The sequence below is a fragment of the Thrips palmi genome, unplaced genomic scaffold (assembly GCF_012932325.1).
Source record: "Thrips palmi isolate BJ-2018 unplaced genomic scaffold, TpBJ-2018v1 HiC_scaffold_4, whole genome shotgun sequence".
NCBI lineage: Eukaryota > Metazoa > Arthropoda > Insecta > Thysanoptera > Thripidae > Thrips > Thrips palmi.
Window position 1 is genome coordinate 3,409,343 of NW_023144631.1, and position 110,153 is coordinate 3,519,495.

Here is a 110,153-nt window from a genome sequence, read left to right on the forward strand (position 1 = left end):
AAAAAAACGGAAATGCGAAAACGAAAGCGAAAACGCGAAAAAAACAAAAACGAAAACGCGAAAAAACGAAAACGTGAAAACGAAAACGCGAAAACGAAAAACGCGAAAACGAAAACGCGAAAATGAAAACGCGAAAACGAAAACGCGAAAACAAAAACGGAAACGCGAAAACGAAAACGCGAAACTGAATTCTGAATGCCATTCAGAATTCAGAAAATCACTCAGGAAATCCTGAATGAATTTACACCAGTGTTACCTTAAATTACCGGTAATTTACCGTTTCTTAGCGTTAAATTTACGAGGCTTTAAATCCCTAGGTGTGACCCCACCAATGGATTGCTCTCCGAACGCGGAATCCATTGGTGGGGTCACACGCTCGGTTTGAGACTCATTTAGCGACTGTATGGAGCTCAAAACGCGCCTAGAATTTTGGCCGCCTCCGCCGGTCTTCTGGCCCACTGCGCGGTGGCGTGCGAGTCCGGGAATGGGGGCAACAGGAGCAAGGGGAGTGTGGGAGAGTGCACAGCGGCCGCCGGAACACGCCTAATGTGGCTCCAGGGCCGGGGCCTGCAGGGGCTCCAGGGGCTCCAGGGCTTCCAGTGCAAGCGACGCCGTCCCGCGTTCCGCGTTTCGCCCCAGTGGCACCACCGGTCATTTAGTTATAAAGTAATCCCACCCGCTGGCCGGCGCCAGCCCTCGCTCCAACCCTGGCTCCAGCCCGGGTCTTTCGCGCGGCCTGGGCGGCCTGGGGTGCGGAGTGCTGGCCGCCCTGATCAAAGCGGGCGCGACAAAGGCAGAAAGAACCGGCGCCAAGCGGAACTAAGTGCATAACCAAATTTGGCGCGAAATGTGTTTGGCCGGGATGACGCGCATTTTCCACATTTTTCACATAATTGGGGCGCCGAAATTGGGGGCGCCCCCACCCCCACTCCCTCCCGCTGCTTCTAAAAGCGGGGACGGGGACGGGCCTGCCGGGGTGCCTGTTGCGGACCTAAATGATGTCCTCGGGGAATACAGGACACTGGCGGCGGCGCTGAGGGGGCCCTCCAAGGGGCCCTCGCCCTGCGTCCTGCTGGCCGTGCTGGCCGCTGAGACGGCAACCGGAGCCGGGCAGCGCCAAACACTCTGCGCAGCGAGCCGCCGCCTGCCGCGCTGCACAATCCTCGCGCGCTTGTCCCAGTTCCACGTATTTCAAACTCGTACATTTTAGCGGGAAAACAATGACCTGCGTCTTTTGGCGTTGCGGACAGAAGCCACGCTCCAACAACCTCTTTGGCGGATGCATGTCGGCGAGCGTCTCTGTTGCCGTTGACTTGCGTAGGCTGTGCTTTGGCTGCGCTGCAGGCGCGACCTACAACTCGTCGCCAATGCGGCTGCCTGCGAGGCTGCCAGCCCCGTCCGCCCCGCCTCGGCCGCTCGGCCAAAACCCTTAATTAAGTTTCCATTAGAAGGACGCGGGCCGCGACATGATACGCTGCGCGCTGCGCCGCAGTGCTTTCGTCGCTCTGTCTCTCTCGCTCTCACGGCGCTTCCCGTGGGGGTGCGAGAGAGACGAAACGGAGTCGGTCCGCAGCCCCGCCGAGGGCGGCGAGTCGGCGGCGAGCGCCCCGCCAGAGAGAGACAGTGGCCCAGTGGCTCCCGGCGGCGAGCGCCCCGCCAGAGAGAGACAGTGGCCCAGTGGCTCCCGGCGGCGAGCGCCCCGCCAGAGAGAGACAGTGGCCCAGTGGCTCCCGGCGGCGAGCGCCCCGCCAGAGAGAGACAGTGGCCCAGTGGCTCCCGGCGGCGAGCGCCCCGCCAGAGAGAGACAGTGGCCCAGTGGCTCCCGGCGGCGAGCGCCCCGCCAGAGAGAGACAGTGGCCCAGTGGCTCCCGGCGGCGAGCGCCCCGCCAGAGAGAGACAGTGGCCCAGTGGCTCCCGGCGGCGAGCGCCCCGCAGAGAGAGACAGTGGCCAGTGGCTCCCGGCGGCGAGCGCCGCCAGAGAGGACAGTGGCCCCGTGGCTCCCGGCGGCCGCCGCCACGACTGGCCTGGCCGGGGCAAGAAGCGCAGGAGGACGGGCCAGTGCTACCGGCGGCCGGCACGCTCGGCAACGCAAGGAACGGGAGAGGGGGGAGTGCGTCACAGTGGCGTGGCGTGCGCACAAATTTTGAAAGGGAGGGGGCTATCCACGCTTTTTGCCTACCTCCAGGCGTAATGTATCGCAATTTGCCTACCTCGCAGGTCGGGGGGGGGGTCATGACCCCTCCTGACCTCCCCCTGCGCACGCCACTGGGTCGTCACGCAGCACGCAGTGGGCGTAGCGGCCGAGGAGGCGCTTGGCCGCCCGCGATGGCTATCGGACGCCAGATTCCGAGAGTGTTGTCGTCGCTCTGTCTCTCTCGCACTCGTGAGCGCCCCATTAAGGCGAGAGAATGAGAGACAGAGAGGTGAAAACGCCTCTCGGAGAACCCCCAACAGGAGGGCAGGCCCGGCGGCCAGCCGCGTCCCCGCGTTGCCTACCCTGCAGGCTGCCGGGCGGCCGGGCGGTCAGGCGGCCGGCCGAGCTGAAGCAGAGCTCTGCAATTACACCGGCCAAGGCCAGGGCCGCCAGGGCCAGGGTCGGCCTGGGCCCACACCCCAGCAGGCTGTCTCCGAACACGCGCCGGCGCGCCTCTCTCGCACTCCTGGGGCGGCCCGCTGCGGTGCAAGAGAGAGAGAGCCTTCGGGGTGAGACTGTTCGGCCGGCCCGGGCCGCGCGCGGTTATTTTGCAAGGGAGAATACGCGGTCCCCTCCTCAAGGTGCCAACGGATCCAGGATCCAGCGAGCCTTGCTCCAAAGCCCGGTGGGGCCAGAGGCCGGCAGGGGATTTACACCTCGGCCCGACTACCGTGCTTGTGCTTCGCACTTCGTGCTTGCGCTGCGTTCGCGCTGACTTCGGGCTGGCTTCGGGCTGGCTTCGGACTGACTTCGGGCTGGCTTCGGAAGCGCCGAGAGGACCATGGGCGGTGTGACCACGGAGCCGCATTGCCGCGTTTGTTGCCTCCAAGGCGTGCATTGTGGTGCGCGCCGGACGGACGGTGGGCCTGCAAGGAAACGCCCTTCAACTCCAACAACCACAGGCTGCTTCCGACTGAGAGGTTCCGTCGCCCTGTCTCTCTCGCACCAGCTCGGGACGCCCCATGAGTGCGAGAAAAAGAGAGAGACCTCCCGCTCGGAATCAGCCTGCTGGGATGAGTGATGAATGGGTAGAAAGGGGCGGGGCGGGGCCACGCAGACTCGCAGACGAAGGCGGGGCGGTCAAGTTGGGCAGACTGCTACACCCTCGCCTTGCCAGCCCCTGCCAGCCCTCGCCATCGCCGACGGGAGTTTGGCCGACTGACTGACTTGAGACAAAGGGCTCCCCTTGCTCGTGCCCCTTGCTTGTGCCCCTTGCTTCCCTCGCGGGCCTTTGCGCAACCGCCAAGTCCGTTGACTGTACTACTCGCTCCGACACACGCGCGCCTCCCCTAGAGTCTCCCGAACAACGCGCAGTCTAGAGTGCTGACGTCGCGAAGTGAGGTTCCGGGTTCGAACCCGCAGGGCCCTTTATTTTTTGGCGCGGTCGGTAGACTACTCGGGGCGTCTTACGCCGCTTCTCTCTTCTCTATTGGATTTTCGTGGGTAGTGCGACTTTTTAGTCCGTTTGTGCCTTCAAGGAAAAACAAACAATTCCTCCCTTGAGAGAGCGGGCGAGAGAGCCGCACTTCGATGGCGTGGCACGGCGTGGCGTGGCGTGGCGTGGCAGGGCGAGGCATACGGCGCGGGCGGGACGCCGTCGTTGTCGACGTAGCGCTGAGCTTTAAAGCAGATTCGCTCCCCAGGCGGATCAGAGCAAATTGCTTCCAAACTGCGGCGTGGCTCGGCGCGGCTCGGCGTCCCTGTTGCGCCAAGGGCCAGGCCCAGGGCCAGGCCCACGGCCCGCTGTCCCATCTTTCTCATACCGCGCGAGGGCCGAGGGGGCCGAGGGGCTGAAATGGAGCGAAAATGGCAAGGGAGGGAGACAGAGATACAGAGACTCGCCTCTGGAAAAAGCGGTGCGGCCCTCGAGAGCAGAGGGCTCTCTAGTTTCTCGCGTCGTGTTCCTCTCGGCGTTGTTTCTGTGTCGGTGCAGCAACAAGCGGGCCGTGGAGCAGTGCGGAGCTCGCCAGTCCAGCAGTGCGGCGGAGCTTTCGTCGCTCTTGGGTGCGAGAGAGACAGAGCGACGAAGCTGCGATCGGAATCATCCTGCGTGCTGGCGGTGTCTGCAAATCGGCCCGTGCGGTGATTCGCTGTTGTTTGCCGAGTCCGCAAAACAACATCCAGTGGCGCTGCACACCAACAACCCGCATCGCGTTTCTTGCCTCGATGCTCCCGGCCTGCCGGGGCCTGCCGGGGCCTGCCCCACCAATCCCGGGCACAGGGCGCAGTGCGGCGCAGTGAGCCAGAAGACCGGTGGAGGCGGTCAAAACCCGGGACGCGGAATGGGACTCGAGCCGAACGTGCGACCCCACCAATGGATTGCTCTCCGAACGAGGAATCCATTGGTGGGGTCACTCGCTCGATTCGAGTCCTTTTCAGCGACTCTGGAGCTCAAAACGCGTCTAGAGTTTTGGCCGCCGGCGCCGATCTTCTGGCCCACTGTCCTGGCCAGCGCCCTGCCTCGCTCTAGCTCGCTCTAGCTCGCACGCACCCACGGAAAGCCGCGTGAGCGCGAGCGAGTGCGAGTCGGGCGGGCCGTCGAAAGCACTGTACGGAATGGCACTGCTGCCCCAGCGTAGCGGGTGGCGGCGCGGCGGGCCGGATTCGGGGAATGTCTGGACCGGTCTGCACCGATCCGACGTCCGGGCGGTGGCCAGGGCGGCGGCCCAGGCGGCGGTGGCGGCGGCACGGGGCAGTAAGGCCGCACGTTTCTAATACGGCTGTGTTGGTGCTTTTGTTGGGCAGACCAGCGCACCAGCGCGCGACGTGACGGGACTCCTGCCGGACCGCGTCGCCCCTGCCAGGCGGGGCCCGGCGGGGTGCACACGGCCCTCTAGCTGCCCTGCTGGACTAGCTCCAGGTGAGCCATTATCCTTTAATGAGTTCTCTTTGGTGGCGCGTGGCTCGCCGTGACGGTGATCATGGACGACCTCGGGCAGCGCAGCGAGCAGGGGCCGTGGCCGCCGAGGCCGTGGGGGAGGCAAGCCGAGGTCCCCGTCGGGCATCGCATAACAATTTCTGGCTCCGTGGCTCCGTGGTTGGGCTTGGGGGTTGCTGTCCCGCAGGGCCTGGCGGTGGAGCCCCTGGCGGTGGAGCCCCTGGCGCCGGGCGCTGCGAGCCGCGATAGCGGGGGCGCTGCCAGCAGGCTCATTCCGATGCTCTGTCTCTCTCGCACTCGTGGGGCCGCCGCACGGCAAAAGTACCGCCTGGGATTCCCAGGCGCATCATGGGCCTATTTCCGCACCGTGGGGCGCGCCGGCGGGGTCCCGCAAGAGTGCGAGAGAGACAGATCGGGGCCCTCATTAAGGCGGCCGCCCGGTCTGCCAGCCTAAGGCAATTACACACGCTGCACATCGCGAGGTTCAACAACTTTTTGTTGTCGTGTTTTTGGAAAGTGGCCATGTTCTTGTCGTCCCCGCTCCTTGCTGCGCGCTGCGCGGCACGCCCGCCGTGTCGCATTTTGAGCAGCCCGTCCTCGCAAACCACGAGGCGTCCAAAACATGGCATCACTCAGTCAGCGTGTCCTGCCCCCTCCACTCCCCTCCACTCCCCTCCACTGCCCTTCCCCTTCCTCCCCCGCCGTCCGGACCGGGCACTTTGCATACATCCATTCGTCTGTTGCAGTTTGCAGCACAGTGGGGCAATCAGACAATCTGTTTGCCTTTTTAATCCCCGCCGAGAGGGCCCTGCCCCGCCCCACCACGCCCCACTCGATGCATTATTCAGGTGGGCCATGGCGCTTCCTGGTCAAGAACTGATGTCGCGGCCTCACGAAAACGAAAGGAACGGAACGTTGCCGTCGTGCTCCGGGCGGATCGTGCTCGGCCGCCGCTTCGATTCCGAACACTGCTTTCGTCGCTCTGTCTCACTCGCACTCGTGCGGCGTCTCGCGGGGGGAAAAGAGACAGAGAGAGAGAAAAGAGAGAGAGAGAGAGAGAGAGAGAGAGAGAGAGAGAGAGAGAGAGAGACGGCGAAGAGCACAACTGTTCTGGATCGCTCAGCTGCGGTGGCCGGGGTGGCCGGGGTCCTCCGTTCTTCCTTCTCGCCGTTCGCTCACCTGCTCACCGATTTCAGATCCCTTCTTCCTCCTGCATTTTCTTTCCCTCTCTTTCTTTTTTTTTCCCGTCTGACCCGGTCGGTGTGGCCGCCCGGAAACACCTCGGGCTGCGGATGGCTGCGGACCGCGGCACCGCGGCACCGCGGCGTGCTTCGTTAAGGCGATCTCGTCCGCGAGCCGCTCGCTGCGGCGGCGGTAATCCAGCGGCCCGGAAGGCCCCGGAAGGCCGCGAGGGTGGCAGGGCGGCGCGGTGCCCGGCTGGCGATGGGGGGGGGGCCGCCGGATACACAGCGCAGCCACGGCACGGCCGCAGGAAGGAAGCGCCGTGGGGGCGGGCCGGGCGGTACCTGCCGAACAGGGCCAGTAATAGAGGGCTTCATCCTGTGTGTGTGTGTGTGTGTGTGTGAGCGCTACAGACTGGTTTCAAACAGCGATTTCGTCGCTCCGTCTAAGGCGTCGGGCTGTGGCGAAGGCGAGAGACGTGGCGATGCGATGAGGACTACTCGGAATTGAACTGCCGATGCGCGAGGCGGCGGGGCCGCGGGGCCGCGGGGCCGCAACACATCTGCCGTGGGTCTGGGCGAAGAGGCCCTCTCTCCTCTAGGCCCGGCGCGCCCGCGGCCTGTTCGAGGAACTGGAGCTTAAGCCCATCATCGACGCTTGCTGGAAGCAGCTCACGTCACGGTGGCGGAGGAGTGCCTGGAGGAGGAGTGCTCACAGTGGAGCAGCGGAGCAGTGCGTGGGCCGGAATCTCATCTGTTGGCACTCCCCCCTCCACTCTCTCTCTCTCTCTCTCTCTCTCTCTCTCTCTCTCTCTCTCTCTCTCTCTCTCTCTCTCGCACACAGACACACGCGCGCCTGTGAGTGTGTCAGTGTGAGCGGCACGACATCAAAGTCGAATGTTTGTGAAGCTTCGACGAGGCGACGTGCCGTTCGCGACGAGGTACAAGGAAAAGCGTGTCGCCCCAATCACACCGCCCACTAATTCGGCCCGGCCCGGCGCGCTCTGCGGCTCACTCGCTACACTGTACACCGCGCTTGGCGCCGTCACGGGGCGGGGCGGGGGCAGGGGGCATCCGCGAGCGACGTAGAGTAGCCTGCTGCCTCGCCACGCCACGCCGCGCCGTGCCCTCCGGAGTGGTTTTCCCGCGCCTCGTTCCACTCCTTGGCCTAATCTATTTCCCCCTCCCCCTCCCCTCCCTCCCCTCCGCTTCTCATATTCATCCCCCCGTCGCCGCGACGTGACAGCCATGTTCAACTTCCCCGTCGTCGCTTCTAATTCGCGACATTCGCGACATTCACAATATCAAATGTCCCTCCGCCTTCTCTCTCTCCTTCCCCTCTCCCCCCGCCCCCCCTCCCCTCCTCCCCCTCCCCCGCCCTCTCCCCCGCCCTCTCCCCTCTCCCCCTGCCCCTCCGCCCCCGGTCAGGCGGCTAGGCTCTGCTCCGGCGGCACGATGTGGTTCTTGCACTTCTCCCCCCTTCGGTCTCTGGCAGCCTCTGGCTGTCACCCCTCGTCCTCTGTGGACACGACGCGCCGTGCACGCGGCGCGACCAGCGCGGCCGGCCTGGCCTGCGAAAACACTCGCTCTGTCTCTCTCGCACTTCATCGGAGCCCGCCGTCATCACGAGTGCGAGCGGGACACAAAAAACACGCCTTGGAACTCCTGCCGTTTTTCACACGCGGTCAGAAAATAATCGACTTGAAGTCAGGACTCAAAGATCATATTCTACAATCATAAATTCCCGATCTGTCTAGGTGTGATTCGGGCGAGCTGCCGTAGAGTCCTACAGTGTAAGAGCTGAAGTTGGCGCGCGGCATATTCGCGTCGTGCGCGGCACTTGAGCACCACCACTCCTGGGCGGGAGGGAAGTTCCTGCCGCCTGGACAGGGCCGGCGGAGCGGCGCGGAGCGGCGCGGAGCAGTAAACGAAGATATGGCTAAACGGCACGGCGGCACGGCGACAGCGCATAACTTGCTACGCAAACCGAATCCTGCTGAGCAGCCAGCCTCATTCCGAGGGCCGTTTTCGACGCTCTCTCTCGCACCTTCACGGGACACCCTATGGGTGCGAGAGAGACGGAGCGACGAAAAACGACTCTCGGAATCAGTCTGCAGAGTGCTCATGGCGGCGGGGTGGGGGCCTCGGCAGGCACTATTCAGGTAGCTGGCACAAACTCTGCGTGCTTGCCAAGCTGATGAGGGTGCAAGAAGCTCAAAAAAACCGGAGTACATCCTTTGTACGACCTCGTTTTGCCCGACCCATGGTGTAGGGTCACATATGCACTGCTTACCATAACGTGGTCATATGTTGTGGGTACCATTTGCGGGGAGATGAAAAGGACGCTTGAATCTTTGCAGCACATGGAAAGACACGTCGCATCTTTCTGCGCCATGCTCCAGTCGCGACGCTGGAGCTGCTGGAGTCTCGCGTGTGGAATCGATGGCGTGCGGGTGGCTTGGCAGCGCACCATGCCCACCAGTCGGCCGGGCAGGGCAGGGCAGGGCAGGCAGGGCTCGGCTTCCCGCTGACTCCGACTCCACAAGGCTGATGTATGTTCGGCTAAGCCGCCCTTGGCTCGCTATCCAGGCCCATCCAGGCCCATCGCGGACCATATCCTGGGCGCCTACCCGGCCACGCGCCGGTCCGCGCCTGCAGCCTCATTCCGAGGGAGAGGTCGTTCTGTCTCCGTCACACATGCAGGACGCCCCATGAGAGCGAGAGAGAGAGAGACCTCCCCTTCGGAAACGGGCAGCTGGCTGCCCCCGCCTCCATCCTGCGTGCTGTCGGCAGCCCCGCACGGCGGGGGGATAGCTGGATGGCTAGCTACTTGGCTGACTGGTGGGCCCGTAAAAGCTTGTGAGGGCAAATCCTTGTCGGCCGACGCAACAAATACAACACAGATAAATAGCCCCGCCGGCCTCCCTGCTGCCACGTCGGCTGCGTCACGCGCACGCGCCCCGCGCGCCCCGCACGGCCCTCGATGCATTAGTCACGCGCGTCATTAATTACCGCGAGCTAGACCTAAACCCCGCGGCAATTACAGTGGCGTGGCGCAGCCGTGGAGGAGCAGAGGGCTCGAGCGGCACGCCGCACGCGCCCTTCGCCCTCGAGCCGAAGCGTCTCGCGCGTCTCGCGCCGTCGTGAATAATTTCGGCTGAAGGGCGCCTCTCTTGCTGCTGTTTTTGCTGTTGTTGTTTTTATCCCCGGCGCTGCTCGCGGGGGACGCGCACGACGCGCACGCCGCCAAACCGATGAGGCGATAATCCTGACGTCCCTGAAACATAAATCAAAGCAGCCGGCCGGGCCAAGTTAATTCATTTTGCGGCCGTGTGCGTGCGTCACTGCGTCGCGTCTGCATGTGTGTGTGTGTGTGTGTGTGTGTGTGCGTGTCCGTGTGTGTGATATAGTAAATCTGTAAGGGAAGCAGCCGCGATGGTAAATCTGTGGCGTACTGCCGCCACCCCTCCCCGGCCCCCGAGAGGAGGAAAAGGGGAAAAGAGAGAGACGGAGAGAGAGGGAGGGGGGAGAGACAGCGCTCGCACGCGGCCAGCGTCGCCTTCAATATTTACCGCGCCAATTCGAAACGGACAGGTCTCGCTACACAGGCTACACAGGCTGTACACGAGCTACAGCACAGGATTCGGCGGGCCGGCGGTGCGGGGCTTCGCGCGGCCTTTGCGCGCACAGCGCTGCGCCCGGCGGTGCGGACGGCTGGTTATTCAGTGGAAGTCCGGGCAGCGCGCCTCCGTGGGCACGCCGTGTGGGCACGGACAGCTGCCCCGACATCCATCAGCAGGCTGATTCCGAACATGCTTTCACTTCACCCTGTCTCTCCCCCACTTTAGCCGCACCGCAAGGTATGAGAGAGAGAGAGAGAGAGAGAGAGAGAGAGAGAGAGAGAGAGAGAGAGAGAGAGAGAGAGAGAGCGCACGACGGAGCATTTCAAAGCAGCTACTAATTCGAAGAGGTGTTTTCGTCGCTCTGTTTCTCCTGCTGCAACCGCTAGAGTGCGAGAAGGACAGTGACGGAAACGGCTCTCCGAATCAGTCTGCAGGCCACTGGGCACCGTCGACAGGGGGTAACGGGTCGGAGTGAGGGGGCGGCTGCACTGGCCGCTTGTCTTGAACCGAACCGAACCGAACTGATCGGAGGAAGGGGGCAGGGGCAGGGTGGTCCCGGGCCGCGGCGGGCCGGATTACCCAAGCCACCCCCTGGATCAAGTCCTGGATCAAGGCCTGGATCAGCCGGTGCCGACACCAGAATCCAATTAAACAGTCGTTGTTATTCACTCTATGATTCCTATTTGCACTCCGGCTGGACTCGACTGGCGCCGGGCGGCTGGCGGGCTTCCCCGGGGTATCCGCTCCGCCCCGTCGCCGACGCCAGAGCCGACGACGGACGGACAGACGGGCGGGCGGGCGGACGGACGGGCGGACGGCCACGCTCGCCCTCCCCCGGGGCGCTATGCATGCGCGACTGCACTGTGTCCGAATGTTTGTCTGACCTTTCGGTAATGACGCCTTGCTCCGCCACGCGGACGGAAAGGGGGAGGGGGCTCGCCACTCCGGACGCCCGGACGCCCCGACGCACGTCAAAGCTAAGTGAGCCCCTCCCGGCTCGGCGTAACGTCCCGGCGTCCTGGCGAGGTAATGCACATGCCTGTCAGCCCTTGACGCCTGGCGGCCTGGCGGCATGGAGGCATGGAGGCCCCGTCGGCGCCGCTGCAGACTGACTCCGAGAGTCGCTTTCGTCACTCTGTCTCTCTCGCTCGAGGGGCGTGCCGTACCGGGGCGAGAGAGACAGAGCGGCGTAAGCGACTCTCGGAGTCAGCCTTCTGGCGGCACTGGCGGGGGACTGCACTTCCCGCACCCGTCACCGCCACGACCACCGCCACGGCACCGCGGGGACGATTCAGCATAATCGGAACGGGGAGTGATTTTTTTTATCGTGGAGTGGAGCAGAGGGGTATAGCGGCCCTGTGAGCACACTGTGAATGTCAGGGACTCGATTTAATGCGAGGGCGTCTGTGTGTTCCAGGAGCGACGCCGTCACCTGCCCGCCGACAGACGTCCTCCACGTCCCCCTGCAGACTCCGGCGTGCCCCGAAGGCCCTGAAGGCCCTGAAGCAGGCCGAGCGGCAGGCCGGGCCAGGCCGCGCCCATGCGTCCCGGGGCGGAGGCGCACTCGGCGCTGGGGACGGGGTGCGGGACGGCCGGGGCGGCGGCATGGCCTGGTTGTGCTGGCCAGCGGCGTAGGCAGAGGCTGGGGCCCGGGCCGAGGCCGTGGCCGAGCAGGCTGGGGCCGCGGCCGCAGCGATGCCGCTGAGCGGCGCGGACATGCCCGCCGGCCACCTCCGAAGCCTCCACCAGTGGCCCCCGCGCGCCGCCGCCACCGCCTACCCGACGGCCTCTGACCTCCAGGGCCTCTCCCCTGCCGGCCCCGGCCCCGGCCCTACAGGCCCCGGTCCCGGGCCCGGCCTTGACGCAGCGCCCAGCGAGGCGCCAGCGAGGCGCCCAGCGAAGCGCCCTCAGCCAGGCGCGGCAGGACGCGCCGGCCCGCCCTCGCCAAGGCCATGGAGCAGTTCGGCAACGAGACGGCCGCGGCCTCGGCCACCATCGAGGCGGACTCGCGGCTCGACCAGGGCGTGTACCAAGGAGTGGACCAGGGAGTGGGGGTGGCCGAGCAGCTGCTCATCGCCTGGAGGCACATCCTGGGCGACGGCGCCGCGACCCTGGACATGGCGGCCTACAACGTCTCGCCGGCCGCCAACGCCACCGCCGGCAACCTTACCGTGGCGGGCAGCGGGCTCGGCGGCGACTACATGCAGCTGGGCAACAGCACGGCCTGGACCGAGCACGAGGAGCTGGTGCACATCGTGACCATGATCGCCATCGCCGTCTTCCTGGGCCTGGTCATCCTGGCCACCGTCATAGGCAAGTAGTCATGGTAATGTGGCCTGGCCACCCCGGCCGGGCCACCCCCGACCACCCCGGCCGATTTCGGAGCCTTCCCCGCCCCGACCGTACTTGAACCCAGAACCCCACTCCGGGGAGGCTCCGGGCCGAACATGCCGGCCTTCTGATGACACGTCACTATATATGTGGGTTAAGGGGATCCCCGATGCAGCCCGCCACCCTCGCCGCCCTCAGCGCCGACAATGGCTGCAAAGCGGTGCGCGTTGCGGCCGTGGCCGTGCAGCAGGGATACGTACAAAAGGGCGGCCCGAATTGAAAAGGGACAGAAAAAAACGTGGCCACAACGGGATTCGATTGTCAGCCTGGCCCCTCGGCCCTCGCTTGGCCCGGCCGGGGGGATTGTCCAGGCCGGTCCGGCTGGAGCCACGGCTGGAGACTGCAATCCGAGAGTCGTTTTCGTCGCTCTGTCTCTCTCGCACCTATACGGGGCGCCCCATGAGTGCGAGAGAGACAGAGCGACGAGAACGACTCTCGGAATCAGTCTGCTGGAGCGGCGCGTAAGCCGAAAGGCTGAAAGCCGACGCGTTCAGTCCGTACGGCGTACGCAGCACGCCCGGAGCGGCGCAGACAGCCAGACAGCCAGCCAGCCAGCCAGCCAGCCAGGCGCAGTGCTCATCCGACATATTGGAAAGTCGCGGACAATCCTGCGCGCCGCGCCGCGCCTCGCCGGAGCAGCGGGCCGATTCCGAACAGTGGTGCCGTCGCTCTGTCTCTCTCGCACTCACGGCGGCTCCGAGACGCGCGCTCGCCGCAGGCAGACAGAGCAACGTTCGCTATTCGTAATCGCTGAGCGGGGCGCACCGACGGGCCGCCGTCCCAGAGCCAACTCCCCCGATCCCAATGCCACTCCACACTTCCATACTTCCGCGACGGTCGAGGGCTTATTCCCGCAGCGATGCACGGGCCAGATTTAATTTCCCGGAGTGTCTCTCCAGGCATCCAATCCTCCCCCTCAGCTTCTCTTGCTTTGTCTTTCTTTCTCCCCATGGAGTCGATTCATGACCGGGGAGCGAGCGCTGCCCCCCCCCACACACACACACGCACACACGCGCTCACACAGTCGGAGAGTCATTACTGGCCAATATCCCGGGATGATCCGACCGGATGCGGCGGCGCGGCGGCGCGGCCCGCGTGGCTGAGTCCGGTTCAGTGATGCGCGACAAGCGGAGCGACGAAGGCGCGTCTCGTTATTTTCGTTGCTACGCCAGCGAGGTGGGGGTGGGGGAGGGGAGGGGAGGGCGAACAATAGCGAGGGAAAAGTGGAGGACGGTGCTGCTGGTGTGTGCGTCTCGTGCATCCCGTGCATCTCGTGCTGCCGGCTGGGCCGGAGAAACGGGGGCGGGGCGACCCGCTGACACAGTGCAGGAGACAATGCAGACGACGGGCGGGCCCTGGGCAGGCCCTGGGCAGGCCGTGGCGCCACTGCACACTCGCGGCACGCGCTGCTCGCGGACCGCCGCGGACGGGGCGCCGCGGTTGTCATTCGACAACAATGTCTCGCATGTGTCGCGTTTCGGATCAATGTTGACTCGGACTTGGCCGTTCGCATCAGTAGACTGATTACGAGTGGTTTCGGCCGTCTCGGAACCTCGGTATACATGCAGTCGAACAAAAGACCCAAAACTGATAGCTATGGTTGATTTTTCTTTTAAAAAATTTACTGTGTACAACCTGGCGTGTGTTTGTAGCACCGGCAGCGCTAGCATATATGCTTCAGCTCTCCCTAGAAGGAACTCACCCAGAAAGGCGAGTTAAAGAAACAGAAACACGAGCGAGGCAAATCTTTCTTCCTCTCTTCTGCGCCGAGCGCTTCGCTCCCCCCCCCCTCCCCCTTTCCCCCTTTCTGCTTTCAGCACTTTGCTTTCAGGCAGTCGAGCAATGTACCACGTCGGCAATACCAATAATGAAGTCGCTCGTGCGGAAGATAGCCGCGACTGGGGAAGCGGAGCAGGAGCAGGCGGGGCTCCGGTAGCGGGCGGGGCGCAGGCTTACCTCGTGCCTCCCCCGCGCAATGGGGGCGACGAGGAGCGACACGCACACAGTCTAACACAGACAGCACACAGGCAACACACAGACAGCACACAGACAACACACAGACAGCACACAGACAGCACAGACAGCACACAGGCAACACACAGACAGCACACAGACAGCACAGACAGCACACAGACAACACACAGACAGCACACAGACAACACATAGACAACACACAGACAGCACAAAGATAACACACAGACAGCACAAAGATAACACACAGACAACACATAGACAACACACAGGCAGCACACATGCGCAAACCAGGCCGCGGCGCACGCGCGCCTCCTCCAAGCGCGCCGCGTGAAAAGACCATAAGGAGAGAGAGCTTCTCCTCCTTCTCCGCCTGCTGCTGCTTCGTGCTGCCTGCTGCTGCTGCCTGCCCGGCCTGCGCGGCCCATTCCCGCGCTCTATGCTCCATCCCCCGCAGAAATAATACAAGCCGTCCGTCCGGGCGGCCCGGCCGTGCCCGGCCCAGGCCCGACCCCGCCGTCGGGATGCCAACAAAAGGGCTCATCTACACGTCCCCCCACCCCCTCCCCTCCCCACACCACTGTGGCGTCTCGGCGCGCCGCCGCGCCCCCGGCCTCCGGGCCTTGCTTTTTCCGGGGAACGTGCCCGGCGCCGCGGCGGTCGGGCGGCCAGAGGCTGATTCCGAACTGAGCTCTGACTCTGTCGCACTCATCGTGCGTTGCTCAGCGGTGGGAGAGAGATGGAGAGAAGAGAGGGCGACGGAAAACACTGTTGGGAATCGGCCTGCACTCTGCAGGGCACCCGGGCGGAGGCGGGGGCGGAGGGGTGCGTGTGCCGCTCGAACCGCTCCATAGGTTTTGCGTTGCTGGCGGCGGGGCTGGCGGCGGGGCTGGCGGCGGCGTCCCGCAGTGGGCCTGAAGGCCGGCGGGGGCGGACAAAATTCTTGACGCGTTTTGAGCTCCGGAGTCGCTAAACAGCTGGAACCGAACGTGTGTCCCCACCAATGGATTCGTCGTTCGGAGAGCAATCCATTGGTGGAGTCACACCTTCGGTTCGAGTCCCATTTAGCGGCTCTGGAGCTCGAAACGCGTCTAGAGTTTTGGCCGCCTGCGGCGGTCTTCTGGCCCACTGTGCGGCGGCGGCCTGCTGTGCGGCCGGACTGCCAATGTGTTTTTATCGCGCTACATTAGCCAGGCTGGCGGCCGGCTGGACTGGCGGACTCGCCGGGAAAAACACGAGTAATTAATGGCGGCTGACATCGGCCCTCTCGTGGCGGGGCGGCGGGGCCGTGTCACGCGCTGTCTTTTTCGGACGGCTGCTGTTGCTCTCAGTGTGTGCGCCTGTATGTCTGTCTGTCTCTCTGTCTGTCAGCCTGTCTGTCAGTGGCGTTCTGATGGGCCTCGTCACGCCACGCCCCACCGCGCGCTGGTCTTGATGTCTGATAATTTGTGCTCCGCCCTCTGACAATCAGCGCTCCGCACGGCTTCGCATTTGTCGCGGAAAACGAGAGTGGACACGATGATCACCAGACAGAGCGGCGCGCAAGTACGCCAGTGTGTCACACGGCCACTCGCTGGCCGGTACGCCGTTCTTGCGTCCGGCCGGCAGACCCATGCCGAGATTCGTTTTCGTCGCCCGGTCTCGCACCGACACGGGACGCCCCATGAGTGCGAGAGAGACAGAGCGACGAAAACGACTCTCAGTCTGCAGGGGCAGCCAGGGGCGGGCATGACACACCGAGCCGAGAGCGGGCAGCGGGAGGCTCGCCTTCTCCACAGGGAGAGAATAAAAAAGGCTCCAGGGTCGTTTTGTTGATGAGAGGGGAAGGGTGGGAATGGACGGTGGGGCGGGGTGGGGCGGTGTGAGGGGCATCCCGAATCTGGACGCTCTCTTGACAAGCGGCGGCCCCTGCCGTGACGTCATGACGGGTGACGTGGGTCGCGGCAAAGAATTACTTTCCGGGAACGGGGTCCGGGACGCGGGCAGGGCAGGGCAGGGCACGCCGCTAGGGCCGCTAGCCGGAATTGTCCCCCGAGAGGCCGCCGTAATGTGTCACCGCGTTCGCCGCGTCGCCGCGCCGCACTGGCCCCGGAAGGGACTCGCGAGAGTCTCGGAAGAGCGATGCGAGCCGCGGACTGCACCGTAAGTTACGTCTTGGCGCGCGGCGGGCGTGCCTGGCCCTCGGCCTGGCCCCTGCGGCCGCGACTCGAGACTGGAGTCTAGAGCTCTCTGATGACGTCCTCAGCCGCAGCCAGACGCACTATTACGCTCCGTGCGACCGTCGCTGCTAACGTTGACAAAGTCAGTGGGAAGTAGAGCCGCACTGTGCCCACAGTGTTGCCACACAAGGAGTCGAAAATGATGCCAGACTCAGCTTGCCTTCTAGGCATCCACAAGGTAAAATCTGGATGTGGATATTGCTCTCGTTCAGTTTCAGTTGCGTGAGTTGCGTGTATTCTTATCAGATGAAAATGGTTACATTCTATTCTTCCCGCGGGCCTGGATCAAGTTTAAACAGTATTTACTGGCCGAGCAACGCCGAGCGCCCGCCGAGTCTCGGGTGTGCAGGCCCGCGGACCTGCGGCGCGTCCTCTGATCCGCGGGCGCCGTGCCGCTCGACGCCGCGTGGACTGGCTGTGCCGTCGGACCCGCCGCGTGGACTCGGACTGCATGGTCCAGTTAGGTCCACGCCCTCTCGACGTCGCCCTCACTGGTCCGCGGCGCTCGCCTCCTTTCAGGCCGCGTCGGCCCGCCACTGTGAACCGCGCGTGCCCTCTGGCCGCGCTCCTCGCCTGCCTGCTGGCAGACGTGCTCGTGATCGCTCGCCTTATAGCCGCTGGACGCGGGGCCGAGCTGTGCGACATGTGGACCACTCCGACGTGCTCTGCTGCCGGCCAGATCCTCCACCTGGTGGCCATGCCTGGACAGGTACGCCGCTGGGCGCCGGTACGCCTTTCAGCCGCACGCTGGGGCCCGAGCTGTGCGACATGTGGACCTCGTCCGACGTGCTCTGCTGCACGGCCAGCATCCTCCACCTGGTGGCCATCGCCCTGGACAGGTACGCCCTCCGGGCCTCGGGTACGCCCTTTCAGCCGCACGCCGCAAATGCCTCGGACACCGTGTATCAAAGCGGGAGAGGGGGTCAGTGGGCTCTGCGCCGCTCTGTGCGTTGCAAAATTAAATTCTTGACAACATTTCACACTCCTGCGTCGCGCGCTCTCTGCCGCCTCACGCTCTATTGTGAGCCAGTGTTTGTGACGTACGTGTGTATGTGTGTGCCTCCAAGAGCCGCAGCTGAAAAGAAACGTGCTGTGGCGGTGTCGCAGGTACTGGGCGGTGACCAACATCGACTACATACACCAGCGGACGGCGCGCCGCATCGGCCTCATGATCCTGGTGGTGTGGCTGGTGGCCTTCATGGTGTGCATCGCGCCCATGCTGGGCTGGAAGGACCCCGGCTGGGACGAGCGCGTGACGCTGGACCAGGAGTGCATGGTGTCGCAGGACATCGCCTACCAGATCTTCGCCACGGCCTCGTCCTTCTACCTGCCGCTGCTCGTCATCCTGGGCCTCTACTGGCGCATCTTCCAGACGGCCCGGCGCCGCATCCGGCGCCGCGTGCAGACCTCGGCCGTGGGCGGCAGGGCCGTGCCCGGCGGGCCGTGCGCCAGGAACCCGTCGCAGGGCGGCGTCGTGGCAGGTGAGCCAGACGGCCGCCACTGCCGGGGGGGCGATCGGACTCCCGGACGCGTTTTGAGCTCCAGAGTCGCTGAATGGGACTCGAACCGAACGTGTGACCCCACCAATGGATAGCTCTCCAAACGAGGAATCCATAGATGGGGTCACAGGCTCGATTCCAGTCCCATTTAGCGACTAGAGTTTTGGCCGCCGGTCTTCTGGCCCACTGTGAGCCGCCGATGTCTAATGGTGGGCTTGGTTGCAGGAGCAGCGGGCGGCAGTGGTGGGCTGGCCGCAGCGGTGGTGGGCATGATCGGCAGGCCGCTCCCCACCATCTCGGAGGCCACCACCACCACCACGACCACCGCCTTCACCAACGTGTCCTCCAACAACACGTCGCCGGAGAAGACGTCCTTCGCTAACGGGCTGGAGGCGGACCCGCCCACCGCGGACCAACTCTCCTGCAGCCCCTACTCGGTAATTAGCCCATCGTCTCAGCAAAAACCTTAAAATTTCAGTTCGCCCTATGCTTTTCTGTGTTGATTGTGGAAATTAAAGTTCCTCTCAGTGGACCCCCATTTTAAAGACTCGAGCCGCGTGCCCACCTTAACAGAAAGCTGCGCATTCTCCCTCCAGGCGTCGCAGCACCACCACTACCCGAAGCGCAAGAAGGAGGCCATGGACTCGAAGCGCGAGCGCAAGGCCGCCAAGACGCTGGCCATCATCACGGGGGCCTTCGTCATGTGCTGGCTGCCCTTCTTCATCATGGCCATCCTGCAGCCCGTGTGCGACACGTGCTACTTCAACAAGTTCCTCGTCTCCTTCTTCCTGTGGCTCGGCTACTTCAACTCGACGCTCAACCCCATCATCTACACCATCTTCAGCCCCGAGTTCCGGCACGCTTTCAAGCGCCTGCTGTGCGGTCGGCGCGCCACGCTGCGGCGCCGCAACAACCGTCACCTGGCAGGCAGGGGCCGCCAGCTCTGAGCCCTACCCCTACAGTGCAGGCTGCGGTGTGGACGTCGGTGTGGACCGAGTGGACTCAAGTGTAGCCTTTCCCTTTTTCAACCGTCACCGCACAACGCCGCACGCCGGGGCGGCCGCACCCAACTTCCTTCCCGTGGCACACTGGAGGACTTAAGTGTGAAGGGAAGTCCAAAGTTGTGGGAATGCCCCGTGTTTCGATCGTTTGCTGCACCCCTCTTCCTGAAGTATTTCTTTCATCCTCGTTTGAATATCCCATAGCACCCAGAGGGTACTGTCATTGTCCAGGACAAACGAAAAGAAAAATTAATTTCATGAAAAGGGGTTGGGATCCAGGCGGTGGGGAGCCGCCCGAGTAGCAGGATTCTGTGATGTGGATGTGGGGATGGAATTCCCTGATGATTAGTGGCTGCGATTGATGCAGAGACCAAGTGCAGTGCTGTATCTTAGCGCTCTTGCATCAACTCATCCTAATCAGAACCAATCTGTGTGTAAATACTGAACCAATCAAAGTGTAAATTTGTTAATAAATTGTTACAAGATGCACATACAATTTTTGTAAAGTATATTTAACTAGACAAGTAAAGAAAACCTTGTAGAAAAAAAATTAAGAGCCATAACTTCCCGAATAGACTTAGAGCCAAGAAGCTTAATTTTATGGCAAGCAAATGTGCAAAGAGAAATCAAGTTTTGGAAGTCTCAGTCCAGCTGGTAAAACATGTTATTTTCAAACAATGCCAGAACATTATGGGCGTTTCTGACAACAAAATTTGAGAATGCAGTACCCATTTTTTCCAGAATACTACACTAATTTCAGCACAGTGGGTACGAAGTCTGCAGACAGACAAAGGTCATTTTTGGAAGAGAAAAGAGACATCAGCGAATTTATTGCCTCCGTTCTTTCAGTCCTTTTTTAAAAATTATTATTTGTTCCGTGTAGACTTGATGACCCCCAGATAGCTTGTTACTATTTGCTTCCTTTGGCCACTGTTCGGTCTGAAGTGAAGAAAGTCAGAATTTCTGAATGGGGTCACCAGGATAGCCCGTCCTCAGCACAAAAATCGATTGAGAGGTATGAAATATTTATGATAAAAGAAGGCAGCTAGAGTTTTTAAATTTAAGCTGTTTTATCTCATTCAAAACTAACTTTTTATTAAATTATAAAGTAAAATAGGTAGCTGCAGTGCCCTTCAGACTTAGTGTTATCTTTGTTGTAAAAATTTATCAAAAAAGATGTCTACCACAATGATTCCAGTTCTTTTAAATAAATGATTGGAACAATGAAAATATCAATTAACTTTATGCATTGAGAGCAAAGTTATGAAGCTTTACACACATGAGTGTCTAGAATGAACCTGCGGTACCTTTATTGTGTAAGACTGTCACAATTAGACTTAGAGTACCTGATTACCCTGACATACATAACAATACTTGGCAATAAACCAAAGTTATTTACATGTTATACATTCAAAATGTTACTAGCATGGCTGCATGTCACTTGTTCCTTATAGTAAAATTTGTTTTCTTAATGGAATGTGATGTACAATCAAGTGTTCTGTGACGAGATGTGAACATACAAACACAAGTAAAGAAAAGAAGAACTATGTAAGTGCAAATGTTTTATTTTTTCCCTCAATAATACAGGGAGGATAAGAAGTGGACTCATTTATAGTGAAAACATAAATGGAATAATTATTACATTTGGATATGTAAGAGTCATAGTAATAATGTAATAATATTGTTCTGAAAGTAAAATTAGGTACACAAGGCAAGATTTAATACAAAAATGAGATTTTCTACAAGTGACAAAGCCCACAACATGAAAGACCCGCCAAACAAAGCAAAAAGCTTCCTCACTTTACACTTGGTTTTGACCCCAGGAACTAGGAACATACAGAAAGGAACTTAGGTAACAGGTTTCCAGAATTAATTTGTGAATGTGTATGTAAATGTACTGCTAGACAAGAAAAGTTGAAAACCTAGGATTTCTAACAGCCTAGAGATTACTTTCCCTAAAAACACTGTACAAGTTTGAGAAAAGGCTGTAGTGCCCAGAGAAGTTGATAGTAAGTCTCTATCAAAGACTCTGCACAGCCATTAACACGAGAAAAACACAAATATAGATACACAAAATAGAAAGGAAAATAAATAGAGGAAATCTATCACCAGTTATTAGATGATGACATAAGCCTACAGAACATTCTTTTCACCATGAGAAAGAAAACTTTTGTCTTTTGCTCAAAAAAGATCCTTTGGTTTAAAGCCTACTTCTGAGATCAAATACCATACACATATTCATCAACAGAATACAATCTCAAAAGAAAACACATACTTTAAGATTGTGTGCAAAAGTAACAAATGCATTCCCCAACTTGGCACAGTAACACAGCTTGTCATGGAATTTAAAAAGAATCAAAGTACATACTAAAAATCACATAAATCAAACAAGAGCAACACAAGCTAGACAAGGCAATCTTCTTAAAGGTTTCAACAACCTAATGTTTGCATGCCAGAAAAATAGTTGAGATGTCATTTCAAACAAGTAACAAACAAGTAACAGTTTTGGGGTAACTCTGCAATTTGATTTCAGAAGAATAGTCTAGTTAGCAAAAAGGAGGAGTTGGCAATAGATAAAATAGCAAAAGGCAAGATATGAGGCCTGCCAGTCCCATTAGACAGTAACATAGTTAAGAATGTGAAACTTAACTTCTCATATGCATGGCATGAAGTGTTAAAAAGTGCTCAAATTCAACAGGTTGGCTATCAATAAAAATGAGCTGTCAACATCAAAACAAGTCAAGAAAAACACAAAAGCTCCCAAAAATGTCGACTAGAGAAGGGGGAAAAAACAAAAAATTAAACCATAAACCACTAGAGTAATAAAGTAATAGGTATGTTGGCCTCCGATTTTCATGCAAGCATCACCGCAAAATACACATCGGATAAAAATGGTAAAAGTTCCACACAGTACCACTAGAATAAATTGGAACAGACCAGACGACTGACTAGGACCACAATGTCACCCAGAATACAAAATGTACCACAAAATTCTGAGCCCAAAATTCTAGACTCTCTATCAAAAGATAGCAAAGACTTCCTGAATTTTAACATTCATCACAATTACTGTTAGAGGTAAAAACTTGTGATTTGTACACTAACTATTCCACTACGTTACGTATTACAACATTGCTGGAGAATAATTCTGCTATGACATCAAATAACCTGTCATGCCTGAAAGAACTTAGAAAGTACACAACTATGTAATAGATGCACAATATTCGTTGTGAGCAGAAATTTTTCAATGAATGAATATATACTTTCATAACTTACATGAGCTCATACGCCCTAACATTACAAAGCTGTAAATAAATAAAACAAATAAGTAATCTCCTGATTTATCAACCACGACACTTCTACCCTATCAAGATACAAATTAATTTTTCGATTGTCATCCATGATGTAGAACTAACAAAGTACGATTCATAAGTGTTGAAATAATCCATGTGATTGGTTGACATTCTCTTCTCCCATAACTAAAGTTCAGATGACGCATGTGGAATGTGACACCAATAAGACACAGCAGACAACACAACAACAGAGTATTCTAGAAAATTGAAAAAAAAAAGACACACACAAGTTGAAAGGAAGAAAAAATTGTGTAATGAGTTAAGTCTATCAATCATCACCCTGTTTTGAATTCTAAAAGGCCACTCAGTTCAGTGTCAGTCCCAACAACATATTTTCTCTTCCAGGCAGTGTGCAGCTTGTGACATTTACTTACATATATTTAATAAATTGTAAAAGATCATCAAAATAAATACTATTTTAAGTAATGGTACAAAAAGAATTAGGTCAAAAGACTGAATAAGAGCAACTTCAATAGAACATTGAGACATTCAGACAATATTTTTCTATCCCATTACTGACGAGAACAAAAACAAGATTTTAATTCACAAATTTGCTGTTTGCATTGGACATTCTCCTAGCGCTGCCACTTACTTGAATGGAGCAAAGTACTACTGCTAAGAAACATACTACAACTAACATTATAAATATTTTTCAAAAAAAAGGAGGCAAGCTCTTGTGATGCGAAGAATACAAAGCAATAAAAATGGCTTTATGCGTCAGATGGTGCATCGAGACCACAGATCATAGCCTTCATGACACTTGCAGCAGCCAAAGCAGCATAAGGCTGCCACTCAGAACGACGAGCGCCATCCTTGTAATCGGCAATACCTCTCAATACCTGCCAAACAGCCATAAATTAGACTATTTCGATGCTCAGGAACATTCAAGATAAGTATTAGGAAATTTAACACTTACTGCAAAGCTGTCTCGACAATTTCCTTGCACACTCTCAATCACAGCATCAAATTCACAGTCATATGCCAGGGCACCGTATTTGGCAGAAAACATTTGTCGCAGCATGTCCTCTCTTGCAACTTTGCGGCCAGAGGCAATAGAGCCTAAATGAATACGAGGACATCCCTCCTGCCTGAGAAAAAAATTCAAATTGAGACCTCGTCAGCAAATTGGGCAACGGTTGGCAGGCCAAATTCTTACCTCTTGGTAACCCCTTCAGCTGGAGATGGATGAGCCACTTCAATTACATCCCGTTCCCCAATAGACATAAAAAGCTTGTCTGATTCAGAATCTGGCCTTGAAAAATCATGTTCATGTTCACTGGAAGTAATGCCTTTCAGGCCCTCATTTAAGTATTGCATCCAAGGTACAGATTCTTCCTCCTGAAGAAAGATGGAGATACCAAATCAGATTGAATACATCTATGGGAGGACAACTCAAAGAAAAATTATTATTAACCTGAGATTTGAGTTGTGCTGCAATGGACTGCAGAACCAAGTTGCTCGGACAATACTCCTTTGTCTCAAATTCAAAATCTCCATCAGCTTCATTACATCTGACATATCCACAGTAGGTGTAGACATACTTCTTTTTACCATTTGAGTTATTATTAGGATGAGAAACAACCACATCACCCAATCGTACATGCTTGGAATAGTCAGTGTAATGAGGTACACCGCCTCCAACACCCACCAGGAAAACATAGTCCACCTTCTGGAAGGTTCCTGAAACATATTAAAGGTAAGTTAAAAGTCGAATCTGATTTGTGATAAATAATAACTTTGGCTTGCAAACCAGCCAAAACTTACCTAGCAATCTGGTGGTGGTATTCCCTGCAGCTGTCATGGCCTCTCTGGTGTGACCCACACTAGGAAGCTTGGTGCTCACAATACGATGGGCACCAATATTGCCCAAAGTATAAACGTTGGATTCTCCTGTAAAACCAATGCTGAATATTACAAAAAAAGAAATACTACTAGATACAGGCATTTTGAAACCTCAGAAGCTGTAAAAATAGTCCATTACACAAACCAACATTTAGACACACAATATGCACAAAAACGCCCTGCACGTAGACATGAAGCAGAAAAGCATGAAATGAGGGTAGGCCAGAGCCACCCTAATCACAGAACAAAATAACAGTACCCTGAAGACCATGTCATTGTTGTCAAGTTGGTGAGGACGAGGAGAGACAATACACAATAATACCAGAAGCGATTTCCCAAAACACAAACAGGATAATCCAGCTCATAAACCACACAATTGGGCACCATTTGTAAAGAAGTTGAATATAGATCACAAAATGATAGGACATTTTACCACAGACAAAACCCACGTCAATTGATGCAAGTAAAAGGAAGCCATGCACAATACAGCTCATCGCCTCAAGAATCAGGAGCTTACCAAATCGAGTTGGTTTATAAAAAGTTCCATCAGGAAGTTGAACAGCTGGAAGACCTGAAGAAGTGTAATACTCAAAACTGAGTAGGTGCAAAGCATACAGATTCATACTCAAGAAGATTACAGAGAATTCATGCATTACTGTAAGAAACTAGTCAGTCATGCTTCAGAAAGAAAATCAAATTTCAAACACGTGCATGAAAATTTTTGAGTCATTACAAGAAAACATTCTGTTGGTTGAAATCAAGCATTAACAAAACTTGAGAGTTAGAGGTGGATTCATCCTAGAAAGTGGCACCAGACAAAGTACGCTAATCATGCCAAGGGCTCACTAGAGAAACAATTGACACACCATTAATTGCACGGCTTACCCTAGAAAAGACAATGTTAAGAGGATAGGAGTAAAATACCCTAATAAACAAATCATGCCACAGCCAATATCAGCTATTATATTACAAGAAAATAATAAGATCAAAAAAGAAAAAAGAAAGGGGGTTAAAAAAGTCTTACAAAATCCACAAAATCTTGACTTACCCACAGTGGTGTACCGCACAAATGTTTCCTTGTTCTCAAGCATGGCATCTACTGCAATTTTCTCGCAATACTGTGCAGTTATGACAGCAATCGTGGGCTGTTTGGCACTTACCATTGTTGGCATTTGCTTGACAATCTACAAAAATCATTAATTTAGAAAATGTTTTAAAACTTGCTTTAAAATTGCAATCATTTTTTTTATGGCAAGCATACCTGTATTTCTGAGTCTGCCTGTCCAACTCTAGTATAAGCCCCATGTTCAAGAGCCTTCACAAGCCCTTTTGTTTGAAGCTGATCTATGCATGATGCTACCAGTTCCACTTCCCACCCATGTGAGCTAGAAGGGGCAGAACAATGAAGATTGGCATTCTCTCTTTTAACTTAACAGGTGTCAAAGAAGAGATTATGGGTGCTTACTTTGCAATATCTTGAAGAGTGATCGGATTAGGATAGGATGACTCAATCAGCTCAAGAACCTTTTCCTCTGTTAGTTCTACTTGTTGTCCAAGAATGCTTTCGTCAGCTGACACTGAGAGATAACATCAACATAAATAAACATAGGTATCAATTTTTAAAATGTGCTGCTTGAGGGGCTTACAAGGTCTTGTTGGTGGAGCAGCCGACTCAAGTTGCCGCAATTCAATCTCAAGGCGGCGAATGCTGGGATAACGGTGCTGCATTAACTTCATAAGTTTTTTTATGAAACCAACATAGTCTGTAAATTGAGAATGAAAGTTGAGATAGAAGGAGATACAATAAAAATAAAAGGAAATTCCAGAACTTCAACAGAAAGAATTTTTACCTCTTGGAAATTCTTGAGGGCTGACCAATTCCTTGAAAAACTCTTGGGCAACTTGAGGCTGTTGCCAATCAGGTAATGAAGAAATGAACCAGAACTGGAGCAACCTGCTCTCCTGGGTGTGGTTTCCTGTTTGTGCGTTTACAAGGAAGACACGGAACTCGAGGGATAATTGTGCTGGTATGTCACACACAAGATCTGAAACACATTTTGGACATGAACGATTAACCACACGCAATTTAATGTTAGTCTAACAAAATTGCTTGGCAGTTAACTTAAAACAGATTAAAACTTACCACTCTGAGCAGTTTTATTAATGACAATGCCTTTGTGATCTCCTCCAGCAACATGCATTGTTCCATCGCCATTCAGAGTTGCCTTACTCTTTCTTTCAATTATTAGTGTAGTGGAGTTGGCTGTTTTACATTTGGGAGTCATGACAATTTGATCTGCAATTTCAAAATTGAAGATAACTTGACAGAGGGAACAACTTATGAATTAGACTGAAGGACCATAATTAAGTACTTTACCTGCAGGAGATTCCTCCATTTTTATTTATCTTTGTTTAGACTGTGGACAATAAACACCTATAATGGAAGAAGGAGCCTCCGTCAATTAAACAGTTTTAAAATGTCAATCATTATCATTAAACACCAGTTTGAGTCTTAAGTTTAATCTTGCAATGTATATGTTGATGCTGAACGTGTGCAGTAATATTAGGAAGCTGGGCAGAAAGTTTCAGATCAGAAGGCTGGGAACAAAATATGGAAACTAGGGCCATGATTCATGCTTTAAGATGAGCTCATGTGAGTCATCATCACCCCAGCTTAGTCATCTACCATACCATGGCCAATAAGAGGGAAATATAGACAGGAAGCAAAAAAGGAAAGTCCTACACAAGAAGAACAACTACGACACGGAGAAAGGAAACCAATTAATTCCTGGACATGTTTTGACAAGACAGCTGCAATGCAACTCTGATGTTACCTTGAGCCACACCTTAGTGATAAGGTCCTTGAAACAGCTTTCTCGGACGACTGACAAGAGATCAAACGTGGCAGAGCTTGCTATGACCGTGGGCGCCAGTGATAACGAGATCAATTAGGAATCAATATTGATTGAAAGAGTTTGAAGAGGTTGTCGGAGTTCAAGTAACGCCCACCTCCAGCGCGAAGTACTGCATCAACTGCAACCGCCACTGCACTGCACCGCTCTTAAGGCCGCTTTGTTTTTTCGATGGCTGCGGGACAACAGATGTATGAGAATTCCTCCTGCACTGACTCAAGTTGTGAGCTTGACGTATGTCCGATTTCACGGCTTTTCAGTTGCTTTCTTCTAATATTAAACAGTTTTTAGTGAAAATTAAAGCTGAATATGGTACTCGTTTACATTTTCTTCCAATGGTTCGGACAGCGGAGTGACGGTAAATCGGTACATAGTACCAGAAACTTTTCATAGCCAATATTTCCAGCTTCGCAGTTTCTCCAGAATAAAACTTGATGTTACTAAAATTATGAATGAGTATCTCTTGGATTTTCTTAAAACGAAGAGCGAAATATAATTTAACGTTTCGTGAATGTCTCGTAGATTTTGGACACTTTTCCCCGCGAAGATTTTAGATGAGAGGGGTTGATTAGGATAGGCGATTCGGTTCTAGGTTGGCAATAAAACTGCCCATTGTTATTGCAGCTGACCAATGACAAACAAGTAAGTCGGTGATTTGTCGCCCTAAGGATAAGTGAAGTGCTCCGCTCTTACCTCTCCTAGGTGCTCCACCACAACAAATGCAATTACGCCAACAGATTGTGAACATCCAAATACCTTCTGCTATTTGCATCTCCTTTTAAACTTAGCCTATGCTGGCTGGGAGTGATTTCCATAAGTGTCAAAGAATTTGTGTGGCCCGAACAGAGACGAGAACTGATCGCAACAAGTATGATGAAAGAAGACATTTGCCTTGAATATTTGTGCCCAATGGAACTTACAGCTGATAACATACATTCTTGACTCTGTGGTATGGCCAATGGTTCAGGACAAGAAAGAGTGATGTTTCTTTCACATTCTGTTTTCATCAATCATGTCTTGTATGACATTGAAAGTGACAAGGGGTTTATAACCTGGTCATTTATGTCACTTTTCTGATTTTCTGTGGAAAGAATGAATGCATGGGCACTCATGTTTAAGAATGACTTTACAAGAAGGCAACATGAAGCTTGGAATGGTGTTGTTGACAATCTTCTTCGCCCTTGCGAGAGTGACGGCTACAACCAGTCCACTGGCCGTTAGTATTTTTTAATTCTCTGAGATCGGCACCCATTTTTTTACCCAAATCGTTCATGTTTTTGATCTTGTCTGAGCTGGCTTACTTTACTACATTCTTTGTTACAGACCCCTAGCACTAGTCTTGTAAGAGAATACCAAGATGATCGTCTGCTGTTGTTATCAACACTTGATGGCTCATTGTATGCTGTTGATCGTCTCACCGGTATCACTCAGTGGCAGTTAAAAGATGGTAAATGCCTCAATATTTGACACTTTCAACTACCTTTTCACATGTGTCACATGTTTTCTTTTCTTGTTTTAGAACCTGTTGTTAAAGTTCCTGTTGATGCATCGAAAGCAGTAACGTTAGTATCTGAAACACCTAACTATCTTTAACAGCTCCTAAATTTGCCTTCAAAGTAAATAATCAAGTGTTCCCTTCCATTTCATCAGACCAATATTTTTACCTGACCCAAAAGATGGCTCATTATATGTTTTGGGTGGATCTGAAAGAGAAGCATTGAAGAAATTGCCTTTTACAATACCCCAGCTTGTGGCCCAGTCTCCATGTCGTAGTTCGGATGGAATCTTATACACTGGTATGTTCCTTGAGACCACATTTGTTAAAATTCTTATTGTTTTGCCAAAGAGTCATTTATTTTATACCTTAATTTAATTTTACTAAAATTAATCTTTACATTCTTCAGGGAAAAAGATGGATACATGGTTTTCTGTCAATTCAAAGACAGGTGAAAAACAACCTGTGCTCAGTTCAGATGGACAGCATGTCTGTCCATTGACAGACTCCAATGGCAATTCATTTTATATAGGCAGGACAGGTAATAATTTTATTAAAAATTGTTATTAATATAATTTTACTGGCATCTCAGAATGTACATGCACATTCAAACATTTGCATGCTCATAGTCTTAGAATTTCTGGATTTGTCTCTTTCCCCTTTAAAATCTGACTCCAATGGTTTGGTCTAGAATACAACATAATTATGCTGGATAGTAAGCAGAAAGAACGCAAATGGAATGTGACCTTTTTTGACTACTCTGCAAACACAATGGATAGTGAACTGCTGAGTAATTATGGTGGGTATTAAATTAATAGCATTTTATTGCACATCAAATAATGTAGATTTTTACTTTATTACACTTCAAATATTTTTGTAGAAATGGTTCACTTCATGGGTAGTTCCTCTGGTCGGGTCATAACCATGGATCGACGGACTCACCGTCATCTCTGGTCCAGTAATTATGGATCACCAGTTATAGGAGTTTATCTCCTTGATACAGAGGGACTAATATCTTGCCCCTTTACAAGTGTTGCTGAAGAGACCCTTGATGCTTTGGCTGATCAGCTCAAGTCAACAGCTCCATCAACCTGGCTGAGTTCAGACCAAATGAAACTTAAGTAAGTTCCTCCTATTTTTGGGGGGATGGGAGGGGAGGAGCTCCCTCTTGGAGAGTGCTAGAAAATGTTGTTACTTTTTAAGCATTTTGCATTTTTGTCTGTCACAATTTATTTTTGTAGGTCCACATTATATGTTGGTGAACATCCATTTGGCTTGTATGCTCTCCCTTCACTTGTTGATCAAAGTGTTGCCACCGTGAATCATTTGAACTTTGGGGCACTATTGATTGAGGGTCCGAATGAAGGTTCCACTGCAGGCAATGTTGGTGACAGCACACAACACAATCCTGGGAGCTCAAATTTGAAGGACCTCCAAAGTAACTTGGATAATGTATTGCCAGCAAGGAAAGACATAGATGTGACTCCTTCCTATCCTCTCATCATTCTGGGTAAGATCCAGTCCAGGCAGTTATTATCTAAATGTTTTTATGGTGGGACTCACTTGTACTTCCTATTTTTTACAGGTCATTATCAAACACCATCATTCAGTGAAGCAATTGTGCCTGATGGACAGAAAACAAGTGCAATGATTCCGTTACCTAGGCATGTTGTAAATTTTGATTGGGAGCTGGAGAATGAAACTGGTGAACATAGCCATGAGGACAATAGGGGGCCACATAGCCCCAAACCAGTGTCCCCCCAAGTAAAGACCACTCCAAATTCTGATATTTCTTGTTGGGATGAGGTATGTTGCTTTGCCTCTCAATTTAGCCAAATTTACCTGAAGTTGTTATAGCATGTACCTTGTTCACGAACATCATCATCATTTGTAGGTGATTAGAGGCAACTTCTCCACTGTGCTCACTCCAGAATGCATTCAGTTTATGTACTCTGGCCTTAAAATTTGGGTAACTCAACAAGAAAATAAATCATTGAAAATAGCTATGGCACTTATTATTATATCTATGGCAGCTTTATTTTGTTACGTACGAGGAAAGGTGAGAATCTTGATGTGTAATAATTTATCAGCTGTAAGCTACTCTGTTTAATCTCATTGGTCTTCTCATGGTCGTCAATAGATGCGGGAGATTCACCAAATGTCTCAGAGTTCTCACAGTGGCAAAGTGGAGTCCTTCACTCAACCATCTGAATTACATGGGCGAGGTGTTTGTGTGGGAAAAATTACATTTTTCACAGCTGAAGTTCTTGGGAAGGGATGTGAAGGCACGTTTGTTTATCGGTAAGACTGTAATGTCCTGTCACTATCTACTTTTTATCCATTTCCTAAATTTTGATTTTACCTTTTAAAAATTAATTTTGTTTTCAGTGGCTTGTTTGATGGACGCAATGTAGCTGTCAAGAGGCTACTGCCAGAATGCTTTTCGCTGGCAGATCGCGAAGTGGCATTGCTCAGAGAATCCGACCAGCATGCTAATGTCATAAGATATTTTTGCACAGAGCAGGATCACCTTTTCCGGTACATTGCCCTAGAGTTAGCTGCTGCAACTCTGGCAGATTTGGTTGAAGGTCGCATTGTCTTAGGAAGCACTGATCTTCCTGCAAGGCTGACCACAACTGAAATAATAAGGCAGGCTACATCAGGAATGGCACATTTGCATTCTCTTGACATTGGTAAAGATTTCAACTCAAGTGCAATTCATAGGAATGTCTTGTTTTAATTTTCTGTGCTGTGTGTTTTATAACAATTGTGCTTTGTTTTTTTTAACAGTTCATAGAGACATTAAGCCTCAAAATGTTCTTTTATCAGTCCCCAACGCCCATGGGGAAGTAAGAGCTATGATATCTGACTTTGGTCTGTGTAAGAAACTCCAGAAAGGACGGATGTCCTTCTCCAGGAGATCCGGTATAACTGGCACTGATGGTTGGATAGCTCCTGAAATGCTTTCTGGTTCTGGGCGCACGGTAATCTATAAGTTTTATTATTATTGGGGGTTGCAGTTTCATGAACTAATCAGTAAGAGATTTGTCAGTGCTGTTGTATTTGACTCTATCTTTTATTACCAGACTTGTGCAGTTGATGTCTTTTCAATGGGGTGTGTGCTTTACTATGTAAAAACATCAGGAAAGCACCCATTTGGTGATCCGCTTAGGAGGCAAGCTAATATTTTGAGTGGAGAACCCAGGTATGTTGTGCAGAAAGTTGCCTTTCTTCAGGTATGTCTGTTGTTGCTTTCAACTTTGATGTATACAATTATTATTATTATTGTTTTCACAGGCTGAATGACTTGAACAGTTCTCAACTTGACCAGCTCTTAACCGGCACCTTAGTAAAATGCATGCTAAGTTGGGAACCACTGGAGCGCCCACCTGCTGAGGCTGTCCTGTCACACCCTCTCTTTTGGAGCAGAGCAAAAATAATGTCGTTTTTCCAGGTTTGTTTTTATTTTATTTTTCAGTTGGAGAATCAAAAATTCTGTAGGCATTTCATAATATTTCAAACTTTCTCATTTGTAGGATGTCAGTGATCGGGTGGAAAAAGATGAGCCAGCAACAAGCACTGCACTTCAGGCCCTGGAGGCTGATGGTGCCAGAGTGGTAAGAGGTGACTGGAGAGTGCATATTTCGGATGAAGTAGCCCAAGATCTGCGCCGTTACCGTAACTACCGCGGGTTGAGTGTCAGAGATTTGTTGAGAGCTTTGCGAAATAAGGTATTCATAAAAGTCTTTGGAAAAAAAAACTTTGAAAAGTAGTGTTTTAAAATAAAATTAATGTGTATGTTTCCACCTATTTTGTAGAAACACCATTATAGAGAATTATCCTTAGAAGCACAAAGGAGCCTAGGAACAATACCAGATCAGTTTGTAATGTACTGGATGGACCGCTTTCCTCGTCTCCTGCTCCACTCCTGGCTTGCCATGCAAATTGTTCGCCATGAACCAGTCTTTAAGCCATATTACCATATTTCCCACACATTTCCTCCCTCTCAGGTATACTTGAATGACTTAACTCAGTTGTATTGCAGAAATATTTATCTTTACTTAATATCCTTTTCATCCTCCTGTTTCTAAAGACCTTTTTCTAAAAAAACATGGTATTATTGCAGGTTAGCATAGCTGCTGACAATGATTGGGAATCTACTGTGACTCTAGATGCTGTTGACTTCAATACTGTGACTTGGCAAAATTTGAAAGACAAAAGCTCTCCGAAAAGCAAGAAAAAATTACCAGGAAATAGCAAAAAAACTTTTAGCGGAAAAGAGTCTCCTAAAAAAGATCCCCGCACAAATCAGAGAGATGATCAAGTAGACTGGCGTCGCAGGTAAGTGGTAAAAGGTATTTAGCAAAATCTAAGTTATTATTTATGTTCTATTCTCATTTGTCCTCCCTATCTACAGAGATGTCATTAATGATAAATCAGCTGCAAAGTCTGCAGAGAACTGGAGATGTGAACACAGGAGACTTAATGGAGAAGAGGATAATTTAAACCAGGACATGGGTGTAAATTCTCCCTTGCCAAAAGTTTTGGAGAAAGAGACATTGAATAAGAAGGCCTAGATGAGGCAAATTTTAAAAATAGTTGAGAAAATTTCTTTCTAATTACTCTTGTGCATTCCATGTGTCTAAAATACTGTAATATAACTTAAAAATACGGTGGATCTCAACATAGGAATTTAAATGCAGACCAGTCGGTTAATGAGGCAAGTCCTTTTTAAAATCTTTGATTATGAACATTTTATGTGTGTTGTTGCATTTTCTTGGTCTATTTTCGAGTTCCAACTGGAGCTCGGAATACTTTTAAGCTTTGACTTGTTGTGGATTTGTAATTGTTTGCTTAGAGTGCAGTGTGTGTACTTGTGTGTAGTTTTCCTTGTTTGTTAATTTGTTTCACAATTCTTCACTGATCACTTTCAGCTTACTTTATGTAACTTTTGTGGTAAGGAAACTAGGACACCAAGGTGGTCTCTGGTAACAGAACTAGACCAGAATGGCTTCTGAAGCCATTACTGGCAGTATGCAATTTGACGTTTAAAGATATGTATAAGGCTGTGTCAAATTCTTCTGGTGTGACGGATGAAGTATTATATTATTACTTATTGCTATTTGTGAGCAGAAAGACTGGAAAGATATGCCATCTTTTTTAAATGTTGTGGGTCACAAGTATACCACTGTTTAGTATAACTATCAGGATTGACTTTCACTTAAACAATTAATTTTAACCTGACATGTCATCAATTTAATATATGACAGGCTGTTATTCATGAACGCGCAAGTTCTGGTTTGAGGCATCCTTGTGATTTGTTGCTCATCAGTGGTCTCCTAAGTTGAATATTTGTAACATTGGATGTGTGTTTATAGTATGTGTAATCATTGGACCAGTAAGTACATAGCTGTTTATTTGGAAAAAAAATAGCATTATATTGTAATTAATATAAAAGTGATTCAAACTGTGATAATGTAAGTTTAGGTATAAACAATAAAATATTGAAGTTAATGGTTCATCTAATTGTCCTACCTCAAGGCTATCCTTTGTAAAAGTATATGATAAAAACTAGGTGCTACAGGAAGCATGGTAAAAACATAAAAATACATCTAGATTGGGACTTCATTAAAATTACACTAGGCATTCTGATGACCTCTTGATGCCTCCATGCGATTGGGATCAGCCCAGTCGATAACTACTTGAGGGCCGAAGACTTCATTCTTGATTGGAATCAAGGACCTCCTGGCCATGGCGGCTTGCCTGTGAGAGGTGTACGTTACAACAGCATATCTGTAGGGCACATAGGCCTCCTCAAGGTGGGTTCTTCTCCCTGGGGGAAACACCTTAATGGTTTGGACCCCTTCAGTGACTTGATGGAGCCATGAGCGGAGGAAATTTTCCTGCAGGTAGACAAATTCAGCAATTCAGTAAACAATGTGAAGGGATATGACATGGGAAACACCAAACACATTCCAAGATACTTACAAGGCCTGCTGAGGCCATCAGCCCTCCAATAAAGAGTCGCCTGTTGTTCACGCTAGGCAAGACTCCTATCAATTGCCCTTTCCTAATTTGGAAATTATTGAGTCTTTCCACCGCCCGTTGAGCAGTCTCAGGGTTGAAATAAGATACGAAAGCGAACCCGCGGTTCGTTCCGCTAAAGTTCATCATTAGACGTATCTCATAAATCGGCCCCACTTCCAAGAAGGGCGGCGCCAGCTCATCTTCATACAGGTCTCTAGGGAGTCTTCCAACGAAGACTTCTGAGCCCTCTCGGGGTTGAAATTCCTCCTTCCACAGGGGGTTGAAGAGCTTCCTTTGCCCGTGCACTTGTGATAGTACGTATCCCGTATTCGGTCCTATTCGTTTCTCCAGAGCCGCCCTCACCTCCTCAGTGGACGGCGGACGGACACTCATCGAACTCATCATCTTCAGTCTTCAGTCTTCACTGACGTTCTCTGTCAGATCGTCAACAAAGCGACTGAAAAGGGCAACCGGCAGGCACTGGCAATTCCTGGCAACTGGTGGCAGTGGGTGAAACACGAGGCGCCGCGCCGCAGCTGCCGCCGCCCCAACAAGCAACAACAAGGAGCATAACAAAACAACAAAACCAACAAACAACCAGTCTCGCCACTGGTCACTCATCTCAGGACGTTTTTGTTCATTTGATTATCGGAGGGGTGATGCTAACAGAATGAAGAGTTCTTATGTATTTTCATTAATTCAGACGAAAAATTGTATGGGCATTCCCAACAATACGATTTTAGGTTGGTAACGGAAGTTCTTGAAAGTTGGGGATAGGGAGGCATGGGAAGCACTTGGGTGTGTATCGGACGCTCAATTTCATGTAAAGTTTTTCTTTTCTTTTACTTGATTGCATACCGTAGACTTTGACTCTGCATTAATTTCATTGATGCAAATGATTTTCTTGTTAGAAAACTAGGACTGGCAGCACTGTTTGCATAGTGGTGGTGGGGACAAACAACAATAACAACAACAATAAAACGAGGCAGCATGAGCGGGCGCAGCGAAAAGCGCGTTGCATCGCAATTCTTTTTGTTTCTGTCAGGTTATGTCATTTGTCTGTAAACAGCTTTACTCTCATTTGACTCGGTTTTCGATCTGCTGTCGGCCAACGATGGTCATGTCGCTGTTCAACTCAGGTAATATTGACTTGCGAGTATGTGTCGTTGATGTGTTTATGCCTCTGGACCTATCTCAAGGCATCCAATTTCCAATTTTTTGTTAGAGAGGTTTTCCTCCAACCGGAGATTGTCATCGTCTTTACCAACTATCATTCATGAAGTTGAAGGAGATCTCTTCACGGCGAGACGAGACACCTCTTTGGCTCATTGTGTCAGCTCCGACATGAAAATGGGAGCAGGTATTGCGATACACTTTCGGTGAGTCTTGGTCAATTTTCCCGTGCAATTTTTCGACTTTTTTTTTCATTTTTTACCATTTTGTTTAATACCTTCTTAAGCCTGTGCAATCTTAGATGAATGTCATTAATTTGTGCTTATGCTTATTGCAGGTCAAAATTTGGGCGTGTAGATGATCTTCTGAGTCAAAATAAAACGGTTGGAGAAGTGGCCGTTTTGAAAGATAGTCAAAGATTTATATTTTATCTAGTGACAAAGAAAAGGTACTTTAACAAGCCTACTGAAAGGACTTTGCAATGCTCTCTTTTGGCGATGAGAGAGGAATGCCAAAAGTTAGGTGTCACAAAGTTAGCTATGCCTCGCATTGGCTGTGGTCTTGACGGTTTAAGGTGGCCATCAGTATTCCACCTACTAACAGAAGTATTTGAAAACTGTGGTATGGAAATCACCATTTACAGTATCCCAGATATGAAACGGAAGTCAGTGACACCAAATCTAAACAGATCTCGAGAGAACTTCCGTAAATTCTTTGAACCAAATAGGCCATATTCTCTGCCAGAAAGTACCATGCATTCTAAGCGAAAATTCCACACGGATTCTGCTGAAGAAGATTTTGAAACCCCAAAGAGAAGAAAGCTTATGACAGGCAGTCCTCATAAAAGTAAATTTGTAAGAGGAGGTGACTTTGATGCCCGTTCTCCTCCAAAGAAGAAGTCTTCTGCCAATAGGAGCTCTGAAACAAGTTTGTCATTGATCCACAGAAAAGTAGATTTAGGGCATGATTTCCTTGATGCTGAAACCCTCAGTTCCTTCTCGGGAGACTGTCCATTCCAATCAAGTCCTATGAAGAGAAATATGACAGTCAGTTCTCAAGATAGAAAATTTACCGCTGATGGTGACTTTAATGCCCGTTCCCCTTCAAAGAAAAAGCCTTCTGGCTTCTTGAGCTCTGAAACAAGTTTCTCAGTGAATCTCAGAGAAACAGATCTAGAGTATGATACTTTTGATATTGAAACTCTTAATTCTTTCTCTAGAGATTGTCCATTCCTATCAAGTCCTAAGAAGAGGAATTCTCTTCTGTCCCCTCAAACCAACTACAACCTGGATTCAAGAAAGTATGATACATCCATGCTCCCTGCCATTCCCTTTTTATGTGAAAAGGATCAAGATGAGAGCAACAAAACTCAAAATCCTGACTTCTCTTTAGAGGGCTCAGTTTATTCCAGTAAAATCTCTAAAAGACATTCAAAGTATTCTAAAAAGTTGGACAAGCATTCAACTTCGGTAAAGGAGGATAGAAAAGTATATTATTCTTCTAGTGACCAAGAGGAAGAATTAAGCAAGGAGAATTCAAGATATTTGCGTGATCACAAAAGAGCAAAATCTGTATCCTCTTCACCAGATAGGGAATACAAGAAAGTGACTACACCCCCATCATCATCATCAAAGAAACACAAAAGAAGATCCTCACCTAAGAGTCACAGTGAAGAGAAATATAAGAAAGAAAGAAAACTAAGATCCACCTCCAAGAGTCATAGTGAAGAGAAAGTCAAGAGAGAAAGTAGAAGATCCTCTTTTAAAAGTCACAGAGAAGAAAAAGCTTCTAAAGAAAAGAGAAGATCATCTTCCAAAAGTCGCTGTGAAGAGAAAAGTAAGAAGAAAAAGAGAAGATCGTCTTCCAAAAGTCGCAGTCAAGTAAAGGTTAAGGAAGAAAAAAAGAGATCATCTAAGTACAGCAGTGAAGAAAAACTTCAACAAGAAGAGTATAGATCCTACAGCACTGCAATCAAACAACCCCTTGATTCTGATTCCTCTGAAAGCAGTCAAGCTAAACCTCAAATAGTCAGTGAGCGGTTTCCTTCATTTAACAAGAAAAGGCCCTCTGAAGACATAAGTGATTTTTCTGACGAATCAGTTGAAATTAAACCTATCACTCTCAATGGCATATTTCAAAGAGACAATTCAAACCGTCCTCCATCAAAGTCCTATTTGGACTTGCCTAGTGATGAAGAAGAGGCAGTGTATAGAAGAGAAACAAAGAAAGGGAGGCTTGCTTCACCTCTAAAACGTTCACCACTCAAGCATTCAAGACGTCGGGAAAAACCACAAGAAGACTCAAGCATGGACAGCTATTCAAAGGGCAGATTGGGAGAGATAGCTAGAACTCCTAATAAGGAAGATGATTCTTTGTACAAGAAAGTGAAGACAACCCCAGATAAACCATTCAGAAAACCACGGAATTCTGATGCTGGGAGAATGTACAGTGATAAGGAGACTTCTAGTGTCAGTGTGAAACAGAGATTATCATTGAGCCGCTAGATATGGAAGAACCAAGGATTCAATTGCCAATGTGTTCATCTGCAGAAGTAAGAATTTTTGGAATTCTGTGTCTGCACGCTTTTTTTTCTTTCTATTATATACATATCATCCTGTTGCATCTATGTATTTGCAATCAAAAGGTCACTGTCTCACTCTATGATTTGTTAAATTTTTGCTTTTATTTAATAAAAGTATTCTTTGCCAAGCCTGTTATATACAATTGAACTGTCAGAAATTTTAATGAGGTTCAGAATTCATTACAACACCATACTTTTAAAAAATTATAAAAAATAATATCTAATAAATGCATGTTTGACGAAAAAAAAAAGTAAGGGGCTAGTAGAGTTTTAGATGCCCTGTAACTTCATTAATATCTTTTGCTGTTGCTGGTCCAACTCCCAAAACAGTGCGAGATCCAGGAGATATTTGAGTACGTCCTGCATCCTTGATGACACTTGTAATGAGATGCATTTCCTTAGAGCGCTTGGCAAGCTCCAGTAATTCCTCCTGAAATGCCAATACACCTTAATTAGTGCCCACTTACCAAACATAATTTATTGGAACATACAGTTTAAGTCATCAATACCTCACTATCGCACTTGACGACAATTTTGGGCTGTCCATTCCTCTGCCATGCTTTCAGGGTCTTCGGTCTCCTGGTCCTTGCTTGCTCATATGCGCTAACTGCTGCATGAGCACACTGTAACAGGAAATTCATGAAAAACCCAGTTATTAAGATGAGAAAGTTATTTCTTAAATTAGCTTTGATATACCTGAGCAGCTGCTTTTCCTTTCCCCATCTTAAGATCATTGCGAACTACTAATATGAGTTTCATGTCGGCACCGACTTTGTCGTTTCCCTCGTCATCTGAGGAATCCTGCATAATAAATATCCAAGAAATCAAGCATCAAGGCAGCATGATGAAAGCAAATATTTAAATCCACACTTTAGAAACTGACATCAGTGTAATCCGATGAATCTTCGTTATCCTCCTGTTTGGAAGCACGTTTAGTCGCTTTGCGAGACATGAGGTACACTCCTAGAACGACACCTAGACCGAGCCCAGTAACAAACTGAGCGCTAGAAAATGCGGCCATCATGTAACTTGATAAAAGTTGTTCAGGCGCTGCGGTCATCACAAAATTACTTCAAACACAGCTGTTTTTCTTTGTTTACGTGAGACTTTCCTGTTGCCCCGGCAAAGGGGCAAAAGTTTGGTTAGACCGCCGTATGAAAAATAACAGTCACGTGATCTATGAGAAAGTTAGGAAAACACCGCGAAAGTTCAAAGGCACCGCGATACGTGCACGTTACGTGGTTTGGGCCCAGAATCCTATTTATCGACGTTGCACTTTATTTTAAATCGTAGAACGAATCATGTCAGTGAGTTAAAACCGACGGCCCGGGGGTCACCACTAAGGCCTCCAGGGTGGCCTGGGCCGCGTCGTGCGTTGCGGGGACGTCGGGCGTGACGCTTGGGGTTGAGTCGTGGCGGCGGGTGGCGCCCATGGCGCTGGGGCTGGCACCCGCCTCAGCCGGAAGCTGATCTGGACGCAGCGCCGGCGCCGGATGAGCAGGCTGGCGAGTCTGAGTCCAGGGCGCCGGTGGTGCGGGGGGCCGCGCCGCAGCCTGCCGAAGCCGAAGGTCCAAGATGAAACACTTGCCGCGGTGGCTGCAGCCGGCATCGGTCACTCCCATTCGTACCTGATGACGACGGGCTTGGCGAGGGGCGGCCTCTCGCCCAAGGCCTCCCGGAGCAGGCTGCGCAGGGACGCCACCTGCTCCTGGTCGACGGCCAGGTTGCGGTCCTCGCTGCGGCTGTTGAGCGTCTCCATGACGGTGTGCAGCTTGTCCAGCTCTAGCAGCTCCTCCCCGTTCCACGACTTGCCGATGCTCATCTGGACCTGCGAACGCGCGGATCACCGTGGAGGAGTCGCTTCGTCGCTCTGTCTCTGTCGCACTCGTGGGGCTCTCCGCGGGGCTCTCCGTCAGGGTGCGAGCCGCTCTTCCGAATCGCTCGACTGCTTGCTTGAGGCTTGCGCACCACGTGGCGGCACCACGCTCGGCCGGCCTGCTTACCTCCGGACCCGGGAACTGCACCTTCTCCTCGAGCGGTGTGGCCACGGTCAGGGCAATCATGGTCATGGCGCCCTGCATCTCCCTGTCCGAGACGGGCTGCTCCGTGAACAGCTTGTACATCATGCTCATGGTGCCCAGCTCGGCCCGCGCCACCCGCAGCGTCTCGCCGTGGATCTGCATGCAACAGTGGGTTGGCGTCAATGAAGCGACGGGCCTGCAGCAGCACACTGATTCCGTGAGTCGTTTTGGTCGCTCTGTCTCTCTCGCACCTATACGCGACGCCCCATGAGTGCGAGAGAGGCCGAGCGACGAAAACGACCCTCGGAATCTGTCTGTGGCGCAAGCCGCGGACCACAGCCTCACCCTGTTCTTCTGGTGGATGAAGTTGGTCCTGATGTGCTTGTACAAGGAGCTGTCGCGGCGCAGACGGCCCCCGGGGATGTGAAGGAGGTAGCGAAGCTCGTCGCAGATTAGGTTCGCCATGGAAAACCCTTCGATTTCCTACAAAGCAGTAACGGTTAGTTGGTCCAAGTCTTCCGATGTCGGTCGCCGGTTTCAAAGTCGTTCCGACCTGCTGGCGCACGAGCTCCCCGGCCGACTCGAAGGCCATGGACACGATGCCGAGGAAGAAGTTGAGGAAGAAGAAGTACATGAAGGCGACGAACACCCAGTACGAGCAGAAGGGCAGCAGCGTGTCGAGGCGGGTGTCATCGAACTCGTCGTAGTCCGCGGTGTAGTCCACGAGGTAGGCCAGCAGCAGCACGAAGGCGTCGGGCAGCGAGTGCAGGTTCTCCTGGCCGGAGCCCATGAGGAGCTGGAAGAGCACGGCGAACTGGAGCTGCACCAGCATCAGGTACGACAGCAGCGCCAGCAGCGGCTCGTACGCCAGTCTCTGCGGGCACGCCGCGGCACGCCGTCAGACCGTCAGCATCCCTCCTGGTCGCGAGAGGCGACAAAACAACGGCAGGTGTTCCACTCCGCCCACCAGCATGATCTTGACGACTTGGAAGTGCGTGGCGAAGCTCAGCACCCTCCAGCAGCGCACCGTGGCCAGCACCACGAGCAGCCCCAGCCCGAACTGCACCGTCGAGTTGAGCAGCGTGGTGAACTGCGGGAGCGAGCCGGTTGAGTCGGAGTCACCCTACTCCACCCCATCCCCAGTGGGCCAAAGACCGGTGGAGGCGGTCAAAGCTCTGGACGCGTTCGGAGCTCCAGAGTCGTCGCTAAACAGGAACGGAACCGAACGTGTGACCCCACCAATCGGTTTCTCGTTCAGAGAGCAATCCATTGGTGGGGTCACAAGCTAGGTTCGAGTCCTTTATAGCGACTCTGAAGCTTCCAAACTCGTCATTGATTTTGGCCGCCTCCACCGGTCTTCTGGCCCACTGTGCCACCCCGCCCTGGTCACCCCACCTGGAAGGAGATGAAGATCTTGGGGTCGAGCAGGTGCATGCGCTCGAGCACCAGGCTGAGGATGGAGTTGATGCCGAAGTACAGGCCCGCGTTGAGCGTGATGACGCCGATGAGGAAGGCGTCGAACCAGTTGAAGGGGTAGTTGCTGAAGCCCTGGCGCGCCAGCGTGATGCACTCGCGGCCCATCATGAGGAACGACACGAGGATCAGCAGCACCAGAAACGCGATCTGCGACCCGGTCCACCGGCCCGACGTGTAGCCCAGGCGGTACGCGTACAGCTGCGGGTTTCAGTATCTTTCGGGTTCGTTTTTTTGTTTCGTGTTTGTTTCTTTTTTTTTTTGTTACCTTGGACGAGAAGTGGAAGGAGGACGCCGGGGAGCGTTCGAGGAACAGGAAGACGTCGCAGAAGATGTTGGTGGACGGCGAGTACAGGATGAACTCGGTGAACATGCCCCGCGTGCGCCGGTCCAGCCAGTGGTTGGACGACAGGTAGCGCAGCTCGATCTCCGCGTTGAGCAGGATGCGGCCCAGGTCCGCCACGTAGCCGCCGCCGAGGAACTGGGTGTCTTGGCCTGCGAGGCATCTCCACGACATAATTTTCGTGTCACCGGCCGTTTCCGAAGGATCATTTCGTCGCTCTGTCTCTCTCGCACTCACGGGGCGCCCCCATGCGAGCGAGAGAGACAGAGAGAGCTACCGATGGAGAAGAGCGTGTCGATGTCCCACGAGGCGTGGTGCCGCCAGATGTCCAGCGCGTGCTTGCCCAGCGACATGTCGTCCGTGCTGGCGTTCGTGGCGGACTCGCTGCCGTTCCAGCCCACGCCGTAGTCGAAGTGGTCGCTCTGGGACTTGTAGTAGTCGCCGTAGCACGACAGGCCCAGGCGCCGAAAGGGCCCGGCCACCAGGCAGGCTGCCACATTCATTCACATTCATTCAAAAGTCGTTTTTCCTTGTGTTTTCTCCTCAGGCTCGCTCGCACTGACTGGGCTCTCTCTGCATCCGCTGCTGTCGAAGTCGCATCACTCCAATCATTCGCGTCACGTTGTCCGCGGCGAACGCGACGTACGGGTGCAAGACGTCTGCGAACAAATCCACCTCGGGTCAAAGATCTTCCGGGCGGTTCAGCCATCGCGGAGGTGTTCGCCGCCGTGCTCACCGGGCGTCTCGTTCTGAGGGACCTTGCGGTGCAGGAGCGACCTGACCATCGTCCTGTTGAGGTAGTCGTAGAACTCGCCGTACCTGAGGGCAGCATGCCACAGTTGTCACAGTGGACCAGCCTTGGCCAACAGGACTCGAACCGAACAAGTGACCCCACCAATAGATTCCTCGTTCGCAGAGCAATCCATTGGTGGGGAGTTCGCCGTCACTGCCGCGAGTGGCCACGAGCAGAGACAGAAAGGCTCTCACGTCATGACGTCGTAGAACAGTCCGAAGGGCCGGGTGCGCGTGTACGTGGAGGTCAGCACCATGCCCGAGACGTGCTTCTGCATGTAGTAGAAGAGCGTGTCCGAGGCCATGGACACGCACAAGTACATGAAGGTGATCCACAGCACCCAGAGGAGCGTGTCTATGGCTCGAGACGTCAGCTGCCGCCTGTGCTTGCGCAGCACCAGTAAAACCTGCCCGAAGTAAACGGCATGGATTTTTATTTGAGGAAAAGCGGGCTGTCCTGTCGCGATGAACGTCGGGTACCTCCGCCTCCGTCCGCGTCAGCTGGCGGTACATCTTGGCGTTGGCGCCCGCCCGGCGGTACTGCGGGGGCTCCAGCGGCGGCAGCGCGACGGGGCGCGCGTAGGGCGCCACTTTCTGCTCCAGGGGCACGTCTTTCTGGAACGCGAAGCGCGAAGGCCATCTCCATCTCCACCTCGGACGGCACGGCGAGCGCCTGCGGAACCACGGGTAGGCCAGCCCGCTACAGCGGCGCGCGGCGGGCTGGCCTAACCGTGGTTCCGCAGGCGCTCGCCGCGCCGTGCTGTGCCGTGCGGCGCCCCTGCGGCTCCATCTGCCAGACAGCACCAGACAGCCTGACTCCTGGCTTACCTCGAAGAAGCGCGCGAACACGAAGGCCACGGCGGCCATCTTGACCGGCTGTATCACGCCGATGCTGAGGACTATCGACGCCACGGCGGTCAAGAGCCACTGCCAGCTCTTCTGCCAGCCGTACATGAGGCTGTACAGGATGGTGAAGTAGCAGCACGTGATGATGGTCACCACGCAGATGACCCTGCAAGTGCCAACGGTCTTTTGCATTTCACCACGTCGCGGCCGGTCAAGCTTGCGCGATGAGCACCGCTCGCAGCTCTCACCAGCCAATCAGAATCCGCCACGTGTTCTTTTGCCGGAAGTTCCACTCCCGTTTGCGCTTTTCGAAAGGGAGGTCGCCGTCGTCCTCCTCGACTCGCTTCTTGTGCGAGCGCCGCTGCTTGGTCCCCAGGCCACCCAGGTCGCCCACGCCGGCGAGGTGGCTTGCCGAGGCGGCGACTGCGCGGCGCAGCAGGGAGCAGTGTGTCAGTGCAGTGCGCTCAGCCACCGAGACTTCGACCGAAACGGCAGCCGTTACGGCGGCCACCTTCACCTTGTCGCCGCTCCAGGCTGCTCCCCGTCGCCACCAGCCCCAGCACGCTGCCGCCGTCCAGCCTCGCGTCCTCGATGGCCTTGGGCGCGGAGTCGGCCCCGGCTGAAGCGAGAGCCTGCCTGCTTGCGACTGCAGACAGGACCTGCCTGCTTCTAACTGGAGCGAGGGCCGGCCCCCTTCCAGTGGACTCCAGGCTGGCGCTCGCGAGCACTGCAGGCGGCGACAGTGAGGCCTTGGACGCGTTGGCGCTTCGGATCCACGACCTGGCCAGCACTTGGTCCGTCACGAATTTCTCCCCGTGGACCCACATCGTCATGTGTCAACCGGTAGACTGATTCCGAGAATCGTTTCCGTCGCTGTCTCTATCTCACCTGCGAGTGCGAGAGAGACAGAGCAACGAAAACTACTCTCAGGATCAGTCTACAGCTGACCTGTCTCTGGCCACGAGCGGGGCCCCAGGGTCGGGGAGGGCCTCTTCGGGGCCGGGTGGCCCCTTCCAGCCGCCCAGGTACACGACGACGGTGGGCATCCCGGAGGCGCGGGGCACCGTGCGAATGCGCAGCTTGCGGTAGCCTGCGGCACTGCGGTGGTCAGGAGTCTCACCGCGAACCCAGTCGCTCTGTCTCCTTCGCACCCGTAGGCCACGCCGCCAGTGCGAGAGAGACAGAGCGATTATAGTGCTGGTCATAATCAGCCTGCGCCAGCAGCAGGCGAAGGGCCCTCTGCGCCCCGCTTACCAGAGCACCGGCCGTAGCGCAGCAACTGCGCGGGGTCCACGCCCTGGCCGCTCGGACTGCCGCGGTCCTGCGGGTCCAACGGCAGCGGCCGGGACGACGCCAGCGCGGCGCCGCTCGCGGTGCGACTCGCGGCCTCGGACTGCGCCGGCACCATGGGCAGCACGGACGAGGCCACGGCCCGCGGCGACCCCGCGCCGCGCGGCTGGAGCAACGCCAGCGTCAGCGCGTCAGGCCAGGGTGGCGAGCAGGCAGAGCACGGCGTGGAGCAGCACTACCTCCACGCCGCCGACGCGCGTCGCGGACGGGTCGGGAGACAGGATCCCGATGGAGGACAGCATGGACAGGGTGGACAGGGAGGAGATGGTGGCGGTGGACACGGCTGCCTTCACGGTCGCGCCGGCCGAGGGCGGCGACAGCAAGGGCGGCGACAGCAAGCTGGCCGTGGAGAGCGCCTTCGGGCCGGACTGCGACGTGGTGGACGTGGCGGCGGTGGCGGCCATGTAGTAGTCCTCTATCGGCGCGTCTTCCGAAGACGTCGGCTCTATGTGCTCCACTCTAAGGAGGGACGAGGAGGCGATGTCTCGCCTGCTGAATGCCCGACGGAATGCGTGGCGGTGGAAGCTTACTGGAATATCCAGTTGAGGAGGATGGCTGCCGGGATGGTGATGGCGCAGCCCTCCAGCGCCACGCGCAGCGCGCGCCCCAGCATGACCGGGAGGGACACGGCCAGTGCCGAGGCCGGGTCCTCGTCGAAGTCCTCCACGATTTGGAAGAACATGATGCTGACCAGCATGTCCAGGAAGTTCTCGGTGAAGGCCACGGTGAGGCGCTGCGCCCGCGTGAACGTCATCCGGGGATGCCTGCGGGCAGGGGTCCGGTTTGCGTCGCACAGTGGGCCAGAAGATCGGTGGAGGTGGCCAAAACTCAAGACGGGCTTTCGGCTCCAGTGTCGCCAAACAGGACTCGAACCGAACGCGTGACCCCGCCGATGGCACTGCACTCACCGGAAGCAGACGCTGGCCCATGTGTGGTCGCCGCGCGCCGACGCCTTGAGCAGGCCGAAGAAGCGGTGCTTGACGCGCAGGGGCGTGGGCCGCAGCGTGACGCAGGCCCGGCGCGTGCCATGCTCCAGGGACAGCCAGCAGAAGGCCGGGAACGTCCAGGAGCGGCCCGTCCGCAGCTCCTCCACCACCACCTTCTCGCAGTACCAGTAGGGCCGCACGCCCGCGCAGTCCGTCCACAGGTCCACGGACTGCAGCTCGCCCATCGGGCCCGGCGTGTACAGCACGAACCAGTCGTCGTAAGTGTCGCTCAGCGGCCGGCCCTCGTGCGACAGCAGGTGTGCCTGGGCAGCGGGGAAAACCAATCCTAAAAAAAACTTGCAAGACACTGAGAACAAGTTTTCAAATAATGAAAAGGAAGACAAGTACTCCGCTGTCTTGTAGGTCGCCGTAGATCTTGATCCCCACGTACGCCGAGGTCTGCCCTTGCGCCAGGTTGCCGGAGAACACGGACAGCAAGTAGGGGTAGTTGGCACCTTCCACGATGTCGTCCAGCACCACCACTTTCCACTGCCGACCGAGAGCACAGTGTAGACGACAAGGGACGACGACGCACCCGACCCGTCCTCCAACACTCCGGCCATCCACCTGCTTTTCCTGGTGGCGGTCCTGGCGCCGCACGAACGTTAGCCACACGAGGTACACGATGAGGTTCAGCATGACCCAGGCGAACACGAGCCAGTTGCGGTACAGCGTGGCGAAGAGCTTGGCGTCGCGCAGCGGGTGCACGTAGTTGGGCGGCACGAGCACGAGCCCGGAGAACAGCGACAAGTGGTGCAGGCTGCACGTCAGGGCGCGCGGCCCGCTCGCCTGCCAGACCTGCCTCGACGAGAACAAGGATGCCGAACGTCGCTCTGTGTCCTTCGCACTCGTGGAGCGTGATGGTGACGAACCTCCTGGTGCTGCCCGGTGACCCACTTGTAACGGGAGTTGCTCCAGCTCTTGCAGGCCAGGTTGAGCGGCAGGAAGCTGAAGTCGAACGTCACCAGCGACATGCCCTTCGCCGCGGCGGCCTGAGGACACGGCGCGTGTATTGGGCCACTCAAAACGTGCACGTGAACACGCCACTGCCCACCTGGAGGGACGCGTTGGTGAGGCCGATGCCCAAGTGCATGATGGTGTTGAGCCGGGAGCGCACCGGCACCGCGATGGAGACGTCCTGGCGCCGCGAGCGCTTGAGCGGCACGGCCGACGTGGAGCAGAAGGCCTCGTCGCGGGGCCACTTCTCCTGCAGCACCACCACCGCCTCTATCTGCACCAGGCGGACGCAGCACAGTCACAACAAGCCCGAAAGCGCGGGGTGGCGCAAGCAGACCGTCGCCAACACCTCCAGGTCGCCGCCGTCATCGCCGCCATCGCTGGTGGCGGGGAACACGACCTGCAGGACGCCGGTGCCGTCGTAAGCGTGCAGGTTGTACACGACGACGTGGTCGGACCACAGCGACGCGTTCGTCATGGCGCTGAGGCGGCCGCGCACCGCCTCGCCGGCCACGTTGGGCGCGGGCAGGGTGACGCCGATGGCCTTGGGGACGGGGGGCGCCTTCCCCGCGGGGCCCTCGTTGTACAGCTGCAGGTCCACCATGGCCACGGTGGGCGTGTTGGACAGCACCGTCGGCGGCACGGGCTCGAACCACGACAGGCTGCCGTTGATGAAGGCCACCGTCAGGCCGAACGCGTCGGCCTTGGCGTCCAGCTGCCGCCCCTTCTCCCGGTCCACGTAGAAGTTGCAGTTGTCCGGCAGCGCCGCGGTGTCGTTGCTGCGCTCCGCGATGGCCGCCATGGACTCGACCTGGGTCCACACCGTGATGCGGCCCAGGCCCGGCGCCGTGCTGCCCGAGTCCACGTCCACCATGAACGGCGCCATGCCCGGCAGCTGCCGCCACTGCACGGCCCTCACCACGTTGGTCAGGGTCTTGATGGCGCTGCGCGCCCCCGCGCGGAACTGCGCCCAAAAGAGCATGAGTCCTTGAAGGTCTGGCCAAGAGGCACACCCTGGAGTCGGTGTTCGCACCTTGCGCTGGCGGTCCACGTGGCCGGGCAGCAGGTCGGTGTACAGCAGGTAGTCCGGCTCCAGCAGGTCCTCGTCGACGGTCAGGTTGCGGATCTTCTTGGCCATGTCGCTCTCCGCGTCCACCGTCATGTGCGTGACCACGCGGGTTATCTTCCTGCGCGGAAACAGCGTCGTACAGCTGCCCAAGTGGGGCGGCTCCTAGCCCTCTCACAGTAGGCCAGAAGAAGACCGGGACCGGAACCAAACGTGTGACCCACCAATGGATTCCTCTTTCGGAGAGAAATCCATTGGTGGGGCCACACGTTCGGTTCGAGTCCTGATTAGCGACTCTGAGGCTCCAAGCGCGTCTAGAGTTTTGGGCGCCTCCACCGGTCTTCTGGCGCACTGTGCCCCAGCGGCAGCGCTGCGGCCCTACCGGAAGTGGTCCTCGATGTCCGCCGTGCTGATGGGCGGCGGCTCCTTGCGGCGCGCGAGCTGGACCAGCTGGTTCGACACCGTCACCAGCAGGGCGCCCATCTGCTCCGTCAGGTCGTCCAGGAAGGTGCCGGCCTCCCGCACGCCGAGGTCCCCCAACATGAAGGCCAGCTCGGCGTACTGCCACCACAGCGCGGCGTGCGGCCGGCCGCCGATGTACTGGTTGCACAGCGCCGCCACGCGGGCCAGGTCAGACTGCGCCGGGGCGGTGCCGCTCTGCAGGGCCGTGGCGAGCGCCGAGGCGAGCATCACCGTCGCCACTGTCACGAAGAAACGTCATTCGCCTCCCCGTCCACTCCATGCAAAAATAAGTTACAGTAAATTTGAACGGCATCAATTCACCCATGTCGTTCCCTTTCTCGTAACGGAGCTCGGCCCTCTTGATGGTGATCGACAGGCCGGCCGTCGAAGGCCTGCCCTGCAACAGAGCGAGATAGAGAGTGAGAGTCCGCTGTTTGGCACCACCACCCCCCGTGGGGCTGAAGCGGCCGGCGGCCCCCTTACCCCCGACACTTGGAGCTCGGTGGTCCACTCGGAGCCCCACGGCATGGTGGCCACGACGAGCACCGGCCGGTCCATGAACACCAGGGCCACGCCCACCCCGGAGAACGTGTACCCGATGAGCACTCGGCCTGGACGGGCACGTCCCCGTGGTCAGAATCAGCAGGTCTCGGACGAGACTTGATGTGGCGGGAATGTCTCCCAGTGGCCTCACCGCCCTGGTCGGTCCGCTGGAAGAACTTGTAGAGGGAGTAGCCGGCCCAGCGCGAGTGCGGGTCCGAGTTGTCGCGGCACCTGATGGTGGTCCTGACGCCGGAGCCCAGCGCGCTGCACGTGTGGTTGGGCTGCGGAATGACGGACAGCTGGAAGGTGCTCACGCGCACCCACGCGCTGTCCGTCGACACTTCGCCCGAATTCCGTTTTAGGGGTCGGCGATGAACCTCGCGCACTTCAGCAGAGAAGCCCTGTCCCTTACCGCTCAGACTGACGATGTAGGAGGGGTACTCCGTAAGGGTGGGCGGGGCGATGATGTAGCGCTTGCCGACGGACCCCACGGACAGGGTGGCCTTGATGTCCTCGCCGTCCGTCGCGTTCCGATCGACGTCGGGGTCCCTGCCCACGCTCCAGGACAGGCGCGGGCACTCCGCCGAACACTCGGCGCGCAGGGACACGCGCTCCGAGGCCAGCGTGCCCAGGCCGGTGCCGCAGTTCCGCTCGCACCTGCCGCCAACAAGGCCAGCGAGGCCAACGAGGCGCTGAAGCAGCAGCCGACAGAGGACGACGAGGAACGCGAACGCGCGGCACTACTCACACAATGGCCACGTTGACGGGCACGTTGTCGTCCACGGTGACGGCCTGCCGGAGGACCTGGGGGTCCAGGAAGAGGCGGCTGGCCTCCAGGACGACGACGAACCTGTGGCCGTGGCGCAGCAGCCCCGGCGGCACGATGACGCGCTTGCCGGTGGCGGAGTGGAAGGGGCAGGGCCCGCTGCCGGTGGTGGTGCACCGCCACTGGAACTTGACGTGCCGCAGGTCCTTCTCGTTCAGGTCCATGGACTTGCTGGCGTCCAGCACGAGCGGGTAGCGTGGCGACACGATGCGCGCCGTGCCGCCCAGCAGTAGCACTTGCAGTGGCGCGGGCACGACCAGGAAGTAGCCCTGTCAGTGTCAGGCCGAGCGGTGAGGTTGCCGATGGAGTGCAGGCGCTGCCCCGCCAGGACGACCAGGACGTCCACGCTTGGCTCACCGTAACGAACTCCACCAGACGCGTGCCGTTCCACGCCGCGAACTTGACGCAGTGCTTGCCCATGGGCAGCGTGTAGGGCGGCGCCAGGAAGCGCATGTCGGGCGCGGCCACCGCCGGCAGGTCCAGCTGCGCTGCAGCGGGCAGTCGCGGGTTCAAGACCATGCCCGCTGCCCGCTGCGCGGATCGGTGCCGCGCGTGCCGCGTCGCTACTCACACGAGGTGCCGATGCGGAGGGCCAGGCTGAACGTGAAGGAGTACCCCACCGCGCTGCCCAGCGTCGCCGTGTCCTGCGCCTCGCCCAGCACCTGCACTGTGTCCAGGCGGCTCCAGTGCGGCATGGCGTTGTCAGCGCCAAAGTTCGACCCGCTGAATAGAGCCAAGAAAAAGGCTGACAATTCTTTTCCATTTTAAAAATTATACACGAGGTTCAACAACCGAACCCACAGCTCTGGCAGGCTGAGCTCCACGGTGCGGTCCTGATCTGGCGGCAGGACCACCTTGAGCGCGAAGTCGTGCTGCATCTCGACGCCTCTCTGGTTGGCCGGGTAGTTGATGAGCTGCAGGAAGTTCCTGACGGTGCCCTTGGTCGAGAGCCGGCGGTTGAAGCCGTGGTTGAAGCGGACCATGTAGCGACGCCCTGAGAGATTGAGTGTAGGAGAGAAGCGTGAAGCTGTAGCGCGTCCTCCACGACTAGATTCGTGTCTTACCGCGGGGCATGGCGGCGAAGCCGGGGGTCCCCGGGGCCAGGGCGTCGAGGCCCAAGGACGGCACCTCGTCGGCGAGGTAGCCGATGAAGAAGTCGTCTGCCGACCGCACGTCCACCACCCCGTCGCCCCAGCGCACCTGAACGGGCGTGCTTCCTCATTCCGACACTACGCGCGCCCTCAACTCGTCCATCTTCCTAGTGGAGCCCGAACCTTGACGATGAGGCCCTGTCCCAACTCAGAGAGGCTGACCAGCAGGGGCAGGTCCTCGAAGAGGGCCACCTTGGGCAGGAACACGAAGTACGGCTCGGAGGCAGTTGCCGTCGAGTCGTTGATGGCTGCAGCCCGAGAGGAATCGTCACCGAAACCCTGCCTCTTGGACATTGGGCTGTCACTGTCACCGCGGTACCTCTCTGGCAGTGCATTCCCTGCGTGGTCTCGTTCCTGCAGCGGGTGCAGTAGAAGCCGCTGTAGACGGTCACGCACGCCGCCGGGGCGCACTTCTCGTTGTACGCGTCCTCGTGCTCGCAAAAGTCTTTGATGGCGTTGCAGTCCGGGCCGTGGAAGGCGTCAAAGCAGTTGCACGTCGAACCGTCCTCGCTCAGCTCGCCGCCGTTGCCGCACGCCACGGCCCCGGACGCCCCGCCCAGGACATCCAGGACCCCGACCAGAGAGAGGCACACGAGCACCACCACTGCCAACGCTGTGCTTGCAGATGCCCATGCCCGCATCGTCGCAGAATTGTGGCCGAACACGGAGTGAGTGTATTTGTGACAGGTCGCCGCCATAACCGAAACCGAACGAGTGCGCCCAAGAACAATGTGGCAGCACTTAGGCCAACATAAAAAAGGGAAACAGATGAATGCTGCTTTCGTATTGGAAGCTTCGGAAGCTAAGAACAATGACCAACATTCTTGAAATACACTAAGCTCAGTCTTCCAATCTCATAATTATTCTACTTATTTTTCTAAGCCAACTGAAATCATAACAATTTAGCTGCGTAAGGGTGGCTATTCTGTCATGACTATTCGCAGTTCATTGGTGCGAATACTGCTGCCCTGCCTCCTGCCTTCTGCTTGTTTTGTTTGGAACATTCAAGCGAAACGTCAGTCAGTTCAGGTTTTTGATCCGACACTTTTCTCCTGTGTTCCATCGTCTGTCAAAGAATCATGAAGTCGACCGTGGTAGACCCTTGGAGGAGGGACTCGGAGGAAACTGGTGTAGAAGAAATCACGCAGGATTCGTCGATGTGCTTTGAGGACAGTTTTGTTGCTGACAGCATTGACAACCTAGAGGAGGCCCCACCAAGCCGTTTGCCCGATTCAGCGGAATACCTGGCGTCTTTGGGTACGTCGTCTTTTGAAATTCAGTATAATTCAGTATATTTACGTTAATATTCCTAAGATCATCTTATTATTGAGTGACCAATGTTTTGTCAAACGGGCCCTTCCCTTCACTCTGGCCCCATTCAATTTGCCTTAATATGGCTTATGGTTTTACTGAGAATGTACTGTTTACTGTTCCAGAAAGCAAATTGGAAAGGCTGAAGTCCAAGCGAAAGGGAAAGGATATTGTCAAGTCATTGGAGGAAAGAAACAAGTCTTCGATGATGAACTTCCTTTCAAATGGAAATCAAAGTGTCCTTGATGATGATGACTTCATCTTAGATACACCAGTCGGCAACAGCCATCCTATAATGAGATATGTCGCCCCAGACAAACAAGCTCTGACATTAGGAGAATTGGTGGAACTTTTAAAAGCAGATCACCTAGCTCAAGTTCTTGAGCAGCATGACTCGGCAGTCGACTCAGACGAAGAGAAGAAATCACAGGAGACACCTAATTGAACTGTATTTGGTCCAGAACCTCAACTCTGTTATATGTTATGATTTTGTATACTTTCTTTTATATCACTAGGCTGGTGATGCCATACTGTCACTTACCCATTTATATTCCTGGGTAGTTCTTAACCATGTAAATAAGGTCATTAAGGATAAAAGATAAGTGGTGGTTTGATACAAAAGCCCATTTATTATGTACATATATTAATCATACACAACAATAACATGTGCATTAAATAATTGTAACAAACATGTAGAATCACAGACAGAAACTGCTCTTTGAAGTATACCCACTTCCTTTAAAAAATTGATTGGTGTCATAAAAATAGAAAAGAGCTGAGTCAACATTTATGAAACAGTCAATGAATATCTTACAGGAAAGGAGTCAAAAGGAAAGTTGGTTCCAATTAGTTCATGCATTAAAAATTATAGATAGGAAACAACATCTGAACATGATAGTAAGACAACAGAACTTTCCTTTGAAAATTAGATGGAGATACTGAGCAAAGAAATGATTACCGTATTAACATTCAACTATTAATCAACTCAGCCACAACCACTGAAATGACAGAAAGCCAATTTTCCAACTGGCATTTCCACTTCAGTCTGAGGTAATGCTATCAACAAACATGATAAAATTATGGCATATAATATAACACGGCATACATGTGATGTATTGAAGAAGTATAGGAAAACTCAATGTGCAGCCAGAAAAAAATCCAGTTCTCATTGAACACCTCTATTGGTCAAATAAGCTAATTTAGGAAGAAAAGACGACAATAAAAATCCTATGACTCACCTGGATTGCTAGGCTATGAGCAGATGAGTAGTAAAGCATGATAGGAAGAAAAAAAAGTCATGTGTTGCATCTAGCTAAGGTCATAACAATCAACACAGAACAAACAATTACACAGTAAAAAAAAGAAATAAAAGATTTGAATATCACAATTAAATTATCAATAGAGACTACGAGTATAAATCAAGACAGAGAAATATGACTAACTACAAATACTAGTTAAAAAATACAGAGTCAATAGGAAGGCTAATAGAGTGCCACTTAAGTAGGTACCATCAATATTATTTAAAACACCAAAAAATTGACAAGAGGCCTCCGAGGCCTCCGGCCTCCAACAGCAACCACAGCAACCAATGGTAAAAAAAAATGACAATTTTTAGTAGTACTTTGTACTAGGAATCTTTACCCTTAAGACCCTTGAACATAAAATTTGAAAATAGCTGTGAATCAGTTTAGTGGCCCACTAATGGTTTAGAGAAAAGACAATGCTTTGGAAGCAATATTATAATTCTAATCTACACTACACCGAATTATCAATCAAATATGAATTCACAGTCACAACCCATCTCATGACTACACCTCTTCATATTTTTTCCATAAAGGGAAATAATAATACCAATTAACATGAAAGGGAGCAATATCTTGCTGTACTGCAGAAGAATTACCACCCCTCTTTCTCGGTGGCAGAAGAGTATGAATACGAAACTGGATAAATGCAATCAATCTCTTCACTAAAGTCAATGTCAATAGTAATTAATAAAGTCTATAATTCTATGAAATATTTGTGGAAGATCAAAAGTAGTTGATGACTACATCACAACAAGAACAAGAGTAGGACAGAGATATTTGCCACAATGTACCTTCCAAGTGGTCCCACTGTGTAAGAGTTTCAAATGAATGATTAGATACAAAGCCCTAGCATGAACATCAAAACCAACAACAAATTCCAACAAGCTTAGTCAGCTATAAACAAAGTTAACATGGCTACTGCTGAAATAAAGCACAAACACATGCTACAACAAGGCCAAAATATCAACCCAAATATCACAACCAAAGAAGAAGCACTTGAATTCTTCAGCAACATGTTTGCTGAATACTTGCAGCTGTCAGGCAGCTAACACCTGACCTGTTATCACATCTAGTTAACATTATCAGCAACAAAACATCATCTTACTTTTGCATTGCAACACAAACAAGCAAATCTTTTTTTTTAACGAAAGAAAACAATTTAGCTTCAGTTTTAAACAAAGTGGATAGCTGATGTAGGTAACTTATACCAACAACCCTCAGAACCACAAAGTACAAAAGCAGATAAGAAAAATCAGTAAAAAAGGTCACGTCAGAAAACAGAGAGGGCATAATCAACGGTGCCCGAAAAAAAGGTTAAAGGAAGAAATACCAGTCAGTCATAGATGAAATTGACACATTTGAGTAAAAAAAAGAATCAATGGTCAAAATTATTGTCAAGGAAAACAAAACAATGGACAAACACAAAGAGAGAATAAAGCATGTAACAGCTGGGAGCACAAATAAAATTACTTAGAAACAAACTTAATGAAAGGCAATTTTAGAGGCCAAATGATACAAAAATTCTTGTTGATGAAATTAGGAATTTCATGTGAAACAACACCATTTTTTCCAAAACGAATACCTCTTGCCTGGGCAAGAGGTGATTTTGGTTGAACCCTTGACACTTATTCTTCCTTTACGGGCTAAAGCGCAAACAATAGCTTGGTCAAAAGCTTCTTTCAAGTCTCTCTGAGTTAAAGCAGAAGTTTCAACATATGTTGCTCCCCCTGAGCGACGTGCTAAATCCCGAGCTTGATTGACTGTTACTGGTGTTTGTCCATATCGAGCTAGTTGAAGAGCAAGGCGCACATCTCTCCTCCTGTCACTTTGAGTTCCCACCAGGAGGATTGCTGCATCTGGACAATATCTTTTTATTTCTGGTATCCACTTCTCATTCACATTTTGAAATGAGGTAGGGCAAACAACACTGAAGCAAACAATGAAAACATCTGTATCGGAATAACAAAGGGGACGGATCTGGTCAAACTCATCCTGCAGAAGGAAAAAAATTAAACTTAGAAAAACTGTATGTTAACGAATTGAAATGATTAGAAAAAAGTCCAAGATGCTTACTTGTCCTGCTGTGTCACACAGCTGAAGACTGATAGGTTGCCCATCAACTTGCACCAGAACTGTGGACAGAAAAACAATGAAAGCTGTACTAACACATTATCTTCTGACAAAACAAATCTTGTACAATGGTCATAAAAATAATACTTAAAACTCTGTAATCTGCACTTATTTATAATGTGAGAGAACTCTGTTCTAATCGATTACATGAATGAAAGAGGAGGACTGTGCTGACAAAACCGTAGGTTAGGTCCTTTTATTTACAATGGTCCAAAGTGGCCATAGGGGAAATCAAACAACAAAATGGGGATGGCGGACTCTAAACCGGATCTAGGCGGACAGTTCCGTTCCCCTGTTTTCCTCTGCATGGTTAATACAAGGGTCTTAGAGAGGAAATTGCCAATTAGCTCCTTCCTTGGTGACCTTGCGAGGTAAGCTACCTGAGGCTACGGCACCTGTCCGCCGAACCAAAAATTGACACGTTCATCTCAGAAATTGAACAGATAGATGCATTCAGCAGTCATTACCATTGTAATTGTCGTAAGCCGTAGGGATGTATTCGCTGGGGAAGCCGTTGGTGCTGTAGCTAACTACCAGTGAAGTTTTTCCCACGGCTCCGTCGCCCACCAAGACACACTTAATCCTTTCATTGGTACTATTTGCACCCAACTCGTCGGCTTTTAACAATCGTCTCGTACAGCCAAGGGCGGAGGGAGGCATTCTTGAAAACGTCCCATGGACGAGTCTTGTGTCACAGGTGGTCTCGGGCAGTCCAGGTGAACTCCAGCTTCTAGCTTGTTTGCCACTACTCACTCACTCGCCATCACACCACTCATTGTTACAAATCGGAGTCAAAGTAAAGTGACGTCACGGGGGAGGGGGAAGACGCGGGGTATTGCCACCGTGCCCGCGCGGCCGCACGGAGTATCGACGATCATCACATCAACTGGGAAAGATGATCAGTGGGAAAATAATTGCTGAGCTGGGAAATGATTTGCTCTCGATACGCTTATCACTTTTCATCGTACACTGACAAATGGCCACGCTGCTGATAAAGCTTGAGATTTGAGTTAGGCCAAAGATTGCCGGCGGTGGTGGGAGTGTCGCTGTCTCCCAACCTCAACCGCAATGTGCTTCCTGATCCTCTCCTCAGCAGCAGCAGCAGCAGCAGCAGCAGCGACAGCTCGACAGTAGTGGCCGACTGCGACAGGGGAGAAAATTGAGAAAATAACTGCAATTGGGCAGTTAAGTTGTTCCTCGCTGTAGTCAGGTACACTATCTTCATGGTTTTTCAACATCTCAAGAGTTTTTTTCGGCGTTCCGCGTGATCCAAGCCGTGACGGCGCCGAAGCCGAACTGCCGAGCCATCGTGCCTAGGGTGCTTGGTCTCAAGGCAACTGCACCATTGAAAAAATATAATTGTTTTGTCGTCAATTACCTCTGAAACAATTCACAAGCTTCGCATTTATCCCTGAAATGAGTTTAGAATTTCTAAATTATGCCCAACGCTTCGCTTATTGTGTGTGGAATCCGTTTTTATGGTGTAGGTTGAAAGATGGACATAAAGGTTAAAAATTTGCCAGGTTACTGAGGTTTTTGTTCTAACATTCAGTTAATCATTGTTTCTTAAAAAAAAAAAAAGTAGTTATGTGTTCTATAATGACTCTGTTTTTTACTACTATAGCCAAATTATAAATTAATTTTGGTTGTATTTTTTCGTTTTAGAAATAAAAGTACCAAAAATGATGTGGCACGAAGCTCGAAAACAGGAGAAGAAGATTCGTGGTATGATAGTCGACTACCATCGAAGGGCTGAAAGAAGAAGAGATTATTATGAAAAGATTGTATGTGTCAGTCTTACAGTTGTCACTTATGGCTAAAAGTACTATCTGGTTAAATTTTTTACATTTTTGACAATTTTTCTTTGCAGAAAGCAGATCCAACTCAATTTCTTCAGATCCATGGCCGCCCTTGTAAGATACACTTGGATCCTGCAGTTGCAGCTGCTGGAGACAGTCCAGCTATTATGTAAGGAGACTATATCTTATTCTTTCACCCTTGTTTTATGATTATTTTTTAATGTACCTCACTCGAATTTTTGTTCCCAGGATGCCATGGCAGGGTCAAACTGACACATTAATTGATAGGTTTGATGTCCGAGCTCACCTTGACTTCATCACTCCATTCCAAAGCGATGATGATGATTCTGTATCAGCTGAAGAACGCCAAGCTAACTATGAACGATATCGCATTCTTGTTCAAAATGAATTTTTGGGAGGTAATAATCTTGCTATTTTTCAAATAATGCACAGTAACCGCCAAAAATATTAATCTTTTGAAATTTTGTTTTTGTAGTACCAGAAGAGAAGTTTCTAAGACAACTGTATTTGGAAGAGCAATTTGGACCTGTCGGTGGACAACAATCTAAAGAGCCCCCACCTAATCCTGATAAGAAAGGGAAAAAGGTGCCAGGAGCGGCAATTGGATATGTCTATGAAGATGATGGTGCAGGACCAGCATTGCCTCCTCCTATCCCCATTATATCTACCACTCCTGCAAAGTCAGAAAAAGATGATGCCAAGGTTGATGAAAATGCTGATGAGGATGAAGAGGATAGTGATGTTGACTTTGGTTGGTTAATTTAAATTTAAATTTCCTGAGTTAATGCTTAAATTTGTTTTGAAACAAATTCTGATTTCAAGTTTCTATCCTTAGATATGTGTTTGGACATAAGTAAAATTGATACAAAGCAAGCTCATGAGATGAACCGTTGTGGTCTTGGCTATGGCATGAGTGGCAATGACTTTTTTAGCTTTTTGACTGATGATTTTGAGGAACAGGAAGCACTTAAGGTAGCCAGAGAACAGGAAGAGGAAAAGGCAATGTTTGCAGTAAGTGCTTGGTTCATATAATTTTTTTTTTGTGTGTTTCATATTTTGGTGTATGTTGATAGTAAAAAATGTAAAAGCTTCATGTTTGCTAATGCTTATTGCAGGGTAGAAAATCTCGCAGGGAGAGGCGGGCATTTCGTGAAAAGAAACTTGTCGGGCGGAAAATTAGCCCTCCCAGGTGAAGTATTTTTCTTTATTTTCCTCTTTAGTGTTTGTCAGACACTATTCATCAATTCATGCTTTGATTGTCTTCTTATTTTGTCTTGATAGCTATGCTACACGTTCAAGTCCAACCTATGATCCATATCGCATGTCGCCAAATTCTAGATCAAAGTCTAAATCTCAGAGCAGGTCCCGCTCAACATCTCCTGCCAATGCAGGTGTCATTCAGTACATTACTTGTTTTGGTGATGAGGAAGATGGCAGTGCAGCGGGAGTATCTGTAGACAAGCAAATGTGAGTACGGTTTAAAAATGGAGTAATCTTTGTCAACTAACTGTCTCTAGATTTGAAGGTCACAAATAAATATGTTTTCCAGGAATAAGACAGTAACCAAGGAACCAATCAAAAGAATAGTCAAAAGGTCTCATTCTTCGTCATCAGATCACTCTACTTCAAGGAGGTTGAGGAGAAGGTAAAAAATAAAATAATTGTGTAGTAAAATTGACAATTTTTAACCTTATATAAAAACTGTCTTAATTAATCACTTGTGCAATCCTCCCAAAATTACTGATGTTATTTTTACACCTGTTTAAAATAAATGAATCATTATGTTAGTTTAATGCTTTACTTTCGTTTCCAGATCTAAATCCAGGTCAAGATCGAGGTCTAGCTCTCGATCCAGATCTCGAACGAAGGTCAGGCGTAGAAGAAGATCTACTTCCAGGTCATCTAGGTCATATTCCCGATCTCGTTCGAGATCGAGATCAAGATCCCGCAGACGGTCTTCTTCTGGATCATCTGATGATAGCCGCTATTATTCCAGAAGGTCTCGATCTAGAAATAGGTCACATAGTACCAAGTACGCTATGAAAATTTCAAACAATATATTCTGTGTGTCAAATGACATTCCAAGTTACTTACCAATTTATTTTTCAGGAGGTATAGAAGCTGCTCATCTAGGTCTAGAAGTCCATCAAGATCTCGGTATGTATTAATCATACTTTCTTCTTATCTCGTTTTCAGTGAAATTCCTCATGGTGTATTGTCTTTTACAGAAAGAGAAGTCGAAGTGGTAGTTATAGGAATTCACGATCTCCAAGGCCAGCAGGAAAGAAAAATACTGTGACACTTCAACAGGCTCAACCTCAGCAACCAGTTCAAAGGTAGTTCCTCCTTTTATTTTTTCCCTTCTTTCCAGTACTTTGTTCATGCTAACACATTTTTCATCGGATATTATTTGTAGATATTATGGTCGACGCAAGGGTGATGCATCCTCATCAGATCTGGAAGCTTCAGATACTGAGGACTCTTCTAATCTGTCTGGAGGGGTAGGGGCTTCAGTGGGACATACCCTTGACAAGTATGAACTTTACTTTATAGGATTTGATGTGTGGTACTTGTTTCTTGGATTGAGGTACTCTGGAGAACAAGTAATTTATTTGTGTCTTATTTTCAGGAATAATCGGTCTGGATCTGGTAATTCTCGACCTGCAGCCAAAGTCAGTAAGAACCACTACCTAACTGTACTTTTAGAGACAGGTTTTTTAAAAATAATAATGCTTAATGTAACGGACCCAATCTGGCATTATTGTTTACTTTCCAGTTTGATCAACTGTCCGTGATCTATTTGCCTCTTTTCACTCATGCCTTTATCTTCTTTATGCTATCTTAATTTTTGGGCCATTTATACGTTTGCTAGTTTTAACTCAAATTCACTAATTTCATACTCCATCTCATTCAACTGAAAAGTTCTTTTTTAACACATTGTAAACTAGACAATAATACACCATTTAAGAGATTCTGTAATGTAGGGTGTAGAAACTTTAACAACAGTTTTATTGCTGGGTCCATTCTCAAAGAACTTTCTGCTTTTGACAATTTTTTGAAAAATCAACTCCCCTTATTTTTTTTTTAAATCCTGAAATGTTGTTACAGACCATTTAGTCTTTTATATATACTAATTACTTTTTACAATATTTTGACATTGTTGATCTGATTTTCAGGTATCAAGTGCCAATTGCACACCAACTTCTACAAAAATGACACCTCAAGAGAGGCTTAAAAAGAAAATGCAGGCCCTTCTTAATAGGCAATGTAAGTCAGCATTTCAAATTTTCCCTTCCTCCTTTATGCAATGTAACTCCAGAAATTCAGGAAATTCAATTGTCTCCATTATGTCTTCCACAGACAAAGCTGATAAAAAAGCTGAGAAAGCTCGTTTGGAAAAAGCTGAGCAAGAGCGGAATGATAGGAAAGAAGAACTTCGTGAATTGGCTCTGAAGATGCGGAGGAGGTTTGTAATATAACATATAGATTACTCTATTTTGCCCATTAACCTTTAAAGGAAAATAGGACAGTATTACTTAGTTTCCTTGTAGCATTTAAGAGAACTTGAGAAAAGTAAGTTGGAAATTTGTTCTTTTAATTTCAGAGAACGTCAGAAACGGCATAAAATGAGGGATGGGGATGACAGTGATAGTGATTTGGAAGACCGAAGTCAATGGAGCACTGATGATTCGGATTCTGAAAGTGATAAAAGTTCTCCTGTTCGATCTTCAAGACGCTCTCATTCCCAGTCACCAGACCGCAACAGGGCATCTGAATCAAAGCACAACAAATGGTTTGTTCTGTATAAGGTTGAAGAATCAGAATTATTTTAGGGACAATATAATTACAATAATGCTACAATATAATTTTTTTCACAGGGATGTTCCCAATCGGAGCACCATGGATGACAAGAGAAGTCAGAGAGATGATTCAAGAAAAGAGGACCGCCTTAAAAAAGAAGAAAATTATCGGAGGCAAGATTCAAGCTCTTTTAAAAAGGATGACAGTTATTATCGTGATGATAGCAGTAGTAGTTATCGCCGCGACGATGACAGCTATTACAGAGAGGGCTCTGGTTACCGAAGAGATACTACAGCGAATTATAGAAGAGATGATTCCAACTCTTACAAGAGAGATGAAACTCATGGTGGACCAAGTCGATCTGATACTTACAACCGAAGGGATATGGGAAATAAAAGATATGAAAATGAAAGTTATCGAAGCAGAGAAGACAATCATTCTCGTGGACCTGGTAGAGGAGAATGGAACCGGAGAGAGGACAATCACTCTAGAGCACGATATGGAAGTCAGCGTCGTGAAGATGATCAACATGCTTATGAAGAAAGACGAAGTGATTCAACAAGGCCCAAGTGAGTCCTTATTTTGTTATCTTGCTGACTTATTCTTGAAATTTTATTTGTAATGTGGATTGAACTTTTCATTTCAGGCTTGTTGATTACTAGTTTACTTCAATCTATCATACCAGCAACAATTAGTTACTATTAACCATCACATATTCTTTTGAGCGTGCACTATACAAAATTGTAAGTGACTGTATCTAGTACATGAACATCATTATTCTGCAACTCCAATCCTCCTGCTCTTTTGCCACAGACACTGCCAATTGAATTGTTTGTCAATATTTGCCCATGAATTTATTGTACATTTCTTTGTTTGTTGTATCAGTAGTTCTATACTGTGATGTTTTCTTTGTTTTTAAATGAGAGGTTTTTGGTACATTTGTTTCAAGTGCGTGTAATATTTTTATGTACTATATACTTCGATTTCTTCTCTTGGAACTGAACTGTTATTGTTTTATTGTGTAAATAAAATACTAGCTTTTTTTTCATGAATTAATAGTAAACAATATTAAAATAAAAATATATGAACAATGTAAATAGTTGTATTCCTTTTTCCTTGTGACCTGACTGGCAAACCTTGCTCGCTAGACCTGGCTGTGGCTGGGCTGGACGCGCACTTCACCTAGAGTCCTAAAGCTATGGGACTCTAGGTGCCGACTATTGGCAGGAAAGTAGTCTGCTCAGAGGAAACCGTCCGAAAACAAACCATGGCAGTGTGTGAGACGTTGGTTGCTTCAAAATACTGGAGAAACTTGCATGGATTACTATGTCTCTTCAAACCATCTGGCTTATCAACTTCTATTCTATCTTTTTCTCTAAAACACACGATATCCAAAGGTAATTTGTTTTAGAAAATGGTTGTTTTAACCCCTCTAACCTCAATATGTCATGCTTATAGGTACATTCAGGTACATTTCACATTACAAGAATAACACAACTCTTATCTGGATCTAATACAATTGTGACATTCTAATTTCCAGGATTAAATAAGATGAAAGTGCGACAACCAAGAAAGATTGTGCAATATGATGCTTCTTATGGAATTCCGATGGAGACGATTGAGACTGATTATTCTGACCATCCTTTAATTATAGGGCCTCGATATCAAATAACTGATATACGCTTGCACCTCCCCGATTATCTTGGTCTCTTCTCATCTGGTGTTTATGGTAAGATGGTTCTGTGTATGGGTTTTGACTTATTTTGGTGAGGAATCGCAAAGTTCTCTGAATGTTTATAATAAATTGTTTCGTTCTTCAGTTCTTGGCTTGAATGGTGGAACAAAAGCAGCAAGGGATCTAGAATCGTCTAAACCTCTAAAAGTTTATCATGTATCTGGCCAGTTAGGTATTGCAACCGATAATTGCTGGAAGACAGGAAAAAAAATTCAGAGAGCCCCATTTTCTAAAATTTACAGGCCACATATTGACAAAGCTTTAGCAGCAATGCAAGCATCTCATCAACGCCATATGTACACGTTAGTGTTTCTTTCTTGAAATGTCGTCCGATGGCTGTTTGATAGTTCTCTCTTGTAGTCAATTTATCACACGATTTTCACCTCTTTGTTTTTAACAGAAATGCAGGCGTGGATGTTCAAAGTCAAGAAGCATATGACCTTGCGGTACAAGGTCTTCTCCGGCCAGAGAGTGAATATTTTCCCATTATTTATGGGATGAGATGCGTACATTTTGAGAGACCCTTTTTCACCATAGGTAAAAACTTATGCTGGTTTGAAGTTTTCTCATGATTTGTATGTGTTATATGGTATCCGAATTTTGCAGAGATTGCCTGTACGAACGAGCAAGAAGCGTATCTACTGAATTTAATTTATACCGTTGGACTCAAAGTGAAGAGTGTAGCAATGTGTACCAGTATAAAATGCATCCGATATGGACCTTTTACATTGGAACATTCCTTGCTTCAGCACTCTTGGAATGTGGAACAATTAGCTGCTAATGTTGAACTGTGCAACAAGATAAATGAAGATGATTTGAAATCTGGAAGACGGGATAATGTAATGTTATCTCCCCTCAGTTCTACATCAAATAATGGAATTGATACATCAGGGTTTGAAGTGGAAATCAAGAAAGACACCACTCACAGGGAGAGGCGGAGGGAAAATAGATTACGAGCTGAGCAACTGGAAAAGACCCCATTAAATGAAGAATAGTGTTGAAATTATAAATATGTACATTTTAAAAATTAAATACAAATAAAAATGAAAGGAGACATGAATTATTCATTAGTTGGTAGGGAATATAAATAAAAAATGAACAAAGAATAATGTTACAAATTTCTGACTTTAGTGCACTTTTTTCTTCTCACATTTCCGTGAAGGAGTAACAAATCAACATTTAAGCAATGACATGACAGTTATTAACATGCTCATAGAGCATCTTACAATCTAAACTACATTTTCACTGAGCGGCGGCAGGCTTGCTTGAGGGCTTCAACTTGAAGTACAGGAAGAGGAGGGCCATGCCACCTAGAGTTATCCTGGCTGCCTACAAACAAATAACACAAAAGACATGAGAGAAAGGAAGACAAGATAAAGTCAATCTTGCAAAGAGGCTAAGTAATAAACTTACCGATGCTCGCCCCTTCTCAGTAACAGAATTGTAATATTTGGCGAATCCTTTGATGTTGGCAGCTTCTGGGGGGTCGGGATGATCACCAGCCATTTTCTGTGTGACAAGCAGAAACACCAAGTTAATAACAGACACCTGTCATGTTCGCACGTTCTACACTGTACAGCAGCAGTCAACCCTGGAATTTAGGATGAGGAGTGGACTGAGAATATAACCTCTAGTGGTAGGAAAGGAACATCGCTCACTACTCCTAAAGCATGGCGCATATGGCGCTGGCAACAGGCAAGAACGGAAAGTTGAAAAAAATGGGTGCGAATCCCAAGCCATATATCATAAGCTCGCACGATTTTACACTCAAGCAAAAGGAACATCAAAATGACCTCTGTCTTCAGCAAAAGCTGCACCCGAGCCGAAACTTAGTCACTGCGAGACTTGGCACCGATACCGAGAGCCAAGCACAATGCAATCAATTCACACTCGACACTGTTCGTGCAGTGTACAATGTCCAGCGAACAAAATTACTCACGTTTAAAGAAGGGAAGGTAAAATCCTACTCGAAATACTTGACTAGCAGCCGATCAATGGCTACTGCAGTGGTGGTGAGGTGAAGGTGGTCTGGGTGACACGTGACTATCGCCGACAGACTACCAACGTCCCGTTCTAAAATATACGCAACATACCAAACGGTGCCGTGGTTCCTTGAGTGGAAGTCGTCTCGGAAATCACTAGCAAACACTTAAGAAAATTAAAGGTACCTTCTTTGTCCAATTTAATATCCCTTACTTCACCTCTGATGCCCTCTAAGATGTGCTTGATTTAAGGTCGAAAAGAAGTGAGGCACTGCCTGTCATTTTAAAAATTGGCGCCATTTATGATTTGCTTTTGCCACGTTTGTCGCAAAGCTAGTAGAAATGTGAATCTAATGTATGGTTTCGCTTTGAAAGTATCTGCGGGATAGAAAAAAAAGACAACAAACAGTTAAAGAAAAAGTTAGGAGGTGCCGAGACTGGAGTTCAAAGAGCATCTCAAGTGCGTCGGGTGGGTAGGCAAGCCCGCACAACTCTTGCAAGTGCTTCCACAGTGGGTCAGAAGACCAATGCAGGTGGCCAAAACGCGAAGCGTTTTGAGCTCCAGAGTCGCGAAACAGGACTCAATCCTAACGTGTGACGTGACCCCACCAATAGATTCCTCGTTCGGAGAGCAATCCATTGGTGGGGTCGCACGCAACTCACGTCAGCCCCGTCACGGTTCCACTAGGAGGTGCCGAGCCTGCCCACCTATTTTATTTCTCCTCATGACGAATTTCCGCTCTCCTCTCGCGGGCGGAGGGTGGATGACTGTGCCGGCTGTGACCCGAGCCGCGGCAGTGCGCTGGTGTGTGACTGTCAGGGCACTGTCATGCCGAGGCGGACGCAGCCCTCTCTCCCTCACACTCGCTGGGCGCACCCTGTGTGCGAGAGAGGTAAGCCGGTGGGATATTCCGCTCAGAATCAGCCTGCAGCCACCTTATTCCCGAATGGAGGGCGAGCCGTTCGCCATTATGAAGCGGAGCGGACCATACGTTGCCTGCGGCCAATTTAATTAAAGTGAGCACAGCGGGGGTGGAGGGGTGTGAGTGTGTTAGTAACTGGCACTCGCGCTCTCGGTGGCCGTCCTGTCCATCGACGGGCAGTGCGTCGCGCACAGCGTGTACTGCGAGCTAAACCCGTTGGCTCTTTTGTGTCCCCCGCCCCTCCTCTCTCCAGCTTTGCATCTCTGTGCACCCCGTCCCTCTGCCTCCACCTATATCTCTTTGTGGCCTTTGATCTCGGCCAGGCCTGGGCCAGGCCTGGGCCAGGCCGCCGCGCATTCCGCCAGAGGAATCTAAATGGTGAGCAAACCGGGTTGACACGCGGCTCGCACACGCGTCGGCGGCACGCGGCACGCTGCTGCCGTCTATCGCGGAGGTGCTGCCGCGAACCCGCGGCCCCCGAACCCCCGACGCGGCGCGCCATCCACTCCAGCCGCGCCAGCCCCGCGCAGCGAGCGATCCCTGCTCCGCGCTCGGCGTCGAGTCCGTCGAGTCGTCCAGTCTCCCGCCGGGCGCCCCAGCCAACGCGTCGGAGCCTCCCCCCTCGGTCCAGCCCAGCCTCCAGCCGCAGCGCCGTGGCGCGACGTCGCCGCGTCGCGTAGTGCTTCTCGTCCGCAGCGAGGGCCCTGCCCTCCCAGTGCAGCCCCTGCAGGCCTGCAGCCCCTGCAGCCCCTGCAGCCCCTGCAGCCCGCGACAGCAAGGTGAGTCCGCCCGTCTCCTTCTCAGTCAGCAAGGCTCCGGCTTTCGGCTGCCGGCTCCGCGGAGGCTTCTTCTTCTCCTTCTTCTCCTTCTCCTTCTTCTTCATCTTCTTCTCCGGCGAGATCGGACATCGGACATCGGTCCGCGGAGTGATCGGGGTCCTCCGGGCCGCGCTTACAGCCGCAGGCAAAGCCAGGCAAAGCCAGGCAAAGCGGAGAGATAAATGGAATCAATTTGTTCCGTTCCGTGTCCCGTGTTCCCCGCTTGCCAGACCGCCGGCGGTGAGCGCGTCCACTGTGAAAGCCTGCCACCCGGTTCGCTCACTTAGGTCCCGCTTGGGAACAAAGATGAGGAATGAGTTTGGAGGTTGCCGATGCACAGTGGGCCAGAGGACCGGTGGAGGTGGCCAAAAGTATACACGCGTTTTGAGCTCCAGAGTGCAAATGCATTTAGTGACTCTGGAGCTCAAAACGCGTCTACAATTTTGGCCGCCTCCACCGGTCTTCTGACCCACTGTGCGGTGGCCGCTCCGCAGCACGGCCTGCCTGTCTGCCCGCCCTGCTTGGCCTGGAGCAGTGCTAGCATGAATAAGAACCAATCACAGAGCTCTTCGTGTGCCGCGCGTGCCACCAAACCCTTGTATCCGAAACGGGTTTCCGATTGGGGTGCGATAGGCCTCCGGGGCGTGGCGTGGCGTGGCGTGGCGTGGCGTGGCGTGGCGTGGCGGGGCGGGGCGGAGCGGGGTGGGGTGGGGCGTTGCACAGAGACACAGGCACAAGTTGGCGTCGGCCGGGCTTCAAAGCAAACTAGTTAGCCCAGTGCAGTGGCCGCACTGCGTTCACCCCGACACCTTGGACCTCGGCCTGCCGGGCCTGCCGGGCCTGCCGGGCCTGCCTCATCCGCCAGGTTGCAGACTGATTCCGGACAGCGCTCTCGTCACTCTGTCTCCCTCGCACTCAAGCGAGTGAGAGGCAGCCTGCAGTCCACCCTCGAATTCGGTGATTGCTCCTCTTCGGCACTACATCCCAAGCCTCGGTCTGCTGACCGGAGGCGGCATTGGCTTCACTCCGCCAGCCCCGCCAGCCCCGCCAGCCCCGCCCGCCACGCGCGGACAAAGCGACGCTAGCCACCGAGCCAGAAGTATCGCTTGTCTCTCTCGCACTCGCGGGGCGAGCGGGGCGCACCCTACGGGTGCGAGAGAGACAGAGCGAGGAAGCGCTCCTCCGGAATGAGGCGGTCGTCGGGCGGCCCGGCCGGGCCGGGCGGGGGTTCATCCTGACAGGCAAACTTGGGCTTGCGGACGTCGGACGAGTCCGACGTCGGCTGTCCATCCCGGAGTTGGAGGTTTGGGGTTCGACGGGGTTCGAGGTTCGGCACGACGGCTGAGATCGCGCAGTTGCGGCGCAGAGCTTGGCGTCGCTAATTTACACTGCGAGAATAAGGGGGGCCTAGAAAGGGCGCAAAGTATACACAAGCCTCGGCCCGCCCGGCCCCGCCCGGCCCCGCACGGCACGGCGTTGCGGCTGGTCAACCTGTTGCCCGCACTGGGCTGGCTTGCTTTGAGTACGCGGCCTCACCGCCGACGCCGCGCTCGCTGGCTGCGGAGGGGAGAGAGAGAAAAGAAGAAAACCTTCCAGCAGGTTAGTTAGAGGCGTGCAGGCCGCCCCTCTGGGCCGCCCCCCGGGGCTGGTGGCCGACGAGGGCCGAACGGACTGGCGGCGCTGCCATGGCGCTGCGCTTCCCGGAGTACGAAGCGAGCGGCGAAGCGCCGGACAAAAGAACCGACCAGCCTTTTTAGGGGATGCTGCTGCCGATAGGGCGTAAATTACCGATACCTGGAAAAGCCCCCGGCCGCCCCCGGCTGCCCCGGCCGACAGCGGCCACTCTGGCCGAGCTGCATAGCTCTGGTGAAGGGGGGCTGAGCCGATGCAAGCCCATAGTGCTGGTGCGCGTACGGGGCGGGGCGGGGCGGGGCGGGGCTGCAGTCCTGGCTTGTCCCATTCATCATGCCGAGGACGGCGTCCTGATGCATGGCCAGCGCACCCTTCTCGTCCTCCGTGAAGCAGTGGCCGGCGGTGGCACCGGGTGCTGATATTGTTGCTATCCGGAAGGGCGTTGCGGTGGAGGGGCAGGGACGGCCGGGCAGGGCAGGGCAGGGCAGGGCCGGGCAGGGCTTGCCGAGGCGCCTGACGCGCAGCGGGAATCGAATTGGGATCACCTTTGGGCGCCTTTGGGCCTCGGCCTCGCCTCGGCCTGCACGCACACTCATTCCGAGAGTCGTTTTCGTCGCTCTGTTTCTCTCGCACTCATGGGGCGTCGGCGCGAGAGAGACAGAGCGACGAAAGCGACTCTCGGATTGAGCCTGGCCGCCGTCGTGTATCGCCGCGCCGCCTCTTTCAGAGTGGCGCCTTTGAGCAGCCTAATACTTTTTTCGCGGCCCCGCCCCGCCCCACCCCGCCCCGCCTCTGGATTCAAAGGGACACATTCACGAGTTACGAATCAGCCGCGCTGCTAATTTCGCAATCGCCGCGTCGCCGCGTTTCGGACTCGGCCCGTTTCTTCAAGCTCGCAAGTTCCGAATAATTCCAAGTTATTTTTTTTTACCGGGGGAAGGGGGGCGTTTCCTTTTCATGCTTCTTTCCCGCGGGCCGCGGCAGTGCGCTGAATGGTCCGCCCGGCAGTCGGCACGGCCGAGCCCAGGCCAGCCCAGGCCAGCCCAGGCCAGCCCAGGCCAGCCCAGGCCAGCCCAGGCCAGCCCAGGCCAGCCCAGGCCAGCCCAGGCCAGCCCAGGCCAGCCCAGGCCAGCCCAGGCCAGCCCAGGCCAGCCCAGGCCAGCCCAGGCCAGCCCAGGCCAGCCCAGGCCAGCCAGGCCAGCCCAGGCCAGCCCAGGCCAGCCCAGGCCAGCCCAGGCCAGCCCAGGCCACCAGGCCAGCCAGGCCAGCCCAGGCCAGCCCAGGCCAGCCCAGGCCAGCCCAGGCCAGCCCAGGCCAGCCCAGGCCAGCCCAGGCCAGCCCAGGCCAGCCCAGGCCAGCCCGGGCCAGCCCGGCGCGTCTTGGAACATTTATCCTTTGAAGACTGGACAGCCGCGGCGTCCACCACGGCGCCCGCCTCGACGACGGTGTCCACCACCGTGCGGCTCGCGGCACAGAAATGTTGAAACGAAACGCAGAGCTGCGCGGTGCATCGCGGTGCCGCGCGGTGCGGCGACCCGAAGCCAAAACGGAAAACCCATCGCTGGAGAGTTATAACTTTCAGGGATGGGTTTGGACGCGGACGGCTCGCTCTGTCTCTCTCGCGCCTGTACGGGGCGGCCGTGAGTGCGAAAGGGACAGAGCGGGGGCATGGTCGCGGCCTCCGCGTGCCTCCGCGTTCCTCGGGGTGACGGCGGCGGCGTTGCGCCGGGAGGGGTGGAGGGGGGCGCTAATTTCAAAGAACCTCGTTCGCTTGAGTCACGGCCTGTGTGCGAGCGAGTGTGTGTGCGTGTGTGTGTGTGCGTGCTTGGTCTGACATGCACGACGGCTGAAAGGGCCACGGATTACGCGGCCAACGCGAGGTTTCTCATCGAATGCGGAGTCCGGAGAGCTAAGCCAGGCCCGCCTATGGGGGCGGCGCGCGCTGGCGCCGCATGGGGGCGGCCCGCACGCCGCGCACGCCGAGCACGCCGAGCACGCCGCGTGGCCAAAGGAATATAATTGGAATTTGGGATCGAGTATTGCGTTCGGCTCGCGTCACGGCGTCGCCATTCAGAGGGCGAGGAAAGTTAAAGAAGGGGAAACAGTCGGTGCCGCTCGGGTTATCGAACAAGGTTCGAACGCCCGACCACCCCCGGGCTCGATCTTCAAGTCACCAAACCGTCGTCTGGTCCAAAAAAAGTTTTCCCAACGCAGACAGAAAAACAAACCAATAAGTTGCGGACAGATTAAATCAAAGAGTACCGCGCGGTACATTCAGTTTCCCCTCCGTCAACAGAATATTTATGGGTGGAGCCACCAAGTTGTTTTTGCAATTCTGGTTTCGGAATGATTAGTGCGGCCGCGCGGACGACCCGCCTCCCCTGTCGCCCTCGCCCGGTACACCTTTCATACCCGCTTTCCGTTGCTAGTTCCCCTCGTCAGCGCCCTGTGGCAGAGCTGACGGAGCCGGCGGAGCTGGCGGAGCCCATCGCCATCGTCATCCACCGCCCCGCCCCGCCCCGCCCCGCGTTATCTCCACACATCTCTAACCCTTTCAGGCTAATGATAGCGGGCGGGCTCTGCTTGCCCTGCTCCGCGAAGCTGCCATCCCCGCCAGGCTGCCTGGGCAATACCGTGTATTTGAACCCCCGGCCACGCCACGCCACGCCACGCCCCGCCACTCCACGCCACGCTCCGCCACGCCCCGCCCCCCCGCCCCGCCCCGCTCCGCCACGCCCCGCCACGCTCCGCCACGCCACGCCAAGCCCCACGAGGCTGCTCCGGTACCCGGTGTTACGCGACTGCTAAGCCACGCAAAATCGCATCAGCGTCTCTTTGACTCATCGCCTTGTATTCTGATAAAGAGGCCGTTGCCATGGCGACGGGGGGCACGTCGACGGCGAAGGCGGGTTCGCTGACTGCCGTCCCGGCCGTGCCGCTATCTGGCAGCAGACGCCGTCGTCGCCGTCGTCGCCGTCGTCGCCGTCTAGCGGCGATTCAGTTAAAGAAGGCGGCAGATTGGGAAGATTGCCACGAGGGCGATAGTTGGGAGGTGCAAAGTTGAGCCGGAACTTGGCGAGCCGCGGCGAGGGCGAGGGCGCGCCGCACCGCACAGCCATTCCATTCAGCGTCTTGTGGACAGATGTTATCCCTCTCTGTGAGCCTCGCTGCGGCGCTGCGGCGCTGCCTCGCTGGGTGCCTCGCCGGTTGTCTCATTGCTGTCCTCACTGGGTGTCTCTCTGCGCGCCTCGCCACGTCCCCATCGCCAAGGAGAGCCGGGAGCCCCAGGCCAGAGGGAAAAACCAGGGCCGCCGAAAAACAGCAGCGACAGCACCAAGTTTTTGCTCCACTTCAGAACCATTATTGTTTCTAGTGTGTTTTGTATTGGTGAGCGCACGCGCGCGCTCGAGGAAAAAACGACACTTTTTTCTGTTTGCAGCGCGCAGATTGAATGCGAGTACGTGTTAATTTGGCGTGGAGGTTCAGACACGCGGCGAAAAGAATACAACGAGCGCGGCGATGTCACCACACAGACCGTGCAAAGCGGTGCAAAGCAGATCGGATTAAAAACGAAAACGACGGCGACGGCGCGGGAAGCTTCAAACTCCATGCGCCACGCTGCGCGTCAAAGCCGCACCGCGCTAGCCGCTCGTTCTAGGAAAGGTCAGGTCGGAACGGAAAACTCTGTTCTGGGGCGCCGCGGACTCCTCGAGGCCGCCGCCGTGCTCGCCGCCGTGCTCGCCGCCGTGCTCGCCGCCACGGGAGGGTCTATCCAGGGCATGGCACGCCGGGCCACGCCGGGCCACGCCGGGCCATGCAGACTTTGTTTTCTCTTGTTGTGTCCACGGTGCCGTCCGGGGCGCCTTGCTGGGGCACTGTGAATAGGGTGATCAGCACGACACAGTCGGGGCGCGCGTCTGTGTGTGTTTGGTATCCCTGTGTGTGTGCGTGCGTCGTGCAAGACGGTCCAAGTGCTCGGAGTGCTAGTCGGAAGCCCCAGCCGCCCCCGCCAGACCAGGAAAACAGCGTCGCTCCGCCGCGTTTTTGTCTCGCAGGATTTGACTTTGAAACCAAGTTGTTTCGAAAATGGTGAATATTGAATTTTGTTCCGGCGCTGCGGTTTAGTTGAAACTGTTGGCCGGGTTCAAGTGGGGTGACTAATTGGAGGCCCGGCAGGCGGCTCGGGTCAAGGCGCCCAGCGCGCCCAGCGCGCCAAGGATCCTGTGTTGCCAGCCCCGCCTGCCCGCCCGCCTGGCTGCCAGCCCGGCCTGCCCGCCTGTCCCCTAATCACGGTCACCCATCTCCTAATCATAACCAGCAAGCGGCTCGAATCGGCTCCACCCACACAGACATTCGAGGCTGCTGGACAGTGACATTGCCATTGCGCGGGCCGAGGCGACTTGGCCACTGGAAATGCCCTTGGCCAGTGGAAATGCCTTTGGGGGGCGAGGCGGGGCCAGGCGAGCGCCCGCCAAGTCATGGTTAGGCCAGCCCGCCGCGCAGCCGTGCCCGCGTACTGCCTACTCTGGATTCTGCGGGCGCTCTCCTTCCCGGCCTGTTGCCTATCCTGGACTCGGCGGGCGCTCTCTGCGCGCCGTTGTATGAGTACGACACAATACAGTACGTTTATAGAATTCATTCGATGTATAATCTACGGACTATGGGATTGTTTATAATCGGGTGGCACTCATAACAGGGCCCTAAAAAGTACCTAGTTGTGTTTAAAATACGAAAATTATGCTCAAGGTGAGGACAAAGTTCGTCCAAAACTTGTTGACAGTTGACAATGTTGCTCGTTATTCGTCTATGTACATATAACCGTTTGCGTTCTTTGTGTACAATAATTTGTGCACTGATTACGTTCAATCAACTTCGTTCGGGAGGGGAGGGGCGGGGCTGGATTCGGCCAGTGAGCGCGGACGTCCGACGGACGCGGACCGGGCTGCCGCCAGGCTGTCGCTACCCCGCGCGCGAGAGGCTCCCCCTGTCGGCAGCATCGAGAGTCTCTCGTGCGCGGAGTAGCAGCAGTCGCCTTCCTAACGTGCATGGGCACGCTCTGTCGTAAGAAACGAGATACAGAGATTTTTTTAAAAAAATAAGACATTTCTGTACACTCAGAGAACCGTAACAAAGGCGCCAATCGCACACAGCCCAAGAATAAAAATAAAACATAGAACCACCTGCGGGCGAAGAACATAACGGACACATTCGGGAGTACCAACTCAAGAAGTTTTAATGATTGCACCACCAGTTAATGAAACTTACTGTAGAATAATCTGTTAGAGGTATCAAGCCTTTCGGTTTTGTAAAATAATTCAAAAAATCGGCAGTGTTTTCAAATATAAACTTTGTATGAAGAAACTATAGTAATTGTTCATGTTGGTACTCATGGTTTATTTATTGTTGATTCCCGTGCGATTGTTTCTATTATTGTTGTTAGTTTGATCGTGTTATTTCGCGCGTTGTGTTTCCTCGTTCGATTATTTCGTTTCAGAGTTTTCTTTTACGAAATTAGAGTCTCTTGAGAGTGAAATCATGAAGCAAATCGAAAGAATGGACGCTGCAAAGCACTGCAAATCACCAAACATATTCGTTGGCCGTCCAACCCTACCAAGTACTGGCCATGGGACTCTTTTGCATATGAGTTGAATAAAAAGACTTTCCTGAGTCGTTTTTCATCCTTCAAGAACAAATTTTTAGTGTCATCTAAGTTTCAATGTATTTCTAGATCGACGATATGGCTCAACCTGTGTTTCAAAACTTAGTGATGACGACAATTTAAAGATTTTAATAGCCACCCTATACTTGTGTATGAAGATCAGCTTTCCCCTTCTTCGGTTGGATGGATAATACGTTTTTCAACATCATCAGGAACAGAGGTACGTGTTGAAGAAAGTCGAAGAAGAAAGTTGAAGAAAGTGGTTCCGACTTAAAGAGATTGTGTTCCCATAAGAGTGCCCTTAATCTTACTGCGTCTCAAAATTGTTCTAAAGAATTTTGTCGATTCACAAGCTGTGCGCCTATTTGTACAGAAAAAGTTGAAGAGCCATGTGTAGAGCGAAATGGTACGGATGTTTATTGACAAAATTGTGCGTGATTTAGTTTACGTAGGACTGTCCATGGGCAATAATCTAAATTATGCTTAGTTCCGTACAAAGAGGTTGAAAAGCAGTTAGTGTGTAGGGTAGCCACTCGGCACTAGCGCCTCGCACTTCCTGTGCTCCCCGATGGCGTCGGTAGCCAGACCTGTTGACGCGGTTTATGAAGGCCTTGGAGGGCGTGATGCTGAGTGACTTTCTGCCTGCGGAGCCTGCAGCCCTCACCACCGCGGCCTTGCCGTGCCTCCACTCAAAGTGCGGCCAGCGTCGGCCCGTTTTCGTTGATGCTGGCCGTGCTGGTGCTCGCCACGCTGGGGCCGTGCCTGCCAGACAGCGCTGGGTCAGCGCCATTGACGGGTATTGACCAGAAAAAAAGTGGCAAAAATAAAATAAAATAATAAAACGGCGCGCTGGCAAGGAAAGCGCCTGCTCATGGCCGAGTCAGAGTGCCACTAGTGCCAGCCAGCAGTGGCTGCTGCGGCTGCGGCCCTGCGGGGTAGCGGGCAGCCCGGGAAGCGACTACACTGGACTAAAGGGCTGCCGGTGCAGGAAATTGGCAAACTTGTAAAAAGGCCCAGGTTGATGCGCGTCGACTCGCTTGCCGATTCTGCACGTACGTGGGGTGGAGTGGCGGAGGCCGTAAGACGCGCACGCCGCCCCAACCTTTGCTGCTTTTTCTTTTTTACTTCCATCGTTTTTTACCCACGGCATTGAGGGACTCCCCCTCCCTTCCTCTCCGTCCCCCTTACCTTTCCATCCCCCTCCTCTCCCTTCCCTCCCTCCACCCCTTCCCCTCTCTCCCTACTCCCCCTCCTCCCCCCTCGCCCCCTCGCCCTCCTACCCCCTCCTTCCCCTCCCCCCTCCCCTCCTCCCCCTCACTTGGCTGCGCCCGTTTTTATTCCTTGGCGGGCGAAACGCGAAAGAAATACCCATCAAAGAATGCTTTCGAATCCCGGCGTTGGCGTTCCGACCGAGTCTCCGACCGCGTCTCCGACCGCGTCTCGGAACGAGTCTCCGAACAAGCCGAAGGCGAGGCGCCGAGGAGAGGAAAGTGCCTGGTTCGCTCGAGGGCCACAAAACGTGGCGAGGGGCGGCGCGGCCCAGGGCAGGCCAAGGCAGGCCAGGGCACGCCGGGGCACGTCGAACCGACTCTGTATTCAAATTACGATGTCAGGCTGTAACAGTGTAGCCATGTTTATGTGGCTTTTCTTTGTGGCGTAGGCCTCGGCCGGCCGGCCCGGATCGGCACAACGACTTCATGTGTAAAGTTGGGGCGACGCCGAGGCGAGGCGGCGGCGCGGCCCCGCAAGAAAGCGCGATGTAAACGAGTTGGCCGCCGAGGGCGAGAGGGCTTGGGGCCGCGGCGAGGAGCGTCAAAAGGGGAGAGTTGCAGTGCAGCCGCCCCGGGAATCGGTCCCCGCTTTGTGATTTGCCGAAAGAAGTCTGGAAAGTTGGCGGTGCGCGGTTTGCCGTATTTCGGCCGCCGCCCTGTCTTTGCCAGCCTCGCCTCGCCTAATGGCGGAAGGGAATCACGGCCCCGCCTCGAAGTAACAGCCGCGTCGCTCCGTCTCTCTCGCACCTGCTCGGGACGCCCCATGAGTGCGAGAGAGACGGAGCGACGACTCTGGGAACGAGTCTGGTGGCCAGGCGCGGCCAGGGCCGTGTGCCGTCCGCGCGCCGTCCAACTCAAACAGAGTGGCCTTGGGCGGGCCGAGAATGGCGCGGCAGGCGAGGCAGGCGCTGCACTGTTTGGTGACCGCGCGCAATTTCCGGTGCATTCCTGTGCCGCCCTAATGACCGCTTGTTGTGTCCGGCAGCGTCCTGCAGTGTCCTGCCGTGCCTGGCTTTATACTGTACCGCCATTCCGGGCAGCAAATCGGCTGCAGGCTCATTCCGAGTGGTCCCCCCCTCCCCCCTCGCGCCTCTACGGGGCGCACATTGGGCCAGAAGACCGTTAGAGGCGGTCAAAATCTCGGACGCGTTTAGAGCTCCAGAGTCGCTAAACAGGACTTGAATCGAACGTGTGACCCCACCAATGGATTGCTCTCCGAACGAGGAACCCTTGGTGGGGTCACACGTGCGGTCCGAGTCCTGCTTCGCGACGCGAGCTCCAGAACGCGTGCAGAGTTTTTGCCGCCTCCATCGGTCTTCTGGCCCACTGTGCAGGGGCTCCCTGCGAGTGAGAGACAGCGACGAGGCACTGTTCGGCATCATCCTGCCGGCGGGGCGGCCCTTTAAACTCATCTCCCCTCCGCTAAATCCCCGCCGTCTCGTCTCGGCCCGGCCCCGCGACCGGCCTGACCAGCGCCTTATCTTTCTGGAGTGGTTTCGGCGCGGTCTGGACCGGTCTGGACTGAACGGCTCACAGTCCCTCTTTTTATCCGGTAGACATCTCAACGGCTGGCGGGGCTGGCGGGGCTGGCGGGGAGGGCTGCAGGCTCATTCCGAGCGAGAGGTCCCGTCGCACCCCCGAGAGAGAAAGAGAGAGACAGTCCGACGAGGCCTCCCCCGGTCGGGGTCAGCCTCCTGCAGACTGATTCCGAGAGTCGTCGCTCTGTCCCTCTCGCACTCGTGGGGCGTCCCGTATAGGTGCGAGAGAGACAGAGCGACGCAAACGACCCTCGGGGCCCTCGGGGCCGGGGCCCTCGGGGCCGGGGCGGCGACCCGATTGTCTCACGGGAGGCTCTGGCATGTAATCCCCCGGATGGCTCGCGCCCAGCCGGACGGCCGGCCAGGCCAAATCCACAAAACTGCGCCGCTGTGCCTTGGCGACCACGGCCGTGCCGCCGTGTCTTTCCCGGTCGTCTCTGTTTGGCCAGAGTCCCGCAGCTAATCTTGCGAGTCCCTGGGTCCCTGAGCCGCCCCTGCCCTGCCTCTGCTCTGCTCGGCCCGGCCATGGCCCGGCCGCTGTGTCCACTCAGTCCAGCCTGCTGGGCCTGGGCCGCTCGCCGGGCCGCTAGCCCAGCCAAGCAGTGCCGGCACACCTGCCTGCCGGGTCGCCACGTCCTGGCGCCTCATTAGATGAAGGGCGCGGTGCTGATTCCGAGAGTCGTTTTCGTCGCTCTGTCTCTCTCACACTTGCACGGGGCGCCCCATGAGTGCGAGAGAGACACGGCGACGGAAACGACTCTCGGAATCAGACTGGCTGTGGCGCTGTGGCCCTCACGCTGCACAAGGACGATCTTGTTTGAGGTGGCCGCGTGCCCGGCCGCCCAGCAGACTGAGTCTGAGAGTCGTGTTCGTCGCTCTGTCTCCCTCGCACTCGTACGGCCTCCCGTATTGGTGCGAGAGTGACAGAGCGATGAAAACGACTCTCGGAATCAGTCTGCTGCCGCCCTGCAGCGCGATTCCGCCTGACTCCCGGACTGCCTATGCTTCCGGCGCGCCGTCTTTCTCGCACTCGGGGCTGCCGAGAGAGAGAGAGAGAGAGAGAGAGAGAGAAGAGAGAGGGGAGAGAGAGAGAGAGAGAGAGGGCCACTCATCGCCCTTGACTGTACTCCACCTGCGCTGCCGCCGCGCCCTCGCCCTGCGCACTCAGCCCGCGAACCCCCTTCACTCCAGCAGCCCTGGCTCCAGCCGCCAGCCCCGCCAGCCTCCAGCAGTCTGTCTGCAGGAAACCGGCGGCTCGGGCACTCACTTGGGTATTCATGGCACGGCAAACACTCGCCGGATCCATTCTGCGTTCTGCGCGGTGGAGCATGCTGCCCCTTCTGTCGTTTCATTCGGAAAATGTGGGGAAACGCTGCCCACCATGCGTGTGCACTATGCAGAACCGGCGGGGCGCGGGGCAGTGAGGCAGCGGGGCAGTGAGGCAGTGAGAGAGGACGAAGGGGATGACCGCGCCTCTTTTGGACGGGAAAACGGCAGCCAATCAAAACACAGAGGCATACAAACACTCTCACACTCACACTCACCACTCACTCTCTCTCTCTCTCTCTCTCTCTCTCTCTCTCTCTCTCTCTCTCTTTCTCTCTCTCTCTCTCTCTCTCCTCTCTCCTCCTACACAACACACACACATCACACACACACACACACACACACACACACACACACACACACACACGGCAGGCGGCGGAGACGCGGCAGGCAAGATATTCCCACGCGTTCGGCACGGCCGGGCACAGCATAAACACGCGCGGAGGAAGGAAGAATCCGATACTACATTCCTAACGATAAGATGGATGCCGCTATGCCGCGCGTATTGTTTAGAAGCCGAAAACAAACAGCGAAAAAAAAAGCAAAAAGCAACACCGCACTCGAAAATGAAACAATGGACTCAGCAGCACGGGCGATGCTTCAGCAGCGCCCACCCCATTACGGAATGTTTACTGGATTTGGTCGTTAAAAGCGGCGGCTAGAATGCCGTATCTTCTCTCTCTCTCTCTCTCTTTCTCTCTCTGTGGGCAGCGAGCTGCGTCCTTGTTGGACGGCGCTTTCCGATCGGACAGCGGGCGGCCGAGCGGGCCAGCCGAGCGCGCCGAAAACTGACATCCCTATTCAGCAACCAGTTATATCCTCTCTCTCACTCCCACGCCCGCCCCCGCGCCAGCGCCCGCACCCGGTCCCCGGGGCCGTGCGTGCGCTCCAGCAAATACTCATTAAATCGCGCATTAGTGCACGCCGCGCGTGAAGTCATGGCGAAACCGAAAACAGCGGCGAAACAAGCGAATCGCTCTGCGGCGCGGCCCGATAGCTCGAGCGAATTCCCGCGGGGCTAATTTGAATTTGGCGGGGTGAGGTGGGGTGAGGCGGGGCGAGGCGGGGCGTGGCGGGGCGTGGCGGGGCGTGGCGGGGTGAGGCGGGGTGAGGCGGAGGCACGGCGCGAGCACGTTCTAATTGGCCACCTTGAAGAAGCTGCAGGACTCGTCGTCCTTGGCGCCTCCTTCCCCTCCGCTGAAAAGGGCTGCCGGCCCGGACTGCCGGCCCGGACTGCCGCTCTGCACGGAATGTAGGTCATCTTCTTCAGGACCTTCAGGACCTTCAAGACATTCAGGAGGATTCTATTAGAACCCGGGCGAAGTTGCTGTCAAAAAGGGATAGCATCGAGTGGCGTCGCGCGGTGGCCGGTGCCGACTGGCGGCGCCCCCGGCAGACGGCACTGATTCCGAGAGTCGTTTTCGCCGCTCCGTCTCTCTCGCCCCGCGAGGGGACGCCCGACGAAGGCGAGAGAGACAAATCGACGAAAGTCGGAATCAGTCTGCAGGCTGCTTTCGCTTTCTCCCTCTCTCTCGCACTCATGGCGCCTCCGAGGCCTTTTCAGCCCCGCGTCTGCATTCAAGCCGCAGGCGTTCCTGGGAGTAGCGGTCTCCAGCAGACTGATTCCGAGAGTCGGCCTCAGTCCCTCTCGCACCCACACGGGACACCCCATGAGTGGGAGAGAGAGCGACGAAAGTGACTCTCGGAATGAGTCTGCAGGCAGCTCCAGGCTGCTGCAGTCAGCTCCAGGTGCCAGTGTAACGGGTGGCGAGGCGATCCCCAGTGAGACGGGCTGGCTGCCAGCCCCGCCAGCCCCGCCAGCCCCGCCAGCCCCGCCAGCCCCGGCAGTGCGGCGGTGCTGAGCAAGGCCGGCCAGCACACTGATGCCGAGAGTCGTTTTCGTCGCTCTGTCTCTCTCACGCCTATGAGGGGCGCCCCATGAGTGCGAGAGGGACAGAGCGACGGAAACGACTCTCGGCATCAGTGTGTTGGCCGGCCGGGCGGCCGTCACCCCTTCAGTCCTTAATACGGCACCCCACCTCCCGGGTTCGGCATTACCCGAATCGGACCTTGGTGTCAGCCCACTGCTTGTCCGGCCGACTGTCCGAATTGGGCGGGGCGGGCGGCCCTCACCGGATTAAGGGCCCCGCCCCCGCGTCACGGAGCCCAGGGCCCACAGCCCAGGGCCCACAGCCCAGGGCCCAGGGAAGCCTAGCCCGTAAACAGCAGACTGTCCAGCGCTCCGCCTCTCTCGCACACATACGGGACGCCCCACGAGTGCGAGAGAGACAGAGCGACGAAAACGGCCCTAGAGGGCTTTCCTTCATTATCGGCGCCCAGATCTTTTTCACTCAAGGCCAGGAAGGAAGGCTCCGCGACGGGCAAGTGCAGCGCCGCCGGTCAGATTACAAAGATGTTCGGAACAAGCAGACGGACAGCAGGAAAAAGGGGAGAGAGAGGGTGGGCGGATGGCAAACTTTGCCGCGGGAGATGAAGGGATTTGTATTCACTTTAGCGAATTGGCCTGGCCGATTCGCCGGGCCGTGCCATTATTAAGTATTAAGTAGGGAGGCTGGCCGGGCCCGGCAATGCTGCCATTGTGGCGGGAGGGAGAGGGAGAGGGAGGGAGAGAGGGAGGGAGGGAGAGGTCAACAGGGGAATTGGCGCGGTGTTACAGCAGCAGGTGTAGCGGCCGAGGGGCCGAGCCGTCAAGTGATTGCCGCCCGTTTTGCCAGCAGTCTGATTCCGAGAGTCTGTCTGTCTCTCTCGCACTCATGGGGCGTCCCGCGTGGGTGCGAGAGAGACAGAACGACGAAACAGACCCTCGGAATCAGACTGCGGCAGCCTAGCACGGTCGGAGGAGGAAATTAGCCGGGGTAAAAACTGGAAGTGCCTTGTTGCGAGTGGTGATACAGGCGGCGTGAAGTTTGGTGCATAAACACTGCTGCCCCCGAACGGCCCGCCGACTCGAACTCGGCTGGACCCTGCACAGCAGCCCCCCGTCCGCCCCGCCATCCAGGCTGATTGTGCCGATCAAGCAGTTGATGGCCGCGATCAAAACCTTGATGGCGGCAACCTGTCTGGCCGGGCCGAGTCCGGGCCGGTATAGGCAATTTTCGGAAGCAACGACTGGCCATTTCCCCCCAGAAACAGTTGGTTTGGTTGTTGTCCGAGTAGCTGCTGCCCTGCCCGTCCCACCAACTTCATCTGAAGTCCCTGGCCTCCTCGCCCAGGCTCCTTACTTCACACGCTTAATGACTTACGGTGAGAGGCAGGCTCCATTTTGGCGAAGATTTTCTCCATACACGAAATTTGTCAAAATATTTATAAGGGAAGGTGAATTCTGAAGAATGGTATGTTACAAAGTCAACTGCACCACCACAATGTAGAGAATCGTCACTGAACCACTTGCTGAGTGCACTCCACCCTATCGAGATCCCGCACTGGAAGTAGAACTTGAGGACGCCGAGCGATTTGTTGCTGAAGGCGGCCAGGCCAGGCCGTCCGTCCGTGTGCCCACACTGGGCGACACCGGCCCCTTGCCGCGCACCGGGCTCTCAACGCGGCCAAACGCGGCCAGGTGGGGGCGGCTAGGCGGCGGGGAGGGGCGGGGGGCACTTAGCAGGCCTTGCGTAGTTGTGGCTCCACGTGCGTGGTGTCTATTTCGCAGCTAATTCACTCGAGAGTCGGACTGCGGCCCTGCGGCCCTGCGGCCCTGCGTCGTCGCCCAGCCCAGCTTCGCCCAGCTTGCCGAGAGCTGAGCGAGCTGCGTGTGTGTTTGCTCGGACACAGCCTCAAGTTATTGTTTGTTGTTGCTTTGATTCGAGGGCCACGTTCCGTCGTGCGTCGTTCCAGCGGTGGGGGTGTGCCAGGCGCCCCGCCCCGCCCCGCCCCGCCCCGCGTCGAAGAGAGTCGCGTCCTCGTCGAGGCCGGCCAGCCAGAGGGCGAAGGGGGGAAAAGAGACAGGGAGAGATAGTTTAGTTTCCTTTTCGCTCTGACCCCGTCAAAATAATTTGGAAAAGCAGGCCTCTGTGCCTGCCTGCTGCGTGCTTCGGCCCGTCACCTGGCAGTAAGCCCCCCCGAGCACTGCTTCATCGGCCTGTCTCACTCGCACCCCTTTGGGACTGCCCTCGAGTGCGAGAGAGAAAGAGACGGCAGCGCGGTTATAGCGCAGCTCGGCATCGGCTCGCGGCAGTGTGTCAGCCTAGTTAGTTAGCGGCGTGTTTCGCACATCGTTAGCGCGTCGCGGCGCGTGACGCCAACCCGACGCGAGCGCGACGCGAGCGCCACGGTGTGTGTGTGCAGCTCGCGTGACGGCCGCCACGCCCCGCGGCCATCATATTGACGGCGTCTCCGGTCATGTCACGCTCGTGTCACGCTCATGTCACGCTCGCGTCACGCCGCGGATCAGCGTCAGTGACACGATGACGCGCCGTGACGCAGGCGCCGCCTGGGGCCACGCCGCGCTCGGTTGGGGACCGATTTCCCGCTCTCCGCTCTCTCTCTCTCTCTCTCTCTCTCTCTCTCTCTCTCTCTCTCTCTCTCTCTCTCTCTCTCTCTCTCCCTCTCTCTCTCGCTCGCGAGGAGGCCGTGTGGTTGCCGATAATTGCAGGCCGAGGCCTTGAATGCCGTGAGGGCGAGGCAGAGCGGCGGAAGCGATACCAGCAGAGTGACTCCGAGAGTCGCTTTCGTCGCTCTGTCTCTCTCGCACCCAAACGGAACGCCCTATGAGGAGAGAGAGACAACGACGAGAACGCTTTTTGGAATCAGCCTGCAGGGCGGCCCGCTCCATCCAGCCTTCGCCCTTCGGAAACAAAAGGGCCGGGGAATCCCCGAAGGAGGTTCGCGGCGGAGTCGGGCGGTGCAGCGCGGGGCAGCGCGGCCAGTGAAAGGGAGGCCGCACTTTGTATGGGCAGCCCACGGCCCGCGGCACCACCGCGCGGCCCCGCGCCAGCAGAGTGAGGCAGCGAGGCAGCGAGGCAGCGAGGCAGCGAGGCAGCGAGGCAGCGAGGCAGCGAGGCAGCGAGGCAGCGAGGCAGCGAGGCAGCGAGGCAGCGAGGCAGCGAGGCAGCGAGGCAGCGAGGCAGCGAGGCAGCGAGGCAGCGAGGCAGCGAGGCAGCGAGGCAGCGAGGCAGCGAGGCAGCGACCAAGCCGAGGGCGCGGGCCGCAGACCGCGGGGCCCGGGCGGACGGCCAAGCCCGGCGGCGGCCAAGCCAGGCCCCGGCCAAGCCTGCAGGCCGATGCCGAGAGTCCTTTTCGTCGCTCTGTCTCTACCGCACCCATGCGGGACGTCCCGTGCGTGCGAGAGAGACAGCGCGACGAAATGGACTCTCGGAATCAGCCGGTTGGCGGCGGCCAAGCCAGCCACCGCTGGAAGGCCAGGAAGGCCCAGTGGGACTCCAAGGCGGCGTGCTTCCATCACGTACTAACTGCCGGTTTGCCGGGGCAACTCGTGTGACGCTACACTGCCAGCACGGCGGTGACCGCACCTGGCCCTCTCGACCAAGTCCGGGCCCGCGCCCACCCTTTCCGCATATCAGTAGAGCCGCGCTGCAAACTCCGCCGCGGTGGAGCGGCGCCCGAAACTCTTCGGCAGAGGAGGCCTAGACCGGCCGTGACCTCCACTGCACTCTTTGCTGGATTGCTGGCCTCTGCCCGGGCCCTGCCCTCACGCGTGACCACACGCTCGCAAAATTCCCCCCATAAATTGAACCGAGATGCCGCCGCCGCCGCTGGTCTGATGTCTGAGGGCGCTGCTCTGCGAGAGCGACGACGGCGCTCTGAGGGAGGCGGTCGACGGACGCGGCTCGGCGGCAGACTCCCCTTGCCTCCCCCGCCGCCAGCGCTGTGCCTGTGCCGTGGCTTGGCTGTGCCCTTCCTTGCTGCTGGTGCCACGCGATAACTTGAAGCGTACGTACCTGGAGCACAATATTATGAAGCGGGGGAGGGGGCGGCCGTGGCTGCGCCGTGGCTGCGCCGTGGCTGGCTGGGCCGCGGCTGGGCGTGCCTCGTGTTATTGCGGGTCGCAGCGCACCGCGAGCAGCACAACGCGGCACGACCGCGGGTAACAAAAAAAAAGGGAAAGAAAAAATAGGCGAGTGCTCTCCGCGCGTGCCGCACGCGTTCCGCACGTGTGCTCGCCGCTTTCGGACGAGTTTCCAAGAGATTTTTAGTGAAGGGGCCAGAGTACGGCTCCGCGGGGCCGCGCTGGAGGAGGAGGAGGTTGAATTTTCATAAGTTTGCGTCAAAGATGTACATGGTACAGTGGGCCAGAAAGCCGCGGCGGTGGCGGCCGAAACTCTGCACGCGTTTTGAACACCACAGTCGTGGAAAACGACTCGAACCGAGCGTGTGACCCCACCAATGGATTCCTCGTTCGGAGATCAATCCATTGGTGGGGTCACATGTTACTTTCGAGCCTCATTCAGCCACTTTGCAGCTCAAAACGCGTCTCGAGTTTAGACCGCCTCGGCCGGTCTTCCGGCGGATCCACTGTGCAATGCTTGCCGCTGGGAGTGGGTGAGGCTGTTTGTTGCGCGCGGATTGTACCATGGATTGTGCCATGGACGCGTTTCGCGTGGACATGAATGCGAGTGTCCGCTGGGTCCGCTGGGACACTGGGGCGCTGGGATCGGGCCAGCCTGTTCGGGATTTATTGTGTGGCAGACAGACGTATCTACATGTTGCTACAAACATGACGCCGCGCGCGCTCTAGTTTTAACGAGCAGAGCCCTGGGGCCCGGGGCCCGGGGCCTGGGCCACACGCGCGCGTACGCGTGAGGGACGCACAGTCCGCTCGAACCGTGGGAACCCCGGGAACCGCGCGCGCGCCTTTTCATACCCGCGGGGGGTTTACATTAGGCAAATGGAGCGCGTCGATCCGTTCCGCCGCCGGGCTGGCCGGGCTGGCCAGGCAGCAGACTCATTCCGAGAGTCTTTTCCGTCGCTCTGTCTCTCTCGCACTCATGGGCGTCCCGTGCCGGTGGGAGAGAGACGGAGCGACGGAAGCGACTCTCGGGATAGGTCTGCAGGGCGGCCGGGGCCGAATGGAATGAGAGCGATGAGAACGGCTGACTCGTCGGGGCAGCCGAGCGCGGCGCGGCACGGCACGGCGAGAGCGTTGTGATAAAAATACGGTCTGCAGGCTGACTCCGAACGCGGGCTGTCTGTCTCTCTCGGCACCCACACATGCCCCACGAGTGCAGGAGAGAGAGAGAGAGAGAGAGAGAAGAAACACAGTGCTTGCTGGCTCGCGCCAGCTCGCGCCAGCTCGCGCCCGATTTCCAAACCAAATATGTTCCGTCCGCTGCCCGGGCTCCCGCCCTCGGCCACTCATTACCTAATGCGATCTGCGCGATAATGATTGCGCCCGGGGCTCCATTCCTCATTCCAAGTCCGAGTGAAAGGAAGGGCGGTTGGAATTTGCCGCCCAATCCTGCGGGCATCAGATTACACGGTGCCGAGCCGTGCCGAGCCGTGTCGCGTCGCTGAGATAAACGGCCGGCAACTGCGGAGCCGAGGCGAGCCGAGGGCAGGGCGGCGGCCGAGGCTTAAATTGGTCTTCGTCTTCCCTGCGCGGGGTCCTGGCTCTGCCCGCACACCGTGGGCCAATCGGCGGAGGCGGCCAAAACTGTAGTGTAGACACGTTTTCAGCTCCAGAGTCGCTAAATGGGACTCGTAACGAACGTGTGACCCCACCAATGGATTGCTCTCCGAACGAGGAATCCATTGGTGAGGTCACTCGTTCGGTTCGAGTCCGGTTCAAGTCCCGCGCTAGCCTCGCTGGAGGGCCTTGGTGGTGGACGGATGCAGTGCACTAGTCGCACCAGCCCCTGAGCCCCAAAGGTCCAAAGGAGGAACCACGGACTCCGAGTAGATCCGATCCGCGCGATCCGATCGGACTGCCGAGGCGCCTTGAACGCGTTGCAGCCCCGCTGCTTTGGCTGCCTTGGCCCAGCCTTTGCTGCTCTGGGCCGGTGTGCTGTTGAAAGATGGCCAGCATCTCGTTCAGCTTGACCCACAACGCGTCGCCGTGCCGCTGTGCGGTCCATCCCGTCGGGACGGTGACGGACGCTTGGGCCTCGTTCGGAGTCTCTTGTGCCCCGCCCCACCCCGCCCCGCCCTGGGGAACACTCTACCCACGTGGCCGATTCCGCGGGGACTTTAATGAAAGCCGCCCTATCGTGCAGCAAACATCCTCCCCCCTCCTCCCCTTTCCCCGCGCGCGCGGCGTCTCCCTCGGCTTGGGCCTGCTGCTGCACTGTCGCCTCCTCGCACTGTGGCATCCCGACCACGAAGTGAGTGCGGGATGAAAGAAAATCATTTCAGAGAGAGAGAGAGAGAGAGAGAGAGAGAGAGAGAGAGAGAGAGAGAGAGAGAGAGAGAGAGAGAGAGAGAGAGAGAGGTGCGGGCTGGGCCGACTGCAGTTAAGAGCGTCACTGCAGGCGAGGATGGAAGATGGAATCCGCCGCGCCGCCAACTTTGTTTCTCTTCCGAAGAATGGTGACGAGAAAAAGCGTCAGCCTTTGCTTGGTGTCTTTCGTTGCCGCGCGAAAAAAAAGGAAACGCGACCGAGAAAGAAGTTGTGGACTCTTTATGCGGCCAGAGAGAGAGACGGGGAGTGCCGCCCGCCCCGCCCGAGCGACGCCACAAACGCGGACGCGGACGTGACGCAGCCAGGCGGAGGGATTGTGTTTCCGCGCTGGTCGAAACGAAACGAAACGAAGCGAAGCGGGGCCAGCAGGTGTGTATGATTTAGCCGCGAGTGGCGCCACAAAGATGTGGCACAGCATAAACTCGCTCGCGGTTTCCTGAGCAGGTCAGGTCGCGTGTAAGGGAAATAATGGGGGTTCCGCTGGGTACGCAGCAGCGGCAGCAGCCAGGAGTAACGGTGGCCGCGGTCTACCCGGCCGGAGAGAGCAGAACTGTTTGGGCGCCTTGACCCTCCAGTGGCGCGAAGTGAGCCCCGAAGGGTACCAATCAAGGAGAAATCACTGAATTGCGGTGGATACATCAAATGAATATCAGTTGAATATCGATGAATTCTGAGAAGAATTTCGATGAATTTTGAGAAGAATTTCGATGAATTTTGAGAAGAATTTCGATGAATTTTGCGAAGAATTTCGATGAATTTTGATAAATTCCAGTGGATTTCGATTTTTGCCTGCAGTTGTTTCCCCTTGGTACCAATGGCTTGCCCTTCGAGCGCGGAGCCCAACGGTCCCCTCTCGCGTTAGATTCGAGTCCCATGTGAGGAGAGAGCCCGAAAAGTGTCATCTGCCTTGTTTCCCGGACAGGCCTGTTCCGTTTCCTTCCGCGGCCCGGACCGCGTCTCTGCGCGTCCCGCCCACGGGTTTGCCTGACAGCGCCTTGGGCCTGGGAGGCTGGGGACCTTGGGGGCCCGCCGCGGCCGGTGTGTGCAGTGTGCTCGTCCCGGGTAGGCAAACGCCGTGCCACGCCACGCCTCGCCCCGCCACGCCACACACGCCGTATTTGCCGTGGGCTGCTCACGACCTCGGCGCCTCGGCGGGGCGAGGGGGAGGAGGCCGAGGCCGTGGCCGAGGCCGGCCAGTGGTATCAGCGTTATTCCTTGCTGAAAAGGCGCCGGCCGGCCCACAGCGGGCTGCCGTCACAACTGTAGACGAGTTTTGAGCTCCGGAGTCGGAGACTCGAACCGAACGTGTGACCCCATCAATGGATTGCTCTCCGAACGAGGAATCCATTGGTGGGGTCACACGTTCGCTTCGAGCCCCATCCAGCGACTCTGGAGCTCACAACGCGTCTAGAGTTTTGGCCGCCTCCTCCGGTCTTCTGACCCACTGTGCGGTGCGGCCCGGGTGCGGCCGTCCCCGCGGGCGGCGGCAGGCGGCGGGGCGCAGACAATGGCCGAGACCTAATTCGGGCGGGCGAGCCCCGCCGCCCTGCCAGGCCCTGCAGGGCATTGTGGCCGGGGCCGTGCGCGCACCGCGGGTGGGCCGCGACAGCCGCGGCGTGCCGATCTCGGCCTATCGCGGGGCGGATCTCGCGATAGTGCGACATGGAACACGAGGTGCGCACTCCACCAATTAAGGCCTCGTTTAATTAAATCAGCCTCGGTGTTGTTGTGCCGCGCCGCCGACGCCCGCACGACTTGTGTCTGGCAATCGCTCCGCCTCTCTCGCGCAGCTGGCGCGGAGGGCGGCGCGAGAGAGACGGAGCGACGAGGCACTGCGCGGAATCGCTCTGCTGTAGAGGGGGTTCTGGCCCGGGATGGGGGCGGTGCGCGCTCTGTCGCCCTAAAGTAGGAGAGAGGTACCTTCCCTCCTCGGGGCCCAGGCTGGCCCAGGCTGGCCGAGGCCCCGGGGTGCCATTGCGGCTGCACCGGCTACACTGCAGACTCATTCCGAGAGTCGCTTTCGTCGCTCTGTCTCTCTCGCACTCACGGGGCGTAGGTGTGGCAGAGACGGGGCGAGGAAAGCGACTCTCGGAATCAGTCTGCCGGCTACAGGTTGATGGCTTTCGTTAGCACGCGGGGGCTGAGGGACTGTAGGACAGCGAGGCGAGGCCCACTAGGCGAGACCGCACGCGGGGCGCGGTCGCGGTGCCGGGCCCTGGCCGCCCGGGCCTGTTGCGCCTTCACGGCCCTCACTGCCGAAATTGCTGCATAAATTCGAGTCCGCGCGCCGTGCCCGAAGGAAACTGCCCCGTCGCGGGGCCGGAAGTGGCGGAGTGAAACTTGGGGCTCACGTGGCGGGGCGGGGCGGGGCGCGGTGGAGTTGCATTTCGCAGGCAAACTTGTTGCGACGGCAAGGATTGTGCGTTATTAGCTGCCACCTCGCCCCCTCCCCCCTCCAGCCCTTTGTCCCACACACGCTCTCACACGTCCTGGCGATAAAACAGACGCGTCGCTCAACTCGTCGTCGCCGCGCGCGGCGCGGTGGGGCGCGGTGGGGTGGAGGGCTGGCTGGGCCACCCTCACTCACACCCACGCACTTTAGTCGCTGCAGATGTCACCTGGCGCCCTTGTGTGTGTCAGTGTGTGTGTCTGTGTGTGTCTGTTAGAGAGAGGGGGGCGGAGATAGAGAGCATACTCGTGTGTGGGCGTGTGTGTGGATGGCGGCGTTGTGTGTGTGCCCGCGTTTCTGCGAGATTGGAACCGGTTGTGTGTTGTATACTCTCTGCACGTTCAATAATCCTGCCGCCTCATAAAGTAAGGGGGAAAACAAGAGCGGCATGATGCAGTGGCGGCGCGTCGTCGTCGTTGTCCTCAAAAGAGCGTCGCACTTTCACCCCCCCCCCCCCCCCCCCTCGGTTCGCCGCTCGATTGGGCTCCGCTGGCTCGGCGCGACCTGCGGCTCGGTGCGGCGCGGCGGCGCGGCCCGTTGGTACCGCTGGTACAGCAGTAAAGTGGCGAAACAACAACGGAAGGGTTCCTCCTTTGTCCAAACGGCTTGCATGACGCGTCTTTGATAATCGCGCTGCCGAGATAGCCGCGCGGCCGCGTCTCTTTGTGGCCGCGGGGGCCGCGCTACACTGCAAGGCGCTGCACTGCGAGGCACACAGTGGGCCAGAAGACCGGTGGAGGCGGTCAAAACTCTAGACGCGTTGTGAGCTCCAGAGTCGCTGAATGGGGCTCGGAGCGAACGTATGACCCCACCAACGGATTGCTCGTTCGGAGAGGAGCCCATGTGTGGGCTCAAAGCGCGTCCGGGATTTTGACCGCCCCCCCCCCCCCCCGCCCGGTCTCATGCCCGGCCCGCCGTGCACTGCAGGGCACCGGCAGGTACCCAGAGGCGGCACCCGAGGCGGGGACAAAAGAGCGTGTTTTGCCTACTAATAGGTGCAAAGTGTGGCTTTTTGCCCGGTTATCCAGGTGCCACGCGGGTTGGGTGGGAGTGCAAAAACCCGTATGCCTGCAGGTACCCGCCAGAGCGGTTCGTTCCATTGTGCAAAGTACGGACAACAACAGCAAAGTCCCGACGTGCCACCCCGAGCGCCGGCAGGGAGGGGGGGGGGCGCCATCTATCTCCGTCAACTCCATCGCGACTCGGCGGCCAATTTTAGCGCCGCGGCAGGGAAGGGAAGGCAGGCGAGCGGCCGGCCGCGCCACGGGCCGGGACGGGCCGGGCCAAACTGTGCCGAAGCGCGCAGAGCAAAGAGCAAGAGCCCCGCACTTTGGTGGATCGCCGCGCCTGGCCGTGCCGTGCCCTGGCCGTGCCGTGCCCTGGCCGTGCCGTGCCCCACTCGCCCCGCTCTTCTCCCTCAAAAATAATTCCAGCGTCGTGGCCGAGCTGCAAGACCGTCGTTCTGTCTCTCTCGCTCTCATGGGGCGGCATCGCGCTGCCGCGCGTGGCTAGCAGGGCTGGCAGGGCCAGCCACCCAGTGGAGTAACCAGGCCTCTTTCTCCACGGAGAACATTACCTCGTTGTGCTTCGCTGTGTTGACTGGCGGGCTTCCCGCTCCAAGGCCTGCTGCCTGGAAGGCATTGGCCGCCCCGCCCCGCCCCGCCCCGCCCCGCCCCGCCCCGCCCCGCCCCGCCCCGCCCCGCCCCGCCCCGCCCCGCCGAGACGACAAAGAGAGGGCCAGTGTCAAGGCCGGCCACCCCAATGAAAAATTAAAGCCGGAGGAATCCCTCCCCGGAACATCCGGGAAATCTGACTCGCTAATTTTGTGTGCAGAGCGTTTGGGATATCTATGAATAATTTTCGAATATCAAGACTGAACGCATTTGTTTGAACACTATTAAATACGAAAATGAACTCAAGTGAATATGTGTGAATATCGGGATGAGAATGGTTTGAGAGCGGGGTTGTCGCAAAGCTGGTCAAAACGTTGATTTCGTCTGACTTTGGGCGGCCACCGCGTCCGATGCAAGGCAGAGAAATCGCCCGTAGTCCCTCACGGTGGTGGAGGGTCGTCTTTTCTCTGCCAGTGGATCAGGGCGGCGGCAGGCCACAGGCAGGCCACAGGTGAGGTGGAGTCGTGGTGTCACCGCCGGGTTCATGAGGCCCGCCAATATCGGCTGCCAGGCGGTGCCAGGCGCTGCCGCTGCCAGGGACTCGGGGACCGACGACGGCTGACAGGTAAATAGGCTGCCGGCTTGGTAGCTACTCGGGGCCGTGACGCGAACAAGCGGCGTGCAAACGCCGCGGTTCCGCTACACTGCGCAGCGCGGCGCAGCCGACCATTTAGGTACATTTCTTTGAAAGTTGGAGGCCCGATTTGAAAAAAAAATGTGCTCTCCAAACGCACATGTCCTTCGTCCTGGTCGCGGCGCTGTTAATCAACCCTAAGACGCTCCACGCAGTGCACACACAGCCGATGGACGGGGATTAGCAAGGCCCTCCGTGCCGGACTATTGTGCTCGGGGGATTTGAACCCCCCTCGCTGGCTGGCCGGAGAGACTGATTCCGAGAGTCGTTTTCATCGCTCGCTGTCTCTCTCGCACATACACGGAACGCCCTATGGGTGTGAGAGAGACAGAGCTACGACTCCCAGTGTGCTGGCTGGCGGCACGCGCGTGGCGGCCGAGTCTCTTCCTACAGCAAGCTGTCCCCCTTTTTCGGCCCCCGTCCGTTCGGCCGCCGCGCGCCGCTGGAGAGCCCCCTTGGCAGCAGGCGGACTCCGAACGCGTCGCTCCGTCTCTCTCGCACCGCAGCGGCACGCCCCGCGCGTGCGAGCGAGACGGACCGGCGAAAACTGTGTTCGCGGAATCAGCCTGCAGGGAACGGCCGAATGAGAAATGAAGGGGGGCCGAGTTTTGGGACGCGGCCCACGCGGGCATGGCCGAGGACGCCGAGGCCGGGCTGGGCTTGATGGCCAACTTGAAGATTTCCGGTCGGCAGATTTCTCAACGGCCCACGCTATTTTATTGGCCGGAGAGTCGTCCATTCGCCAAACAGTGTCCCCCAAAATGGGCGCGGTTCCGCAGGGCCCGCACGCAGAAAGCTGCCATATTCCGGGACGGTTTACGCGCCCGCAAGTTTGGGGCCGTATAGTTTTACGTGCCTTATTAAAATTAATTGCACGTGATTTAAATTTCTTTTTTTTTTGCGGTGTGGCGGCAGGGTGACGACGACGTCGCCTCGCCACGGCGGCGGCCTGGCGAGAGAGATTTACACTCCCGTGGCGACATCAAAGGAGTCATCTCTCTGACTTTTTTCTGCCCCGCGTTGATCCTTGAGGTCCTCGACGCCGTGGCTTCGGCCTACGTGGAGGCGAGACACGTATCCTGGCCGCGCGTGCGTGCGCTCTCTCTCTCTCTCTCTCTCTCGCTCTCTCTCTCTGTGTGTGTGTGTGTGTGTGTGTGTGTGTGTGGCGTCAGGTCGGGGTCCGGCCCTGTTAGCCATATTGCCATCATGTTCACTGGCACGAGAGTAATTTTCTTTGTTCGCTCGTAAAGCATTATCCCGCTGTGTTATAAACGCGCCTGAAGTGGGTCGTGGGCGGCGGGGCGGGGCGGTGTGGCTTTTGGCGGTCCTTTCGCGGTAACAGCGACGGCGGCCATCAAATGATTCTACTTATTCTCCCTCCACTCGGCGTGCCGTGCCGCGTGCCGTGCCGTGCCGTGCCGTGCGTGGGTGGCGGGGCGGCTCGGCGGGCGCCCGCGAAGCCCAGGGTAGGCCAGCCCGCCGCGCAGCCGTGCCCGCGTGTTGCCTACCCTGGACTCGCCGGGCGCGCTCTCCCTCTCTCTCGGCGCGGGCACGTTGCCTTCGCCTTTCATCCTACACAGTTGGTCAAGAGACCGGCGCCGACGGCCAAAACTGGACTCGCACCAATGGATTCCTCTCCGAACGAGCAATCCAGGTGGGGTCACACGTTCGGTTCGAGTCCTCTGGAGGTCAAAACGCGTCCGGGATTTTGACCGCCTCCTCTGGTGCTCTTGGGTGCTCTGGCCAGCCGTGTGGCGTGGCGTCCACGCTGTGAGTGGCCGCGTCCGAGAGAGTTTCTTATTTTCTTTCAATTTGATCCTTGAGGCACGCGGCATCGTGGCGAGCTGCTTAAGGTGCTTCCTCTTGGGGAAGCAGTGAAGCTCCCCCCCTCTCCGTGTCATGCCGCCGCCTAAGGTCACGCCGAGAGAGAGAGAGAGACCTTTGTTACGGAGTGCGATTAGCCGCCTAAGTTTGGGAGCGGTATTGCAGCAAAGTTTGTCGAAATGGTAACAAATGTGTAGAAATCGTGGTTCTTGGGAACCCCTAAAAATCTACGTCCTCATGTTTCGGAGATTCATTAACTCGACACAGGGTAAGGCGGTCCTGGCACGTCGCCCCCTGACCTATGAACCCTCGCCCCGCGCCAGCCAGCCAGCGCCACGCACAGTTGAGAGTTCAGGTTGCCACTCGGCGGAGTGGGAGAGGGTCGCTGGATCAGGGTCAGGACGACGGCGGCGTGCGGGACGAGCAGGCGGGCGCGCTGCAAGAGGAAGCACTTAGTGGAGGAGGGGACGTCCCGCCGCGTCCCGCCGCGTCAACGGCAGCAAGGCATTGAACACACGCGCCGCGGGGCCCTTCTCTTTCGGCGCCTCACTCCCCGCCTCGCTGCGTCACGTTCATGTTCTGCTGAGCTGCAGTTCGATTCCGAGAGTCGCTTTCGTTCCTCTGTCTCTCTCGCACTCGCGGGGCGTCCCCCATAGGTGCGAGAGAGACGCAGTGACGAAAGCGACTCTTGGAATCGGTCCGCAGTCTCATTCGACGACAGCAGCGTTTTGGCGGCCTTGCCCGCTTGCCGCCTGCTCTGCAGGTGATGTTGGCACCCCTAGCTTGTGGAGCTCGCAGGACGAGGGGCCACTCTACGTGTTGTTGCCAGTGTACGCCGCGCCTCGCATCAAGCGACCCGAAAATAATGTCTCGGCATAATAAGGCGCCATATCGGTCCGGCCTAGTCCGTCCGTCCGTCCGTCGGTCCGTCCGCGGTGGGACTTACAAAGGGCGTGGCTGAGTGGACCGGCCGGGCGGGTCCACTTGATGGCTTGTCAAAGGCAGTTCCAGCCGCGCTGATACGCCTAACCCTACAAGAGGCCCTTCGCGTCGCCGTGGCCGTCGCCGCCGCCGTGTCACTGACAACCCGAGGATAAAACGTATATCGGATTTTTCTTTCGGACCTCGCACCGCGCTGAATCATGAGCGTGTATGCGTTTTCCGAGGGACATAAATATTTTACGGCGGAGCGTGTATCGACGCGCCGAGCTACAGGTACTGTCCACTCCCAATATCGTCTTCGTGTTTATCAGTGTCGACGGGGGGCGGCCGGCCGGAGCTCTCTTGGCTACTTCTTTCTCACGGAGTTTCCCGGTTTGAGTGGTGGTGTGTGTGTGTAGGTGTGTGAGAGAGAGGGAGGGAGGGAGGGAAGGAGGGTGGCAGGGAGTGGGGGAGTAAGTGTGTGTGTGTGTGTGTGTGTGTGTGTGTGTGTGTGTGTGTGTGTGTGTGTGTGTGTTGTTCTAGGAGAAACTAGTGGAGTAGCCCGAGCCACCTGTGAAGGTGCTTGGGCCAACCTTGGGGCACCTGGAGCAATCGAATTGTCGTGGATTGGGCGCGAGAGGGCCCCTGACTGAGGCCTCGTCCCCCCTTCCGCCCTACTCCGGGCCCGCCCCCGAACTGTGCCAGCGAGTCCGAGGAGCGCTGGAAGGGTCCAGGGGAACTGCCGAGGCCGTGGCGCCGTGTGCCCTGGCCACACTCGCCCTTTAAATCTTAAAAACAAGCAGCCAAGTGCGTGCCGCGTGCTCCAACTTGAATGTGGGGAAGAGGGCGAGTTCACGAGGCGGGGCGAGGCGGGGCGAGGCGTGGCGGGGCGGGGCGCCCGCGAGGTAGGCAAGCCAAGGCGCGGCGAGCCTGCGTGTCGGCCGGGCTAGCCTACCAGCACGGCGCGGACCGCCAGCACCGAAAAAAAAAATGGAGCAAGCCAGAAGCAAACACGGAGAAGGGGAGGTCGGCGGTGGGGAACTTCATCGTCTCCGGGGAGGCCCAGCAGTCGAACCGCGCGCATTAGTGATCTCGGAAGTTGCCCCGGCTCTGACGCCTCGCCGCGCCACGCCGCGCCACGCCACACCACGCGAGCCCAGCAGCCGGCCTATCCATGCCACATTCCGCGCGCGCCGACGCAGGCTGATTCCGAACGGAGCCTCCGCCTCTCTCGCGCCTCACCAAAGCCCCTGCGGCGTGCGAGAGAGACGGATGGAGAAAAAGCGCTGTTCGGGATCAGCCCGCGGCTACGCCATGGCCGCGCCCTGCAGACTGCTTCCGAGAGTCGTTTTCGCCGGGCTGGGACGCCCCATGAGTGCGAGAGAGACGGAGCGACGAAGAAGGCTCTCGGAATGAGCCTGCAGGGCGCGCTCGGGCCTCGGAGCCTCGGAGCACCCCGATACTGTAACGGCGCTCCGCCGCGAGGCCGCGATGCGATGGATGACTTTACCGCCCTGTTTACCACACTCATCCCAGGGCTGAAGCAGCAAAAACTAAAAAAAAAAAAGACGACAGCAATGAAAGAGAGAGAGAGAAAAAAAACGAAGGTGAAAACATTGATGGGCTTGTTATTGCGGTTCGCGTGACAGCTGCTGCCGCTGCCATCAGAGGGAGATGATTCAGATTCACATTCGCATTCGCATTGCGGCGGCCCAGCCGATGGAAGTGCGCCGCGGCATGGCTGAAGCCCCGATGGGGCCAAAGCCCCGGCTGAAAGCCCGGCCGAAAGCCAAAGCTAAAAAAGCGACAGCCTGAAAGCCAGAGAGTCCAGCGAAAACAAATCCGCCGGCCGAAAGCACTTGGATGCGGCTTGTATGCGGTTCGCGTGACAGCTGCTGCCGCTCCATCAAGGAACTGCTCAGATTCACTTCGCATTCGCATTACGTGTCTGGCCCGCTCGTGTGCAGTGCGCCGTGGCTGCGCTGACCCCTCTCACTCTCTCGCTGGCTCTCTGCTCCCTACTCTCGGCTCACTCAAGCCCTCGCCAGCTCTGCTGCTCTCTCGGATCTCCTCTCACCTCTCTCTCTCTCTCTCTCTCGCTCAAATCTCCTCTCTCCCTCCTCTCTTCTCACGTGTCTACTCTCTCTCTCTCTGCCTCTGCTCTGCGTCTCTCTCCCTCTCTCTCCTCTCCTCCTCTCTCTCTCTCTCTCTCTCTCTCTCTCTCTCTCTCTCTCTCTCTCTTCTCTCTCTCTCTCTCTCTCTCTCTCCCGTGTGACCTTTATTTCTTCGGAAGTTGTTCGCAAGCACACGTGTGACCACACACACCCACACACATACTCACAGTGTTGAGGTCACGGCATCGGCTACGCCACTCTCACACGTGTGTGTGTGTGTGTGTTGTCCGTCCAACTTTTAAATTCCCCGGCTGGTGGTGCGTGTGTCAGTGTGGTGGTGCTTGCGCGGCCGGTGCGTGGCTCCGGAGCGCTGGCAGCGTGGGGCGGCCTGGGGCGGCCTGGGGGCTCCCGGGGCTTGTGGGGCCGGTGGTCCGAGACGTGGGGCCCTGAATGGCGCTCTCAAGCCCCCCAGTGACAGGGATTTCACTTAGGAAAACGTCACTAAAGCAGCAAAGTTTCGGGGCACGGCACGGCGCGCACCTCTCCCGCGGGGCGCGACGCTGTTCGTTATCAGTGTGACGGATCCGAGTGCGATAGACCGCTTGGTTTGAATCTTGCCGCGCGGCTGCCCTCCAGACGCGGAGACTATGCTTCCTCAGCGGGACGGTCGCGTTCAATTGAGCGCGGCGCTGTTCGACCCGATCACCCAGCCAAGCTGGCCAAGTCATTTGCATGCCTACCCGTAGTGGCACAGTGGGCCAGAAGACCGGTGGAGGTGGCCAAAAGCCGAAACGCGTTTTGAGCTCCAGAGTCGCTACACAGGACTTTAACCGAACGAGGAATCCATTGGTGTGGTCACACGTTCGGTTCGGGTCGCATTCAGCGACTCTGGAGCTGAAATCGCGTCTAGAGTTTTGGTCGCCCCCCACCGGTCTTCTGGCCCACTGTGCGCTGCTGGTGGTTCGAAGTCCGAAGTAAGCGGTTGGTCGGGCCGCGACGGCTTTCCTATTTCTCCTTTTTTCCGCTCCAGTTTCCAAGTGCGTGGAAAATGCCGTTTGTCGTGCAACGAGCGCGGGCTTCTGGCGATTGTCAGCTCGGGGAGGGGAAGGATTACTCGCCGCCGAAGTACTTCTCTCGCCGGAAATAAGTCCAGCTGGGTGCGCGGCGGCCGAGGCGGCGGCCGAGGTGGCGGCCCGAACTGGGAGCGAGCCCCGTCGTCGCCCCGCCGAGCTTTACATATAAAGAGTCGAAACACAAAGTTGTTGCGGAGCCTCGAGCGGGGGCGCGAGGCGGCGGAGTGGCGACGGCGGAGGGGGCACCCAGCGAACTAGGCGACGCGACGACGCTTCGAGAATGGATGCGCATTTTGAGCTGCATTTGGACGCCTTTCAATTTTCAAACGCCCGGAGACATTTCCTCCGCTGCGCTCCGCTGCGCTCCGCTGCGCTCCGCTGCGCTCCGCTCTGGAGCTCAATGCCCGTCCGGGTTTTTGACCGCCTCCACCGGTCTTCTGGCCCACTGTGCGCAGGCCTCGTTTCGTCCCTACGTATGTGCCCCTGTCGCCACTATCTGCCCGCTCTCCCTTAAACAGGGGGACGACGCTCTCTCCCTTCCCCGGCGCTCGATACCGCTCGTCCGAGGAGAAGATACCCGCTGTAAATCTGCGGCCCCCGAGGCCCATCAGGGCTGTCAAGACGCGTTCCTCGCACCCTCGACGCGAAAAGGGGAAACAAAAACGCAAGAATAACGGCAATCACGGGAGTAACGGGCTGGCGTGCTGCGCCGTGCTGCGCGCCATCGGATGGAGGTGAATTAATTATTCACCTGGTATTCCGAATCCCTGCAGGAAACTTGCTAACAAATTGTCCCGCCGGGTCGCAGCGACGCGGGCAGGCAGGCTCGGCAGGGGTGGGCGGTGGAGGGGGGGGGGGGGGGCAGGTGAGCTGCGACAGGCGAAGCACCCCGTGTGACTGATGCGTGGGCCGGCCCGGGCCAGCCACGCTCGCTCTGCACCGCGTGGACGGGTAGCAGCACCCGCGGCAAAAACGACAGGCAGGGCACACTCTGAAAACCGTGCAAACTATTTTTGGCCCGACATAGAAGAGAAGCTTGTTGCAAGAAAGTGTTTTGAGCATACGTGAGTTTAAGATACTTCGTAATTTACGAATACTGTTCCTCCCTTTCTTATGCGAAAACGACTCACGGAAGCACGGCTGCAAGTCCCCTAAGCAGCGCGCGGCGGTACCCAGGTGGTACCCGTCCTCTCTGATGGGTACCCGCGACGCTTTTAACCTGGTAAACTTTTCGTTTCAAAGCGGGTTCTCCGCTTTAGAGGTCGACGCCGCCGAGTTTATGGCGTAATCAATGGCATCACAGCTGGCAGTGCGGCGGCGAAGGGGGTCGGGCTCTTTTGGGATTGACTGGTGAGTTAGTTAATTAACCCTGGCTCCTGATGCTGCGGGCCACTAAACACGCATCGCACGTTCACCGAGCATGAGCAAGGCGGGGAGGGGGGGGGGCTGATCATGGAGGCAGATGTGAGTGGATACGGGGTGGTGGAAGGGGTAGGGTGGGGCGTCTATCGCTGTGCGCAGCAGACTGATTCCGAGAGTCGTTCTCGTCGCGCTGTCTCTCCCGCACTCGTGGGGCGTCCCCTACGGAAGCGAGAGAGGCAGAGCGGCGAAAACGACTCTCGGAATCAGTGTGCACAGCACGCGGCAGCACGCGTGGCGGAGTCGCGCTGATGTAAGCATTGGTTTTGCCGCCGCGTCGCTTTCGCCGTTTCGAGACATCCGCAATGGAATACATCGGCCTCGGACGTCTTTGGGGCTCAGTCTCGAGTCCCAGCAGACTGATTCCGGGAGTCGTTTTCGTCGCTCTGTCTCGCGCGCACTCAAGGGGCGTCGCGTGCTGGTGCGAGCGAGACGGAGCGACGAAAACGACTCTCGGAATCAGTATGCCGGGCCGCCTTGAGCCTCGCCGCCTCGCTGTCTCGCTGTGTCCTGAAGCGCCATTATCCCGCAATCACTACATCAGCATTCGAAACGGGAGTGGGGATAAAAGGGAGGAAAGAATCTGTGAGCGCCCTCTCGACCTTCGACGGCTGGAGCGTCGTGGTCGTCCCTCCGCGGCACGGTCTTGTTTTCGTTGGGGTCTACGACGGTCTGCGGTGATGTAAACCGGATTACCCCGGCGGCGGTCCCCGGCACGGCCCGGCCCGGCCCGGCCGCCAGACTGACTCCGAGAGTCGTTTTCGTCGCTCTGTCTCTCCAGCATTCATGGAGGGGTCCCGTTGAGGTGCGAGCGAGACAGAGCGACGAAAGCGACTCTCGGAGTGAGTGTGCCGTGCCGGGCTGGGCCGCGCGCCCAGGCGACTGATCTGCTGTGTGTCCGTCTGCCCGTCCGCGCCCGGCCGTCCTCGCCGTGATGAGGGCTGACGTGGCGGCGGGCCGCGCGCCTGGCCAGGATCACGACGGCGGTGGCGGCAGCGGCCTGGTGCGCAGTGTCGCCCGCTTTACGGGCGGTCGCGCGCGCCACGGATTAAACTGTAAAAAAAGGCGGGAAACAAAAGGCAGTGGAGCGGACGGGACGAGGCGCCGGAGTGAATGCGCCCTTGAGGAGTACGGCCAACTCGGACCAACTCGCCCCGCGGAGGCAAAGGCATGGCGACGGCAAGGAATAGGGAAGTGTCCGGTTTTGTTGCTTTGCTTTCGCAACTTTGCTGGTCTCGCCGCGCGGTGGCCGAGCGCGCTGTGTACCTGATTCACAAGTTCTCCGTCCAAGGTTCCAGTCCCACCCTGACAGTTTTTGGACTATTTTCGTTTGAGTGACGCATAGTGTCATGGCGTCATTACTACTGAAAGGTTTCGAGCACTGGGGTGATTTCGTTCCCGTGACTCGTACGGAGCGTGTGACCCCACCAATGAACTCCTCGTGTTTAGATCAATCCGTGGGTGGGGTCATACGTTCGATTCGAGTCCCCATTTAGCGGCTCAGAAGCTCGTCTAGATTGGCTGCCTCTGCCGGTCTTCTGGCCCACTGTGGCGTGGCGTCCAGGCTTAAAAATAAAATAAAAAGGGAGTTTCAGTGGCGCAGCACAGCGCAGCAGCGCCCGCCTCTCCGGGCGAGTCGAAAAGTACCCCGGGGTATCGACTAGTGGATAGTTGGGGCGCGGCGTGCGGCGCGCCCGCTGCGCGGCCACCAGGGACTCGGGGTAAATGTGCAGCAGCAGCGCGCCACTGCGTCGGACCAACCCGGCAGCAGGATGAGTAAATAAATGAACAGAAACTCGAAATAAAGTCGATACGTTATATTGGAGCGATACCCGTGCGCTGGCGGCGCGCTGGCAGTGCGGTGACGCACTTCGCCGCGGCGGGCATCGCAGGGCATCGTTAGCGAGGGATTCCGGGAAGCGAGTAATGTAATTGGACGGGCTCTGCATCGCGTGGCGTGCAACTCGACCGACTCGGCGGCGTGGCGTGCCGTGGGTACACTGCTACGCCGGCTGGTCTGACGGTCCGACGGTCCGATGGTCCGATGGTCCGATCGGAGGCCGGCCCTGCTGTTGCCCTCTGGGCACTTGGCTGTATCTGTGGTTCTCTCTCTCTCTCTCTCTCTCTCTCTCTCTCTCTCTCTCTCTCTCTCTCTCTCTCTCTCTCTCTCTCTCACTCTCTGCTTCGCCCTCTAAGGTCCTCGGCGTCCTCACTGCTGGAACTCGCCGAGGAGAGCATCTTTCTGAAGTAGTAAAATCGATAAGGAACGTACCTCGATCCCGACGATGATGCTGCCGGCCTTGCGGTGGATCGCGCAGCCCGGCGCAGCCCGGCCCAGCGCGCAGGGCACTCCGCAGTCCGGATAACTTTCCTCTATTAAAAACAACAACACGAAAACGAAAAGCAGCAGAGCAGCTCGTCGGAACTCGGAGCACCGCCAACCACGCGCTGCCTGGTGGCTGGGTGACATCACAGCAGACTCGTCCCGAGAGTCGCTTTCGTCGCTCTGTCTCTGCCGCAGCCATACGGGACGCCCCACGAGTGCGAGAGAGACAGAGCGGCGAAAGCGACTCTGGGAACCAGCCCGCGTGGGCGCTTTCCCTCTCGCGAGGTACAGTCACCGCGCCGAGCGCGGCGCTCTTGATAATCTCACTTTCCACGACAAGGCCTCGGTCGTGTTACACAGAGCCGCGCGTCATTTTGGACGTGAGGGCGCTCCACTGTGGCACCCCTTTAACCCGCACTGCAGGCCGAACGCCCTGTCTCTCTCGCACCCGTGCGGCGCGCCGAAGCGGTCCGACGTGCGCACGCCTGGCGTTGCGGCACCAGTGGGCTCCTTTTTATGGGTGTATCTCCTGTATCTCAGCAGTGACCTTGAATGACCTGGAGTGACCTTGCTTTGCAGGTCGTGCCGCCGCGATGCGCGGACGCGCGAGGCGTGAGCCCGCCGCGCACGCCGCCAGTTGATGCAGGTAAGTCGGCCGCCGCATTTCCCGACCCCATTTTCACGTGTTTTAGGAAAACGCCGGGGGAAAAAGTTGTGGCGGAATTGTTTTTTCATCAGCGCTGGGCGCGCGGACCAACAGGCCACTTGGTGGCGACTCGGGCAGAGAGAGAGAGGGAGAGAGAGAGAGAGAGAGAGAGAGAGAGAGAGAGAGAGAGAGAGAGAGAGAGAGAGAGAGAGAGAGAGAGAGAGAGAGAGAGAGAGAGAGAGAGAGTTTTGGGGGGCCTGCGGCATTAGAGGGTTATCCGAACCCAGGCATACCGCAGGCTGGGCTGTGGACTGGGCCGCCGAAGCGGGTTCGTTGCCTCGGATGCCGCAGGCCAACATTGACCTTGCCTGCTTACCTTACATCTGCAGCGCCGTTCAGTACACCGAGCCCATCGCTTATCCGGTCCTCGCATTAGCATCCTCTTTTAATAATGCATGAAATCGCGCGGGAGGAATCCTCGTTTCATTGCGCCCTTTGGGTGCCTCGCCGGGCCTCGCCGGGCCTGCAGACCGATTCCGAGAGTCGCTTTCGTCGCTCTGTCTCCCTCGCACTCACGGAACATCCCGTGTAGGTGCGAGGGAGACAGAGCGACGCAAGCGAATCAGTTTGCTGGCGTGCTGCTGGCTCTGCATTTCGATAATCCATCAGCTTACATCGGTGCCCCAATGAAGGCCTAGCTTTGCCGGCCCCCCCGAAGGCTCCCCCTCAGCGAAGGGTCCATCTTGCGGCATCCCCCCCCCCCCCAAACCGAACCCTCTTCTCCCCATCGCTTTGAGCAGCTCCACGCGAGGATGCAGCGCAAGCGCAAAAACAAAAATGAAAGTAGAATTTTTTTCCCCCGAACCGACTTTAATTGCTTCCCGATTACTTTTCACGCGGGTGCATCATGGACGAAGTTTGACGCGCAGATGTAATCCCCACCCCAAAATCGAACTGGTCGTGTTTTGTTTTTCGCTTGCAGTGTTTGTATTTTTTTTTTGTGGCTGGTTGGCTGGCATGCTGGTTAGCCGAAGCCGCCTCACACTACATCGCCTTGACGGCGTGGCACCCATCCTTTACTCCATCAGCTCGCATTATTTCCCGCGACGCCCCGCCCCGCCCCGCCCCGCCAGCCACGGCCGGGCCTGCCTGACTCGCCGCCCCAAACTTTCTGACACTCTTCGTTAGGGGATGACGTGCGAAGGGTGAACAGGGCAACACCGCGTCTACACTGGAAACAGCGGAACCAACAACGCCGCAGCGTGTTAACAGCGTCGGAACTTTTTCGAAATGACGCGGCGACTTCGCGCCGCCGCCGTCGTCGAGTACCTCGCGGACGGCGTCCTTGGAGGAGAACGCTTCCGACTGCATTCTCCGGAGCACTACGTATCGGCCCGCCCCGCCCCGTCCCGCCCCGCCCCGCGCGCAAGGAAATGCCTTCGCTGATTTATGTTCCACTTGCACAGTTTTTCGCCCCACTTTTATTTCCTCCTCCCCGCGCCCCGCGCTTCACCCGCTAGCTTGGGCGACTCGCGAGACTTGTCTGCCGATAGTGGCGTGGCGTGGCGTGGCGGGCCCCGCCCTCGAAATTAGTGAGTTGCTGCCGTCGGCGGCCGTGCCCCGCCCGCCGTCGCCAGTGTTCCAACGCTGATGAAAAATTGATAAGAACGCTTTTCCTCGAGAGGCTGCTCCTCCTTTTGGCTGCTTATAAGCCGCCGCTGCAGTCACTTGTTTGACTTGTGCAGCCACTCGAGTCTCTCTTTGACTCGCCCCGCCCGTCCGGCCAGACGGCCGCCGGCCCGCGCGCCTTCGTCCTCGCTGACCCGCGTCCCACTGCGCTCTTCTTCTTTTTGCTGAGCTTGTTTTTGTTTTTCTCAATTAAAACGGCGCCTCGCCGTCGTGATCCCGGCCGGCCTGGCGGAGCCTGGCGGAGCCTGGTGCGGGAGGGTGCGACTCGCCACGGCCCGGCCGCGATCCGCCCAATCTCGGCGGACCTGGGACAGGGCCGGGCGCGCAAACAAACCGTCATCACCTGGAGCCTGGCGCCCCGCGCTCGCCGACCCACTCACTCCCTTCTTCTTCTTTCCGCTCTCTTTGTCGTGCTCTCCGTCGCCATCGCCGGCCTCCGACGGGGTGGACGGCGCACACAGTGGGCCAGAAGACCGGCACGGCGGCCAAAACCTAAGACGCGTTTTGAGCTACCCCAGCGGTTCTCAACCTTTCTCGGCTCGCGACCCCAAATTTGTAGCCAAAAATTTCCGCGACCCCCAGGAAAAGTTTCACGACCCCACGGGACCCCTCCTTTAGCATGCCACTGCGTCTGATCCGAGGCGGGCATTTTGCTCCCTCAACGGGCAATTGGTCTTTGGACTTTCCTTTAGCATGCCTCTGTTACGGAGTGCGATTATCAGTCTTAGTTTGGGGGCAGTATTGTCTCAAAGTTGGCCAAAACGCTCAGAAATGTCTTTGAAAAATCATGTTTTGGGTCGATTTTAAGCAGCCACTGCGTCTGATCCGAGCCGGGCATTTTGCTCCCTCAACGGGCAATTGTTCTTTGGACCTTCCTTTAGCATGCCTCTGTTACGGAATGCGATTATCAGTCTTAGTTTGGGAGCAGTATTGTCTCAAAGTTGACCAAAACAGTCACAACGGTTTTTCAAAGACATTTCTGAGCGTTTCGGCCAACTTTGAGACAATACTGCTCCCAAACTAAGACTGATAATCACACTCCGTAACAAAGGCATGCTAAAGGAAGGTCCAAAGACCAATTGCCCGTTGAAGGAGGACGAAATACCGCCTCGGGTCAGACGCAGTGGCTGCTTAAAATCGGCCCAAAACACGATTTTTCAAAGACATTTCTGACCGTTTTGGTAAACTTTGAGACAATACTGCTCCCAAACTAAGACTGATAATCACACTCCGTAACAAAGGCATGCTAAAGGAAGGTCCAAAGACCAATTGCCCGTTGAAGGAGGACGAAATACCGCCTCGGGTCAGACGCAGTGGCTGCTTAAAATCGGCCCAAAACACGATTTTTCAAAGACATTTCTGACCGTTTTGGTAAACTTTGAGACAATACTGCTCCCAAACTAAGACTGATAATCACACTCCGTAACAAAGGTATGCTAAAGGAAGGTTCAAAGACCAATTGCCCGTTGAGGGAGCAAAATGCCCGCCTCGGATCAGACGCAGTGGCTGCTTAAAATCGGCCCAAAACACGACCCCAGCTACCTCGCCGCGACCCCTTAAAATTTTTTCGCGACCCCACTTGGGGTCGCGACCCTAAGGTTGAGAACCACTGAGCTACCCGGTGTCGCTAAAGATAAACAGGACTCGAACCGAATGTGTTACCCCACCAACGAATTTCTCGTTCGGAGAGCGGTCCATTGGTGGTCACACGTGCGGTTTGAGTGTCCTTTAGCGACTCTGGAGCTCAAAACGCGTCTAGAGTCTCGGCCGCCTCCACCGGTCTTCTGGCCCACTGTGGGGCGTGCCGGCCGGGGCGGCCGCCACCCAGCCCAACGCTCAGCGGCCACAGCGGGCACCAGGCGTAGTTCTGGGGGCAGGGTTCACGCGGGGCTCACGCGGGGCTCGCAGTCGTAGTTCTGGCGGGGCGGGGTGGGAAGGCCAGGCCCGCCATGGCCCGCCCAAGTTGTCGCCCACTCCACGCCGCGCGCCGGTCAAGCGGTCTGGTCCGGCCCGTCCCCTGCCACGGCCGCCCCCGATAGGCGGTCCGAGTCCCCCCCCCCCCCACCCCGCCGCGCAACTTTCATGTGGAATATTCAGCAACTGGCACTAGACCAGGTTCCGGGGGACGGGCTCATTATGCGTGTTGCTCAATGGCCTCTATGTCTTGCTGGCCGTCCTGTCTCTCTCTCTCGCACCCCGCCGGGACGATCCCGTGGTTCGAGAGAGAGAGAGAGAGAGAGAGAGAGAGAGAGAGAGAGAGAGAGAGAGAGAGAGAGAGAGAGAGAGAGAGAGAGAGAGAGAGAGAGAGAGAGAGAGAGAGAGAGAGAGTTGTTTGTCGCGCGCCGGAAAGACCCGCGGCCCGCGCTACGCGGCGCTACGCGTGCATGTTGCAGGGAGGCGCGCTGCGCGGCGCAGCGGCACTGTGAAACCCGAGGCGGGGCGCTGCGCTGGCTGCCGCCGGAACGCGGGGCGCGCGCGCCGAGAATAGAGTTACTGAAATAACAGGATGTATGCAACAGCACCCGCGATGAGTCGCGCGGCCTAATGAAATTTGAACCGGCCGGGGGATGCAGGGGGAAAAGGGAAAAGTTGCTTCTCCTTAACGCCCACCCCCTTTTCATAATGAAGGCCAACTTTCCCTCTCCCCATCCTCCGGTTCCTTTTCAATGCTTTCGCCTTTTCACTCGCTTCGCAGCCTCCCCTCCCCTCCTCACTCGCAGCTCTTACCGCCAGCTCTCACTAAACCGCCCCCTTCCCCTCGCCCCTTTATGAACCTCAACTCTCCCCCCTCTGGTTTCGCACCTGGGGGCTGATTCCGAGGACTGCTTCCGTCACTCTGTCTCTCTCGCACGCTCTGCGGAGCGCCCCGCTGGTGCGAGAGAGACAGAGCGACGCGAGCAGTCTTGAGCCCTCTGAGCCTCCCGCTCCTTGGCGCCGCATTTAGTCCCCCTTAACATGATACACACTCCATTCCGTACCTGTGGTCGTCCTGGTTGCGTATTTGCCCCGATCCCAGCTTTCTGCGTGCTTTCGCGCTTGCCAAAAGCTTGGCGAAAGCGCGGCGAAAGCTTACCGGAAGCTTCCCGAAAGCTCACCGGGTGCTTCAAGCCCTCTGCGCGGTTTCCGCCAGGTGACTCAAACCACAAATCTCCTGCCACGGTCCGTGGGTTGGTCCCCGCGGCGCGCTTGGCGTGGCGCCATTAACGCTGCTGCAGACTGATTCCGAGAGTCGTCTTCGTCGCTCTGTCTCCCTCGCACCCATGTGGGACGCCTCATGAGAGAGATAGAGAGGGCACGGCCGCGGCCCGAAGGCTGTGCTGTCCGTCCGCGACGCGCGCGTCAGACAGCGAGGCTGTCAGGCCGCCGTGACGCGCCGGGCCCCCGAGAAGAAGACCGTCAGGCAATTTGGCCTTGCCGCCGTGCCGCGCCCTTCACTGTCAAAGTAGCGATTTGTCGTCGGGGCGTGGCGCGGCGTGGCTCACTTCCCGGCCATCCTGAGGGCGGCGGCGGCGCGCAGTAAAACAGTAAAACAGTGGAACGGCGCTGCGTCCCCGCCGCCGTGGGTCTGGGTTCGAATCCCCGCCCTGGCGATACGTTTCTCTGCCCGTTCTTTTCCTCCTCTCGGCGCGCGCGCTGGTGTGCTTTTACTGCCCGCACTAACTGCTGCACCGCGTCATGGGTGTCCCCCTCCTCGGCGAGTTTATCACTTTTCCAGTGCGGGACCCCTCGCCGCGGCTGCCCGCTCGGTCTGCCCGGCCTGCCAGGTCCGCCAGGCCTGCCACTCGCCGCGACAAAACTTCTGCCCGCCAGCCTGCGTCGCCGCGGCTCGCCGTTCGGGTCGGTCTGAATTTCTCATAACTTGGCCGCCCGTAAAGAGCGGCGAAAAATCAACTGAAAAACCTTTAGTACCTTCAAACGAATAAAAATAGCCGTCCCTGGCATCGGCTCTGACGAGCAAACGGTTCGGTTCTGTTTTCCCACGGTGGTGCTGCACGCTGGACTCCGGCATCCGGGCGGCTTCCCGTGGCCAAACTACCGCCCCGTCGCCTTGCCGGACGCCGGACGGACGGATGGGTGCACGCGCCGCCCCGCGCCGCCCGCCCCGCCCCGCCCCGCCACGCCCCGCCCCGCCCCGCCACGCCCCGCCCCGCCACGCCCCGGCATGCTGGCCGCCACTTTGTCCTGGCGGAGCATTTTTTCCAGAACAGGGGGTGGGGTCTTCCGCCCTGGAATCCCACTGCCAAGTGGCTGTTGACTGATTCCGAGAGTCGCTTTCGTCGCTCTGTCTCTCTCGCGCCGCTAGGGGACGCCCCATGAACGCGAGAGGGGCAGCGCGACGAAAGCGACTCTCGGATTCAGTCTGCTGCACCCACGCCGCGGCCTCGGCCTCGGCCACGCCGCCGGGGGGCCGGGGGCGTCTCCCGCCGAAGTCTCGTCAAGTTCAAACAAGGAGGACGAGGACGCGAGAAATGCTGATGAAAAAGCTGGCGTCGCTGCAGTTGCCTCCTCCGCCGCTGTCGCGTCGCATCGCTCTCTCGGCTCACCGCGCGGAAAATGACGTGTTTGTCGCCGGGCAGGCCGTGGTGGTGGTGGTGGTGGTGGTGGTGGTGGTGGTGGGGGAAGGACGCTGCGACCGAGTCGGGCGGAACGCTGGGCGCGGTGGCGGTCGGTCAGAGGAAGAACAACTTGGCCGCAGCCGTTGGTTTTCAACGAAAACAACAACAAATAGTTGGCTTTCATTAAAACGGAGCACTGCGCGTCGATGTCGACCGGACGCCGTCGTGTTCGGGGTGGGCGGCGGCGGCGGTCGTGGGCTCGGCCGATGTTTGCTCGCGCCGTCCGCGCCGCGACGCGATGGCCCTCTGCATAATTAAGTGGGCCTCTGCTCGTTGACGGAAGTGGAGTGCCGCCCGAGGCCGTGTCCAAGAGGCGCCGCGACCCCTCGCTCGCCCCGCCGCACGCTCCGCCCGCCGCGCAAGTTGTGAAACTCAAAGAGGCCGTTCGCGACTAGTTTATGCAGAGAAAAAAAATAAGGGGGAACCTCGCAAAGATCACAGACACAAATGGAAAGACGGCATCGTCTTATGAACGTTTTCCAGCGGCGGGGGTTTGTTTCTCGCTTCCGCCCAAATTTTCTCTCTCGCTCTCCTTGTCTCGTCGCTTGAAGCAGGCAGGCGTCGCGTTTCGGGGCGCGCCCAGGATCGGCACCTTGAGGGGCATCATTGCGCCCGCCGTGGCAATAGCTGGCGCGGAGACTCGCCATTTCACTTGGCTGGAGGGGGGGGGGGGTTCCTCCGCCGATGGACGGGGAGCAAGTTGGCAGCCCCGCTCCAACTTGGCCGATAGGCCACGGTCGTCGTCGTCGCCGCGACTCGACACTCTTAATCCGGCCGCAATCACACAAGATACATGCAAGTTAGTTTGGCACAGTTTTGAAATTCTCGCCGCCATGACGCCGTGGCGGTGGCGCACAGTGGTCCAGAAGAAGAACGGCGGAGGCGGCCAAAACTGTAGACGCACTGTTAAAAAAAATCTTAAAATTCAGACCAATTTTGTAAGACCTAGTGGTCTGATTTCTGAATTAAGACCAGAAGTATGCAAAAGAAGAATCCTCGGATGAAATTTAAGACTTTCGCAGTCTTAAAAGCAAATTCAGACCATCCAGACAAAAAGTCTGACAGGGGTGACTGAAAATTCAGACTAAGTACAAGACCATGTAGTCTGAATCGCCTTTTCAGACTATTCTCCTGAAAAGGAAGACCGATTGATCTTAAATTTCAAACTGGTTGTGTATTTTCAGACCAAGGGTCTAAAACGGGAGACGTATTGTTCTGAAATGTCAGACTGGTTGCCTCACTTGACCAAATTTAGCCGCAATATTTGAGAGCTCGATACAAAATCTTAAATATTCACGAAAAGCCCAAGTTGTCCGCAGTTTAACTCCCGCAACACGCGCTTGGCTTGTTTATTGGTGGCCTCCCAGCGTCCAGCGAGCGCGCTTGGAGTCATCGGCATCCTGCAGCCGGGCTCTCAGAGCGGTCCCGTGGTGTAGTGGATAGCCCGCAAAGCCGACGAGCGAGGATTCGATGGTTCGAATACCAAGATATTCGGAGTTTCCGACTAAAGAGCACGGCCGATAAGTAACGCGCAGGACTTCTCTTGCAATGAAGTGAAGGTTTAACATTACAATTTTGTGTTTTTGTCTGAATTTTCTTCAGACTGGCCGTGTCTAATAATTCAGACCACCTAAATCTTAATTTTCAGACCACCCAATTCTAAAATCTGAGACCACCCCATTCTAGATTTTCAGACCGCCGAAATGGTCTGAAATTTCAGAACCCCTTACTGTTAATTAACTTCAGTCAAATTTTGTCTGAAATTTCAGAATATTTTTTTTACAGTGCGCGTTTCGAGCTCCAGAGTCGCTACGCAGGACTCGAACGGAGCGTGTGACCCCACCAATGGATTCCTCGTTCGGAGAGCAATCCGTTGGTGGGGTCACACGTTCGGTTCGAGTCCCATTAAGCGACTCTGGAGCTCGAAACGCGTCTGGAGCTTTGGCCGCCGCAGTGCGCGACGCGCTGGGCGACGAGCTCGGCGGCGAGCA

The 110,153-nt window shown here is 55.3% G+C and overlaps 11 protein-coding genes across 14 annotated transcripts; 6 read left to right on the forward strand and 5 right to left on the reverse strand.

The window, feature by feature from the left end:
• The first annotated feature begins 17,184 nt into the window (after positions 1-17,184).
• On the forward strand, positions 17,185-20,510 carry LOC117649223 (5-hydroxytryptamine receptor-like). Its single transcript, XM_034391760.1, has 4 exons — positions 17,185-17,297; positions 17,566-17,939; positions 18,183-18,394; positions 18,554-20,510. The coding sequence occupies exons 1-4, from the start codon at positions 17,227-17,229 to the stop codon at positions 18,902-18,904; spliced, it is 1,008 nt and encodes a 335-aa protein (XP_034247651.1). The 5' UTR covers positions 17,185-17,226; the 3' UTR covers positions 18,905-20,510.
• On the reverse strand, positions 20,508-27,217 carry LOC117649222. Of its 2 annotated transcripts, XM_034391758.1 has the most exons (14): positions 26,985-27,217; positions 26,528-26,584; positions 26,294-26,446; positions 26,001-26,195; positions 25,797-25,913; positions 25,616-25,727; positions 25,412-25,535; positions 25,199-25,334; positions 24,668-24,721; positions 24,073-24,198; positions 23,723-23,988; positions 23,465-23,646; positions 23,225-23,396; positions 20,508-23,147 (listed from the first exon to the last, which is right to left on the reverse strand). In XM_034391758.1, the coding sequence occupies exons 2-14, from the start codon at positions 26,544-26,546 to the stop codon at positions 23,019-23,021; spliced, it is 1,785 nt and encodes a 594-aa protein (XP_034247649.1). In that variant the 5' UTR covers positions 26,547-26,584; positions 26,985-27,217; the 3' UTR covers positions 20,508-23,018. The 2 variants fall into 2 exon arrangements, with proteins under 2 accessions (XP_034247649.1, XP_034247650.1); XM_034391759.1 differs by lacking the exon at positions 24,668-24,721 and having other exon boundaries at positions 26,985-27,216.
• A 497-nt stretch (positions 27,218-27,714) lies between these two features.
• LOC117649116 (serine/threonine-protein kinase/endoribonuclease IRE1) lies at positions 27,715-34,076 on the forward strand. Its single transcript, XM_034391569.1, has 19 exons — positions 27,715-28,278; positions 28,386-28,509; positions 28,582-28,624; positions 28,713-28,858; positions 28,967-29,098; positions 29,249-29,356; positions 29,438-29,678; positions 29,799-30,067; positions 30,143-30,363; positions 30,452-30,616; positions 30,698-30,858; positions 30,946-31,250; positions 31,348-31,541; positions 31,644-31,762; positions 31,855-32,011; positions 32,094-32,288; positions 32,376-32,567; positions 32,684-32,898; positions 32,975-34,076. Exons 1-19 carry the CDS (start codon positions 28,159-28,161, stop codon positions 33,132-33,134), a joined length of 3,267 nt encoding a protein of 1,088 aa, XP_034247460.1. The 5' UTR covers positions 27,715-28,158; the 3' UTR covers positions 33,135-34,076.
• On the reverse strand, positions 33,957-35,141 carry LOC117649118 (APOBEC1 complementation factor-like). The gene is made up of 2 exons (XM_034391571.1): positions 34,546-35,141; positions 33,957-34,460 (listed from the first exon to the last, which is right to left on the reverse strand). Exons 1-2 carry the CDS (start codon positions 34,987-34,989, stop codon positions 34,197-34,199), a joined length of 708 nt encoding a protein of 235 aa, XP_034247462.1. The 5' UTR covers positions 34,990-35,141; the 3' UTR covers positions 33,957-34,196.
• A 398-nt stretch (positions 35,142-35,539) lies between these two features.
• LOC117649117 (serine/arginine repetitive matrix protein 2-like) lies at positions 35,540-38,466 on the forward strand. The gene is made up of 3 exons (XM_034391570.1): positions 35,540-35,723; positions 35,810-35,963; positions 36,095-38,466. Exons 1-3 carry the CDS (start codon positions 35,633-35,635, stop codon positions 38,259-38,261), a joined length of 2,412 nt encoding a protein of 803 aa, XP_034247461.1. The 5' UTR covers positions 35,540-35,632; the 3' UTR covers positions 38,262-38,466.
• On the reverse strand, positions 38,422-39,504 carry LOC117649119 (peptidyl-tRNA hydrolase 2, mitochondrial-like). The gene is made up of 4 exons (XM_034391572.1): positions 39,222-39,504; positions 39,035-39,139; positions 38,848-38,961; positions 38,422-38,768 (listed from the first exon to the last, which is right to left on the reverse strand). Exons 1-4 carry the CDS (start codon positions 39,396-39,398, stop codon positions 38,598-38,600), a joined length of 567 nt encoding a protein of 188 aa, XP_034247463.1. The 5' UTR covers positions 39,399-39,504; the 3' UTR covers positions 38,422-38,597.
• Positions 39,505-52,117: 12,613 nt separating this feature from the next.
• LOC117649144 lies at positions 52,118-53,168 on the forward strand. Its single transcript, XM_034391614.1, has 2 exons — positions 52,118-52,411; positions 52,591-53,168. The coding sequence occupies exons 1-2, from the start codon at positions 52,234-52,236 to the stop codon at positions 52,908-52,910; spliced, it is 498 nt and encodes a 165-aa protein (XP_034247505.1). The 5' UTR covers positions 52,118-52,233; the 3' UTR covers positions 52,911-53,168.
• LOC117649143 (cell division control protein 42 homolog) lies at positions 53,075-56,700 on the reverse strand. Its single transcript, XM_034391613.1, has 3 exons — positions 56,367-56,700; positions 55,843-55,901; positions 53,075-55,761 (listed from the first exon to the last, which is right to left on the reverse strand). The coding sequence occupies exons 1-3, from the start codon at positions 56,557-56,559 to the stop codon at positions 55,315-55,317; spliced, it is 699 nt and encodes a 232-aa protein (XP_034247504.1). The 5' UTR covers positions 56,560-56,700; the 3' UTR covers positions 53,075-55,314.
• A 269-nt stretch (positions 56,701-56,969) lies between these two features.
• Positions 56,970-62,475, forward strand: LOC117649141 (CLK4-associating serine/arginine rich protein). 2 transcript variants are annotated; one of them, XM_034391610.1, is made up of 19 exons: positions 56,970-57,109; positions 57,565-57,683; positions 57,770-57,867; positions 57,948-58,117; positions 58,195-58,470; positions 58,555-58,730; positions 58,835-58,908; positions 59,001-59,186; positions 59,269-59,364; positions 59,533-59,751; positions 59,829-59,876; positions 59,948-60,055; positions 60,136-60,252; positions 60,349-60,391; positions 60,896-60,986; positions 61,080-61,185; positions 61,324-61,512; positions 61,598-62,089; positions 62,167-62,475. In XM_034391610.1, the coding sequence occupies exons 2-19, from the start codon at positions 57,582-57,584 to the stop codon at positions 62,180-62,182; spliced, it is 2,607 nt and encodes an 868-aa protein (XP_034247501.1). In that variant the 5' UTR covers positions 56,970-57,109; positions 57,565-57,581; the 3' UTR covers positions 62,183-62,475. The 2 variants fall into 2 exon arrangements, with proteins under 2 accessions (XP_034247501.1, XP_034247502.1); XM_034391611.1 differs by lacking the exon at positions 56,970-57,109 and adding an exon at positions 57,150-57,382.
• Positions 62,476-62,728: 253 nt separating this feature from the next.
• On the forward strand, positions 62,729-64,309 carry LOC117649142 (mitochondrial mRNA pseudouridine synthase Trub2). Its single transcript, XM_034391612.1, has 5 exons — positions 62,729-62,917; positions 63,061-63,249; positions 63,341-63,557; positions 63,656-63,792; positions 63,862-64,309. Exons 1-5 carry the CDS (start codon positions 62,788-62,790, stop codon positions 64,248-64,250), a joined length of 1,062 nt encoding a protein of 353 aa, XP_034247503.1. The 5' UTR covers positions 62,729-62,787; the 3' UTR covers positions 64,251-64,309.
• A 52-nt stretch (positions 64,310-64,361) lies between these two features.
• On the reverse strand, positions 64,362-65,328 carry LOC117649146 (ATP synthase membrane subunit DAPIT, mitochondrial-like). Of its 2 annotated transcripts, none has more exons than XM_034391615.1 (3): positions 65,195-65,328; positions 64,669-64,764; positions 64,362-64,584 (listed from the first exon to the last, which is right to left on the reverse strand). In XM_034391615.1, the coding sequence occupies exons 2-3, from the start codon at positions 64,759-64,761 to the stop codon at positions 64,498-64,500; spliced, it is 180 nt and encodes a 59-aa protein (XP_034247506.1). In that variant the 5' UTR covers positions 64,762-64,764; positions 65,195-65,328; the 3' UTR covers positions 64,362-64,497. The 2 variants fall into 2 exon arrangements, with proteins under 2 accessions (XP_034247506.1, XP_034247507.1); XM_034391616.1 differs by lacking the exon at positions 65,195-65,328 and adding an exon at positions 65,049-65,187.
• Positions 65,329-110,153: the final 44,825 nt, after the last annotated feature.

Bases quoted from the DNA above. Each gene is read 5' to 3' on its own strand.
- LOC117649119 (XM_034391572.1), bottom strand. From the start codon at position 39,398: ATGACCGCAGCGCCTGAACAACTTTTATCAAGTTACATGATGGCCGCA. The intron at 39,140-39,221 runs GTCAGTTTCTAA...TTTATTATGCAG, and splicing joins ATTCATCGGATTACACTGAT to GATTCCTCAGATGACGAGGG. The intron at 38,769-38,847 runs GTATTGATGACT...TTGGCATTTCAG, and splicing joins TCGTCAAGTGCGATAGTGAG to GAGGAATTACTGGAGCTTGC.
- LOC117649222 (XM_034391758.1), bottom strand. The intron at 25,335-25,411 runs GTATGCTTGCCA...TGATTTTTGTAG, and splicing joins AGGCAGACTCAGAAATACAG to ATTGTCAAGCAAATGCCAAC. The intron at 23,647-23,722 runs GTTAATAATAAT...ATCTTTCTTCAG, and splicing joins CAGCACAACTCAAATCTCAG to GAGGAAGAATCTGTACCTTG.
- LOC117649118 (XM_034391571.1), bottom strand. From the start codon at position 34,989: ATGATGAGTTCGATGAGTGTCCGTCCGCCGTCCACTGAGGAGGTGAGG. The intron at 34,461-34,545 runs GTAAGTATCTTG...GTCTACCTGCAG, and splicing joins TGATGGCCTCAGCAGGCCTT to GAAAATTTCCTCCGCTCATG.
- LOC117649146 (XM_034391615.1), bottom strand. From the start codon at position 64,761: ATGGCTGGTGATCATCCCGACCCCCCAGAAGCTGCCAACATCAAAGGA. The intron at 64,585-64,668 runs GTAAGTTTATTA...ATTTGTTTGTAG, and splicing joins CTGAGAAGGGGCGAGCATCG to GCAGCCAGGATAACTCTAGG.
- LOC117649142 (XM_034391612.1), top strand. From the start codon at position 62,788: ATGGCAGTGTGTGAGACGTTGGTTGCTTCAAAATACTGGAGAAACTTG. The intron at 62,918-63,060 runs GTAATTTGTTTT...TCTAATTTCCAG, and splicing joins AAAACACACGATATCCAAAG to GATTAAATAAGATGAAAGTG. The intron at 63,793-63,861 runs GTAAAAACTTAT...CGAATTTTGCAG, and splicing joins GAGACCCTTTTTCACCATAG to AGATTGCCTGTACGAACGAG.
- LOC117649117 (XM_034391570.1), top strand. From the start codon at position 35,633: ATGTCATTTGTCTGTAAACAGCTTTACTCTCATTTGACTCGGTTTTCG. The intron at 35,724-35,809 runs GTAATATTGACT...ATTTTTTGTTAG, and splicing joins CATGTCGCTGTTCAACTCAG to AGAGGTTTTCCTCCAACCGG. The intron at 35,964-36,094 runs GTGAGTCTTGGT...TGCTTATTGCAG, and splicing joins GGTATTGCGATACACTTTCG to GTCAAAATTTGGGCGTGTAG.
- LOC117649143 (XM_034391613.1), bottom strand. From the start codon at position 56,559: ATGCCTCCCTCCGCCCTTGGCTGTACGAGACGATTGTTAAAAGCCGAC. The intron at 55,902-56,366 runs GTAATGACTGCT...TTCTGTCCACAG, and splicing joins GGCTTACGACAATTACAATG to TTCTGGTGCAAGTTGATGGG. The intron at 55,762-55,842 runs GTAAGCATCTTG...TTCCTTCTGCAG, and splicing joins TGTGTGACACAGCAGGACAA to GATGAGTTTGACCAGATCCG.
- LOC117649144 (XM_034391614.1), top strand. From the start codon at position 52,234: ATGAAGTCGACCGTGGTAGACCCTTGGAGGAGGGACTCGGAGGAAACT. The intron at 52,412-52,590 runs GTACGTCGTCTT...TTACTGTTCCAG, and splicing joins GGAATACCTGGCGTCTTTGG to AAAGCAAATTGGAAAGGCTG.
- LOC117649141 (XM_034391610.1), top strand. From the start codon at position 57,582: ATGATGTGGCACGAAGCTCGAAAACAGGAGAAGAAGATTCGTGGTATG. The intron at 58,118-58,194 runs GTAATAATCTTG...TTGTTTTTGTAG, and splicing joins TCAAAATGAATTTTTGGGAG to TACCAGAAGAGAAGTTTCTA. The intron at 58,909-59,000 runs GTGAAGTATTTT...TTGTCTTGATAG, and splicing joins CGGAAAATTAGCCCTCCCAG to CTATGCTACACGTTCAAGTC.
- LOC117649116 (XM_034391569.1), top strand. From the start codon at position 28,159: ATGCATGGGCACTCATGTTTAAGAATGACTTTACAAGAAGGCAACATG. The intron at 30,617-30,697 runs GTGAGAATCTTG...GGTCGTCAATAG, and splicing joins TTTGTTACGTACGAGGAAAG to ATGCGGGAGATTCACCAAAT. The intron at 32,568-32,683 runs GTATACTTGAAT...GTATTATTGCAG, and splicing joins ACACATTTCCTCCCTCTCAG to GTTAGCATAGCTGCTGACAA.
- LOC117649223 (XM_034391760.1), top strand. From the start codon at position 17,227: ATGTGGACCTCGTCCGACGTGCTCTGCTGCACGGCCAGCATCCTCCAC. The intron at 17,298-17,565 runs GTACGCCCTCCG...GCGGTGTCGCAG, and splicing joins GTGGCCATCGCCCTGGACAG to GTACTGGGCGGTGACCAACA. The intron at 17,940-18,182 runs GTGAGCCAGACG...GCTTGGTTGCAG, and splicing joins GCAGGGCGGCGTCGTGGCAG to GAGCAGCGGGCGGCAGTGGT.